The sequence below is a fragment of the Dicentrarchus labrax genome, unplaced genomic scaffold, assembly GCF_905237075.1.
Source record: "Dicentrarchus labrax unplaced genomic scaffold, dlabrax2021, whole genome shotgun sequence".
NCBI lineage: Eukaryota > Metazoa > Chordata > Actinopteri > Moronidae > Dicentrarchus > Dicentrarchus labrax.
Genome location: NW_026136716.1, coordinates 11406836 through 11532881, shown reverse-complemented (window position 1 = coordinate 11532881; position 126046 = coordinate 11406836). Strand labels below are relative to the sequence as shown.

At 41.0% G+C, this 126046-nt stretch overlaps 1 protein-coding gene and 1 long non-coding RNA gene across 4 annotated transcripts; both read left to right on the top strand.

Moving 5' to 3' along the window:
* The first annotated feature begins 14868 nt into the window (after positions 1 to 14868).
* LOC127378698 (uncharacterized) lies at positions 14869 to 35309 on the top strand. 2 transcript variants are annotated; one of them, XR_007888133.1, is made up of 7 exons: positions 14869 to 15046; positions 15523 to 15613; positions 16299 to 16428; positions 16957 to 17058; positions 17266 to 17384; positions 17669 to 17716; positions 33692 to 35309. It is a non-coding gene; the product is annotated as an uncharacterized LOC127378698 (long non-coding RNA). The 2 variants fall into 2 exon arrangements; XR_007888134.1 differs by lacking the exon at positions 33692 to 35309 and adding an exon at positions 17925 to 17984.
* Positions 35310 to 38131: 2822 nt separating this feature from the next.
* On the top strand, positions 38132 to 100421 carry LOC127378688 (E3 ubiquitin-protein ligase Midline-1). Of its 2 annotated transcripts, none has more exons than XM_051427831.1 (10): positions 38132 to 38346; positions 70975 to 71768; positions 82112 to 82207; positions 87762 to 87869; positions 89727 to 89875; positions 90543 to 90670; positions 91888 to 92031; positions 97295 to 97456; positions 97675 to 97882; positions 97972 to 100421. In XM_051427831.1, the coding sequence occupies exons 2-10, from the start codon at positions 71043 to 71045 to the stop codon at positions 98318 to 98320; spliced, it is 2070 nt and encodes a 689-aa protein (XP_051283791.1). In that variant the 5' UTR covers positions 38132 to 38346; positions 70975 to 71042; the 3' UTR covers positions 98321 to 100421. The 2 variants fall into 2 exon arrangements, with proteins under 2 accessions (XP_051283791.1, XP_051283790.1); XM_051427830.1 differs by lacking the exon at positions 38132 to 38346 and adding an exon at positions 55510 to 55811.
* Positions 100422 to 126046: the final 25625 nt, after the last annotated feature.

Here is a 126046-nt window from a genome sequence, read left to right as displayed (position 1 = left end):
CAAAGAGTTCAATCTGATTTCAGTTTGACGTGCATAATCGCCAGGCTATGCGATGTCTAGTCAGTTTGGGAGCGGGACAGTAGCAAATGTTAATAAGAGTAAAATATTTGTTAAATGCTGTTAAATACTGTTGTTAGCCTGCAAGCTCTGCAGTTTATGTTTACAACCCTGCCTGTGCTATCTCTTGTCCCATCCTGCCTTTGGCCACACCACGTGGGTAAATTTTTCCTCATGGATTTTGGTCTGACTTCAGCTTCAGGACTATGAGATCTTTTCTACCAACAGCGAACCAGCTTCGTGCCATTTCAAGCACCTAGTTTTATATTGTGGTGTATTTCAACCGACAATAAATTGGTTCGGAACCTGAAAAGTTGGTTCCCCACTGGAATCAAAATATAGCAGGTTTTCCTTGGGAACCAAAGTGGGGCCTCTGTTTATGATTACAATAGGTCCACTCAAAACTGGAGGAAACACAGACCCTTTAACAGAACTGTTAGAGCTAATTTGGTAGACAAACACTGTCATTGTCCTCTTTGTTTTGCTCTTGTTAGATCTGGACATCTTATACCATTATCATTCTTATTGGGCCATATAATTTGGTGATAGCATGTAACTCTCAGCGTAGTGCTACACAACTTTTCCCCTCAGCTAATCATTCAGGCCAATTGAAAACGCTGGTGGACACCCACTGTTAGAGCCTTTAAAGCAGAGTTTGTGCTCGCTTTTGGGGGTGCACTTTCATATGTGGCCCTGGGCATCCTCTGAGGTAGAGCTAGCACTTTCTGAACTCATCGTAGCAGGAAAAGCTCAGGTGGAACTAATAAAACTGACAATGTTATTAGTCCTGCTGTGTTTCCATGTTGGGTGTGTAAAAGCACACTATTATCAGATATTCTGACATCCCGGAGCCGACCTGTCCATCATCAATCACACAGTGCTCCAAGTGACTCAGATCACGTCTTTACTTTTGTCACACCCTTGAGCACGCTTGCTGCATTATTTATATGCTCCCTCACAGCCATACATGTTGATGTGGACATGTATTTAATAATAACCGCCTGAGCGTTCAGTGCTGCCCAACCATATTCAGAAAAAGATATCACAGCTGTTAGCTGGGTGTTAATGGTGCTTTTTATCTAATAAACCAAATGTCAGTGTTAGTCATCTTCAGTTGGCAGAGCATGTGCCAATCATTATTTCTACTGGAGAAGAATCTCTAGTTTGTAAATGAGCGGCGTGTTGAGTTCTTTGAGTCTTGTCCTAGCCACGTAGTTTCACATATTTTCTACAAAGCCACATGACACCATTTGCTTTTTAAGCCAAAAGATCTGTTAGGTACTTTTTGAAATCCCTAAAGAGCCCAGAGTTACCACAAGTCCTGGGTGTGTCTGGCTGCAGAACAGAGCTGGTTAGGGGATAGCTGGGACTTTTTTTGCTGGTGGGTGGCTTACCATTATTGTTTGTGTGGTGTGAGGTTACAGCAGTGTCATTTTTTCCCTTTGTGGTCCACTCAAGGATTCACAGAGCTCTCTTGCTGATGCCCTTACTCATACAGAGTGCACTGACTAATCAGGTTTTGCATCATAAAAGATAAATGGAACATTACTTTGCATGATGCTTTTCATTATGAATTGAAGAGGGATTTTTCTTTCTTTCTTAAATGTTGCATTCCAAACTGAAGGGGGAGCGCAAACTTGTACATTTTCAAACAACTAAAGTACTAACACTTGAAAAATGAGGATGTAAAGTACAGTGCTTCTGTGTGTGTGTGTGTCTCTAGTATTTTGGCAGCTTTCTGCTTCAAGAAGAGATCAAAGCCACATATAGAGACTGCTGATAGTTAGGAGGCAAGAGACAGAAAGGGGAGATTCAGCCATGAAGGCTCCTCAACCAGCCAGCAGAACAGTGACAAAAGCAACATAAGCCTGGAGGGCTGGGAGAAAGATGTCATTCTCACCCCATAACCCTGACGGCTGTGCCTCTGGGTTGAGTCGCAAGCACAAGCTGAGAAAAAAAAAAGCAACTCTGAGTCACTCAACTGTAAATGTCAAAGTGAGGCGTGAGCAGGCAGTTTCAAAGTCAAAAAACTTGAAGGCGCGGAGTGCAGAGGTTGAACTATAGTGCGTGAATCCCTTATTACACCTGAAAAATACACGACTGAGTGAAGTGGTGCAAAGAATAGAGGCGGTAGTCTAGTGAGCAATGGGAAAATGTCAGATAGTCACATGAGTCATGGCTCAAAAAGGCAGAAAAGTAAATGCAGGGCTCAGGCCAAAGTCTGGGAGCTCGTTTCATGTTACAGAGAAGATGATGTCTGACTGTTCTGTTTAGCATCTTAACAGGAAGGGGCGCGTGCTAATAAACACAAAAACTATTCTGGTACAGACGTGCATCATTTGATGTGCGGATCGCCCAGGATGGAGAAGGCGCCATTTGACCGGACCACTGAATGGTTTGATGAGCGTGATGCAAATATGACCATAAGTCAGCAGATATGAAGCCAGCTCAGCAGTCACGGGAAATTACGTAAATGTGCCTGAGGTGGCACTTTCCATGAATATCAAAACACCAAATAATAACTTCTTGTGGAAAAATGATGTCACAGTCCTGCAGGGGAACTCCAGAAATTGCAAGCCAAGGCCTCCTGTTTCTGTTTTGGTCTGTGTGGCTCATGGTGCACTATTAACTCTTATTAATGTGTTTTCTTGATTTTTTGGCATCTTAATGGAGTATCTTATTTATTCATTGTGCAACATCCTTGGTTAAATGTGTCTGTAATGCTGGGAAAACAAATCATCTGGAATACCTTTGTGCTTGATTTTCAAGGTTTTGGGTGTAATGTCACAATTGTACCACTAGAGGTCAGTCCAGAGCCTTGAATAGCTTTTTGAAGTAGGCACAAAGTTTGACATACTTTATCTCTCAAGCCCAAATGAACAAATTGTACTCTTTCTTCATTGCGTATCACCCAAACCACAGCTGATAATGAATGAATTAGACAAAACTAGTTATAGAGGGTGACAACCGGAGGTATGTCTAAATCTTAGAAGGGAGTAACGTGTGGTAATGTTGATGGTTTTGTGATGGAGAAAGGAAGGGGAAGGGGAATGGAGAAAAAAGAGAAAAGATTAAAAAGATTTCATGGCTTTTGGTTTCAATTCTCCTCGGCGCTGCCTGATAGCATATTAAATCACCTTACAGACCCCTAGAGAAGTGAAATTAACTGCTAGGAGACCATTAGACACGTTGGAAAAGGTAATGGATGAGCGTTTGGGCGTCTAACTCTGTGTGCGAGGGGACAGGAGGCCGAGAGCGTGTGTGACTGACAGAGGGGAGTGAGCTAATAATTGAAATAGAGATAATGTGCAGAATGAACACTTGCTTTCTCTCATTCCTCGCAGTGGACTTGGGGAATAATGAGAATAAAGTCGATTTAACCATTCTCTTACTCGCAGCTTATCAGAGCTCTGATCAACTCTGACTTAGTCTAACTCTGAAAAGTAATTAGAAGCTATTCTCGCGTCTTTTCGATCCACAAGAGCAACCCCGAGAACCTTTTTTATTAGTTGGGTTTCTTGTCTCTCTTTGTCAGCTACCTCTTCCCACTAAGCTCTACCACGGTTTATAAGAGGAAATGCAGTCTAGTGCAGCGTCCGTCCCTTCACAACACCAATTAAAGCTTTTTTGCCGTGTGCCAGTGTTGTTTGAAATGAGCATGTCATGTTCTGCTCAAGGAGGTTCTGATTAATTGTGATCAGTGAAGGCGCAGAGGCAGTTGGTTTCAGATACTGTACTCTTCTGTTTTTCTTTTGTCCCCTGTTTGACGGTTTCTGGACAGGAGCCTGATTTTAAATAGAATTTTGTGGACCATGACAACAAAACAAAGCTGCTTTATTTCAGTGGCTAATGACTTGGCCCGCAGTAACGTTATCCAGTTGGCCAAGCTAAAAGACAATTTGCCAGAAAAATACACATGCACAAATAGGTATGCATGAACTCATCCACACAGAGACACTTGTAATTGCCAGTACAAGAGTTCAGCCCCACTCCTTCAGGCGGTTACAAATTCATGCATGTCAGTAAACAAAATGTGGATTTCTGTTTGCTTTATCACATTTCGGAAGGGGGCGTGTGGGGTAGCGCACAGGCACAGCAATTTCAGCAGAGCATTCACAACGTTTTCCCATTTGCCCACACATGCCGAAACACACGGTCACACACACATCCTGAGAGGAATTTGTGCCCACAAGGTCCTCATTAGCAGGCACAGTCGGTTCATTCTCATCATGTGTTGCTTCATGCAGTCCAAAAAACTGGCCTGGAGGAGAGAAATGTTAGGGAACACGGAAAAGGTTCTCGACCTGAATTAACCCATCTGTAAATCATTGTTGAATAAATCACAGCACTGCCTGAGAATATTTTAAAAATATAAAGATAATCGTATGTTCACTCACAACTACAGTACTTCTCTCTGACGTAGCTACCAAGAGAAGGTTTTTAGGTGAATTTTCAATCACATATTTCACCTTAAAAGTGTTCTGAGATCGTAATGCCTCCACCAAGGCTGCACTATCCTGTTAATTCAACAAACGTGTTCTAAACAACTGGAGCTGCATTCAAACGCTCCTAGTGATGGGCGACTACTTGAATATGTGCCAATTTACTTTCATTCAAGTGATTGTAGCTCATGAGAAAGAATGCCCTGCCTCAATGTTAAAAGTTAAAGTCCCCCTCCACTCAAACATAGATTTTCCTTCTTGTTCTTACAGTGTGATGTTTGATCTTCACTGTGCAGAATGATGTATGTGCAGAGTTTGAGACTAGAAAGATGTTTTCAAATTCATCTGCTGAAAGTTTAAAGTTTCTCTGTGCTCACTGAAAAGTTGATTTTAAGGGGTGGGGCCTGCAAGCATGAGTTGTGACAACGGAATGTGTTCGTCTGTCTCACAATACTTTTACTTACCTATGCTATCTGTGGCATGATGTCTGTCAGCCCCAATCCTATTTGTTCCTAATACTTTAAAAATAGGTCACAAACATTTTTTGGCTCAGTAATTTCCAAAGACAGCTGTAGTTTCTCCTGAACATTACTCACACAGGAGTGAAGAGTGAGGACTACTTTGAACCACTGATTAAAACAAATTCTGTGTACTTGCAGCACAGGGAAGGACAACAATGAAGCCTTGTGGCACAGAGGCTTCGGCTATAGAGGCAATAGTTGTTAGCAGATTAAATTCATTGTTGGTTTTGGTCTTTTTGTGGGATTTGTTGGCATTAAGAAATGTAGAACGCTGCCAACCCTGAAGAATCCTACCATTTAAATGCCTTGATCTGCACAAATACTCATCACTGTGTTCTTGGCCTGTGGCCTATATTCAACCAAATTTCATGTAAATCTTTAATCTGTTGTAGCTTTTCGATATCCTGCTAACTGTAAAACCTCATAGGTGGAGGTAATGTGTGTCAACTTAAACTACAAATAAAGAAATATTGTCCCAAAATTGAATATTCCATGTTTGAACTCCAACAATAAGGTGCTACTTGCCATGAAAATATGATCTAATGATGATATCATTCAAATGTTATTCCAAAGTGCAGATGAGTCAAGATGAGTGGGATGACAAATGCTACACAATGTCACCACACAACTTGAAATAAAACCAAAAAAAATAGGCTGTTCAAAATGTACTATGACTAAACTTCACACAAGGCTCCTGTGTGTGTGTGTGTGTGTGTGTGTGTGTGTGTGTGTGTGTGTGTGTGTGTGTGTGTGTGTGTGTGTGTTGGGCCTCAGGTAGAAAAGCTACTGCAAGGAGCCGGGAGAGGCTTTATTCGAACCAGTGTGTGTTCATTCATGAGTGTGACTACTGTAGCTATGTGACAGGACGACGCTGTCCAACCAACCACAGCAAACACTGATCTGCCCTCAGGAGCGGAAATGCACATGCATGCTGTACACATGTTCACACACACACACACACACACACACACACACACACACACACACACACACACACACACACACACAAACACAGACACAGACTCCCACACACACACACACACACACACACACACACACACACACACACACACACACACACACAAACACACACACAGACGCCCACACATGCAGCCTTTGTCAGTAGCTCATACTTATAGAAAGTAATGGGCCAATCCATTGACCACATGGCCCAGTTCCATAGGAGAACGCTGACAGATAAATTGCCACAGCTAATTTGTCATTTCCATTCAACTGGACTTCTAACAGGGTCATGCTTCATTGTTTTCTGTGCTGGCAACCAATGATCTCGCTTGCAGAAAGAGTGTTTGCATTAATTACTCTCACACAAAATAAAATGTAAACTGCCTCAAAGACATTTTTCTTCTTCATTGATTCTGATTTCACTTTTAGGATGAAAGGGGAAAAAGAGAAAGAGAAAATATGTGTTTGCTTAAGAAATATCTATTATTAAAAAAATAAATATGTATAGTACCTACAATGAAAACCTTCAATGATATTACTAGAAATTCAGAGTCAGAGGAACCCTATTTTTTTACAGATTATCTGTCTCATGTATACTGTCAGGATACAGTGAACGTTTCAGCAAATGCACCAAAAAGCTGTTTTCATAAAAGTTACCAACTGCAGCTTTTAAAATAGATCAGATTAAATACTTAATGATATCTTGACTGTTTGACATCAGGTAAAGGCACTATGCCAGTGGACGCTCGCTCTGTCAGACTGTACGATAGTTTTGAGGCATGTCAGATTGTGTAAATATAAATCACAACCTTTTTAGTTTTTCAATATGCAATGCCATTAATTTTCTTTAAAAAGTGTAATACATAATCAGCAATAAAGTCCTTCACCAATAGACATTTTACCTAGCAGCCATTTTGACTAACACAGGTGATACAAATTGATGCTCTGTTCCAATCAGGTCAAACAGAGTCAGGGTGCTGCTTTTGTGCACGTTGGCGCTGATACACTAAACGTAACTGGAAAAAAAAGCTAAATAAAACACAATTGGAGGCCAAACCTGCAGAGTGCAGAGTGGCCCTTAGACATACTACCTCTACACAGAACAGAAGAAGATTTGCAGAGTCTACTTGAAGCCAGATGTAAAGGACATCACACTGAATCTGTCCTTGAAGACTATAATTTCACTCCATATCCTATAAATCCGCACGTTGGTGATTCATCCTGTGGGTATGTGTGTGGGAGAGAGAAAGTAAGGCATCTTTGTTAGTCATTCATAATTTTTAGCGTGAATAAATCATAGTAGCTGAATAAAACATTTGAATTATAAATTGCAGATGAAGAGTTCACTTATGGGGCTGTTAAATGAGTCAGCTAAGTCAGCACAGTTTAAAATGTGTAGGGCTGTAAATCATCATTTATGAGCGGTAAAATGTTACTTTTAAATGGATCCCGGCTTCAGATGCTGTACGCATGTTTGTGAGAGGTGCATTTGTGCTAACAGCTCGTCGAAATTCCTCTGAACACAATTTTAGTTGGTTTGAGCCTCTCATGGTGTTAAGGCTAGGCTAGTGAACCCATGTGCATGCATGTATACTGTTGCAATTTCCCCAACAGCACTTGAAGGCAACAAGATGCAACATTATGCTGCTGCAAGCTGATGTAAGCAAAAGTGACACTCCTTGCAGTCATGCTATTTATAGTGTGGCCAGATAAATGAACTGAAGTGTGTGCATGTGATCACATCTGCTCCTTACCTTTCTTTTAGCCATTTTTTTTTTTCGCCTGTTGCAAAAATGTTGCCAGGCAGACGCTTCCGAGTGCACAATCTCCAAGAGGACCTTTTAGAAAAAATCTCTGAGCATCCAAGTGTGCTTTTAACGGATGAGCTTCTGAGCCTGGTTGCCAGCTGGTTTTCTGTTGTATCCTCTGCTGTGCTGTGTGCAGAGCTGTGATAGTGAGGAGATCCTGTCTGTAGTTAGTCTCTGGCACATCATCATAGCTGACCATTTGGCTCCCATTTTGCACCGTGTCCTGCGATACTGTCGTCCAAACAGATCCCCGCTGAGGTCACTTCACCTCGCTTTCACCTGCTGGCTTTTAAAAGCAGGACACGGTCAAGAGGAAGCACTGCTGCCATGTTGATGTAACAGTATCAGTGCTTCCTCTCGGTTTCCCGTTGGTTGTTAGGCAAGCGAAGACTGATTTCTCACATCAGGCTCTCCATTAAAGACTTAACTTGAATATGATGATATCATTAGGCACAATCATTATTCTCATGACCCACTTGTCAGGTAAACATAAAAATATTGCTTTAGTTGTAACATTTGACTAATGCGGTGCTATTTTGAGCGAGGGCAGCCTCAGCACACTAACCAGAACTCATTTTTAAAAGATGCAAATATTCATTTTATTGTTCCAGTGCTTATAGCTAGCACTTTCACCTTACCGCTATAAGAATTTGCCTGACATATTTAGGGTGCTATTTTGCAAAAAGATGGTCAGCACTCTGTGTGTGTGTGTGTGTGTGTGTGTGTGTGTGGGGTCCTGCACTTTATTTTACTGAACCAATCTCAGAGGGAGACCTTCAGAGAGCTACTGTAATTCTGCCTGGGCCTCACTTTTTACGAGGCAAGATATAAACTTAGTCACAAACTTGGGGGGTAAAATAAACCCTGACACATCTTTACAAAATCCTCCTCTGGTGTCTTGCTTTATGCTCTTTAAAGTCACTTTGCGATTGACATCCCCTGCCCTCATTCACTTATAATCAATGTGCAATCAACTCCACATCTAATTCAGAGGCCATTAGGAAGCCAGATCCAGTAATGGTTTAGAGCAGAGATAATACACTGATTGAGGCTGAGTTATCCTCATCTCCTCTGAACCTTTGCACGCACGCATTATTTAAAGTCCGTGCCTAATTGCACGTTATGAAAAGACATTAGGGGAAACCTTCTAAAAGCCATGAAGCATTAAATGTCAAGTTCATTAAAAATCTGCTGCCAGTATTTGAGCCATTTTGTAATAACAGAGTTATTGGATCCCAAAGTTAGATCTAATGGTGATTGGAGTACTTCTAAATATAGTTTTGTATTACTGGTGTTAGATGGATGATTTTTACACATTTCGTTTGCGATGCAACCTGGGTTCACGTGGTGTTTGTTTTTCTCACCATAGATTGAACAAATGTTGTTTGCTTTACTCATTGACATTTGGTAGAACCGAGGGGCTTCTGGTATGGCCCAGGCTGTGAGATATGAATCAGCGATGCATTATTCAGCGCGGTTAACATTATTAGGGATGGTACGAGGAGAATCCAAGCACCACAGAGATTCGAGGATGGAGAGGCAGATGTTTTGAAAGGTTTTCTTATCTGAAGTTTAGTTTGGGAAAGTTGAATTCCCCTGTGTGCGCTGTGTCTGAGTCAGAGAGGAGTGAATGAGCGAGGGATGAATAATGCAGGTCAGGATCCTATTGTTCAGCAAGGGCCCTCTGCAGCCCAGGGCGCAGCACAGGAGACTTTGTGAAATATTGATTCACCACTTAAAAGCTGTTGTGCGGATGTTGCCTGGCTTGTAGGATGCCAATGGAGATTTTCCTTTTCTTTACTCAATAGACCGAGGATCCCCGGGACGCAAGAGGCACACTTCGGTTTAGGTAAGCAGACTTCAGGTCTGATTTTGGCTGAAGGATCCTCAGTATTAACACTTCAAAACAAGACATGAGCCACTTTAGACTGAAACATTAGAAATGTTACCTGTTACAAATTAAACAAAATGACTGCTTGAAGTTCGGTCTCTGGGCTGGATTTAAACTGGATCAGATTTAGTGGAACTGCTTTATTGCACAAATCCAATAAATAAAGGAAACAATCATTGCAACTGACAACTGGGCAAACTTCATTTGCTAGAAATCCTGGGGCAAACTCCATTGCTGATGAAGATCATGTGAATTGACAAAAAACCCCAGAACGGCTACTGAACAGGCCCTGTTGGTTCTGATGATTTTGGAAAGATGCCTTATATAATAAGAAACAGGACAGTTAATGTATAAAGGATGAAGAAAATACAACAGGGAAATGAAATGAAACAGATGTAGTTTCTGTTGGGACATTCTGCATGTGCTCTCATATATAGTGCAAGTGTCCAATACTTTAGAATTACAGGCACTGGATTCATCTCAAGTTTGGCTTTTGTCTCAAGTTGCACATACTTGAAGACTCCAAGGAGGTAGCCTAGACTGGTGCATCAGATTTGATTCACTGCAATATTATGGTATATGGCGATACTGTGGGTCATATTGAAATCACAAGGGGTCCTTTATTTCAAGGCTTGGCAGAATAGCTGCATATTAACAGGAATTTAAAGGGGGGCAAGATACAAGAGTATACTTCTACAGGAAATGGGGCAAGTTCTTGACGCAAGTGAGTGGAAGATAGAGGATTGTAGGAATTGGATGGACAAAATATTAGAAACTGTATAATATAATACAATTTACATTTTAAAAATGTAAAAGTGTGACAAACTCCAAAGTTAATTCCAAGTCAAAGTCCACTAACTAGATTTGAGAGCTCAGGGAGAAATCTAGAAACTTCAAAAAACCTTCTTGAAGGTAGAATTTATTGTATGAGACTGAACTAGTTTTAGCTACGTGTGGCAAATAAGTGTCTAATACACACAACAACGACTCATTCATGTCCAGTCAACTTTTCCAAGTCAAGTAAGCACACTTATGGCAACAAAACTAATTTTTTTTTAAGTTTAGGAAAAGATCACAAGTTATGTTAAGTAAGTTAACTCACATATATAACTTAAAATAAGTCACCACTGACTTTTGGTTTCACAGAGGACTCAGATAGTGGTCTCCTGGGTAAAACTCCTGTGTTTGTTTGACCCCTCCATTCACCCCTTCCTCTCCCCTATGTCGTGTTTGTCCCTTTTTATACTGCACCTTCATATGTGTGTAATTTCTAGGTGAGGCAAAATATGACACTGGATCTTCTTGGCATGAGATCATTTTTGGAAGGCTACTTTTTAATGTACTGGAGATACTGTATTCTTTTTTACTCACACTGTCCATGTTGATGTGTATTCTATATTGTATTTTCATGTATTTTTTGGATAATTATTATTAATAATAAGTGGGCAATCTAACATTATATACCTGCATCTGCAAAAGCACCTTGAAAACTCCAAAAGAAAATGTCCCAACAGAGAGGCTACAAGCCCTGAGTGAAGCACCTCTCTGAACTGAATTCAGTTCGATTTTTGCCTTGCTGGAGCGGTTGTGTGTGACAAAACAGCAGCCCTCTTGCAGTGTGGAGATTGGAGATGGACTTGGCCCTCTTGGTGAGCTAACAGCCGAGCCTTTTCCCATGGGTGAGCACAAAACGTCAAGTGGCCCAGATCTCTCCAGGGGGAGCAGAGGAAGGCAAAGGGAAGAGTGGTATGGAAATGACAGTTGACAGGGAAGGAGTGAAGAGGAGAGAAAATGTGTGAGGGGCAGGGAGAGATGGCGATTGTGGAGAGGAAGTAAGAGGTGTGGGGTTCAAAAAGGAGGAAGGACAGGACAGGCGGTGAAGAGAGGAGCAGTGATGGCAGGGGTATAATTATAGGATATGAGAACCTGGCTGTCACTTCTGCTCCTCTTTTAGCATGGTGCTACCTCGCTCTGCTACACCTCCTCCTCCTCCACAGCCTTTCTCTGCTTTTAGGATGTTTTTCAGTATCCTTTCAACAGAAACTGTCCAAGCATAATGTTGCACAACAGAATGCCTTTCCTCTCCCTTCTTTGGTCTCCAGTGAAGTTTAACATATTCTGCTTTTATCAGACTGTAAAATTCAGAGTCATTTCATAATGCTAATAAGCATAAAAAGACAGTGATAACAAAGCCAAGTTCACTGTAGCAGTCAGAAAAGCGTATGGCTCTTGCTTATTGTCTTTGTACGCCTCTATTTCTGCAACTCAGTACCTTCCTCCTCCATGTCATCCTCCCACACGTCTGCCAATTCCTCCCACTCTCTGTGCCCGGCATATCAGAAAAATCATTCGGCACAAAACATTCACGATTAACATTCCAGCACATGCTGCTGTATTCACTGCCGGTTTCCAGGGGAAGTGTCTGCTTTTGCTTTTCTTTCGGAGGGGGAAACTTACTGACATTTGCATTGTCCCACAGCCAGCTGCTGCCTTGTGTTTATGAAGCCTGAGGAAATTGTACAAAAATGTACAGGCCTGCAGTAAAAAATGAGAATGTATTTAAACGATTCATACATACGCTGTATTATAAGCGTAGTTCCATTTTTTACAACAGGAAATGAGTCTGACAGAAAAGTGCTGAGATGCCCACGCCATACACAGTGGGCATATTAATGTTTCATTGCCGGGCTGTGTGTCGTCTGCGCTCTCCTTTTTCCATCCTTTTTCCCCCCATCTTTTCCAAACCTCCACTATTCCTTTAATTTTCCTTTTTTCTCCAAGTGTCCCACACTGTAGAGAAGAAAAGGATTCCTCATGAATTAGTTAACTGTGAGGCTTAGAAGCCACAGAAGCTTGTAATCTACAATAGAGCTTTTTTGGTTATGGGCACGTCTAACTTTACATGGGGTTTTCCCTTCTGGAATGTGATCGCTTATATGATTCTTGCTATGTTATTTTTAGTCACAATAATGGTGGTGTGGCTATAGAGACGGCACAGTCGGTCAGCCCAACTGTAAGTCCAACACTTTGGTCCATGGTGAAATTATTCAACAGCTACAGGGTGTATTGTCTTGAATTTTGCTGTCGACATTCATTTTTCCCAGAGAAGGAACCCAGAACACTTTGTTTTTGCAACTAGCGCCACCAACAGGTCAAAGTTCTTTGATGAATCTGATGAAAAGCTAAGATTTGAGGCTGTGGGATTTGATTCTTGGGTGAGTTACTCAATTTTGAAGGCTGCTGTCCAAAGCACAGAGCGAAAAACACTAAGGAGAGAGGCTGGAATGACTCCAGCCCATTAGCTCAGGTTAATAAAGTGTTCCTTGGAAGTTCTGAGGTTGTGGGTTTGATCTTTATCAAAGCTCAATGAGACAGAAGACAGCTTCATTCATTGGATCCTTATCAAGGCTCAGTGTGTTTTGCAGTCCCACACCCAAACCGAAGAATTAAAAAGGCCTCAGAGAGAAGGTCCCAATGCGGAGGGAACAGATGGCTTCAAGCTTAGAGAAGAAACCTCCAGATTAGATGGTCACAGGTTCAATACCTACAGCTTGTACAGCTCAGGATGTTAGAGTGTTAAAAGGCTGACCAGACATCCAACTTCAAAATGTCACAGAATTGAACCTGGAGCTCAAAACTTCCAAAGGAAAAAGTGAAAAGCACTGACAGAAAGGCCTTCGGTGTCTCAAAACACATAACTCAAGGTGTTAGAATACTGACAGGCTATCTGTTTAACCCTTGCTGAAAGATGTGAGTTTTGAAGTTGGATATCCAAAGGACAAAGTCAAGAGCTCTGAGAAACACTGGTGAAGTATCTCAGAGCAAATAGTCCAGTGTGTAAGGAGAATGCTCAGAGATTCTGAAAGTCAAAAGATTAGAGAAAACAGCTCAAGAGTTACGAATAAAATGGCTCAACATGTTTGAAGAGTAATTGCTCCAACCTTCCAGTAGTCATCTTCTGTCTACACATACAGTCTTAAACATGAAGCAAATATCACTACATTTCAGATGCAAGATGATTTTGTTTCTCTAACTCATTCATGTATCCAGAACAGATATTTACCAGTGTGTGTAAAGTGTGAAATGTGTACCAAATTTCCCAACCAGGGACGATTAGGGCAGCCTCTAATGCTTGTGGGGCTGTTACACACTCCTGTGCAGTAGGTGGCGACATGCACCTTGAAGTTGTTTGTGATCTGCCAGTAAATCCAGAGACGAAGAAGAAGAGCCAGGTATTTCCTGCATGGGAGAAGTAAGTGTTGCTCAAACTTGTTCATTTCTTGCATAGTTAATGGTTTGGAGCTCCTGTATGTTGCCCTTGAAGCTCAGATTGGGTCCTATTGTTGCAGATAATGTGTGCATCAGGTTGTAGGCAGTGTTCATTCTGACTGCACTCATTAAGCTACCTGGACCACATGTTCAGCTAAGCCATGCAGCTTCTCCACAGGGTTGGAGGCCTTTGTTTGGTTTATGGCTTTAAAGGAGCCAGGGATTGATAAAATGTATTTGTAATATAGACCATACAATTAATTAACATAGTTGAAATATGCACATTGTAAATATTTAGGCTAATAATAGGCTGACAAAATGTATTTATTCCAAAGAATAAAAGCATTCAGCACTGCAACCTAATTATGGTCTGATTGTAACAGAACTCAAAGTGAGCAGCAAAAATACATTGTCTGCATCAGAGCTTATAAAGAATAATGTGGAAAAAGCTGAGAAGATTGCTGTTTTACTATGCAAGTAATAAACAACTTGATTTTAGTTGCACTTCTGTCTGCAGAGAGCTGACCTTGCTCTTACAATCTACTGCCAAAGCTGTTTTCATTATTATTCATTCTATAGTCCTGATTCTTGCATAGTATTGATTGCAAAATCTGCACCTCTTCTGTGTTTGATCTTGATATAATGATTCTTACTACCTGAAGTCACGCAGCACAAGTTAAGAGACAATGTGCAAACACTACTGGCCCATTTCAGCACCATTTGTATGACATTGTACAGTAAATGTATTCCACAGTATGTCCTGAGAGAAATTAAATAGTAATGAGTTTTAAAAGATTGTGGTGTTATATGCTGGATTTGAAGGCTGAAAACCAAAAACAACTTTAAACATTTGAGTAACATTTCAGATGCTCATGGTTGTTCATCCCATAATTCCTCTGCTTCTTATCCAGATGAACCAAGAACCACACAGAGATAGAACACATCACCAGACCGGCTGAGCTGACTGCTTGGTGGAAGGGACCACTGCAGCTGCTGTTCCAGCCACTGGAGGGCCGCTCTGGCATCGTCCACTTCTTGGCTGAAGGGACTTAAAGTGTGTTTGATGGTCTGCGGGAACTATGGAAGAGTGTTCAGGTGAGTCCACTGTCCACTACTACTGAATGCAGTATATTTATTTTTCATGTCATTGCTAGTAACCATTCATGAGGCATACAGATGTAACAAAGTGCAGTGTATGTACTGTACACCCATGAATAACACAAGAGACCCACGATGCAATTCACCTGCATGTGGAAATCTCTCAGAAAATATTAGATAAATAGAATAAGAGTTGAGTTACGTTAATGTTTATCAGTAATCAACAATTACTTCAAATAAATAAACAGAAATTCTCTGACCACTGGATGGCGCTCCTCAATGAATATATACATATATATACAAACGTTTGTTATTGTTGTCTGATTCTTACTTTTACTGTCAGCTGTGTTGCATGTTAAGTAAGTGAATATCTCACAGTGGTAGGTTGGTTAGTTCACACCCCAGTAGGTTTGTACTGAAGCTGAAAGTCTGAGAGGCAGATAAATGACATGATGCTACACACTCCTGTGCAGTAGGTGGCGATGTGTACCTTGATGTTGTTTGTGATCTGCCAGTAAATCCAGAGAAGAAGAAGAAGAGCCAGGTATTCCCTGCATGACAGATGTAAGTGTTGCTCAAACTGGTTCATTTCTTGCACAGTTAATGGTTTGGAGCTCCTGTATGTTGCACTTGAAGCTCAGATTGGGTCCTATTGTTGCAGATAATGTGTGCATCAGGTTGTAGGCAGTGTTCATTCTGACTGCACTCATTAAGCTACCTGGACCACATGTTCAGCTTAGCTTCTCCACAGGGTTGGAGGCCTTTGTTTGTCTGATGGCTTAAAGGACCCAGAGGTTGTTTACATTTTCTCTCTAATATTGACCGCACAATTCATTTACATTGAAACGTGCACATTGTTAATATTTATTAAAAATTCCAAAAACAATAGCATTTAGCACTGCCACATAATTATGGTCTGATTGAACTCAAAGTGAGCAGCAAACATACACTGTCGACATCAGAGCTTATAAAGAATAACAGTGTGTGTGTGTACTGTATACCCATTAGTAGCACAATAGATCCAAATAAATAATTAAAATCAAAATTAAACCTTTTATGATGGTATCCACTACATATGTTGATTTGGATATCCATTTTGCCTTATTTACACAAACTCCTTTGATGCAGGAACAGACTGTTGAACAGAGAATATCGTCTGTCTTCATGTCTTTGAATTTTACATCTTAAATAATAATTTAAAATTTAAAAATAAGTATTTAATTTGCTTTTTTTTTTTTTTTTTTTACAGAAATTCTGCAGCCAGCCACAGACTGTGGACCCTGAGGCTCCTCTAAACCAAACCCACCGCCCCAGCACAAGTCATGGCCCCCGGACCCTCCTCAGATGCTGCTGAACCCACCTTGCACTGTGCTGCTGTGGTACGTATCTTACATTACTCCTGTATTCAACTTGTTTTAAATGCAAACTTTACTGATGCAGGGCCAGGCTTTTTTATTAGAATATAGTCTGTCTTCACGTCTTTGAAGTTTATACATTTTTCAATCTCTTACCTCACCTTTAAAATGTAATGTTTTTGTTAAAAGACTATTTGTCTGATGTTGGAAATGCATTAGACTATACCGCCCTACAGAGCAAACATTTTGTCTCTTTTATCTTGTCACAAACTGTGAGAGTTCAGTCTTGCTCTGAGAGAAAAACAATGTAAAAACTGCAGTAAGAATGAAATGCAACCAAAAACAAAGCAAACCTCAGTAAGTGAACTTAATGTGGTTCCTCTGAGCTCCAGTTGCGGTTTGTGACAGACTCAACTTGTTTTAACAAACTCCTCTGATGCAGGACCAGGCTGTTTGGCAGAAAATACAGTCTGTCTTCACGTCTTTGAAATTTACATCTTAAATAATAATGTAAACTTTAAAAATAACTATTAAATTTGCTTGTTTTCACAGAAATTAAAGAAATTCTGCAGCCAGCCACAGACTGTGGACCCTGAGGCTCCTCTGACCCAAAACCCACCAGCCACGGCCCCCGGACCCTCAGATGCTGCTGTGGTATGTATGTTACATTACTCCTGTATTTACACTTTTACACAAAAGACAAGGTTTGTGACAGACTCAACTTGTTTAAACTGCAAACTTTTCTGATGCAGGGCCAGGCTGTTTGGCAGAGAATATAGTCTGTCTTCAAATTCTTTGAAATGTAAATGTGAGATAAACATTTAAACTTAAAATAACTCTTTAATTTGCTTGTTTTCACAGTAATTAAGAAAATTCTGCAGCCAGCCACAGACTCAGAGGCTCCTCTAACCCAAAACCCACCAGACACGGCCCCCGGACCCTCAGATGCTGCTGTAACCATCTTGCACTGTGCTGCTGTGGTATGTATCTTACATTACTCCTGTATAGTTTGCTAACACACATTTAAGTCATCCTAATTGGCTTTTTTGTAGATTCTTGGCTACAGTGGTTCCCAACCTAGAGGCTGGGATCCCCACTAGGGGTCGCAATTTAAACGGGTGCTAGACAACATTAAAAATATATACAGTATATACATATTCTTCCTACATTTTTAAAACTGTTGTTGAATTTTAGTACAACTGGATAATGTCCTATCTGGCTCCATGTCTGTACTAATCACTTGCTCTCTGTCTCCTGCCTCCAGGGTCGTTGGACGCGGACGCCGCCACAGAAGGCGCCACTTCCAGAGAGAGTGAGTGAAACTGTTTTTTTCAGTCTGTAGAACGATAGACTAGAAATGAAGTCACTTGTATAGCTGTGTGCGGTATTAGAATTAATGTCATTTTTTTTTCTACATTGTTGAACGACTTTATTGAGTTGTGCTGCATAATGTCCGATCTTGTCTGTACTAATCTCTAACTAATCCATAACCCCCTGCTTCCATCTGTCCGGAAACCCAGGAGGGGACACGGCCCCGTCCTCTCCCTCTACAGCAGGGTGGGACTCCAGGAACCCAGCACCGGGTGAGACTCGAACCAGACACTTCTGCCTTCTGGCTATAACCATCCACACTGCACCACCAAGCTCCCTTCACACTAGAACCACTTCTCCGGGCGCTTTTATCTCTTTACTTCGGCCGCTGGATCTCCAAAACTCACTCCACCCCATAAGGGAATCAAACACATAACTTCTGATTCTCTAACCACTCTTCTAACACACAGCACTATTTGATCTGAGACACTCTTACTGCATTTCTCAGAGCTTTTCACTTCTTCTTTGAAAATCTGACTTCAAAATGCAAGTGGGTATCGAACCCACGTCCTCGAAACTTCCAACCAGCCTTCTAATACTGTGAGCTATCCATTGACATTATTTTTGGTCCTGACGTTTTCACTTTCTTCCTTTTTGCATCCCATTTCAAAAGTCATACATTTGAGTGAAGATCAAACTGTTTCACTCAACCTTCTAACACCATGAGCTATTGGACTTGAGACACTTTAAAGCTTTACCTGTAGACATACAACTTCAAAATTAAGTTGTCAGCAAGGATCGAACCCACATCCTCAAAACTACCATCCACCCTCCTAACACCATGAGCTATCTGATTGGCCACTAAGTCTTTTTTTTGGTTATATTTGACCTTTTCTTCTAGCTTGTTCAACTTCAAAATTCAGTTCATTCAAAAATAAATGAGGATTGAACCCTCAACCTTTGACTTACCAGTCAGTTTCTTAACACCATGAGCTATTTGATCAGGCACACTTTAGCTTTTTTTGTCTGAGCTTTTCACTTTATCCTCTGGACATTCCACTTCAGCTTCAACTTCAAAACTGGACAGGATAATGGGTAGGCGGTGGGGATGGTCGTGGCCAAAAGGCAGAAGTGTCTGGTTCAAGTCCCGCTTGGTGCTGTGTTCCTGGAGTCTCGCCCCGCTGCAGAGGGAGAGGGGGCCGTGGCTGGTGGGTTTTGGGTTAGAGGAGCCTCGGAGTCTGTGGCTGGCTGCAGAATTTTCTTAATTACTGTGAAAACAAGACAATTAAATAGTTATTTTAAGTTTACATTTTTATCTCATATGTACATTTCAAAGAATTTGAAGACAGATTATATTCTTACATTGTTTTTCTCTCAGAGCAAGACTGAACTCTCACAGTTTGTGACAAGATAAAAGAGACAAAATGTTTGCTTTGTAGGGCGGTATAGTCTAATGCATTTCCAACATCAGACAAATAGTCTTTTAACAAAAACATTACATTTTAAAGGTGAGGTAAGAGATTGAAAAATGTATAAACTTCAAAGACGTGAAGACAGACTATATTCTAATAAAAAAGCCTGGCCCTGCATCAGTAAAGTTTGCATTTAAAACAAGTTGAATACAGGAGTAATGTAAGATACGTACCACAGCAGCACAGTGCAAGATGGGTTCAGCAGCATCTGAGGGTCCGAGGGCCATGGCTTGTGCTGGGGCGGTGGGTTTGGTTTAGAGGAGCCTAGAGGACCCTGAGGGTCCTCTAAACCAAGTCTGTGGCTGGCTGCAGAATTTCTGTAAAAAAAAAAAAAAAAAAGCAAATTAAATACTTATTTTTAAAGTTTAAATTATTATTTAAGATGTAAAATTCAAAGACATGAAGACAGACAATATTCTCTGTTCAACAGTCTGTTCCTGCATCAAAGATGTTTGTGTAAATAAGGCAAAATGGATATCCAAATCAACATATGTAGTGGATACCATCATAAAAGGTTTAATTTTGATTTTATTTATTTTATTTTACAGTACACACACACTGTTATTCTTTATAAGCTCTGATGCCGACAATGTATGTTTGCTGCTCACTTTGAGTTCAATCAGACAATAATTATGTGGCAGTGTTAAATGCTATTGTTTTTGGAATTTTTAATAAATATTAACAATGTGCACGTTTCAATGTAAATGAATTGTGTGGTCAATATTAGAGAGAAAATGTAAACAACCTCTGGGTCCTTTAACCCATCAGCCAAACAAAGGCCTCCAACCCTGTGGAGAAGCTTAGCTGAACATGTGGTCCAGGTAGCTTAATGAGTGCAGTCAGAATGAACACTGCCTACAACCTGATGCACACATTATCTGCAACAATAAGACCCAATCTGAGCTTCAAGTGCAACATACAGGAGCTCCAAACCATTAACTGTGCAAGAAATGAACCAGTTTGAGCAACACTTACTTCTGTCATGAAGGAAATACCTGGCTCTTTTTTTTTTTTTTTTTTTTCTTCCCCCACCCCCCCCCCCCTCCCCCCCCCCCCCCCCCCCCCGGGGGGGTTTTTCTTTTTTTTTTTTTTTTCCCCCTCCTCTTTTCTGCTTTTTTACAACCCTACTGGGGTGTGAACTAACCAACCTACCACTGTGAGATATTCACTTACTTAACATGCAACACAGCGACAGTAAAAGTAAGAATCAGACAACAAAACAACGTTTCGTAATATAAATATATATATTTTTTGAGGAGATCTCTCTAGTGTTTAGAGAATTTTTTTTTTTTTATTTGAAGTAATTGTTGGGTACTGATAACTTAATTTTTTTATTTATTAATATTTTCCTGTGTTATTCATGGCTGTACACTACATACACTGCACTTTGTTACATCTGTCTGCCTCATGAATGGTTACTAGCAATGACATGAAAAATAAATTTACTGCATTCAGTAGTAGTGGACAGTGGACTCACCTCAACACTCTTCCATAGTTCCCGCAGACCATCAAACACACTTTAAGTCCCTTGAGCCAAGAAGTGGACGATGCCAGAGCGGCCCTCCAGTGGCTGGAACAGCAGCTGCAGTGGTCCCTTCCACCAAGCAGGCAGCTCAGCCGGTCTGGTGATGTGTTCTACCTCTGCGTGGTTCATCTGGATTAGAAGCAGAGGATTATGGGATTAGATAGTGATGGGCAAATGAAGCTTTTGCGAAGCACAGAACCACTTGAGCCAATTGTTTCGAAAATGGGTTTATTACTCGAAGCTTCAGTTACAGTGACCTCTCCTGGCAAAGTGCAAGGCTGCAGTCAAATTAGGCAGGCTAGTTGATGGACATGAGGCTTTTAATTACATACTCTTGTGCTTGTGTAACTATGACAGGAGGGGATGGAGAACAGTCAAAGATTTTTATCAAGGTAGATTATTTTGCTCACTATTTCTCCACATTTGGAAAATACTCGCTCACATGGAACACTTGATGCTGGAGTGCATAAAAATTGTTTCGCCGACATAAACAAATGAGGGTACACATTTTGGTTGTTTACACCAGTAATCCAGTGGATTTTACGATCTTTCCAGCGGCGGGTCAACCATGTACCGATGCACCTCTACTGTGGCCTCTGCTGTGGCATTCCTTGCCCTCCTGGCTTCAGAGGCATCTCTGTCCAGAGCTGCCCAAAGGTTAATATCTGAAAGACAAACATGACGGCAATCATCAGTACAGAAAGGTTTCAATTTGTGTCATTTTTTACTACTTATTTACTTTATACTTATTTACTACTCTATTATAACATTACCTGTGGATGGTGGATTTCCAACATTTGGTGCTGGTTGAGCTGATGTGGAAGGCTGTTCTTCAGTAGGTGTGTCTCTCTCACATTGTGCAGTCAGGCGTTTTACGGATGCTTGTGCTTGTATTTGGTTGTAAAATCCTAGGGTTTTAAATCTAGGATCCAGTAGTGTTGACAGGTTCAGTGCAGTTTGGTTCTCTGTATGTTCAAGTGTGATGACAATCACTGACACCAAGTTCTGTCCCAGTTGTTTTGCAGTGTTGTGGCTTGTGTTTCCAACTGTGTCATATAAGTATAACATCAACATCTTTATCATTGGGATGACATTTGACCCTGGGACCCTCTTCTCCTCTGACAGTTCTACTGTTGCCTGGTAAAAGGGGGCCAGCAATTGCAGGCATGCAGCAGCTGTCTCAAAGTCCTCGGAGGACAGAGGTCTCACGTCTGTTTTCAGCGTTGCAAGAGCTGCCCCCACTGACTGTCTCTCTTTAAAAAGACGTTGCAGCATTATGAAGGTGCTGTTCCAGCGTGTGTCCACCTCCTGAATCAGCTTCATCACTGGACGGTTCATCTGCTCCTGCACTTCTCTCTTGCTGTTGCGCTGGTTTTAAATAATGTGACCACTTTGCGTGCCCTTGTGTGAAGGTCTTCTAGGCCAGGAGTCACATCAAGAGACTTCTTCATCACTAAATTTAGTGAATGAGCAAAGCAAAGTGCATGTCTTAAATTTAAGCTTCTGACAGAGGCAACCATATTAGCTCCTGCATCTGTAACAATTGAGGTCACTTTGCCTTCAATGCCCCATTCTTCCATGAGAGACCCTGTTGCAGCAGTAATGTTGGCAGCTGTATGGGCTTCAGGGAAAGGCAGCACTCCCAAAAGCACTGTGGCCAGCTTCACAGACTCATCCAGATAATGGCAGGTCACTGCTAGGTATGCGTCCATATTAATGGAGGTCCACATATCCACAGTCAGGCTCACAGCCTCTACCCTCTGAATGTCAGCCATGGTTTTTTCCACCTCATACCTCTGGACCACCATGTTCTTCAGAGCCCGTTGGGATGGAAGACTGTATGTGGGATCAAGCAATGCCACAAACTCCTTGAAGCCACAGTCATCCACGATGGAAAAAGGCTGCGAGTCTTTCACCACCATATTGACTAGAGCTTCATCTAGCTCTCGCTTTTGGTCCACTAAGAAAGGAAGGAAGGAAGGAAGGAAGGAAGAAAGAAAGGAAGGAAGAAAGAAAGAAAGAGAAAATGAATAAAAGAAAATAAGGATTTATGTGAAATTGCATTTCTATGAAGCAGGCCTATGAGTCATGGAATACAGTCATATATTGTGTTAGTGTGTGTAGTTAATAATGATATAATACATACCTTGATTTGTGTTGCCCTGGTTCACAGCAGCTCCATGCTTGGCAGTGAAGTTCCTAATCATGGAGGAAGTGTTCCCATGATATTTCAGTTCAGCTGAACACACCAAGCACTGGACCTGTAGAGAAAGCCATTTGTAAATAAAAATGTCTATACAGCTATAGCCTAATGGCTACACTAATCATATACATTATTTTAGTGTATTGCTACTTAATATAGACTTGAGATAGACCATAGCTATAGTACTGTACTGTATAAAACTGTCTCAACCTGTCACCTGTCGGAATCAGTGCAGTGAATCACCTGATTGGACCGCGAACCAGACAGCTGATTCATTCAGGCAATGAAACAGTTGCTGCTTCAGACGTCATTTGTCATGTGATTGTTTTCGCACCAAAGAGAGCTTTGAAGTAGTGGTTCTATGGAATTGTAGTTTAGGGTTCGAGGCACATATCGAAGCTTCAGTGTCGCACTGCCATCACTAGGATTAGATAATTAAATAATTAGATAATTCCAATCAATGTAGCAGAACCCAGAATATAAACCTTAAAGCTTGAACAGCATCAGCTGAGGATCAAACCCACAACCTAAATACTTACATACAGTCAGTAGGGTCTGAAGAAGTTGGTACACTCTCAATTTATGCCCCAAGTTTTATTAAAGCGACCCGCCCAGCAAAGGATAAACACCCTACTCTTGCAAACGTAGCTCAGCTGAAAATGGGCCAGTAGTGTTCGCACACCGTCACTCAACTTGTGCTGCGTGACTTCAGGGAGTAAGGATCATTATGAAATCGTGATCAGCCACAGAAGAGGTGCAGATTATGCAACCAATACTATGCAAGAACGAGGACTATAGTTGACAACAGCTTCGGCAGTGGATAGTAAGGACAAGGTCAGCTCTCTGCAGACTGAGTGTGCAACTAAAATCAAGTTGTTTATTACGTGCATGGTAAAACAAGCAATCTTCTTCTCAGCAATAAATGAACCCAGGCTGCTGATCTCCTAGGCCTGGCCATTATTTGTTTGCAGCAATTTTCCAAAATGTCTTGACATTAAAATTGTACACACAGCGCTATAAAAAAATATAATTGATGTGGACAGCGCTCTTTGAATCAATGACAAATGATTGGAAAAATTACTTTAAAGTAATCATCAAATCCAGCCTGTGCCTCGATCTAACCTTGTTCTAAGTTCAAGAGGCATCTTACCTCACACCTCCTCTTGTATTCTCTTTTACAGCTTTATAATAAAAAAGTAGACCGGTCTGGCCTTGGATAATATGCTCAAAAGAACCTGCCGGATATAAAGTGTTGACTGCAATCCTACTTGAATTATGAAGCTTATGAGGAATTAAAAAGGTGTGTTCAAGGCTGATGGAGGATGGCGCAGTGTTTATAGTCACGCAAGCTTTTAAAATCTTCCATGCTGTATTCCTGAGGACAGCATTTTCATCGTGGACGATGAATGACAGGAAAGCAGAGCCGGCTTAAGTATGTTATTTTGCTGTATCGAGGCCCAGTTTACAACAGATATGTTCAGTTCTGATATTTTCTCTTTGCACAAAGTTACTTTTAGAAAAAAAACCCAGCTTGTAATACCTTAAGAGCATTACAAGAACACTGCTGCATTATTTATCCCCCCTATGCATCAAAGCAAACAGTGTATAATCAATGTCAAATAAAATCCCTTAGTTTTTTCAGTTTTGCCTGAAGTAGTCCAGTTAAAATTCTCCCTGTCCTCAGTGAGTGGAAATATCCAGCGTGTGGTTTGAGCAGGGTGTGGCGGTCCACATCTGCGGTCTTTCACCGAGTCAGAAATGACTGCATCAGCATCCATTCCTCCCCATTTTCCTGACAGAGAGCAACTGTCTTATTGTTTCCACCATGACCGCGGTCATATGATGCTGTAGGTTCGAATATGTCAAACATTCAGTCTGTCAATTGCTGATGCAAATCCAAAGTGATCATTTGGTCGACGTTCCAGAAGGGTAAACCCGCTGATTTTAAAAGGCACATCTGTCAACAATTTGTGTCCAGAGAGCCTTTTTCCCAGGATCTCATTCGCTGTGTCATTCTGTATCTGTTTAAAAGTAGTTAACAATAAACGAGAGACTATCTTCGCAGACCCCCACAAAGTGTGCAATTTCATGCAAATTTGTATTTTTCTGTGATAGTTCAGGCTTTTACTTAACTAAATTATACATGCTGAGAAAAAAACATCTTGGCTAGAATTACAGTGAAAGTTTTCCTGTTTTCCACATTATTCTTTATAAGCTCTGATGCAGACAATGTATTTTTGCTGCTCACTTTGAGTTCTGTTACAATCAGACCATAATTAGGTGGCAGTGCTGAATGCTTTTATTCTTTGGAATAAATACATTTTGTCAGCCTATTATTAGCCTAAATATTTACAATGTGCATATTTCAACTATGTAAATTAATTGTATGGTCTATATTACAAAGAAAATGTAACCAATCTCTGGGTCCTTTAAGCCATAAACCAAACAAAGGCCTCCAACCCTGTGGAGAAGCTTAGCTGAACATGTGGTCCAGGTAGCTTAATGAGTGCAGTCAGAATGAACACTGCCTACAACCTGATGCACACATATCTGCAACAATAGGACCCAATCTGAGCTTCAAGTGCAACATGCAGGAGCTCCAAACCATTAACTGTGCAAGAAATGAACCAGTTTGAGCAACACTTACCTGGCTCTTCTTCTTCTTCTCTGGATTTACTGGCAGATCACAAACAACTTCAAGGTGCATGTCGCCACCTACTGCACAGGAGTGTGTAACAGCCCCACAACCATTAGACGCTGCCCTAGTCATGCCTGATGGCGAAATTTGGTACACATTTCACACTTAACACACGCTGGTAAATGTCTGTTCTGGATTCATGAATGAGTAAGAGAAACAGAGTGATGCCAAAATCTGAAATGTAGTAATTAAGACTACATAGACAGAAGTGTAGACAGAAGATGACTACTGGAAAGTTGGAGCACATGAGGACTGTTTGGCTTTAGACTTGCCAGAAAACTGCTTTAGATAGCCACAGGCTTCTAGAAATACAGTGGAAAAAATGACTAACATGGTGTGTGTGTGTGTGTTTTGAGTCTTGCCCAAAGAACCAAAGATCTCAATCCCATATTAGAATCAGTCCCAAGAAAAGATTATGTCCTCATGAGAGAAAAGTCTGGTCTGATCACTGATAGAAGGTTTCATGGAAAGATTTTACCTTTCAGTCCTTCTGTAATTTGTTTTTTTGCCCTTCATCTTTCTACTTCTACTTTTCTACCACAGTGTTTGAGAGCAAACGCTTTGCATGACATCCTCTGCGCTGTGGGTCCACATGCCTCAGAGCATTACAGGACCGTGGTATTTTTGCTGTAACAAGCAGATGTTTTGCCTCTTTACAAACAGATCTGAACATTAATTCCACATTTACTTCAGTTGTGCATTTACTTCAAACGGGCCGCATATGCCCTCCTCCGTCCTGTGGCATGTACACATGCCCTTGTATGTGTGTGTGTCACCTACATTAGTGGTGGAAGCTGCATATTGTACAGGACCTGCATGCCTGGGGAAAGTGCACCATCTGCCAGACATTTCCATATCAGGTGGGACGGCCCAAAATATAAGCTCATTAAATCAACACTTGCAAGAGGATTTTCAGCAAACGTTGTGCTGGAACTGATTTTAGGACAGGTTTGCATAAATTGCCCCTTGAATGACCCACCAGGAACTGTTTTAAAGATATTTTTAGGTATTCCAAAGGATTTAGAATTCAACTGCTTAAAGCTGATGGTGTAAATCTTGAGTTCAGGAAAAGTTTGGAGCAGTTTCACTATTTACCTCTACAGGTCAGTTAATAGAGAACATTAAGCTACTTTAAAGCTGCACCAATCAAATGCTTTTTATTGACAATGGATCAGATGACTGTGTGTAATATTACTCTACATCTACTATTACTCTAGAGCTTTTTAGCCTCTCTTAGCTGACTGTTATGGTTTTCCAGCCCTCTTCATCACAGCCATAAAACTGAATGCTACCTTCCCAGCACCAACCAGGAGACAAAGTTAAAAATTTAGACTACTAACTTTTTTACTCTTTGGTGGAGACCAAAACAAAGATAATAATGAGTCAGATATTGTATTTTCATCTTGTGACTCTGACAGAGTAATGAAGCTTTAAAGAAAAACACAACAGCACCAACAGCTGTATATTGAAAGTTACAGGGACTAGAGTCCGGATTCCTTTGTCTACTAACTGAGCTTTTTGGCTCATGTTACACTTTACAATTTCTGGTTCATTTAAAATTGGGCAGCACAGACTTTAACAGGCTGAATACCAAACTGAGAATGAGACTTTACAGTGAAGCAGGAGCAGGAAAACTTTAGGAGATGATCAAAATGTCCATATTTATAGATTCTGGAGCTTTTAATGAGACAGAAGGAGTAGACGTCTTTTTAAGGATTTTAATGTGGAAATATTTTGTGAAAAAGACACATCAGCCACACCTCGTTGTTCCAAGCAGACTATTTGGGATCTTTAAAGAGTAGGACTAAAGAAAATTACCCAACTCCCACTGTGTCCACTGAAAAATGAAATAAATTAACTGGAATGAATCAGGTAGGACACCATTCAACCCAAATTTATTTTTTCAGGAGTGAAGATAGGTGGAAGATTTAGGTAGAGAATAATGTGACAGTAAAGTGGGATTTTTATCTCTCCAAGTGCAAGGTTTACACATGGCTTGGTCCTAATATGCTTGAAGTGCTTTTTAAAGTAAAAAAAAAAAACAACCTTCAAATTCCATTTCTCTTGGGCATCAATGGGACTGAGTGCACTACGATCTCCAAATTATTCAGAAAATTGCACACATTCACTGTTTTCACGCTTTTTGAGTGACAAAACCTAAAAAAACCAACCTCTTTTCATTCGACACTCACTTTCTAAGCTGCGTTCACACCTTTCGGGTTTGCCCGGATGACAGTCAACATTTCTCACCCGCTCAGAAAACAAGTCAAACAAACAGAACACAAGTGTTGTACACCCACTGAGTGAAACCTTTAAGTTTGTTCAGCGCTGCCGCCGCTCGCCAAATGAAGGGAAAGAAAAAAAGAAAAGAGCGTTGAAAAAGTGTTTAAGATTTCATGTGGCTTTTGAGAGCTTTTCATTCCCTCTTGAAGCGTGACTTTTCCGATTCGTCTGACAGACCTTAATGCTTCCTAAGAGCCAAAGGCTGCATTGTTCAGAGGAGCTGCTTGGTAAAAGTAAAAATATAGACTTATACAGATGTAGAAATACAGTACAAGAATCAGAGAGCATGAAATATACATGAAGGGAAGTGGATGCTGCGGTTTGCTTTTTTATTTGAAAAGCTCTCAACATGATCTCAATTGGGAATTTGGAGGTGGATGATAAAGCAAATATAGATATGCTATAAGATAACAGAAAACGTTAATACAGAAACAGAGGGGTTGACTGTTTGGTGCAGTTGAAGTCAGAAGATGTATAATGGCTGTTTTTGCAATTAAGGGAGGTAAAAAGACAAATACAGTAAAAAATAATGATTAAATCTGTAAATATTCTCATTTTGTAACAGAAATCTAATCCTGTAGCCTATATTTAAAACAAACCCACCAAAGCTTAAAGGAAAATGACTGCCTTAATTTGAATAATTAACTGAAATTCAAATGAAGTCTACACCAGTGACCTTTATGCACTACAACATGAAAGAATCGCAGACACAGAAAGACACACATGCGCCATATGCACTGTATTTTTGTAAGACTGTATGCTAAAAGCAGGTGAGGAGATGCATAATTCAAGACATGCAATGGAAAACACATGTTGGTATACTGCGAGGTTGGGAGACCAACAATCCTCTCGACATGTCTCGCATGTGTCAATGGTGGCGCACATTCGCAGGCAGAAGGAAGCAAGACGAGGGAGTGTACAGATAACTAGAACTGCCAACAAATGCATGAATTTGTGTTAATAGCTGACCACACATACATGAACCACTCAGACACCCACACATATTCTCTGTCTGTGCTGTGTGTGCGGGCACTTTCTCTGTTTGACCTTAAAACCTTTCTCTTTCCCGCCGTGGGGAACAGTTCTCTAGACGCTGACCTTCTACTGGTGACTGCATGACCAATGTATCCTCTAACCACCCTTATGAAGTTGTGTGTGTGTGTGTGTGGGCAGGGATTTCTGGTTGGATTATGTTGAATAAATGAGCAACCCAGATTTTTTGCCCTTGTTGATTAATCCGTCGGTGTGATAATAATTCTTTAAAGCTTTTTGATTGTTATTACAGCAGATTTCCATGCAATTTGGTGGTTAGGCCGACAAAATGTCCACATTTTCATAATGTCTGTTATCTTATCGGACAAACTCAAAATTTAACTTTAAATGATATAAATGATGCGTCTTTGAACAGCAGCTCAGACAGTTGTTCAGCCTTGGCAAAAGAATCATATATAATAACTTTACTATTAATCTCATACATGTGTGCCCAGTGTGAAGTGTGGCTTTGTACATCAGTTACTCCTGGATTAATCCCAAATGTGCCTTAGCATTTTGTGCAATAATTCATGTCTGACATGATGGATAACATAGGGATTATATGCATATTTATCACATAAATGATCAAAACTACATATCTGTCAGTGAGAATGGCTGCAATATGTCATTTTATTGGGTCAACTTTGAAAAATATGACTTTGAACAAAGTAAATTGCTCAAATTTACTGGTGCTGGCCTTGAACCCATTTCAGTCAAACCCTACTTTAGATTGATAAAACTATATTGTTTGACTTATATAGTTCCTTGTCTGAAGTCTTAAATTAACAAGTTATAAATTGCCCACACATTTCCTCCTGTATATTATGAGTTTTCTTTAGTCTAGGTCGTGATTCCTGCTAATTAACCTCGTTACACTTTGAACTGTCCTATGGGACCCCTGAGCCATCTACTGTATGAGCCACAGCCAGCCTGCTAATAACCCTCGGTTTTAGAGAGAAATCCCAAAGAGAAGCGACCATTTTGGGAGCGACATCATCAGTTAAACACTGACATTTGAGAAGGATAAGTAGACTCCCCGAGGGCTGTGGATGCGTTGGAGCCACAATCTGACACGCCAGCGTTTACACCATCACTTGTCATTGAGCCAACATTTTTTTAGATTGTGCTATAGAGCCGTGCATTTACACAAATTAGCATATTATAATGATTTTTATTGCATATAAATTCCGAAATGTAACAGTGAAGCTTGTGCTGCCTGTTGCATACAAATTATTCTCTCACTTTTATAAATTCCGAAAAGAGAGGTTTTGTTAGAACTCCACTTGTTTGAATCCTTATTTACTTAAAGTTTATAATTACAGGAGAGAGGCCAGATTTGACTTTTCTGAATGCAAATAAGACGGGACCCCGCGAGGGGATTGTGCTGAGCCACTCAAATGAGGAAAGGGGAACAAAGAGCAACAAAGAGCAGAGGAGTCACCCATTTTATTAATTGTGTTGGTTCTAGCAGTTGCCCTTTAGAAAAGTCAGTGGACTTAATTAAATTACCACGCACGCTCGGAGGAGGAAGCAGTAGGAAATAGCCCTGTAAAACAGAACCTTGCCAGCATTCAGTCCCTTATCTAATGAGAATGAGAGCCACGGGGATGCTCAAAGGTCTTTAAGTGTCCTCTGAGTCCTTCACTTACTACTATAATACCTGGGTTTAGCATTCAGAAAAGCAAAGTCTTTGGCAAACCGCATAACGGCAGCAGAGCTATTGTCATATATGTGAAGGCTACCATGCGTGTTCCTGCACATGGGTTTCAAAACAGCAGTCATGGTGAGCAAACACAGCTGGGGCTGATGGCAGAGATATTGCCAAAGCTTACAGCCCTGTCAGCCGTTCTCCTATATAGTGCCCTTTAAACCCTCCGGGTCCTTTGGAGTTAAGGCGTTCTTTTTCCAGGTCAGCTCACTTGTTTGCTTCTCACAGCTGAGTCTCTACTGTTAGCATATAGATAGGATAATTAAAGGCGGGTCAAGGCAGTTGGGCACGGGAAGCTGGCATGGAGGCGTAAGCGGTCGTGACATGCTCGCCCTTCCCCCTACACATGTTCCGAAGCCCTGTGGCATCGCCAGAGGTTATGAAGGCTCAGGGAAGTGACACATGCATACCGAGTAATATGGAGAAGCCACAGAAGACTGGGCACGGAGAGGCAGAGTGTAAATGCCAGTTTCTGTTGCGGTGTTGTATGACAGCGGTAGGGAAGAAAAATGCACTGGAACACGAGGAGCTGGCGCCAAAACATTCAGGACACAGAGAGGTCAGGACATAACACAGCCTCTCTTTGGATAAGCAAAGCACACAACCTGCTCTCTGATGGCAGTAATGAAGCCTCAACATTTTTAACTCTGAATTAAACTAAACCTCACTGATCTGCCAGTGGGCCAGTCATTACAAACTCAAGCTGTGCAGCCAGATATTGTTAAAACCCACAGAAATGTATGTTAAATTCTAGTGGAGATCAAAGTGGAGTTTCCATAGGCCCCATATGACAGGTTGAATTTCAAGCTTAATAAGTCCAGTGTGTAACATTTAGGAGGCTCTACTGGCAGAAATGGAATAGAATAATCCTAACTATGTTTTCATTAATGTATAACCACCTGAAAATAAGAATCGTTCAGTTTTTGTTCCCTTAAAATTAGCCTTTTATGTCTACAGATGCCTTCCATGTACGCTACCATTGTTGAACTGTCATGTTGCCACAGTAGCTCAGAATGGACAAAGCAAACACTGCCTCTACATAGAGCCGCTTGCATTTTTCATAGTTTCTCCTTTCGTGCATGGGAGGGGAAAGTTAAGCGAGGGAGTAAATCGGCAACTACACCACTACATGCCACTAAATCCTACACACTGGTCCTTTGAGGCTTAAGGTTAAATTTGATCCTATATAAAAAAAAACATAAAAAACACTGGAAATTACACATCCCAATAAACCTGATCAGAAATGTGTGGTCTATTACTTGAGCAGCGACTGGTATCGTAATCCATGCTTGAGGCCTTCCTTTGGGGAAATGTTAAAGAAAATTTCCATTTGATGGAATGATGAACATTCAATCTGCACACAGCTTCAGTGGATAGTTGAAACAAGCTGATACAGAATATGATACTGTCATACAATGCAGAGAAAAATAAGTGGAAAACTGAATTAATAGAAGACCAGGAGCCAGGTCAATGGTTTAAAAAAGTATATTGTAACAACTAGTGTTGGATGGTGGTGGTGATGGTTGGGGCTGAGGGGGTGGATGGCTAGTAGAGTGGTTGTATGTTGAAATCCAATCCAAACAAGTGAAGACAAAGGCTGATCTGGATGTTTCAGTTCAGGGATAACTCGTTTTTTCTGCAGTCGATTCAGGACTCACCAAAGTTGATATCTGGGAACATGGAACATTTTTACATATTTGGAGGTTTCTCACCCGATTATTTGGATGTTGCACCAAAAGTGGTGGTCAGAGTGGATCTGGAAAGTTGGTCTGTAGACTGATCTATAGTTTTACCTTTGTTTTCCATTACAGTTCAGTTAACCTGGAGGTTTAATTAAAACCTTTATGATCTCTTTGACTGCTCTTGCATTTGGCCCCATTTCACTCAGTTTTAACAATGTCGCCCTTTTGTTTTGGTACTGAAGTGGGTATTTATAGGCCAAAAGTAGCTTTGAATTACAAAAGCTCAGGGCTTTTCCTATAATAACAAATATTGTGTCATTGTTTTAATAGGGTTTTCAATGTAATACAATAAACTCAAACATATTGCACTACTAAGAGCAAATAGGTCACCCATGTGCTGTTGCAAGGGCTACAGGCAACATAGTCACTTAAATGTCTGGGAATTCAGTCTCATGTGTCTTACTATGATTAGTCTCTGAGGACATTGCGACTTCTGTGCTTTGCGTCATCCCTCCGCTATCATACCCTTTGACTCCTTCCTGGAGTTACATAAGGAGACTCCTGGTGGTGGTGGGGGGGAGCGAGGATACAGGGGAGGGGGGGGAAGAGAGCTTGCTTGTTCATCACAGTCCATCTACCTTGTTTGAACATATTGTGTAAAACATCTCCTTCTTTGCTCCCACAGTTATTCAGAAAAAAATGTATTAACAAACATTTCATTTCCCCTTTGACTTCCTTTGTTGCACTGAGCAGCCCCTAGCCATGGCGCTCCGATGCCTCTGCAGTCAGCCTTATGCGCCGGCTCCTCGAATAGAAAAGAATGTGTTGTTATGGTTTCAGCCGATGCAGTATGTGAAATATTTATGAAATGACTCAGTGGCAGGGCATAATGTGACCCTGCCATATATTTTACTGTAAATGTATATGACAATAACAAATAGGCATCTATCTAAATTCCGTCATGCCCTGAAGACTGAAAAGGGAGCATATGTCTGTTGTGTAGCATGGATTGCTTTTGTTATGTTCACACTTATTTTTGCTGTAAGGAAGGATAAACATTATTATTTTAAATTCTTACCTTTAAAATCCAGGGTAATAAAAACGTATGTATTTTTGTTAAAAGACTCCAAACTAAAAACTTAGTTATTAAAAGGTTGTAAAAAGGTTGCCACCAGTCACTATAATGTTCTCTTCTTCCTGTCTCCCTCACCTTTGACCTCAAATTTAGATCTACCGTTTGTTTTTTTGACACAGTTGAAAGGGGCAGGTTCTTTAGGGACATTATGTTGCTAACTGTGACCTGTGAGGCACTTCTATATTGCCTCTAAATACCAGTAATATCCTTTTTTTTTTTGCCTTTTCCTGCTGTGCAGATGGGCTAAATGGGTCAACAGACGGTGGATGTGTGTCAGTGATTCCCCTCTGGTACGGAGCTGACCCCCTGCCTGTGGAGATTCAGCAGAGAAGAAAGCTGCTGATGCTCACTTAAAAGCAGCCTTGACCTGTTTGTTTCACTTTCAAACTGTATACAGTACACAGCTGGAATCTGTGCACAGTGTCCTGCCAACATCTCACTTTGGAACATATTGATCGCATTAATTAATCTCTTTGATGTACAGCACTTTGGAGGTTATAAAACAAACTCCTGCTGTGTGAGGGCAGGTTTGCACCTTGAGGCATTGAACTGTGACACTCGAGTACCCAGAAGTCACTCTACAAGATGTAATTAATCTGCATTTTCCTTGCTTTCCCCTTTTAAGTTTCTCATGATGGGCTGCAGTTAATGTGGCAGAGCTTCTGTTCCGACTTATGTTACCTGAAAATGTTTGTTTCGCTCTTATATCTTACACCAGTGGTTCTTAATTGATCTACAAAAGGATGCAGACCTGTACTTGATAAGATGTAGTCTCAGGGAACACGCCGTCTGATAAGATTGAGTTATTTTTTTAACTGTTCAAATATTAAACAGAACTCGCTTGGACTTGTAGTGGTAAAAAGAAGTCTCTACTTTAAGAAAAGTCCGGTGAATGACGAATGGCTGGGGTTGGAGGTCCAGGGCAGATTGGAGGGAATGTGAAGGAAGGAGATGGCGTAGGCTGGAGAATGGACAAACAGAGGGCAAGGAGACAAGCGGAGACATTGCGGCAGAGAAAAGAAAGGTTAGACACTGAAATGAACACTGAGGCAAAATATCATAAAAAAACTTGAGAATTGGCCAAAGTGTATCTCACACAAGAGTTAAAGAACAATCTGGCGGTGAGTGACTGCAGCAGTGCCAGGAGCCAGGGGAGCGAGGAAGAGGTGGCCACAGTCCAGAATATTCATTCTCTCAATGGGATAACTTCTAGCCAATGAAATAATAGTGAAATATTCCCCCTGGACCCAGTTCAAGGATCCTTGAGGGTCCCTTGAGCCCTGATGAGACCGCTGCCTTAGAGTCCACACTAAGTTTACATTTTACACACGTAGCAGGAAAGTTCCCTTCGAGATCACAAAGTTTGGATGTCAACATAGCGATCAATCGCACAAAACAGTTGGGTTTATTTTATCAGATGGGACAATAGTCAGCTTTCCATTCAAATGTAGCATATATTTAACCCAGCTATCAGAACATTTCCCCTAAACATGCAAATGAATGCGTATTTCCATCTCATCAGTGAAAGCTTGAGGGACATTTAGGTTACATGCTGCATGTGTGTCATGATTTATTTTGATTTTTGATTTTATTTAGTCTGTATGCATTACACTTTTTTGGTCACATTTTGGTGGGATGCTACATCCACCACTTGTTATTTAGCTATGATTGCGTGAAGTCCCCTGGGTCCCCCACGGACACAGATTTTTACTTAACTTTTGAATTTACCATTTGTATTTTTTCCCCCTCATTCTTTACCCAGAACTGAGCATGTGACAAAAATGTAAACAAGTTTCAACTACAACAGCCTGACACAGCTGTGCACTGGTAATAAAATGAAAGCAAATGCCCCACTCACCTCTGGGTTGTAGTAATGTAAGACACAACAGGCCTTTCATAATAAGTTCCATTGCAGAAAAGAAAGGATGAAAGCATTACAAAGTGCCAGAGGTTGGCATGGAACATACAGACTGATCCTTGAGCTCTGGGGAGATATTGAGACAGCTGCAACCCCCGCACAAAAGCAATACAGCTCTGAAACATCTTTGAACGTCTCACGGGAGCCACACTGTACATTGTCTATTCGTCCCTCAATGATCACTCATGCTCTTGAAGCATTGTTTATTGTTCACCAGAACATCCCCTCATCAAAGCAATGTTCGACAAGAGGACCATCGGTGAGTTACCCTTTCAGCAAAAATGGATGCATGAACACAATCAGGGTAAGATAATACACACGAAAGACCGAAGGCCTACTCCTGGGTGGCTTGTAAGATTATCCCACTTCTTCCCTGGCAAGCCAGCACATCTCAAGATTATCTCCCTACATGTCCATGGGCACAAGGGAGAGTAGATACAGACATGGAAAATCAGCTCTTCATCCTTGCTAATCTTTATGGAGTATGAAATAGTCATCACTCAAAAGCATGGCACATTCACTTTAATCATTTTTTTTTTCAGTAGCACTGAAGCAGATGATTAGGCATGCCTGCCCTCATCAGCAGGTCTTAGACTCCCTGGTGGAGCTTGACTTAGCTGCTGATCATGTTGTTAGGGGCTGTTGGAACAGCTTAGGTCATTCAAATCCTAACCCACTGTCAGCAGGGGGGTCCAAATTGCTTTCCTTAAGCAGACTGTGGGCAAATGGGTTAATCTGTATGATTTAGCTATATAAATTCCTCTCCACACAAACATTTGTGCTGGCTGTATAATGGCAGTAAAATGATGCCAAGTAGAAGAAAAGAACTCATTCATGCATTTGTGTCATTTCACGTCATTGGCCTGGTTTGCGTGGATAAATCTGTATACCGACCTGCAGCCTGGTTTTGTTTAGCCATAGGGCTCTCGTCGTCAGAGACATCAGTGGGAGGGCAGTGTGTGCCAAGAAAAGGTTTCTGCCACAGAATGTTTTGACATTTTTTGAGGTTTAAGTGTTTTGAAGCTTGGATTTGGGTCTATCTGTTCTCAACCATCCTTGCTGGAGCTACCAAGATAATGCTAATACTGGTTGAAGCTCCGTTGGGGTAAACACTACAGTTGAGTGTGATGGTCTGAGACACCTGTCAATCAAGCCAACATGCCCATACACTGCTTTTGAACCCTATTCTATCAACATAGGAAAAAAAAAATCACTGCTAAGACACCCATTTCACAAGACGTAACATCTGTTTGTAATCTGTTAATACCATAGATATCATAGTTTGAAGTGTTCCCGTTCAGATTCTTGGGTCCTAAACGGTTGGAGAAAGATAAAGGCAGTCATTCACATTGGACACTAAACATAATCCTTAAACAAAGGACTTACAGGGCTTTCAGTTTCCCCTCATATACAACCACCTGTTACTATGTGATAGAGGTTCCTCACGTAACGAAACCTAAACCAGCTCTGTTCCCAAAATAACACTGTGGTTGGACGCTCACAAAAAGCTGGTAGGTGGGATTTTTAGTTAAGATTATTTTGTCGCACATACAGTTCCCAAGGTCAAGAATGAACTTCCATGCTCATAATGACATGGGTGTATAATCTGCAAGGTACGTTTTTGGAGTTAAGACTAGAATCTTTTTGGAATAGATACTGATCTTCTTCCCGTCTTTGCAGCTCTCTTATTTATGCATTTTTGTGCTGATCCCTACATTTTAACACCAGGGACTTGCTCTATATAGGTACATTGATTGAGAGACATTATTAATTCATCCTCTTTAATATATAACGTTGAGGCATTCAGAACCAAACTGAAGTGGCGTGGTTATAGGGATGGCAGAGCCAGTCAGTCAGCCTACCACATTGGTTCTTTTTCTTCACACTGACGTTATTGAGGATTTACAATCGCTTTATTTTCTGCCATGAAATGGTCAAAATTAAACACCAGCAATTGGTAAATCAAATGCTTCGTATTAGTCTTTATTCAGCCCAGAGCACTCAAAGTTAAACTGTGGAGTTTGAGTTTGAATATGAAAACATCTGCTGATCCTGCTGCTCTTGTGCTTGTATTCCCTTTGGTGACTAAAAGTTAAAAGCAACTCAAAGCAGGGAAAATTTGCAAACATTACTAAAAATTGAGGCAGTTTGCATCAGCTCTTTAAGCCGGAGAAGAAGAACGAAATAGATATATGGAGTGTAATATCTTGTGTAAGCAAATGGTTGCACAGCAAGATGCCTTCATTTAACTGAATTGAGGTAATGTGTCTCTTCGCTCAAAATCAATTTTGGGACTTTCATTATCCTTGTTGGGAACTGTACTGAGATGTAAAGTTGTAGCCAAGTGTTTCTGGAAACTGGACACATGCCTCTGAAGGAGATTTATGTGAATTTTCCACAGGAGACATGGTTTTCTTTTATATTCAGCATTGGATCCCAGGAAGGTGTGATAGATGAGCCAAGATGCTGGATTTCGTCTCCTGCCTCGCCGTATCCATCTGCTGTGGATCAAACACGCAGAAAGGGGCCAAGAAGCTCAATGTTCCACGTAATGGAAGCATGAGTTTCCCCAACCGCTGGACAAAGCACTTGCAGCGCTGGTTTCCTCAGCCCGCTTCACGCTTGCCTGAGCCTGAACACATGACAAGTAAAAACCCGAAGGCACGGGTTGGGGGGAGGCAAAGCTGAACAGGAGGAGGAGGAGGAGGAGGAGGAGGAGGAGGAGGAGGAGGAGGGGAGATGCAAGAAAAGTGTTTTGATTTGCGTGTGCGCTGGGTGTGTGGATGCATGAATCTGCGTCTTCTCACCTCTCTTGTCCATCTATCTAACTCACTCCCTCTGTTTTCCACTCACTTTCCCTACCCCCTCCCTCTCTCTCTCTCTCTCTCTCCTCAAGGTTACTATTGTTTTCTCAGCCTGGAATCATTGCACGCTTCTCTTCTTTTCTGTCGGAGGACCATGTGAGGCTCTTGAATGTAAGTGCCTCCTTTGTTGCTTAATTCACTTTCATTGGGACCATTCCTTTAGAGGCAAAAGGTTTAGGGTCTTTTTTTTCTTTCCCTCGTAGCACATGCACAATGGGATGTCATACATCGGAGGGGTGGAGTGGGTCGGGATGGGATGGGGTGGGGGTGTTTAGGGGGCTTGATTGCTCCATGTGGTCCAAGCGTGGGAGCTGAATGCACGTGTATGCTGCTGTCATTGTCTCAGAGTAGCTCTTGCACAGCTTTATCTTTCCTTCTTAACTCGATTTTGCTGCATGTGTTGTTCATTGGCTTTTGGTTGTATTTGCATTATCTGTATTTGGTGAACATTTGCTCAGAATGCTTCATTATTGGTCTACAAGATGCTTAATTTAACTGCAAATAGATGGTACACTGAATTTCTCAAGCAGAACAAACACAGCTATTTTTAAATCATTTGTTATTCAATTAAAATAACAGTAAATTAGGGACTTGAGTGACTTATTGCTGTTGTTAAACAGTGGTTGTACACAATTTTAAGCTAATATTAAACAAATTTCCCATTCATCCATATAATGATATAGTTGCTATTAGTCCACATATAGCCCTTGAGCATTAACACTCTGGTTGCAATACATTGCACTTTGTATTGTTTGGTCATATGTAATTAACTATTATCAAGGTGTGTTTGAATATTTTACAACTGTTTGAAACATAGTTTAACCAACTGAAATTAATCTGTCTATCTAACCTAATCTGTTCTGTCTTGCATGTTACATTTAACAGAATGCCATGCTTATGTTTTACCACTAGCTTATTAGTTATACCCTGCAAGTACCCAGAGGGCACCTTTGTTTATTTATACTGAAATACTATCCAATGTATTCTTTGTTCTCCTTGTATATGATCCAAAGGACAAATTGCTTGTTTGGACTCATGTCCATATTATGAAAGCCAATGTTCCACATTTGAACTGGATATATTATGAAGCTTCCTTTAGTCAGTATAATAGGCCTTGTTTGTTGGCCTTGTTAGTGTCTGTGGTGACCTCAGAGTATTTGTATTATGAGGATGCATCTTGCGTTTGAGTCAAAAATGAAACAAGGTAGTACTTTAATTTGGAAGTCTTGATGTCTGGAAACATTTCAAACTTTAAAAGCTACTAGTTCTACTGGCTTGTTCCATGAGCTTTCTAAAGTTGCTTATGCTAAATAATGCAAGCAATGATTTGAAAGCACAAGCACACTTCCAACTTCAAGAAAAGGAACAACTTTGATTGACAGAGGGATATGTTTCTCATTATACTGCACTATAGTGAGGGTTTCTGTGGAATTATTCAGTTTCAACTTTTGTTTGTGTTCTCAGACGCCTCCAAACTGACGATCCTTCATTGAAGTTCTTCCGCTGCTTTGTACTGCTGCGTTTTAATGCATGCAAATGTGTACTCCTTCTCTCCAAAGATTAAAAAGTACACTTCAACTCCAACTTTATGTGATAACTTGTTTAAATTCCTTCAGGTCTGCATGAATTTCTCTAAGGTTTCAGCATTAAACACCCTCCCATGCTTCACTGCAACGCAATGTGTCTGAAGTGAATTGCAACTGACATGACCAATGAATAATACAAATAGTGTATATATGCTGTTATCAATTATGGACAACTTTGCAAAGCTGAATGCTGAGCATAGAGGTCTGTGGTGAACATATGTGTTTACGTACATTACTTTTTAGGAGGTTATATTGGTGATTGCCTGTTTTGAAATATGGACTTCTTTTTAAACTGTAATGACACTGTAGGGATGTTTTATGGAAAGAGTATAGTTCATTTAAAGGCCACGACACACACACAGCTCTAAATATTGAAAAATGATTTAAAATGCATTTAGCTGCTGGTGCAGTCAGTGGGATTTATCTGTGGGTGATTGAGCAGCATGCATCTACAACTTACTTAAATGCAAGATAAATGAAATGTATCTTTGCAGTGGACTAAAAACCATCTATCATAAAAATGTCATTTTTTACTCCAGAAACTCAGATAGATGGATGGCAATTCATGTTTCACTCATGCAAGTGGGCTTCAAAATGAATTTGTGAGCCAGAAACCTAGAAAAATGTCATAAAGTTTTTAAATAATCACCTTAATTCGACTTACTTAGGAGGATTTTCACACAGCTAGCTACCTAGTTTGTTGAGGAAATGTTTTACTTTATTCATAATGCCCGAGGCTTTTTAAGGGACGCTTATCTTTTGTAGATGAGGTTTTCAGGACTCCTGGTAGTGCGTTGACCTTTTGCTTCCAAATAGACAAAATCTTTCATTATTCACCTCTAGCCGAGCCAACAGAAACAGTTTGACGTATTGCCATTACTGCTGTGGTCATGGAGGTGTTCGCAGTTCATAACATTCCCAGTTCAACCCCCTCCCCATTAGGGATTCCATGCACTAGATTCCCTTATCAGTGCCGGCATGTGGAAAGGGAGGTGTTGGTGAATGCAGCAGGATGTGACAGTTGCGTACCTTAAAGCTACTGGCGCTGAGCTAAAATGAAGTGAAACTGTGTGCGGAGGAAGGTTTGGATATGTGACACTAACCTGGAGCACAGATGAGAGTTCCTGGCTCGTCACAGTGAGGAGTTGAGGTGTTGGAGAAAGCCAAAGATGGCTAGATAGTGAATTAAAAGAACAGGTATTTGTGCCATTTAAGGTCTGGTAGACTGGTTTCCAGAAACCACTTTGCAATCAAACTGTGTGCCCAGTGCCGTGACATTGATCTGAGTCGTACAGGTTTCTGGTGGCAACACAATATTCTTTGTTCAATAACTGCTGCTGCGAATGCTTTCAACCCACTTTTATTCCTCTTTATTTCTTTCCCAATGACTTTTTGTTATGGAGAGGGACCATAGTTGATTTAAATATTAGAATATTAGTTGAACACACATTAAAATGTTCCAGTATGCTCAAATTATTTTCAGTTATAACACCCTCTTTGCCATATTTGGAGCTCAGCAGGGTGTCAAGCTTGGAGGCCCTGGCATCAGCGACTGCCAATGTGTCCAATCTTTTTCATGCCCAGCCAAACCCCCCACATTCCAGATATAAAATCCCATCTCTCCGCTGAGGACTCGAGGGCTTGGCATTCAAGTTTCAGCTCCCCAACAGACAAACTCTGGCTGCTGGCCACCTCCTTGTCTTGTACCAAAGCTCAAGAAAATGAGTTTGAATAGAGAGAAAGGACAGAGGGGAGATTTTGGAGAGAAGCAGGGGGAGTTTAAATGCAAGTAGAGGCATTTTATTTGCAATCACCCCCTTTCATCCACCCTGGGGCTATTGGACTGTATGAATGGACTGGTTTGTTCTACGGGTGACCAAACATGGCACTTCAATGTTTATCTGCACAATGACAAAGCTTGAGAGAGCCAAAGACACTTGGTGATGAGATGGACCGTGAACTAGTCAAGTGTCCTGTTCTGTTCCATCTCCGCTAAACACAGAGCTCTGGCTCCACTGCAGCCTTGGCTGTGTTGGCAATCCAACTTCTCTCAATACATTGTGTACTTGTGCCAGCCACTACAGGACAATAGTGGAGTCTTACTATTGTTAAATGTGCTGGGAACCTTTAACAGATACACTACTGCTCTCACTCCCAGTGACAATAATGTTGAATTGAACAGAAATAGATGTGAAATATTCTAAGTTCATTCCTGAATATAAAGCTAACAAGTTGTAGCCTATTGTTGCTGGTGTTTGTTTAACAAACTAGAACTTTTTGCTAAAAAGTTGCATGAACCTTTAACTGTGTCTTACTTAAGCAACCAAGTTGATACTTTTACAATGTAAGCGGGCATTCAGACAGAAACCAGCCCTATGCAAAGGGCTGTGTTGGTTCTTGTTTTTTCTGTACTGGTCATTCATCAAATACAATCCAGGAAGGTTGATTTGAGTGCTAGGTCAATAAGTTATCCCAGTCGAAATCATTTAATGATCCTGCATTTTTTTTTTTGTCGAAACCCTCTGCACTGGCACCCCGACTGAGCAAACTCAGCGGTCCAGTTCAAAAGAATGAGTGTGTTTTCTCATGCAGCGCGCTTGTCTGTTTGAACACAGCTTAACAGTGAATTCACACCAGGCACAAGACGTCACCAGCTTGAAGGTGCTACTGAAGTGCTCGCCCGTTCTATCCACCCCATTCTCTGACCTTTACAGAGTCACTGTCCTTTAAACCAACTGTCAGCAGCTGAGAAGCTGAGAGGACTTTATTTAGCTATAAATACCAAAATTTACTTAGGCTCCATGAGGCGTGTACAGATTTATTTCCCCCATAGCTTTACATGCTCATACTGGAAACCGGAGAGCTCATAGTGAAACAGGGGCCTTGATCAGTCATTATAGATATCACTAATAAGTACACATCATATCGGCAGCAGGAGGTTTGTGTGATTTAAATGGCTGCCTGCGAGTACACCACATAAAACAATCGACTTCCAGTAAAATGAGAGGTCATGTTCATGACTTTGGAAGGTAGTAATCTGTGTGTTCTGTCAAAATGTGGTATCTGGCGAAACAATTTAAACACATGTATTGGTTGCCACTTGATTCATTTCTTGGTTGTGCAATAGGATGCTGCCCCATGTGACCCTGAATAAGATAAAGATAATAACTGAATTAATGAGTACTGTCATTAAAGGGCATTGATCTGACTGATAGATCATTCCGTAGCTGTTACATTAAACAACCTTATTTGTGGTCGTCAAACACCCGGGAAAAGACCTCCGAAATACCAGCAGAAGCTAATTCAAACAGGATCACTCTCAACAACATAATAGCTGACACTATTTGCTTCATCTAGTCCACAAAGTCTTTGTGCCTGTGCAGCTTAGTATGTCATTGATTAACGCCGCCGCTCGGCGTGCATGCTGCTGCCTGCATTAATTGGCTCTTTGATTAGCTGAAGCTCAGTCAATGTCTGGCCTACAAGCAGAAGTGGATCGATGTGTCCTCGTGGAGAATTCATAAACTGGGTGAGCCGTGTTGGGAGAGCTGCTCCCAGAGCTGGAAGAGTCTGGTTCAGCATTACAAATGTGGCTACAAAGGAGAACTTTTATCACTGTATCATGATATTACATCACGCTCCCCCATGGGATTTCCAGGAAAAGATGCTGCCTAAATATGCGGAACAGGTTCTCCAGGTGCAGCGTGATTTGTAACCAAAACCCCAAAGCATACCAGTGTGCAGTGTGTCTCATTCATTACAACTATATGCTTTGGGACAAGAAAAATTCAAGCAATGTCTCGACTTGTTCCACTCAACTAAAAATAAAATTCTGATCTAAAACCATGCACGACGGGACAACAAAAATGAAGACTAGTCGGCAAAGGAATTGAGACATGTTCCATGTCTGACAGCACTGCCACCCAAAAATCCAAACTATGGTGCACTCAGTGTTTCTAGTCAGAATACACAATCTTAGTCACCATATACAAATGTACCAAGACAACCACTATAGCAATGACAACAAAAGATTATGTTGTCCAAACACAAATCCAATGTGGAGGCTCGTAAAATACAAAGTGGACAAGTCAGCCTTCACGACTGGTTATAAAAAACAATTGGATATCCTGTCTGAACAAAGCAAAGCGGTCTGATAGATGTTTACTGGAGATTTGATCACTTTTGGTCCACATTAGCCATGAGGGGAAAACCACAGAGGGAATGTGTCCAGTCAGCAGGATCACAGTCACTTAGAAACCACACTGTCTTGGAAAATTGCACCCAATACAGTGCTAAAGGGGGAATTCAGCTCAATATTTTGGAGGATAATTCAGCTGTTTAACTGCTACATCAGAACTTTAAAGGCCAGAATCTGTGTGCAGCTTGCTGCAGTCGATCAAAATGTATTTCCTTCTGCATGTAGAAAGTCATTTTGACTTCTAAGTCACAGAGTAGACTGTCACAAACTGGGCTGCGTGACAAAAGAGGGAGAACTTAAACTAACAGTAGCATGTGACATGAGCAGGTACGTGGGTGCAACAGTACAAGCTAACCGTCAAATCAAAACCAAAGGGATGTCTCAGGGAGGAAAGAAAAACAGTACTGAGCTCCGAGAGGGGGTTTTCAAGGAGCACTGGCACGCAGGCCCCAGGTGCTGCCATTTTGCTGATGACCCTCTGCCATGCCCACCTCCAGTACCGGCACAGAAAGCAGCCACACAAACAGTAAAACAGGAAGACAGGGCAGAGAGGGTCGTCACAGGGTTTACTATCTGTATATCTTAAATGTCATTTACTTGGATTGTTATTTTTAATGCAATAGCTCATAGCAAAAGGCGGGGGGATCATTTGAAATGATTTTGGGCAGATCTGCTACAGTATGAAGGTCATCACGGTTTAAAAAGATCTTTGAGAGCAAGCCAAAACCAAAACCAAGTCAAACACTTTGTCCATCACTTTAGAAATCTCATTAGTATTTCATCTGAGGTGGTTCAGGGACAGGGGAATAAGATGTGTTCAAACAAATTTACTACAGTGGTTCCCAAACTTCAAATCCTTCATGCATTTTTCATGCCCTCATCCCTACTCATCCACACCTGACACACATACATATGCATGCTTTTCAGCTAAGAAAGACACCATTCATAGCTTTTGTTTCAAGAATTTGACCAGAACTGACTGTACGCACGCAGGTTATTTTAATGGGGCATCTTTTTCTGCTGACGAAGGGTGTCTCGAGATGCCATTTGATAGCTTTTCCCCGCAGGTTTGGCTTTCTGGTGTGGAAACAGTGTGGGACACCTTGTGTATCCTCTCCAATAAAAGCTGTAAACCAAGTAGCTTTTACTGTGCAGCCTGATTTTAGTTATTTTGGCCAGCTCATGTTGAGTCTCTGGGATGTATCAGCGCTTCTTTGAGCTGCACTGTTTTTACAGCGACCGGTTTTTCCATCGATTTGTGTGACAGACATTATATATGACTGCTGTGCATCTGCAAAACCTATGCCAGAAAGCATGTTGCATTACCATGACAACAACTGGCATTTTTAGCAAGAGATATCCTATGCTGCTTGTAGTGTTAACTGCGTATATCGTCCATTTTGGCGATATGAAAATGCAGATAATGTAAATGTCACCTTGTGTTTTTCATGTAATATTTTTCAATTTTTTTTAATACATTTTTTTCTGCGAGAGCTGTTAAGGCGACAATAAATGCACGGTATTGGCCATTTCTGCCCAATTACCGCTGTGAAACTATCAAGACCAGAGAATAGAAGTAGTCACAGTACAATGAAAATCCAAGAAAGTAGCATGCTGCCTGTGCATAAGTATTGTGCATCCATAATCAATGGCCTTCTCCACATCTACATCTACAAAAGTACCGTTCAACTTGTGGTTCAAGCAAAAATTTGTGCTCAGTTTGATTGATTAATTCAGTGCTGGACCCTTCATGAGCTACTGAATCTACAGCATTGTGTCAAATGGAAGGCAAGGAAAGGTTCAAACACTTGAGCAAACTCTTTTTAGCCACATTGTTAAGAAATGGATTCCTTTGCGCAAACAGATAATACGTGCTGGGAAGAATAAAGCTGTGCATCCCAAGGAAAGTAACGCAATATCACTAATGGTCTTATAGATTGCCTTGTTTGTTTTGGAGAGCAGTAACAAAACACACAGACAGTCCCACAATGTCTCTCTCTAAGCTTTGGAAAAGTGCTGTGGGTGGTTTATTGATTGAACCTCTGAGGTCAATGTGTGTGTGTGTGAGAGAGAGTGAGACTGGGCTTGTGTGTCTGCGGCTGGCAGTATTTATCTGTGCTGGTGTTAGAAGAATAGAGACGAGGTGTTGGCTCTGCCTGAGGGGACAGCTCGAGCTCGATAGAGAAACAAGACATGTAGAGGGGGCAGGCAACCATGTTGGAAGCAAATGTCATTCGCTTTAAGAAGCTTTGTCCCCTGGCATGAGACTTTGCGGGCTACCGGTCCCTGTGCCTGACTGTCTGACTGCATTAGAAGTGACTTGGATATCCCTAACTGACTCTTGAACCTCTTCTATTTTTTTTTTTTTTTAATTCTATCCGCCAGCAACTGATTTTCTCAAGTACCCAGATTTGCCTTAAACTATGAGCTGAGATGAATACTCAGATGAATTTTGAACAATTTCAAATGGTGACATGGCTCAGTGATTAGGGTTCCAGTTCCAGGGTTTGAATCCATGTTCTCCTTTTATCTGCATAGTTTCCTCTTGGAGCTCTGGTTTCCTCCCATCGTCCAAATATTCAAATTTACTCTTTGGATGCGAGTGTGAATGGTTGCCTATCCCTAGGTGCAACCTGACCCGGGTGTACAATACTTCAACCCCAGTGTGGTCTGGGAAAGGGTCCAGCCTCCGATGACCCCGTACAGGATTAAGTAGGTATAGATAATGGATGGATGAATGAAAATCAGGCGTCTGGATTCAAACTAGACTAGACAGGGTTGCATATGAACATGCTGATATGGTAAGGAAGATCCACTTTCATTCATTTCATTATTCATCAAAAAACGGTGCAATAATAGCTACATGCCCTACATCTATCATTCAAAAGTTCATATTAAAGGGTATGAGTTTGAATAAGCTCCTCTGTAAAGTGTCTGTACTTCTTAAAAGCCAATATTGAAGCATAGCCACAAACATATATTATTTAAGAGTTTGAGTCATTGAAGGAAAACTGTCACTTAGTGTGCTTCTTAGTCTTGTGTTGATTTTTAAAAGTCAATCTGGATCGCCAGTTGTGACTTTACGAAGCCTTAAACCTACTAAAACGGATGATTTTTGAAATCACACCTGAACCCAAATAACTCGATTAATAATTCAAACCGTTAATGATCCAACTGAGACCATCATTTATTCCATTTATAATTCATTGCTGTCTTATACTGTAGTCACACTGCCATCGCACTGTACGAAGCCCCCTCCCCACCTTCATACAAAATGCATGTCCTCTGATTAATGTTCCAGCTTTCGATTTCTCTCGTCTAGTTGGTACTGCATTTCATAGTCATCTGCATCCCCGGCTAGCATCTCTGATTCTTTTTATGGCCACAGAAGATACATAGCTTTTATATTCACTATGAGCAAAGTGAGACATTGCCACGTCCCACTTGATGCGAGTGTGTACGTGTGTGCACTCTGCCTGTCACAGGTGATGGCAGGCCCACAAATCAGAATATTTTCTCACTGCCAGGTGGACTATAGTACATTAACCATTGCATTACATTAACCACACACACATATACACACACAGAGCTGCGCTACACTGCAGGGATGAGAGCAGGGGAGGTCGGAGAGCCTGACTTTCACTTATAACTTATTCATGCTTCACGCCGTCATTCAGCACACCTGGGAAAAAAAGTCAATTTTTTTCACAGCGTGGAGGCTCATCTAAAGCAGCAGTATATGACTTTAAAATAACAACTTGCTCCTCAAACCTGTCCACATAGTATTTCCACTTACCTCCTACGGGGCTCCAAATTACAAAGTTGCACTTTATTTTGTACTCAAACTGTGGTATGGCATTATCCGTGTGTTTTTGTGCCCACAGTAGGAATCGGTGCCCCAGCTGGAGCGGTTTCAGGCTCAGCTGATTGAATCATTGGCACAGGATGGAGAGATTCCTCCTGAAAGGTCACAAGTGTGTGATGTAACTTCCAGTCTGCCTATTGAGTTATTTTGTGGTCTTATAAGTTCTGATATTGATTCTACTTGACTTTTGTAGTTTCATCATTAGTCAAGATTTTACGGACTAGAACTGTGATTATACTGAAAGGCAATGCTTTCATTGAAAGGCGATTCACCAGCCAATGATATATTCTGCCCTTCATGAACTGAGCTTGTCCTGACCTCCATTTACTGTAGACTGAGGAATTATTGGGTTATATAACTTCCAGGGACAAATGGTGAGGTGATTGGGTACAAAATACAAGCAGAGCATTGTGGAGGGGTATACTGATGCACTAATTGGAGAGTTACACATTGGAAATAATTAGGATTTTAGTTGGAAAAAGCTCAGAGTTATATGAGTGAACTCAAAGGAGATCAAGATCAACATAACAACCTTCCTTTCCGCCATGAACTCCAAATATATTTTAAAAATAGATTTGCTTCAACCCTGGGCTCATAGGAAGAGAGGTGAAGGGAATTTCCTACGCCTCATCACACCCTTATTTCACCCAATACAAGATGGCAGCTATACTGCACTTTACTCTGTGTGAGAATTTTAATAGATAATGTAGTGACGCCTGAAATAGCACATTAGCTTGAAGACAAACCCAGCTTTGTGTGACAGTGACCGCCTGAGAGCAAGAGGATGCTCTAGTGAAGTCGTGCATGATACCCCAGTGACTTATTATATGCAGTCGATGTGCATTTATCTCTTGTTAAACCTTCATCTAGATCTTGACTGATTGGGATTGGAAACTCCCTCTTACAGTTATCTCATCCCTTTTGCACATTTAAAAAAATTTGCTTTAAATAAAACATTTAATTTTGAGATGGTGATTAATTAAGATGGTCCGATATTGATGCTTCAATGCAGTAAGCGAACGCATTAGTGTATACACTGCTGTAATGTTTAGCACTGATTCAGACTTTTTTTCAGCTGTTAAACCAAAACAATTAGACAAGAAGACAATTAAATGCTAAAAACAAGGGAACCGCACAGTTGGGTATTCAATTGACAGAGACCATTACTGACTGGATTTCTGTTTATATGGATTTTTAGTTCTAGTATAACCTTAAAGGCAATTGCTTTGCATTGATGTTTAAAGGCTGTCCATTAAAACTAATACTATAAAAAGCACATTTATCTTAGAAGCAGTGAATTGACCTGAAATGAAATCATTCTACTATCTTTTTCCCTCCTTCAATTTAAAATAGAATTTTAATCTCCAGCTCTTGACACTTGGACTTGTTTTTTAGATGACTTTTATGCAAATTAAGGCATGTGTTATCTGATAGATTTTTTAGGATTTGTTGTCTCTTTTCTTCAGGATTACGTGGTGTTGTCATACTGTGCCAGCTGGTGTTGGTTTGGGTTGAGGGCGAGCAGCGAGGACGTGACTCCTTCTGTGACAGTTTGAGGACACATTGGGCCCACTGACAGCTAATGATGATGCTGCCTGACACCCGTATATATCCGTGTGTGTGTGTGTGTGTGTGTGAGTCCATCTGTGTGTGTGCATTATCAGTATCCATGTGCGTGTGTGTCCTTGCACGCATGCATTTGCGTGTGTGCTTTTAGGCATTTATGTGTTTGTGGTTGACTGTGTATGGGCATATTTGCATTAGCCCGGATGATGCCGCAGTGAATTTCTTTGGTGTGACAGAGAATGACCTTGAGCGGCTGAGCTTCTGGTGAATGTGTCAGATTCAGGCAATGGATCTAGATGTGTGTGTGTGTGTGTGTGTGTGTGTGCATGCATAATGTACAAAAGCGCTAACTGGATGCTCTCAACTTGATCTGAAATCTACTGAGCTTTCTTTCTTTCGTCGTCTGGGACGATGCTGTCTTCATCGCGCCCACTTTGATGTCATTGTTTGAAAGCCACCGGCAGGGTAAAGATGTTCTCAAGTACTGTTTATTCAGAGTTTATTATTACTCACTCTGACCTCGGTTGCCTTGCATTCCTTGTTGGATATTCAAGTAGCGGTGAATCAAAATATTTCCGTTGATCGGCCGACCTCTGTTGGATTGTGACTTACAGTGGCATTTGAAGGAATGTGCGCAGTGTTTTGTGTCCTTTATTAGAGAATCTTACAGTCTGCGCTCTCATGAAGCACCTGGAGGGATGTTTGTCGGGCTTTACTGTCAGTTCAGATAGACATGAATTTCACACGCACACACACACACACCTCAGGATTCCTTGTTTCGAGTCACTCACAATCACAGGTTTACAAGGTGATTCAACTGACAGTGAGTAGTCTCTTTGGTAGTTGCAGCTATTCTTAGTGGGCACGTTTAAAGGGTTGGTTCGCCCAAACTACAAGAAAGAAAGGTTACCCCTAGGGATGTCTGTAGCCATCCAGATTGTTCCAGTTTTCCCCCTTTCTTGATTTTCAACTACACTGCGTACCAAAAATATTTATTTCAGAGAAAATAGTGCGGCTACATTTAATGTTTATCACCTAGACTTCTTTATCTCCTGCCCTCCCCCTCCCCACTCCTCTCCTTCCCTATCTCTTAATCTGTCTGTCTTTCTTGCTCCCTCTCCCCCTCTGCTCCTCTCTTAGAATCTCTGTTTCAGGGGCTTTTCTTTGCATTAGTTTCTCTCCGATTAGATCAGTTTATTCACTGAGGTCACTTGACAGAGACAGATAGCTTGCAGACTCTACAACTGAATAACAAAACACACACAAAAAAAAAAAAACGCTCTGCAATGCTGAATGCAACAATTTTGCTCCTACTTTCCTACCCCACTAATCCCAAACTGTGCTTCAAAGCAGCTGTTGTGCGTCTGCTCGGCTGGTACCAGCTGTACATGTTCCCCTCCCTGATTGAAACCAGTGCTTTACTGCCCGCATGTGAACCCACTTAGAAGGCCAGAGGTCAGTTTGAGGGGAAATGTGTTCGGCATTTTCCAAAAGGCCCTTAGCTGTGCCTACCACGATGCTTTAGAAAGGTCACAAACACAATTTTTCTTCTTTTTTTTTTTGAGGGGGGGCGAAACAAGACACGGTCGCACTCAAGCAAATGTATGTAAGAACAGCTCTCCAGAATATCTCCCAGCCTCCCATGACTCATGCAATATGAATGCATATCTGATGTACTGTCCAAGATAGTGATCAGTGACTGGGGAGGTTTTAAGACGCTGTATATCTGAGTCATAAAGATGCCTCTGGAATATAATATGCTGATGAAACTCATGTGTGTATGGGTGTTTTAATGTATAAGGTAAAACATGTGGGTGTTCAGATCAAAGGATGCTGACTTGCATTGTTGGATAGCCTACAGTGTCTATTTGCATTTATAATACCTGGGAGGTTGACTAAGACCCATTTAAAAGAGTGTTTTGGTCACGTGTCCATCTGCACATATGCATGGCATAAATCCTACAAATCCCAGGCTACCCACAGAGTCGGTGCCCTTTGAAAGGTCTCGGTCATAACCCTGTCGTGCTTTATCCCTGTAATGGTCTCACCCTGAGAGAGACGAGACGGCCACATTCCGCTCATTCCTGGTCGTTAAAAGTAAGACCGGTTGAAGCTTGGTAGGGGCCAGCTTCCCTAAATTCAGAGAGTTGTCATGGGAAGGTTGGAAATGAAAGGCAAGAGTGGAGTCAAAAGGTCCCCCCCCCCCCACACACACATTTCACCAAAAATGTAGCAGCTAATGTAAAGCGAGCAATAAAAAAACAAGCTTTATTTTCCATAGCCAAGCTTTTATCACAGCCTCTTTTATCTTCTCTCTGCTTTATATCTTGAGTAAACCACAGTAAAATATGACAAAATATTCCAAATAACGCCCACACATTCACTTCTTGTGAGCACAAAACCATAAAGGCCTTTTAGAAGACCAAGAATTGATACAAAACATCTCAACAATTTATGAAGATTCCCGTGTTTGTATGCATTTGACAGAAGTACAAGGAAAACTAAAACTTTTCTTAATGTGCAAAAATATTCTTTCTGGACTTCTTTTGGCTTCGATTCATTATTGACTGTTATTTTAAAGTGTTTTGTACATTGGTATGATTGGCATTTGTTCACCCCCTGTGTAGCCTCCCCACACTGAATGTGAGTCATTACACAGAGATAGTTATCTTCCTTTCTCTGCAGAAATATTGCCAAAACAGATCTTACTTGTCCATTCTGCCGGGCAAATTAATTAATTATGATTTTGAACTCAATACCCGCTACCTCTATTTGCACAATGTCATTTGAAGCACAATCAAAATATCACCGGGGGGCAAGACGGGAACATAAAGTTCAAGGTGAAAAACAGGCACTTGACTTTGCGGGATTGAGGAAGAGGATGCTTGACAAATCTTCAGCTTCTGCATCTGCTGAGAAACCTGAATGAATGAAGAGGCCTTGTGCCTGAGTGCTTTAATTCTGAAGAGTGCCGTTGGATAATCTCCAAGGTGTGATATAACTGAAGGACTGCTAATGCAAAGGAGTCTTCATTGTGGCATCAATGAAATAATGGAATTTGAGCCTGAAAAGCTTTGATCAAAAGGAAACTAAAGTTACTTTTTTTTTTTCAAAACACAAGAAAATGAGGAGAACATCTAATGATCTTTTTCAATTCATACAACTAACTATTTGTGTTCCTGTATTTTTCTTCTTGCTGTGGTGAGAGAACGTTTCATGTCTTGGTGGACTCGTAGCGTATACGGAAAGTTACAGTACTGGTCTTGCTCTTGCCGAGAACTGACCCGAGATGGAAACTCTTTCCTTGCCCTTTTCCAGAAGTGCATTCTTTAGCAGCAGCCCTCACCTCGACTGATCCCACTCCAACTGCCAGAAACACACAGCCACAGTCCTCACTACAGCACAGCGCACACATCCAAATACCACACATGGACCTATTGTAGTCACACACAAGCATTGGGTGCTAACCATCCACTTCAAAAAGTCATGAAAAAGCTTTGTTGTTAATTAAATTAACCATCAATACCTTAGCCAGTGACCATGTAGCATGTTATATCTTTTTGTTTAATGGAACTTTTATCCATGATTATTGGAATTTGTGAATTTTTTTTAACCAAAAGTTTTCAGTGTCTGACAAACTCTTCACTGAATTCACTGAAACAACATCCATTTGAGATCTTAAAGCTAAAGTGGTAAAAGCACATTTTAAATCGACCTTACAGGAATTCCAAAACGCTTTATCTAATTGAAATCTCGGCCGGTATTTCAGTGGCGCATTCACTATTGGACACACTTTCTGGAACTTATTAGACCCAAACAAACAGTTTCATTCGATGCATAAAACTTAATTTGGGGCCAAAATGCCATCTCTGGCTCTACGATCTAGCCGTCCAGCGTACAAGATGGAATTAAACCCATACTCCTTTCCGAAAGTAAGAACCGTGTTCTACATTTCCAACAACAAGACTCACTCCCCGAGGGCAAAATGTTAGGGATTATTTGGGATCTTGCTACCAATGAGCGGCTAGCGTTCAAAGCTTTCACATCGGATGAACTGTAAAGTAGTGAATTATGGTTAGGGCTGATGATTTCCCTTTTTTTGGGCTTTATGCTGCTTTCCGTTATGCACAATTGCAAAGGACTAAGACCACCATCCACAGTGAATCAGACATGATGGAGAGGCATAGTTTCCAATGAGACAGCTGATGAATGCCTAAGATTTCCGATCAAAGATTGCACTTATGGCAGGGCAGCATGCCTTGTGTGGGAGGGTAAATCACCGACTTGCATCTCAGAGATTAATTTAAGCTGCTTTCCTTGAGGGCCGCATAAAGAAACCAAAAAAAAAAACGGGGGTTGTTTTTATGGGTAGCAGCCAAAACAGCTGAAGTTTCAAGGTAGAGGGGAGAGACAGCAGGGAGACATTAAAAAATTACAGAAGGTGAACTGGTGCCGAGGATGCAAAAGAGGAGACAGATGAAAGTTTAGGCATGGGAAATTCATAAATAGTGGCTGTCGGTTTACCTCAACTGCAGAGAGGCCTTATAATAGAGACATTTTATCACATTTCCTGATTAGTTTCCATTTTATATCGCTGATGATGGTGTTTGCGGTCAATATAAACCCAGCCGTTCCTCCATGTTTACCTCTTGTCTGATTAATTCAGGATCATTTCCACCTCACTAACTCTCGGTATTACATAGTCATGTTGTACTCAAACCTTTACTTTGAGTTTCATTGACAGAAATGTTTCCACTTTGCTGTGTTTTTTTTTTTCCCAACTGATGTAAGCTATTGGCTATAACACTTCCAGCATAGGTAGTAAGTCTTTGAGCATGGGTGCCCTGGTAGTTCAACTAGTAGTTGAGTGCATGCCCCGCGTACAAAGTCCTTACCACAGAAGCCTGGGTTTGATTCCAACCTACAGCCCGTTGCTGCATGTCATCCCCTCTCTCTTCCTCTCTTCTGCTGCTTTTATCCAATAAAAGCCCAAAAATTAATCTCAAAATGCTACAAGGACACAAATCCCCCACTTTCTTTGTAGGCTTTTAATGTCTGCAGTAAGAACAGAAAAAAAGAACAAAGTCGAAAAGATTGGAATTAGAGAATGAAAGTATTTCTCTTAAAAAGATAAATTAAGAGTAATGGGTATGACATGACTTTTATGTTATGTTATTGCTTTACTTTCCGCACCCCCCCCTCTCCCGATAGTGATGTTTTAGTCTTTCACAAGCCTTACATTCGTTAACGAAATTGTCAACCGCCTAAAATGGATGTCACAGTTCCAATGTGGGTCATAAATACTGAGTCACAAACTGTAAACAGTGTGCAACCTGGCAGGGAAAAGTTAAACAAAAAGGAGCTCGCACCAGAACAGGAAGTGCATGCTTTAATTTCTCCTAAAGGCTTCAGTTGAAGGAGATGAGTGTAATTTCACTGTATCTTTAGATGTCTTTAGATTTTCTGGACGTGGTTTTTATAGGAGACATGGCCATTTTTTAACAGCAGATTTTGTTTTATGAGTATATTTCATCATATTTTAGTAAGACTACCAATAAAAATTGTGAAAATGTGTCAAAAAAACTGGAAAAAACATAGTCCAATTTGTCAGTGATGCAGTCTGGAATTTAAGTGAATGGGAGACGGACAGAGCCTAGCTATTGACTGAATATCCGTAAGTTCTTATTCAGTTAAAGGAATGGAGATTTTGCAGTGAGTAACTCGCTTTGGACTGCTTCCATGTGTACATACATATGTCCACATATTAGTTTGCATGCAATGGAGCATATGAGCACGGACAAGAAAACATGCACACACTAACAGAATGTCTGCATGACACATCTGACTGCAAACTCATACTTGCACACAGCCGGCCCAGACTCCACCCCCTACGGGTTCAGTGATTGGCCTACTTAGAGGCAGGGCAGCCCACTAGCAGATTTGAATACAGGGGAAACAGAAGAGGGAGAGATGGACAGAGAGGAGGAGAAGGAGGAGGAGGGGAGGGGATATAGAGAAGGGGGGCGGTGCACTAGTTTGTTCTCTCTCTCTCTCTCTCTCTCTCTCTCTCTCTCTCTCTCTCTCTCTCTCTCTCTCTCTCTGCTGGGTCAGGATGGAAAGGCTTACACAGGCAGGGGAGGAAACATGTCATGAGAGGTGATGACACAGCCACGGAGACATATCCACATCCTCGCTGACTCCCAAGTTCTCCGACCGCTGCTGCCGCTGCTGCTGCTGTTACTGCGTCCCACAGAGGCGAGAGAGAGCCAAAGATAGCCACCATTCTCTCTCCCCACCTCTCTCCCTTCCTCCTCTCTTTTTCACTTTGTTTGTGGATGATGGGATTTTAATCATGTGGAAGGTAAGAGAGAGAGGGGGGAGAGGAGGAGGGGGAGTGAGGAGATTGTTTTGTTTTCTTATGCTTACTGTATCAAAAGGGGGGCCTGTCTCAGTGGGGAGTTTGTGTTCCTCTTAAGTTTACTTAAGTCTATGAGTCCTTTGGGGGATTCCCGCATGCTTTCACCCTCTGTCTCAGCTCAGGCTGTATTCTCAGTGGAAATGAGGAGTGGAAGCGTTGAGTGCCAGCATTACTGGAATGATAATGATAGAGCAGTGGCTTCGGGACTCAGCCAATGAGTGCCGTGGAGCCATCTGTATCATGGTCTAGGAGAAACTTCTGCAGAAACAGTTGCTGAATTTACATTTAGAACAAGGAGTCTGTTTTTTTTTGTTTTTACCATATGGTCCATAAGATTATAAATGAGCCTTTTATCCCAGATTGCTTCAAATGTGTCACTTCTTTGTCAACTTGTATAAAGAGTAGAGCTGGGTGAGATCACTTTGGTGAACCTCAGATCCAAATTTCACAGGTACTGGCTGTCACACTTCTGAATACTGAGCAAAAAGAAAAAAAACACACATAAAATTGTATGCATGTTTGTGTGTGGGTGGGTGGGTGGGGTTACTTACATGTGAGAGTCTGTTTTGTGTGACCCAATTTCCAGAGAGCCACTGTGTGTTTTGGTGGTTGCTTAAAGCCCAGGACGCATAAAGACAGGAGACAGTGCCTTGAGGGATGCATAAAATGTGTGCGTACTTGAGTGCTGTGTGTATGTGTGTGTGTGCGCGCTTCAATGAGGTCCAGAGTGTTTGGTCTTTTTTGCACTTAAGAGGGGGCAAGTTTGACAGTGTTAATTGAACAGCTAGAGGAGAGAGGACACATTTAGCTGGATGGCACTTATTTTTTATTAATTGTGTGTGTGTGAGAGACACCTTTTATAATTATACATCCACAATGCATGCTACACACTCTGCATGTTGCTTTTCATCCATTCACATTTGTGATTTTATGAGCCACCCAGAGGTCAGGTTATTCAATTTCACAGCATCTCTTGTGAGGCGTGTTTAGTACGTATCTGTGCATGCGTGTGAAGAAGTGTGCACGTGTGTCTGCCGAAGCGTGTGTATGTGTGTGTACGTGTGCGTGTGTGTGTGGCAGCTGGCCGCCACGGGCTCGGAGCTACTTACTGATCCTTCTCACCTGCCACGGGGTCACGGGGGATCAAGGAAATCCAGGTTCAGTGTTTGATCCGCGAGACAATGGGGAAGTCAAGGAAGGGAGGCTACTGTACTGTGACTGCAGTTTACTCAGCTCGACAGTAGTTTAAGGGATGATGAGTGTAGTTTGACCAAAGCAAATGCGTTAAATAGAAGCATGTGCAACCTTTGTGGCAGCTTCTTTTTGATTCTGGACTAAACGTTTTTGAAAATGCTTAAAATCTTTGTGGAAAATGATCAGATTTGACCTGTGGAAACCTTATATACATTGGAAGTATATAAATCCAACTTTCTTTGAGGACAGAGCACAATATAAGTTTGCCATTTGCTACATCTGCTCTGACAAATAGTGACAAGGAAGCAGAGAGACTCTGTCTGAAGTTTGGTTTGTGGCTGTCACGGTGCCGACCAATATAGCAACAATAGCACGGTTGCTGTTTCTTTTCCTGTTTCCCTTGACATGTTTCAGTGGCATTGTCAGCCTGGGCGGGCTTGAGAAAAAAAAAAAGCATCTTAGCTCTCAGATCCTCTCTTTTTTTCCCCCCTTCCCCAACCTGAAGACTGACTGTGGGAACCATGTCGACAAATATAGCGATGTGTCAGTTCTTTTCCTCCGTGGGGCACATCTGTCAGTTTGTTTAAACGTGGCAGGAGGGGGGGGGAAGGTGCACTCTTTGCTCTTATTAAAAAACACAAGGTGTTGCTTGAGTGTCGGGGAAAAATGTTCTCAGGAGAACTTCGGCTAACGCTGTCGGCAACCGGCGACACCTACGTTGGGCCCTCAAAATATCCCGTTATCTCGCCAGCGTGTAGCTTACATGATAAAACGGGGAGGTATAACTCATGAGACTCTTATCTCTGCCTAATTGGTTAATTTGATCTTCAAAGCGTCAGCAGTCTCCCACTTCAGACGCTCGAGGGGCAAACTGCTAATTGCTATCTAAACATCCTTCAAAAAAAGGACAAAGACAGGCTGGAATATTTTTTTCCTCCTCTCATCTTCCGCCTATTTCCACTCCAGTTCAGTTCATTTTATTCACTCCAGTGCGTTCTTTAATCACCAACCGGCTAAGATGAGAGTGCAACGTTGCCATGGGAACTTGTGACAATGAGCACAATCGGTTCAGTGAGACTTAGCAGCTTGTGCAGTCCTGTGGAGAGGATAAGTGGTTCCTCAAACTTTTTTTTTTTTTTTTTTTTTTTTTTCTCTTCAGTTGTCAGACCTTGCAGTAGGCTGCTTACACATTTCAAGTGTGGTATTACCCAAAACTTAACATTTGAACTATGGCTACATTATCATTGCAGACTTTGCACTGCATGCTTGCTCCTCAGTCATTTTAGAGGCGAAGGCCCGATTAAACTCCAGATCTGTTTTTTCTAAATGCATGCTGGGAGGCTCTAACACTGGTTTCCTGTACGATATGCAGATATACAGGTAAATGATGTTTCTTTTTTTGAGTGCAGACGTGCTAACAAGCTGTGCAATCTCATAACTTTCTAGCAGAACTCACTTGTTGTTCTGCAAGGCATCGCAAATACATTTATCAGAAAAGCAATGATAAAACATGACCTTTCACAGTTTCTCCTTCAGAAGCAAAGTAATCACTTATTCTTTGAGAGTGCTGCCTGATAAACAGCCTTTCACAGGTGTCAGACATAGCTCGGTTTTAGTTATTTTTTTCTCTTCCCACTGCGAGTTTGAAGATACGTCGCAGCCATTTGACACGCTTTGAGGGTTTCTGTTAATCTGCTGCAGACGGGCAGATGTTAAAAAGTCAGATCAGATCATTTCGGAATATCCGCCGCTCGAGAGGCCTCCCGAGTTCAATATCATCATGTTTTTTTGACATTCCTTCCCTTCGGATCATGTCAAGTCTCACTTCGCTCTCATCGTTCATTCCCACAAAATGCACTGGTTCAAAAGCGTGTGTAATTGTAAGCATATTTCAGAGCTGCCCATGTGTTAGGTGTTATGACAAACAAGGTGTTCTATGAAGCGGGGGTCATTTTAGGTATTCCCAGGTTAAACCGAGGTCACATGTGAAAAGAAACAGGTTTCTTGAGGAAACAGAACTCCAAACTAACTCCTTGACCACATTGTAAAAACAATCTCTGTGTTACCAAGTCAAATCTGTCTGTAACTGAAACCTAAACACATGAAAAAAATATATACATATATTTCAACTTTTTTTCTACAAATATTATCTTGTGTCAAACATTTTCTAGAAGTGAGAATCTGGCAACAAGTAAAAGAAGCAGGTTGCTGCACTAGAGACTCTTGATGTTGGAAATATTTTAAATCATTTTGAAATATTCTTGCTGCATGGGCAGATGTGACTTTGTTTTAATATGGCAAGACTTAAGGATTTAAATACGACAAAAAAAATATATGGCAAGGGCGGCAACAAACGCTTATTTTCATTACTGATTCATCTGGTGAACATTTTCTCAATTAACTGATTAGCTGTTTGGTCAAAGAAATGTGGTAAAGAAAATGGTAAAGAATGTTGATTATAATTTCCCACAACTGAAAGCTCTTCGGTTTACTGTCATAGAAGACTAAAAAAAACTTTTAATAATCACATGTGAGAAGCTGAAATTTGATAATTTGTCAATTTCTCTTGTAGAAAAACACTCAAAATGAATATTAAAAATTGCAAATTAATTTAATAGTTGAAACTGAATTGATTAACCGTTGCATCTTTTTCTGCAGCGTACACACCTCAAATGAGCAAATCTGACACATGACTCCCTTGCCGCTGTGTAAGGCATGCAGATGCCACTTGCTTTAGATCTACCCTGCTAGCGCTCTGTTCATACATGCATAAACTAACTTACCTCATCTTTGCTGCCTCTCTGGGGCCGCTTTCATGTTGAAAACATTTCATTATCCAATCAGAGCTGCAATGATAATGTAGTACTCTTGGGAATAACCACTATTTAATCACTTTCATGTCCGCTAGGGGATCCTAAGCACATATTTTGAGGCAACACTGATGCATTATAGAATAATTGTGATCACGGAAGGAGGCATTAACCAAATTTGTTGTGCTTTAAAAGTAAATGTAGCACGTGTGCTCATCAGTTAATACTGCATCATCCCTCATGGTGTTCCCCAGGTAGCAATCTGCATCTATTTTTATTTCCTGTTAGATTAAAGGAGAACACGTGAGTAAGTAATACAGCAAATATTTGAGTTGGATTTTGCTATTAAGAGGAAGAGCGTATGTTCAGCTTTCTGGATCTCACAGTAACTGACATTGCGTGTATGTATGTATGTATGTATGTATGTATGTATGTGTGTGTGTGTGTGTGTGTGTGTGTGTGTGTGTGTGTGTGTGTGTACACTGGGTGCGAAGACCCTTCACCCTGAGGAAATATGTCCTTGACAACACCAGACTTGTTTTTGTCCCCTGTAATCTCTGGCTTCCAAACATCCCATCTAATTTCACTGTACCCAATCTGGGTCACACAAGCAGACAGACCCTGCCACACACACACACACACACAAAAAACCCATAATCACAAATGTCACCCTTTTTCACTAATAGCCTCGGCATCCTGGACTACAACCAGCCAATCCTGTTAGGTGTGACTGACCGCTTCGGAACATGAAAGGCCATGATTGGTCACAGCTAGTGTGGTAGGAAGCGGATTAGGGATCAACATGGCAGGGTGTCTGGAATCAGACAAAGACTTTCTGTGTGTGTGTGTGTGTGTGTGTGTGTGTGTGTGTGGCAACAGTTATTGATGTTAACTTGTTAACAAGCCAGAGAATGCAGCCTTGCACTGTACAGGGGAGAGGAGGCGAAGTCGAGAAGGAGGTCGAGGAGGGGAGACAGGGCGAGAAGGAGGGCTGCGGAGAGATGAGAGAGACTTTAAGATCTAATTCTCCTTTGAGTTTGACATCTAAAGCTTTTCATCACTAGTCTAAAAGTGGAGTTTGGACTTCTTTAGCTTTTGCTCTGGGCATGTTCATCACCCAAGTATACTTTTTTCATTCCTCTGTCCTAATTGGACTCTCAGCACCTACACCTGCAAGCCAGTATGCTGTGAGCTACATTAAATGTATTTCTTCCAGCACTGGCGCTGCAAGATTTATCACATGCTGTACTTCCTACAAGCAGTGCTCAAGACAAATATTTTGCAAGCTGTAGAAAAATATTTCGACTTTGCCCCACATGACGAGGTAGCGTAACGCTGCTGTTTCCTAATGGCAGCGTCTGCGCGGTGTATGGAAGATGATAAGATCCATCTTCGTTTAAAAAAAAAGAAAATCAATTTGCTGAAGAAATTTGCTTCGACCTTGGCACAGATTGCACGACCCTGAAAAGACAACTTGTTCTCAGCGACTCTGTGAGGTCGAGGGTTAATCTCCCGTTGTGTGCTATCCGCTGCTGCAATGAAAGCAGATTATGGTTCTTCTGATTTGCAAATCCCATGAGCGGTTGAGAGATTTTTTTTACATTTCTTCGAAGGATCGAGGTAAACAAGGTGTCAGGAAAGTTTAGATGTTGTTAAATATGGAGAGGAGGGTTTTTTAAGGAGGGAAAATGACAAAAAGGTAGAGGTTGTGTTTAATAATTCATAAAAGTGTCAATAATTGATTTAGTTTTTCACAAAAATGTGAATAATTGAGCACCAGTCCTGTGTGTGTGTCCCTAATGTGAAAATAGGTGATGTTTATGCAAGTTTAAACCTGATACTCAAGAAGCTGCATAAAAAGAAATTGTATTTTTACTGTTACTTTTAGGTCCACTGAGAACACATTTCAGGCAAAGTTGTCAAACGTTGACCAGATGGGTATTTGTGGTCGGAACAATTGTGCCATTATGAAAGGTTAGCCGGCAGATATCATCATGTTTACACTCTCCTCGGATGGTTTGCCCTCTTTCGCTTGGTTCCAACATTTCGCTGTGTGTTTGCTATTTTCTGCCTCCTGTGAGTTAAGAGAGAATTGGAACAGCACAATCATAAAGTGACACACACACACACACACACACACACACACACACACACACACACACACACACAGTGTATGCTGATTGTGTGAGCCAGGTCAATGGGGATGACCTACTTCTGGGTTCTGCTCCGTGGAATGCCACAGCCGCTCACGTCAACTCACCAAATGGACCCCTCCACCCACCCAAATGTGTTTTTGGGGGGTTGAGGGGGGAGTTTAATATCTTTTGGCTGGTTAATATAATTTCTTTTTTGAGTCATTTCGTGTCACATCATTTACTGGGAGTGATCTGGCACTGGAATCACTCCCCAGTGCTACGGAGGAGTATAACTTTTTCAGGTCAATTTATCAAGCGATGGTGTAGTTGAAATATTAATTTTGCTGAAAAGCTAAAACGGCAGTGAAATAAAACTCCCCTGAAGCGAAGTTTAAGGAGGACAAACCATCGTAAAGTCAGACGCTTTCATTGTTTAAAGATTGGAAGAGGAAATTGTGGGTAGAGCACAATTATTAACAATTATTAACAGTACATTGGCATTATGAGTGGCTCCATGCATTATGGAGGAGCGCGGAAAACCACTCAAATTTTTTCCCCATTTCAAAAACACAGACTCTCTCTCTATCGTGCTCATGTCGAATCAGTTTTTAGAAAATGGATAGAAAGAGCTCCCATGAAAATTTTAGCAGCTCAAACTATGAGTGGAAGGGGAAGCCGCAACGTCCCCGGACCCGCCGTTAATGAAAGATTTAGAAGTAGGGCGCAGACTAATGGGGAGGGGAGTCTGCTTTAATATAAACAGGGTGAGAGATCAAAAGTTGAAGGTTTAATTTCTGAAGTGCTTCATTAGCTGTTCTCTAGCTTATTTGTTCTTTGGACGTCCTTCAAAACTGCAGTTTCATTTTATGCTGACTGAAAACTAAAGGTTATTCACTGACATTTATGGATCAGAGACCATATAGAAGGTTTTGTCACAAGATATAAAACCGCCACACATTTGAAAATAGCATCAGGGCAATGACATTTGCTCCTCAAGATAGAAATGTAGCATTTCGGATTTCTGTTACACAATCCTGTAACAGGAGAGTGGTAGAGCAATGAAAAACTGCCAGGAATAGAAAGAGAGGAAGGAGGATGACACAGGAATGGCAATCTGGTTCTTTTGAAAGTGGGAGCAGCTCTACCACAGATCCTTTTAAATGCAGCTTTTTGTATGGGAAAGGTTACGGGAATGACGGCCATGTTAAAGTACTTTTTTTTTTTATACAAGAAGAAGTGCTGTTAATGATTGCTTTTCATAATCAGTGTGAAAGTGGTAAAAAGTGATTTGGAAACCAACTTAAAGTGGGTGACAGTGTCAACGTTCTTTGTGGTTTCTTTAGATTTCCTGTCAGGCATTGGATTTAGTTACAGTGCGAATGTCAGGACCGCAGCAAAGCGGGTCCAGCCCTATAAATGCGGAAGTTTGTCCCTGACTTATTGACTAAGTGATGAAGTGAAAGCATTGGTTGGCTGAGTGTTAAAGTTTCCCAGTTGGCTTTTGCTCTTTCAAAATGAATAGGTGCGAACGGTCCTCAACTATTGACCATACACGACCATGCTAGGTTTCGACCTTGCTCTTGTTCTTTACGTTTCCAACTGATCTTTTTTTCAAGCAACACCGCTGTAAAAGGCGTCTTCTATATGCACTTGATGGCTACATCTATGATATTGTGCTAAAAGACTGAAGCTAAAGCTGCATGTCCCAGGGAAGAGGTGCTACCCTTGCCAGTTGAACCAAGACATATTCAGACTGTTGCTGTTCCTATTTACAGCCAGTACGTTTCCGCTTTTGACGTTAGAAAAGACAAGGCTTTTAGGATGAGGGCTAACCAACGTGTTGGCAAAGTTAACAGTTAACACTATCTTGGCCAACACTGGCTCGGGCTGCTGGAGTGTAAACATCCCCAAATACTGTATATTAAACAGTAAATGCACCCAGAACTGGCGTCCACACATCTGGGAAATACTACCCAGCAGACAGACATTTTAGTTGTGAATGGCACTTATAGGTAATGATATGCTTGGTTACCAGTCGGATCTACTGAGGACTAACTGCTTAATGAAAAGGGAGAGACAGGGCCTGACAGGACAGTTGTTAGAAACTGACATGGAAAATGACAGGTTGGAGAGTTTATTATTATTACCTATTAAGTTTCGAGTACTTGAAGAATAAAGTGCCAATCATTAGAAGGAAGGAGGCACTTTCAACAATGTCATTTATAAAACATATATGGGTATTATAGTATTATAGTAGTATATACATAAATAGTATATATAGACCAGGAAATCTGTTTTTCATGTTGGGTAAGAATCATTTATTGCTCACAGGAGCTGCAGAGAAAAGAAGGAGGAATGAGACAGTGAAGGATTCTTTCACTACTCATTCAGCTTTGTATTGCCCCCCACTGAAGGGGATTGGTACTGACGTTTCAGTGGTGCCAGCACAGAAGACGAGCCTTTCACACACAGTGGCAGCTCCGACAGTCATGAAGCACAAAGTGATGGTGGGAAAAATAAACAACTTCGCCTGGATTTCACCAATTCCCTCCTGCAGTCGGAATGCCCTTTTCCCCCCTCTTCTCACATTTCTCTTTTTCTCTCTTCCTCGACTGTAGTTTTCCCCCCCATTGCTATGCTCCTCTCCTCTCCCTCACTCTTCCACCTATTCCTTCTGTTTTGCGCTGTCACTTCGGTGCACGGTTCAACAGTGTCACCTATGGTGTGCTGAGAGGCATTTCACCCTGTCTCACCTGCCAGTTTGGATTTGTGAGACTATGGATGTTTATGTTTAAGCACGTATTTAAAAAGGTTGTGTGCAGCCTTTGTCAAATTTAGGTGAAATGTATTCTCGTTATCGCCTCCAGGTTCCCCTCCTGTCACCAGTCAGAGCTCCATCAATGTCAAACTTTCCTGGCTTTGTCAGGAACTTTCTCCGCTTCTGTAAAGTGCTGTCTGCTGTTTATGTTACTTGGCTGACAACTGTGCACGGGGTTGGACTGCATAAAATGTCCTTGGACAAATCTGCTACATTAATACGCCAGCATTCAGCCTGTACAGTGTGCAGTACACATCCCATACATTACTGCATGAGTTAGTTAAACATGTATATAGATATGGGTTTAAAACAGGAGATTTTAACTGGGAACACTGGGTTAGGAGAAGTCTTTTCAGGCTGTGTGCTCATATAAATGAGAATACTGTAGAGAGGACTTTGAGTTAAAATAAGATGTTACATGCTATAGAAAGGAAATTAGCAATGTAAGATTATGGCCACATTACCAGTTGTAATTTTTCCATTGAGCCACATTGGCATTAGCTTATTGTTCAATTTTGACAGACTTAATGAACCCAGCGCTGGTGCGTTTTATTGAGCTGGCTTCCCACATGTTAATATCAACTTCATCAATCTGCATCAATAGATTTTTTTTGGCCACATGGGGGCAGTAAGGCAAGCTGAAAAAACAACAACACTGCCACTACTAAAACGTGTTAGCAAACAGTTGCCTGTTTAAACATCCAGCAGACACAAAGTAACATTAGTATTCATTTACAGTCGCGTTTCTGTCCATCCAACAAATGGAAGTCTAATATTCGCTCTCCTTTAGCTGTGTTGTCGTCTGGACCATTTCGTGAATGAATTATCAAGCTCTTTAGCTGATTAACCTGAGGGGAACTGCAAAGCTGGGTGATAATTCTCTGTGTGTTTGTCTCTACTAGCAACCCCTTTAACATTATGCATAGCCATTTGATTCCTTGTTTATACAAAAATATTGATCGGTGCAGCTTTCAAGGACATTTAATTCCATTTGTCATCTTTTCAGTGTGTGTGTGTGTGTGTGTGTGTGTGTGTGTGTGTGTGTGTGTGTGTGTGTGTGTGTGTGTGTGTGTGTGTGTGTGTGTGTGTGTGTGTGCATACCTAAGAGCCTGGGTGCAAAATTAATAAGATATCTAAAAGATCTGTTCATGATGATTAATCTCACACACACACACACACACACACACACACACACACACACACACACACACGCAGATGAAACAGTAGTACACAGTCCTGCCTCTACAGGTGGCGATAACACACCAAGATATGCTGACAGCAGCAGGAAAGAAGCCGCCAAGCTAGTATACATGGATGTAAACAATGCTTTATTTTGCAAATATTTTATGCAGAAGGAAATGCACTTGACACACAGAATTCACAGAATGCATTTGGTGAGAAAAACTGAATGCAAACATAACTTCTGGTTGTTTACAAGAAAACTCCACAGGGGGTCTTTAACGCAGGAGTGTTAGAGGCTTATTTGAGGCAAACCTGTTTGAACTGGAAGACACTCAGAGGGCGGGGTTCACCTATGGTAGATAAAGCATGATAAAGTGCCCGCCAGGGTGCCTTTCCAGTGGAGAGAACATGATAAAGTGCCCTCTAAGGTGCTAAACCTAACTGTGCGGTTTCACCACAAATGCCATAAAATATATTTTTTAAAGGCGGGACCCATGTCCCCCTCAAACAGCCTGAGAACGCCACTGTGTGCGCCTCATTAGGTGGCTGTAAGTAATAATGCTTAAAAACAAAGAACTTGTGGATTAAATTAGAATAAACATCAAATTCCAGCTCCTGGTTGAGTATTTGCTTTGGTGTATGATGCTAACACACACACACACACACACACACACACACACAAAAATCTCCCTTTTCTAGCACACACTGCAATGATCAGCCTTCTACATGAAATTTGGTTTCACCGTATTCAACTAAGCTAATAATTCTGTACACGTTTTTTACATGTTTAGGGATGATTTGACCAAGAGGCCATGAACATCATGATATACTGAGTTCACCTCTCCAAGTTGTACTAGACTGTCAAACAGCTTCAGTGTTCACTGACAAAATATCTTTGGAAATAAAAAGCACCTGAGGGAGGCTCTGCGGTGCTTTAAAGAAACTGCTGTGTGTGCGCGCGGAGATATGATGTGTATGGACATGTAGGAACACACACAAGTGTAAATGTGACTGTATCTCTGAGGGGTTGTTGTGTTTACAGTCCCTTCAAACACAAACCATTTTCATTTGAAGTGTGTGATTTCTGTCTTCTTCACCCTCCTGTAGTTGAGAATTCTAAATCTGGCTTTTCCTTTCTTATTCAGAAATAAGAGATCAAAGTGGCCCGACACGCATCGGTTTATATTTTTGCAGAGTAATGAAATAATACAAAAGGTTGAGTGCAATATTTTCCCTGCCGTCCATTTTCTGATCCTGCAGCTCATCTGCAAATGAATGTTATCTGGCCTCACATAGTTTATCTGCAGCTCTTGGTTTTTTTTTTTTTTTTTTTCTTTTTCCTGCAGAGGATGAAAGGAAGCCATGCATAAAGATGGACAGAGAACCAATAGGAGGGCTATTCTGAGTGTGGTAGCCAAGTCAGATGCAGAAGCCTTAAGCTCAGTAAACAGTGACATCTGCTGAAAATATCACACTGTAGGGTTTAGAGTGGATGCTTTTCCTGCCTCAGAAATCCACACATTTTATTCATGCCATCCTTTGTCATTATTACAATTTGTATGGGTTTTAACTTGAATTAGAGCATCGTTTAGAGCATTAATTTGCATCGGCAATATGATCAGGGTGATAATCTGTAGAGATTGTTTGAGATTTTCCTTCAATACACACACACACAAACCTATTTTCAATCCATTGTTTTATTCTAATTATGTGTTTTATCTTCAGTAGATTCCATTTGTGCCCGCTTTATCTATATTGTTTTCTTTTCTGTCTGCAGCGATCCATTTTCTTCAGCTTACCCCATTTCCCTGAAGGGTTTCTATAGGTTTCATCTAATCTTGAAAAGTTTTAAAGCTTTCTTTTTTTCCCCCAGCAGCTGTGAAATGTGCCGCCACAAACTAACTGACTTGTTTTATTAACAGCCCTCTGGCTAAGTTCATAAATGAAGAAGGAACAAAAGAAAAAACAGAGAAAAGGAGAGTCAGAGGCTCAAAGTTAACTTTTGGAGGGACTGATAAAACTGATTGGAAATGAAACAATCGAGATCCCAGCCACACTTATTTATCAGCCAACCTCACCATGGCTGCGATAAGCAGGAAAATTAGCAAGATACTGACTGCAGGGTGTTATTTTAGGTTTATTGAAGTCACCTGTGTGAATAAGTTTCCCTCTAATTTGCTGTGCTGTGGCCAAACATTAAGCTTCAAAGTTGGTGTGATTTAGGTTTGGAACTCCAAAAGTCACTACTGACAATATGTTAGAGTTTAGAATAACCACTACAATATCTATCCAGCTGTTTCTTGTCTTAAGTTACACACCAACATCCACCATCACCACTAGTACTGCTGCTTCTTCTTAGTTTAAATGGCAGTTGGCAAACCAGCTTATAGGTACACTACCGCCACCTATTGGACTGGAGTGTGAAGCAGTAGTTTGGCAGGAAAACAATGTTTTCCATCATTTAGTACTGATATTCAGCTTTTTTTTTTTAGTAGTGCATGTTTGACAGTTTACAGTTCATCACAGTGTGTGCATAGCCCAGTAGGGTGCTTGCCTATTATACGGAGATTTAATCCTGTATGTCCTATTGGGCTCCTGCTCTCTATTCCACTACCTACATGTTTTTGAATACTGTAAATGTCTTCCTGCCTCCCTTAAATCCTTGTATCCCTGCCAGGTTTTGGGTATATAATCCTTTATGATAGTTTTAACTTCTGCTTTATTTAATAATGCTTGGATTTGTGCTTGGATTGTTTAGCCAATACATCTGTCTACCTTCTCATTTCCCTCCACCTCTACACGATCAGGAAACCAAAAAGGAAGAATCCCCCGTAATGTAGCCGGAGAGTAGTGCATGCAAAACACAATATATCCTGCCTCGACGGCATCTTTCCAGACTTAATGCTTGAAAGTGCTAACAAGCTATCAGAAGTGATTACAACAATGGGTTGCTGATTTTCTTCCACCCATTTTAATGCAAACAATATTCAGCATTTCAGCTGCATACACAGAAAGATGGTCTGATTTCTTTTTCCCCTGCTACCTCACATAACTTTAAATATGAATGTCTTGTGCTGGCCAACACTTCTACATAGGAGAGGCTGGACCAGGAGACACACTGAGAGCATGCGGGGACAGACTGAAATTAAGACTTTACTCCTCTGCAGGAGAATAAATGGACATGTGAACTAATTACCAATTGAGTACAGCCGTGCCTGCAGCTACCACTGCTGCACCAAATATGAGAACCACACCCCACTGCTGCACCAGTACTGAGTGCTAGAAACTACATATTAAAATTATTTTGAAGATTATACTCTTGAGCTTGATATAAGTTATATTTCCATTTAATGCTCTTCTGTTCTTCTTTTAACCAGGAGTTTAACTGGTGGTTCTACTGCAGGGAGTAAATGAACAAGCACTAACTGCCAATAGACACACATAGCAGCCATTTTTACATGAAATAGTAGGGTAAACACAGGTGCTACCAATGATATCAATCAAGGTTCCATTCCATTTAGTGTAGCAGAGCCTTTCTAGCGAGCCAACCCACACCCTGACTGTGTTTGAATGAATTGAATGCAACCTTAAGTAGTGGGGGTAAACAGGTACTATTTCATGTCAAAATGGCTGCTGTGAAAAAGGCTGCAGCAGCCACTACTGCACACTGGTTGCAAAATGGTTCCCTCCCAGCAGCCATTGGTCAACATTTATTTCACTACTCATATATTTCCTCACTCAGTCGATGGTGCATTCAACAAAATGACAATGTTTGAGAGTGTCTGCTACGGAACAGCAATCTTGTTAATCCAAGCTAACCTAAAGTGTCGTTTCTTGCAACCGCGGAGTCAGCAACAATAAGAATGATGAGAGGGCAAAAGTAGGTCAGCGGCATGTCTGTAACTGAAACACAAGCCATGTGATAATTGTAGGGGAACTGTATGTTTGGCCATAGTCTGAGTCAGTGCAGCTTATCTTCCATTTTCTCTTGGTTGTCAAAATCTTTCTTCTTCCTCATATTTTCTTTTTGTCCTAATCTTTTTTTTTCTGCACCACATCTTATTTGGCGCTAGTGTGTTTAATACTGAAACCCCAACTGCCACCCCAGTTTGATGTCAAATAGATTTATTTGAATCCTAATGTATTGATGTTATATTCAATGAATAAAGTATTTGGAGAACTTTCTGAAGATTTGGAAACCTATTGGAAACTATTTATTGATTTCTAATACCCCCTTTTAGATATTTCTATGCGTTACTCATGTGCTACAATAATGTAATGTTGTTTGCGATATGATTTGTGATTGTTTGCGATTAAGTCAGCATATAGTTCTGCCACCCCTTAAGTCTGGATGCCACCCTCTTTCCACCCCATGAATTTTTATCTCGATCTGCTCCTGCTCTGATGATGTTGTTATTGCTAAACCAATATACAAAGACAATGACGATGGTGTGCATGTTTTCAGTTTGTAACTGGGTCTGTGTTTGAGAAAATGAGGCCCTATACACTGGATGAGATCTTGAATCGTAGATGTGTTGCAATCGATGATTGGTACTCTGCATTGTGCGAGTCCTAGTTGGTTGTTTTTTTTGGTGTGTCTCAGTCTGTCTTTCTTTTCAAGTGTTTGGAATCTATACATAATTATTCCATCATTTTTAGTCGGTTTTAACGATCTAAATGTCTGATGATAAAACATACTGAACTTTTTAAAGGATCTGTCTAGTGTTTGAAGACATCAATTTCCCCTAATTTTAGTTTTCACAGACTTCCAAAAACCAGCACTTAACACTCTGCCATTCTTTAAGTCCACTCAGTGGTCTGCTCCATTGAGATATAAGCCCTCCCAAGAAAGCAGTAAGAAGTAAGCTGTTTCACACCATTTAATCACAAATCCCTGTGCTCTCTTTTTCCTTTTTTTTCTCTGTCTTTGTGCTTTCCTCTATCTATCTCTCGGTCTCTGCGCACAGACAGCTGAGCGGCTCTTCTGGATTTCGCTGACGTTGCGCCTGGTCCCGCCTGGCCTCCTCTGAGCAGGATGGACACTCTGGAGTCAGAGCTGACCTGCCCAATCTGCCTGGAGCTCTTTGAAGACCCACTACTGCTCCCCTGCGCCCATAGCCTGTGTTTCGGCTGCGCCCACCGCATCCTCATCTCCCACTGTGCCACCAACGAATCTGTTCAAAGCATCGGCGCCTTCCAGTGCCCCACCTGTAGATATGTCATTTCCCTGAGTCCGGAGCGTGGATTAGAAGGACTTAAGAGAAACGTCACCTTGCAGAACATTATTGATAGAGTTCAGAGAGCCTCATCTTCAGCCGGGCTCCCGCTACCACTGCCACTGCCTGCGCCCCACAGCGGGCCAAACTCTCCCAGCGAGGAAGGGAGCAACCGATTGGCGCTGGTCCCTGTCAACGCCGCCATGTCCAGCCCAGGAACACCTCCTGAACCGGTCCAATGCCAGTTCTGCGAGCAGGACCCGCCACAGGATGCCGTCAAAACGTGTGTGACGTGCGAGGTGTCGTATTGCGAGGAGTGCCTCCGAGCGACTCACCCAAACAAGAAGCCGTTCACGGGCCACAGGCTCATCGAGCCCATGCCAGACTCCCATCTGAGAGGGCTCCAGTGCCTGGAGCACGATGAGGAGAAGGTGAACATGTACTGTGTCACTGATGATCAGCTGATCTGCTCGCTGTGCAAACTGGTCGGAAGGCACAGAGACCACCAGGTGGCAGCACTGAGCGACCGCTATGAAAAACTGAAGGTAAGCACAGGAATAAGTAATCTTTATATTTGCCAATGTAAATATGTCAGATTTTTTTTCGAAACTGAGCTCTAATTGACTTGTGGCCTCTAACAACAGACGTATGAAGGTTATAGATTCCCTCTAGGATTTATATCACACATATAACACATTTTAAACTTGATTTTTATGCTGCTCTGCAGTATGAAATCTCCTATTATCCTTACCCAGGTATCTAACTCAATTATCAAGTGAGATTTTATCATCTCATGCTGACTTATTATCTCTCCTGAATAATTAAGCAATTAGCATAATCACTACACCATGCCAGTGTGCCAGGAGGGTGTTTCAGAAGCATGCACACAGAGTGAATATGTGGAGTGTCATTAGTGACGAGGCATGGTGTCTTCAGTGAGGTTGCAGGTTAACAAGCGCCAATTGCCTGCTGGGTGTAGGTGTGCTTAATTGAGCATGGCTATTAGAGTACGTTGGTAATGGCCACAGAGGCAGCCTGAGTGTATGTGTGTGTGTATTACACCAGAAGGGACTGTTACTGTTCTTCTAATACTCTAATAATCTGCTCTCAAAAAGTAGAGCGCCTTTCTTAAAGGGCTACTTCAATGCACTTCCATTAAGTTTGGGTAGTACTCTCCAGTAAAAACTGACCTTCGTGTGTGACAGCTACAAAGTGCTTTGGAACCATTAGTCAATTAGTCATATGACAGAAAACCAATTGGCAACTATTTTGATAATTAAATGTTTCAGTCATTGTTTCAGCTTCTCAAACCAAAGATGTGCTGCTTTTCTCTGTTTTATATAATTGGGAATTGAATTTCTTTGGGTTTTTTGGGTCTTCGGTCAGACAAAACAAGCTGCCTGTGGACAGCACCATGGGCTCTAAGAAACTGCAATGAGCATTTGATCACTATTTTGACATTTCAAGCGATCCCTCCATTGAATTAAAGTTTTGGACACAGCTGAGATGTATGAATAGCTAACACAGGCCCATCTGCAGACCTAAGCGGTCACATGCTATTAGTTGACACAGGGTCCACTGATCGATGATATTTTTGTAGCAAATCTATTCAGTGCCTTTAAAAGTAACCTGAAGAATGTAAAAATCAATGCAAAATCTACCAGGGAGTCATTGGGAGCCGGCTTGCACAAGTTTTATCTAGGTCAAACTTCGGCATTTGGGTGAAAACCTTCAGGTTCAGACACAGCGTCGATTAACTCATCCAACAAAAACATTTCTCGACAACACTGATTATACCACACATTAGTTGAACGTGTTACAGATTTTCTCGCTGAACAATGGGCGAGAAAATACATCCAACTTTTCCAAAGCGTCATTTACCCAGGGAACATTTTCAGCAATACCCTCCTGCACGCTCACTCGGAAAGTGTTTGTTCAGCCTTGCTAAGAGTCTTTAAATGAAATTCCGTGGCGTGATTCCTTTGAGAAACAGGTTTTTCCTTTTACCAGAAGTCTGAAACACATGTTCAAGTGTGAAGTAGTTTGTAATACGTCCTCAGAGAGGAGGCATGCCTTTAGTGATATAATGGAAGAAACTGAATCACAACAACCGTTTCCAAGTTGCGGTACCCAAGGAAGAAAAGGTATTTTGATTACTGAAACATTATCGCTTAATAAGAAAATAGCAGCAGTCATAAAATTCCCCTCTAACATTTAGTCGTTTAAAGAGCGTAATATGTCTTTGAGCAGTACAATGCTCATTTTTTAACATCCAAAACCAACTAAAGAATAGAAAAGCACCAAACAATAACCAAAATCAATGATTAGAACCCTCTATTTTCAATGTCTACACTGTTTTTCTTTTTTCCTTGAGAAAAAAAAAAACATCCCTCGCATTCATCCTTATTTCCCTGAGATCATCTTAAATCTGCATGAAGCCACTAATGCACTGTCCCCTCTATTATTATGGGCCCTCTGCTGCTTGGCACCGTTTATTTTTCAAGTCATTCTGCCTCCAATGATAGGCTCGATGCCTTTAGTCATCGCAGCCGATGTGTGTTTCTGCACTTTCTTGCGTGTTTCAGCAAATTTGAGCCGAGAAGAATAATTAGTAGGCAAGCTACAGGTCAGCGCATCATCTAATTATCATGCTTCTCTTTCTCCCTCCATTCATCCGGGGAGAGAATGTAGCATATCACAGGTCAGCACACCCAGCACTTATCATACAGGCTAATTATCAGACAAAGAATAAAGTAATAGCAGACTTCTCCTTGCTCTGACATGCTCACAAGTTGCAAAATATTACCCATGTAAGTGATAATTCCTCTTAAACCAAGCATCATGTAACAAACTGGGAATCTGTGATGTACTACAAGTGCAGTCGGCCGTGCATGTGTATTACTGTACCACCCCTGAAGAAATACTTCACAATTCATCTCAGCATCAAAGGTTGCATGAGAGGGTTCATGTGTTCAGGTGGAAGTAGCGTGTGATCCCCCGCAATGTTAAATTTAAATGCCTCAAGACTTCATGTACACACTCGTCCCAGGTGGCTCCTTTACAGGCTGAGCTGCCGAATATAGAATGTGTCTTAAGGGTTAACAGCTTTGGAAATAAATAACTGTAGAGAAAACAATACACGTTCATTACACAACAAAATGTAAAACGATTGGATATTAAAGAATATGTTGCACTTACTGTGCTCAGAGACTACCAATTCAACTGCTAAAGAAAGAAAGCAAGAAAGCTGAAGCTAGCTGTGTGATAGCCTGATGATTAATGGATTGATGAACTGATTCAATTTTATAATCCCCATAATTGAATGAGGAGGAAAGCTAAAGTACTGCTAAAGCTAACTAACTGACATAGCAGAGTAGAAGTAACATTTGGCCCTCAATTATATATTTAAATATAAAATATTGTATATTAAAAGGGTCAGTGTAGGATAGTGGCATCTAACAGTGTAGTTGCAAATTGCAATTATATTCCTTTTCTGCAAATAGAACCTCCAAAAATGTACAGACTGGACCTTTTCATTTATTACACTGCTATAGAAACAACAAGAACCTAAAGAACATGTTTTGTTTGATGATACTGCATCTGCCCCTTACATTCTGTGAAGATCCAAAAGAAAAGTGCAGTATCTGCATATTCTAGGTGTTATGTAGGTTCTGCAGAAGTTATTTTTTTGGATGCATTACAGCCCTTCTGTGTCACAGTTTGCTGACCAGCACTAAAACTTTACTGCCTCTCTAGCTCTCTGCCTTTGTAGGGCAGCGCCGTTTATATATCACGTCCTCCCCCAATAAAGTCAACTTTGGTGCCTTTAAACCTTGACTATGATCTTTCTCTACCATAACCAAGTAGGTTTTGTGCAACCACAGTGTTAGCAGATCAGAAAATATATATTATTTTGTAGTGGCCATACATAAATCACACTCTGTAAGCCCCAGACAAGCAATATATTTTGACATTAGTTTTTAGGACTTGTTTTATAAGTAAACATATTGGTACAGTAGCCCATTGTGCTTTATATATATATATATATATCTTCAAAATGTATTAAACATGAGCTGCCATCTGACACATGTCACCGTACCTTGAGGGGACAATGAGAGCAGATGGGAAAGCAAAGCACATATGACTGCTTTATAACATTTGAGCATGCTCTGTCTGTCTCTTTCACACACTAACCAACAAACACATGCACACCCAGGCCTGCGAGTCTGCTCACACATACACTAAAGACCTCCTATCTGCCCTCTACCGTTACCCTAAAGATGGACACAGGCAGGCACCTCCTTTCTCACACAGAAAATAAATTTGCCTTTTCAAGTTAATGGGGATTTGACCAACCGGTTAAACCCTTACGCAGGCCAGCTGGCGTGAGTTTGATACTAACAAAGGGTTAAGCCCCTGTTAGCCGTGAGCTGACCTCCATAGAGTCCATCCCCATTATTAAATGGAAGGATTTTTGCAGGGTAAAGTCATTATCAACAAACTTGTGATATTTGTCTGTCTTAGATGGAGGCATTAGAGAGGTCATCGGCTGACACTTTAACCTTACTAACACCATCAGATTTATTTCCCTTATATTTGCAGATGGATTTAATATCACTGCTCTGCTGCTCAGACTTAACAAAGTCACAGATTACCATTGATTTTAAAGACAGTTCAATTTATATTCCAAACAGGAAAACAATATATAAGAGTTGGCAAAATAGTCATAAACAAAATGGATATCTCTACTTTTTTCTTATCTGACTTGTTTTGCTGCGTCTTCAGAAGCGGCGAGGCTTTAAATATAGCGCAGCCTCAGGCGAAATTCAAAAGTATAAGAAAGCTGAGTTCTGTACATGTCAGTTCACTTAACCTTTATTCATTTCAGTAAACTGTTTTTGCTTCTTTAATCTGCGCGTGGCGGCGGTTCATGCACAGATACGGCAATGGCGTGCAGTAAAACCCACACACTCCATAAGCAAACACATCTTGACAGCAACAGTAATCTCGTCTTCAATTATGATTATGTAACATACGGTAGGCAAACCTCAGCAGTTAATGCTATCTTTTAAAAACATCAGACCAAAACAAAATGTCAGTTTTAATTAAAAGAATTCATTTCTCTCCTAGCGAGTTGAAGGTTTTAAGTTTTGTTAAGAGTTTTAAACTAGCGACAAAAACATGGTAGTAAATGAATGGAGGTCTAGAGCTAAGCTAATTGCCACAGTAAACAACTTCAACTGGCTTGCAATATTTATGCAGAACAACACATTTGATTTTTAATTCATAAAGACAGCAAGGTTTGGGAGAACTTGTTGAAGGGGGAGGCACGAAAGCCTCAGTTTGTCAAGTAACGCAAATGGTTAAAACTTTAAATACTTAAGATGTTACATTGCCCCCCTTTTAACTCAGATATGATGTTTTCTTTCATTTTAGAGTTTGACAAGTTGAAACTATTTTGGTCATATTTTCGGGACCATTTCATGCATATCAGTCTTTGCCCTGATCTGCTGGAATTTGAGATACCACCACTCTGCACTGGGGGAAAAAAAACCAATATCAGATGATTGGAATAGTTTCCTTTTTACAGTGGCAGTGGTGGTGCGTCTGATAAGAGCCGTGGAGGTTATTGTGGGAACACCCATCCTTTTTCAGAGATAAAATTACCCCCGTCACAGGAAATTGACTGAGAAGGCAGCTGGAAATAGCTTTTAAAGTCCTTGGCTCTGGGTCTGAGGAGAAAGAACCTTGAGCATAAAAGATAGGTACCGCTGTGTGTGTGTGTGTGTGTGTGTTTGTGCAGCTTTAGTTTCAAATCATAGGTTTGTTGTGTTTATGTAATCCATTTGGTTTAATCAGCTGCCCTTTAGCGCTGTATAACACACTAAAACACGAACAGACACAAAACAGAACATTTGATCCACAGCCTTGCTGATAAGCACAATATTCGCCTTTATGTCCTCCAGCTGTCTCATTCATCTCTTCTATTGTGGATACACTCTGTCCCTTACTCACGTCCTTAATATAGTCCATGCTGTTATGTTGACAATTTTCACCTTTAAATTTCAACTTTGACTTTGACAAACTTCCCTTAAAGTGAATCATTGAAGAGCAATGCCGGCTAAAAATCTGGTTTGTCTCACCGCCGGTGGCTTTATACCGCGCTACAGTGATGTAGAAGTGTACTTTAGGGTGTGTCAGTACACTATGAGATCACACTAATCAGTTTAATAATCCCCTTAGAATTAAATTGAAATGAATTTTCGCGCTGATTTGTATTTTTTAAAAACACACACACACACACACACACACACACACACACACACACACACACGGCCCGAGTGGTTAGGGCTTTGGTGCCTTGCTCAAGGGTACCTCTCCTCCTATTGCCTGGCCCATGTTGGACTTGAACTGGCCACCCTCCTGTCCCCAAGCTGTTTCCTTATGGGCTGAGCTACCGCCACCCTGGACTTAAATCTGAATGCCTGAATCATCTTTTAATCCAATGACTGACCCCTTACTGTAACTAAAGTCCTTGATTTGTCTGTTAACTCCCCATCATGCATTGTAGTAGAGCACCACTACTCATACTGTAAAGTCAGGTATTATGAAATTTGTCCCAGTTTTCTTTAGGAATCCACCCCCCCCCCCATCTGTCTGTAATAGAAGCCTGTCTCAGAGAAAGACCCGGTGATCTCTTCAATTGAAGTAAATAAAAGCCATTATTTGAGAATTTACCGCGCATTGTGCTGCACTCACTGTCTCCTTTCTCTCCTTCTGTACTGAATGTTCTTTTTGCTTGGGGCCTCCTTGTCTCTCAATCAAACACACACACACACACACACACACACACTCCATCCTTTTACCAATTTCCCCCCAAGTACAATGTTCATTCCTTGCTGTGTTTTCTTTTTTTTTTTTCTCTGTCAAGCTTTTTGCTTTTGATTCAGGGTTACTTTTTTTTCCTGCAGGAGTCATCTCTGTTTCTCTCAGACTGATACACGGGCATATTGTTTCCAATTTAGGAATGGGCTAGCTGGTAGCGCCAAGCAAGCACGTCGGCGTCCTCCATCAAGCACAGAACACCCAAAGATGACTTAGCAATGTCTGATAAAGATGAGTCGATGCTGTAAAGATGAGTCCTAGGATTAGAGATCCCAGCTCCTGTCTCACTATTGCTCCTCTGACCACTTCCTCTTCAATTTCTGTCTTGCTGTTCAACTGTCCACCTTTATTTTCTCCGTACTGTGTGACTAAGGCTTCTCTGATCTCTCTCACACACACATATTCACACAAGTGAAATTCTGGCAGTTCAGTGAGGATCCCTGAGAACACAATCCTGCTCAGTGTCACAGTAAATCTCAAAAAGAAGTAGCTCCTCTGAAGTTTTCAGCTCGGTTCCCTACCTGTCTCCGTCTACATTTTAGTGTGTGTGTTATCCCCCCCCTCCTTGCATACTTTCTTAGATTATCAGCACCGCTTCAGGGTGATTTAGCTCGCTTGTAGCCTATAGCCGCCTCTTGTGTGCACAGAACATACACAATAATGACACTGGGGTTTGCACATCTAGATAGAGCTGGTGGAAAACAAACAAAAAAAAAAATAACTAAAGCGACACATCTTGGAATGTAGAGCCTCGCAACTACAAGCCGGCAGGGTGACGTTAGGTGATGAAACACTAAATGTGAGACTGGATTGATTCTTGTTGGGTGATATAAGAAGAGGCTGTGAGAGGATCTGAGTGTGCTGCAGCAGAAAAAGCTTCTCGCTGATTAAGAGCAGATGCTGGGGAAGGAACCAGCTTTACTTTGAAAAAAAAAAACAACCCAAAAAACAACTCTGTCAGCTGACCACACTTGAGCAAACTACATCTTATTTTTAGAAGTATATTTACATTTCAAGCGATTTCACTGCTCGTCTCGTCTTCCACAGTTGAGTCACGGGATAATTCTGTCTGCTGCTGAGTGGTCATGAATGTCTCTGTGGGGATTAGAGACTGACCCACCTTGTCATTATTTTATCTTTTTTTAAAGGCATGACAGGCCCACCTATGGGAGCTATATTTTTATGTATATGTTTCATTAAAAGTGTGTAAGAAGTATTCAGATTCAGATCTATCATTCATAAAACAAATACTTTAAGTACATTTCAATAATACTTTTTTTGTACTTTTATTTTTGTCACTGGTGTGGAAACTGAATAGTGGAACACTTTGACTTTGAACCCAAATATAGACATATAGTCCAAAACATTCAAATCAAAGTCAAGAGGCAAAATCCAACATCCAACAAAACAAGAAGAAAATCCCAAAAATGAGAAATTAGTCCACACAAACAGGTAGGAACACAGGCGAGAAGGAATAAACATAACACACATGAACAAGGACGAACTAGCAAATGGAAAAAAATAAAACTCAATACTAAATACACAGGTGAGGTGCAGGATAACAAGACACAGGTGAAAATAATCAAGGCGGGACAAACAATCAGAACTGGAGGGATGACAGACAAAGACAGGAAGTGAAGTAAAACAAGACCCGAGAGGAAGACAATTACAAAATAAAAGAGGAAATAACCATGAAAGAAAACCATGACGCTTTTATTTCTAGTCCTAATGGAGTACTTATACATTGTGGCATTTCACTTAAGTAAAAGGTCTGAGAACTTCTTACATCACTGATACTTCAAATTGCAAGTAAAATATATAAGAAAAAAAAGGAGAGATTGTATTTCTTACTGTTTGGTTTTCTTTACAATGAGCCTCACAGACTCACAGAGCCACCAGCTTGGCTATGGACTCTTGGCTGTGTCTCAGTTTACCTCTTCAGTTCTTTCTTCTCTCTGTTGAAGGTGGTGTTCATCCTTTCTTCATAGAGTTAGGCGAGAGTGGCGCAAACAGTTATACCTCTTGGAAACGCTAGGGGTGGGGGTGGGGGGCTGAAAAGTTGCCTGTTTCCGCTTTAATCTGAACCCATTGGCTTTCTGCATATCGGAAAACTCATCATATCAAAGTGGCTTAGCCTAGTTGGTTCAGAGCGAAGATTAACTTTGCACAGACACTGTTTTTTTTCCCTCTTTTGGAGAGGGGGGAGGGGGGGTTGAAAATCCGGCTCGGACTGACAGCGGAAAAAGGATGATAGGCGGACAGAGAGAGAGAGATATTGAGGATAAACAAGCAGGATGACTGACAGGTGATCAACCTGGTGGGCAGGCGGGCTGCCCAGCTCCGAGAGATTAATACTAGTTGGATACATGGACACTGTGGATGTGGGTTAACCCCTTTATGTCCAGTTGTGGCATACACACAGAAAGAGGCCTGGAGACTGACAGGTTTCATCTTCCTGAATCCCTCAGATGCTTGTTCCCTTGTGTACATGTCGCAGTCCATGTGCTGAAGATTGTGTGTGTGCATGCGGAGATGTGAAGTTTGCATTCATACAATATTCTGGAATGTTCACATAAATACAAATATGTTTTCCTCTTTGCATTAAAGTATGCATTATTGCTGCATAAGCCGACCCGCACGTGACACAGCCGCTCGGAGAGGTTTAGTTTATTTTTATCTCCACGGATAATGATATAGAGACAGCAGCGTCATATTCCTCTCAGAGGAAACCTTTATGCTGCTTTTTGCTTTTGTGTGTCATCTGCGTATTAAGGCCATCCATTAAACCCCTACAGCGCACACACACAAAAACACACAAATCCCACCATCTCTATCTGTGTTTACTGTTGTTTATTCAATATTCCCTCTGGGGTAGCTGCTTTTTAATCCTCAACATAACATCAGAACCCCCGGCTTTGTTTACACCGCTGCTGAAAAAGTGGTTAGTGAATTGTGATGTAGCACATATAGCTAGTCGGCTTTCTGAATTCGAAGTCGAGCAAATTGGAGCTTTAACAGAAGCGAATGATTTTACACAACACCTGTGCTTTTCACAGCAAACTTGCTGTCCCGGCCTTGCAGCCCCAATGTACCCATGTGTCAGCATTTGCTGTGTCTGAGCTTAAATTCATCTGAAGAACAGTTTTGAACGGGACAGTGGAGACGTGGCATCAGAGCGGCTTAAGCACGCTCGGTTTGGCAATAATACGCCGGTCTTGGAAGTAAAGGAGACAGCTTGTGCCCGGGTGGATGAAAAGCAGCAAACGAGAAAAAAAAAAAAAGGGAAAAAAAAAAGGGGAGGGAAGAAAAAAAGCAGGGGAGGAGCGTTAAGGGACAGAGCTGACGTGCTGTCACCTGTTTGCCGGTTCGTTAGCCGAGAGCGCTGCTGCGTGCCTCTCATAGGGAAAGCTTTTGATGCCTAATTTGCCGCTTGGCCGGGTTTGCGCATGGCTTGGTGCTCAGTGGAGTGGCTGTCCCAGTCACATCCTCTCTTAGAGTAGGATCCACTGTCGGAGGCTCGGCAGGATGAGGAGGCAGTACAGGGACGAGGGGTATCACCCGCGCTCGGAGGTATGTGGACTAAACTAAAATGCAGTTTTTCCAAAAAGAAGAAGAAAAGTGGGCAAACTCCTGGGGATGCTTGTGAGGGAGGGTTGAGGGGAAAACATTGCTTCTCTTTGCTGTTCTTTGGTGAATCACAGCTGAGGAATCAAACATTTGAGCTAATTTTGTCTTGTGTTTTCTAGAATGTAGTTGTTTTCCACTTGCTTTACAACTTTTTTTTTTTTTGGTTTTGTGTTTTGTAGCACCAAAGGGTTGTCTTACAACTTCCTCGGCTCGTGTGTGAGCAGAGAAACCTAAAGGGGGGGTGGGGGCAGATCTGTTATCCTCCTTTGATTTACGGCTCTGTCCTTCACATCTATGTTTCTTTGCATTTATGTTCCCGGACATTTCATTTCACACTCACTCTCTGGCTGTTGTCTTTTATCTCTGTTTGCTACAGCAAGCCCTGGACTCCAACCTGAGCAATTTGATCAAGAGGAACAACGAGCTGGAGTCGCTTATGGGGAAACTGATCCAGACTTGTCAACATGTAGAGGTCAGTCTCTGTGGTCTTCTGAGGTCACCACTGACCTATATATTGTTTAGAATCTATCCTGTTGACAAATAATGCCAGTGGATATGTGTTTAAAGTTTGATTATGTTTCATTATTAGCCCATTATTGCAATGAATTTATGCCTCATTGTATATTTTAATTTATTTAAAAATTGTATTTATTATACCGGTAGTTGGTAGTATTTTATTCCCTATAGAATCTAATTTATTGCCAAAATAGAAACTAAAATGAAATAATGTCAGATTTCTTATGTGACTGATATCATGACTTAAGATTAAGACCGATATACTTAAGCTTAGCATGTTAGCAATGTAAGGTTGGCAGCTACACTATAGAGGCTGCATGAAATTATAAATTTGAAAAAAGTTGAAAAATTGAAAGGATTTGTCGATTAATCAATTAGTTTTTTGATCTATTAGTTTGTCATGCAAAAACTGCCAAAACATTCTGTGGTCCCAGCTTCTCTAATGTGATGATTTGCTACTTTTTTTGTTTGTTTTCAATCGGAAATGGAATAACTTTAAGTTTTGCAGTTTGTTGGGCAAAAACTTTATTTTTAATATGTCATCATGGGCTCTGGGAACTTGTGCCTCCATTTTCTGACATTTTATATTAAATCGATAATTAAATTAATTGTTTGTTGCTGCCCTATGATGTCTGCAGTGCTTTCACTTAAGAGGTATGAAAAGATGGCCTTTAGCAACAGCTGCTACTTCTTTAGCATCACATATTCCACCTTAAAAACAGTGCACTAGCTTAAAGTTTGACTCTTTTTTTTCCCCACAAACATTAATTTGCGTAGAACCTGGCATGGCTTTGTTTCTGCAATTACTCAACATCTGGTTTTGTCTAATATGTTTATTATTAGGGTGACAGCAATGTGTGTGAATGCCTGTGTGTATTTAGCTCTACTGAAGGCAATTCTGTGCTAAGCCTGCCTGTTCATGTTACGCTGGCCCACTAAGAAGATTTAAATAAAGCAATGCCACGGGGTTAAAAGGCAGTGACATCTTAGTTTAGGAATAATGGAGAGCAGCCTCACTGCCTGGCAAGGCCTTTGCAAACTGCAAGGAAAGAGGATTGCGATTTATTAAGGAGATTAATTTTTTTTTTTTTTTGCTGGGTGCATATTTTGTGAGCATGTTTTTGTGTCGCCATCACGCAAAGATGTTTTCTTGAGGAAATATTTTGATGATGCAGGAATTTTAAATACGAAAAAAAAAAACTCTTTTATAAAAGAGGAAATACTTTAAAAATCAGAAATGAATAAATGATGTATATACAAAGGGGGCAAAAAAAGCTTGACCTGTTTTTTTTTTTTCTCAAGTGCATTATGGTCACAACTACACATACAGTGCAATTTTGCAACACACTCTAAAGCCCTAAAATAGCTTGTGGCGTGTATAGTGATAGCATGTTGTCTTAGGGTGAGAAAAATCATATTGCACAAGATGGAATAGCGCTGAGCTGGTGCTCACGAGCCAAAAATAAGTGCACAAAGTCATAGAAACTTAGTAAACGAAGCCTGTTTGACATGCACATGCGGCTGCCCATGAGAGGGGGTGAACGTGACAGCACAAAAAAAAAAGGGTCACAAAGGAAAAACACTGCACGGGCAGCTGTCTGAATATTTCACATCATGCGGATTCGTCTATTCTGGTGGTGGCTGCTGAGATTTGAGACATCTCTGAGGCTCCAGATGTTCAAATGTATCAAAACTGTACACGCAAGTTTTGTCATAGATGGCAACCTCCCTTAACATCCCTGCTATGAATTCTGTCCACCCCTACTGCCAGTTCTAGGAGTGGGGGTAATGGGGGTGTAAAAGGAGGCGAGTGGTCTTCTAGGAAATACTGCACGCTCACATCATGTTTCCTCTGAGTCACCGTCTGTGCCGCGGTTCAACCGTGCCCGCAATTTAACGCTCCTGTGCCACATTCTGTCAAATCCGGGGCACTGTTTTTCAGCTGGCATGGCGTCAGCTAATAGGATCAAGATGTTGTAATTGTTAGAATCCGATGCCTCACGATATTTGTGTTCTCGGTTGCCTTTTGCATGCTGCAAAATGGGGTTTGAATCCGAGTATAATTCAATAATCACAAATAGTCAAAGAGGGGTAATGTGAGGCAGTTGATTGGTTTGTTTATAGAATGCAATAGAGAAAATGAATCCAAGCCACATAATGAAGAAAGTACCAGGCTTTCTGCTTTTGATAAGCAAATGAAAAATGTAGCAAAAGCCACAGAAGGAGAAATACCTCTGATGTCTGGTGTCACTGAATACATTAGGCATGAAAAGTTTAACGTCACCCCCCTTGCAGAAAGTTTGGTTCATGTGCTTTTCTAAAAGTTTGGATACCCTCGAGCATTGAGTCATTTTCGCGTGTGTGTGTGTGTGTGTGTGTGTGTGTGTGTGTGTGTGTGTGTGGTTAAATGAATCACTTAATGTCGCTGCCAGGGTACAATCTGTCATACTGATCATATGCTCCAGAGGGCTCTGCCCACAGTCGTTAGATGCTCCACATCTTTACATGACACATGATGTACTCCGGTCTAAACTCTGTGTGTGTGTGTGCATGTGTGTGTGTGTTTGTGTCTAGTCTATCACAATTCAACTATTTAGTGAAGTAATTATAATGTTTTAGGCTACAAAATGTCCCACGTCTAAAATACATTTAACCTAACAGAATGCTTAAATCTGGAAGATGTGTGACCGCTGTGTGTGTCCACGCAGCCTTGTGGGCGGTTTGTTCCGGTCAGACGAGCAACATCGGAGGACGTCACATCTATTCACATCGAGTTCTTGAGATTAACAGTCTTGAAATGTCAGGGAGAGCGAATCAGAGCCTCGGTGGAAACAAAGCAACAATCTCAGCCAAGAAAGAAAAAAAAGCACCCCCCAAACTCTCATTACAGTTCCATTTTAGTTTAATTGTTATATATAAGTTGTTGGAAACTATTCCTGACCCAGCGGCGCATACACAAAAACACAGCAAAATAAGCAAAAAAATCTGCTGGAGACCAAAAGAGCTGACTGCCAGAGAACCAGATGAACTTCAATGTGTGTGTGTTTGGAGTCTATATTCAGAGAAGCTTCTACCCCAGAACCCCTTGTTTTAGATCTGTATAAGTATGTGGAATTTTGTACACCAATTAGCAAAGAGATCACACGAGCTTTTCACAGGGTAAGCACTTTCAAATCTCAAGCCTCCCCAGAGCTGTCACACTGATGTCCAAGAAACCAATTAGCAGTGTTGAAAAGACAGACGCACCGGGCCACATCTCCTCTGTACGACAGAGCTGAGGTGTTCGGCTTAGCATGTCTCGCATACTGTAAGAAGTGAGATGTAATCCAGGTGGCAAATTGTTTCTGTTGGCAACACAATCCCAGAAAAAAAAATCACATAAATGCTGTCTTGGAGCATGTTGGGGGATATTAAGAAAGTCCTTTCCAGCTCTGTGGAGAAATGGCAAATGACTCCCAATGATGTCATTATTAAAACACCTGTCAACATGTGTGTGCGTAAGAGAGAGTGGATGTGTGAATAGCTATGCAATCTTTCGTTGGCTTGGCAACACTCACAGCAGACTTCCTTTTCATTGCTCCCCGTGCTATCGCTGTGCCGCAGCAAGAAAACACTTTACAAGGTACTGAAAGGGCCGCTAGGAAATGTCCGCAATGAGAAATTACACATTATGTTAGGAACTGCAGGCTTATAATTGGACTTGGACAACTTTTATCGCTTGCTCAGACTGTAAAGGTTCCAACTGCAAAGTGAATCAAATACCTCGGAGAATGGAGTTGGATGCCATTTTTCTTCTAAAGACCCTCACGGCAGAATGACCCTGAATGTAATCAACAGCATCAACCGCACTTTCCCAAACACCCTCCGGCTAAATTAAATCATTTTTCTCAAGTTGAATTGCCATCAGTGGGTTCTGAGCCAAGCAGATGTTTGAACCCCACAGCCAACTAAATATTCTTTTACATAAAGTTACAGTGCAGGCCTTTATGCTCTCCACAATGTGACAATTACTGTAGGCAGGTAACAACTCTATATAGTCGCTGATGTCCCATGCACATAAAATATCCATAGTCCATCTTAACCCCTGTGTGACATTGGATTTACCTCCTCATTGTTTGGAATCCAATGCCGGACAATACTGTATAACTAGGGATATTTTTCGAAAAGTATTAAAGTAACTCTTGCCTTCCCACAAATTGGGTTTGCACATTTAAAGAAGGTGACAAATATAGAAATGACCACAAAAGCATTCTAATTACACCAAATAATTTTTTTAAATTCATGTCCTATATTATATGAAATATGAACATTAATTAAAATGCTATTTTGTTAAAGAAATGTATGTAAGTATGTTATGCTCAAAGAGGTCAAAGGTCCCAGTTAAACCTCTTATGAAGATATGTGGGCTCTAAAGGTCTGATCACATCTATCTATCTTAGTAGGTCAAATAATGTCTGGACGTTGAGATTAAGACTGGAATGCATTTTTTTCAGATGTCTAGGTTATATATAATATGTATCAATGTAGTAAACACATTTTAGTGTCACCATGTAGTCAGGACCCACTCCACATTGAAATATAGTCTTTGAAATGCAAAAAAACAAATTAACCTAGATGTATAAAAACACAACATGGACATCCAGACCATTTTTTACCAGTAAAATTAGGGTTCAAACTGCATGAAGTTATATTAGGTAAATTAAGTCAGCGATGACTTTTGGTTCCACATAGCACACAAACACTAGCCTGTTTTTGTTTGATTTACACATTTTATTATGATACTGGACCGAAAGTGTCATATATAACCTTAAAATGTGAACCTATATCAAATCAGATTTCTTGGGGAATGTGTAAAATGTCGGCTTGCCATCGAGTTAAACAGGATTTTCTACTTAAAAATGGCTACCAGGGAAATGGGGGATTCTCCTTGGCTGCATCCAAAATCACTTGTTCACTGATACAATAGACACTCTACCCTATAGTGAGCAGTAAATTGAGACTTCAGACGCTTAGCAATCATCATTTGCAGCAACAAGGACAACTGTAGAGTCTCACTATGAAGTGCAACACATTTAATTCTATTGTGGGAACTATGTAGTGAATCAATTTCACTTTAATCAGAAGTGAGACACACACAAAACTAGCAGAGGGTAAATATAGTCCACTGTATAGTAAATAGAGTGTGATTTTGGACATCGCCCTTGTGTCTGGTTCATCAGCATATTGCTGAGTGTCATGTCTGCTCTCTAACAGCCACAGGGCTTCCTGCTTATTTTACTTGTCACTCAGCACTCAAGTCAGCAGGAGGCAAAATGGCTGAATATGCCTCATCTTCCTCAAGTGTTTGCTTCCAGACAGTGGGGGCCTGGCGGATGGATGAAAATGACATCCTGCCCCTCCGTCGACATGATGTGGAACCTCGAAACATATATACCTCTATATCCCCCCCCCACCCCCAGCATCCATCAATCTCTTTGTTTATCTAATACTCTCTGTGAATTGGTTCTCAGGTGAATGCGTCGCGTCAGGAGGGCAAGCTCCTGGAGGAGTGCGATCTCCTGATTGACATTATTCAGCAGAGGAGGCAGATCATTGGAAGCAAGATCAAGGAAGGGAAGGTGAGGTGAAGAGTATGATAGCAGATACCATTGATTTTCCGTTGCTGGTTTTTATAGCCATCTTTCACTTGATACCCTCTCGCTTTTACCCCCTCTGATTCTGATTTATGCAATTTTCTAGCCTGGCAAACAGTGAATAAACAAAAATGTGTCGTGGCAATTTTAAAACTACCCATGGACCCACTTGTCATTTTGTACTTCCACTACAAACAGCATAATGTGCTTTCTTTATTGATGCTAGTTGAGTCATGGTTTTGTAGCTACTAATTTACATAATCCTTTAATCATTAACAAATATATTTGCTCCCATCAGTAACCCATTGCAACAGTATTAATGATCATAAAGGGGCAAATACTGTCTGCAGATCTAATTATCTACAGTCATATCCATAAAAATAAAAATAAATGAAGTCCCTTATCTCTGCAATGTGCAAATGTGGTACAAATTAGCATGTGGGCGACAAAGCATTCACGATCCAAAGGTTTGGATTGCTGCAGTTGATTGACTGCCAGTATCATCACCTTTATTCATCACTATTTAAACACATGAATTCCACTGAAAACACTCCAAGCTACAGTCACACCACATTTGTACTTTGTAACAGCCACTTGACCTGATCCTTGCATGGCGGAAAACTGCATAAAATGCGAACCCTTCATCACATTCTGAACAGACGGTGAAAACAGTTCGACCGGCCAAAAGTGGATTCCAGAGCATATGGAAGGTCGCTTTTACTTGTAAACCAACATGATTTTTTCCCCCTGCTATATCCAATGAGACTTGGAACCCACCAGGGAGGTTTATTTTGTCCACCATGTAATGTAGGCTTTTAGCTTTTAGGATTGCATTAGAGAACAAAGAAATATATTTTTTTTCAAGACAGCAGTTTTCTACAAATTGCTTTTTGGGGGAGTGCTAAATCATGATCAATAATAACTCAAAATTCTCTTTTCTGAGACCAGGTTTCCGTTGTTAGTCTGCCTTATGTTCTTATTTTTTTTAACATGATGATGCACATTTGAATGGATTTGGACTGAGATTAGTGTTTTGGGTTCTTTGCAAGCCAAAATGCTGATGAAATGTCCTTTGACCTCAATTCTGCCACTGACCTCAATCTGTCTCTTAAAATCTCTGCTCATACAGTAGGGAGAGGGAATGAAACAGAGGGGCAAGTGAAGGGAAATGAAATCCCAGAGTTGCGTGCAATAGAATCATTGATACGCCTAGAAACTGTTGAATTAGCAGGGAGATGGGATAAGCTTAACTCATGTAGTGCGAACATTTTTGCAATCCATTTCTCTTTTTCTTTGCTGCTCTTTCTTTTCCAATCGAAATCAGCTTTCAAAAGAAGCTTAGTTACACAGTCCCACTCATTTTTTTTTTCTACAACACAGAGAAAATGTTAACCTTGAAGTGTCTTATACATTTATTTTCATAGTTACAGGAGAACTTTTTAAACCCTATAGAACGAGAAACAAGTAAGGAGTTCAAAACAAATCAAATTCCAGTCCTTGTAAATTAAACTTAGCAGGATGTTCATGCCTTTGCTATTATTTAGTGTCTTTGATGTTCATACCAATTAAGACAACATAAAGAAGAAAACTTGAAGAAATAGATGACTATGTGCATCAGTCAACTCTTGCTTTGACCTTTTCGAGGACGTGTGACTTTGAAATGCTAACATCCATCTCCTTGTACCAATAAAACGCCACCTCCTGTCGTCAGCTCTGATTATGGTCTCATCCCTAATGATGCGCAGCATCTTGGATGAGGACATTTTCACGCATCCTTTGGTTTGATTATTTGATCCGGCCTAACAGCGCCATTGTCCGACTTCTCTTTGCCATTCTTTCCAGGCGCAAAGGCTCCGGAAGCTCGCCCAACAGATCTCCAACTGCAAGCAGTGCATTGAGAGGTCCTCGGCCCTCATCACACAGGCCGATCAGACGCTCAAAGAAACCGACCACGCTCGCTTTCTGCAGACCGCCAAGAGCATCAACGAGAGGTCAGACTGCCCACACGCTGACCACGCATGTTGGAATTATACGCCCAAGTAAACTGAAGTGTAGCTTTAGAGGGAGGGCACAGAGTGCACACATAGATGTTGAGAATCTGTATGAGAACTTGGTGTACTTGACTTCCCCAACAGCAAAGATAAGTAGAGAGGGAATTCATCTTTTATTTAGCCTGATCTTATTCCACTCATTGCTTAAGCTTTCTGACTAATTGATTTGGCAATTGAGAACAAAACCCAGTGTCCAATATGTCCATCCTCAGGAGAAACAAAGCTGATATAAAAAGAAATCATTATCCTTTAGTCCTTCAAACAAAAGCAGTGTTTTAATCAGAATCTAATCTGGACAGCCTCGCTAATTAGAGGGCTGATTTAATTCTGATTCAGTCTTTTTAATTTGAGCAGTGCGTTAATACTATATATCTGTGTTATTCCATCAGCTAAAACAATGCTAAAATTCTGTTTTTCTACATCTTGGAGTAGCTCAGTTTTTCTTCTTGTTCCTACAGTTGGATGTTTGAGCTTCACTGTGCAGAATGATGTATGTGCATATTAGTGTCTATTTCTTAGTACATGTTCTTTAAAGATAATTGTAAACACTTGTAAAGTATGATAAAGTATGAAAACCTGTTTTCCATTTTGATTGCTACTGACCTAGGGTTTCCATGGCAACCGCATCAACCCAAGTGCTGATCCCTGAGATACACCTAACGGACACCTTTGACACTTTTGCCCTGGACTTCGCCAGAGAGAAGAAGATGCTAGAGAGCCTCGATTACCTTACTGGTACGCCTTTGTGTTTTCAGTTTCACCTCAGTTTATCTACTGAACTGTTTCAACACCCTGTTTTAAATTCGGAGGACTAATTTGTAGTCAGAATCAGTGGGCTTGTCAATCCATGTGCACCGTAATTGCTTGGTATTTATTTACTTCAAGATTAAAATCATAAACCAAATGTCCCCTTTTGTTGGATCTACAGTCTACACCCCACCCTGTAATTCAGTTCCTCACTGACCATGAAACCAAACATTGCTTCTAATTATGATTCACTTCCAGCTTTAAATTCTGATTTTGTTATTTGTTAAAATCCTTTTGAAGTCTCAGCTGTCTCCAAGCACTGTCTTTGAAGGAATGGGCCCCAGCCTATTAACTCCAAAATTAATTTTCAACATTAATTTCCGATGTCCCATTTGCAAGGACCCATCAAAATGTCACCGCGTGAATTACGAGCACGCTGAGGGACAAAAACAAGGCGTTGTGTGCAGTGGATTTGAAGGTCTATGAAAATGTCTGGCTCGTATTTATTCTCTGCGATGCATGAGGGCTTCACTGGAGGGCCTTTTCACTAAGTGAATCAGTCTGAATCACTCCACTATGTGCAGCCACTCATGACAGAAGGCTCGGGAGAGGGAGAGAGTGACAGACACAGAAAGAGATAGGAAGTGGCTTTACAATCAATTTAAGCTGCGCCTTTATATCTTTGTTTCTTTCCTCTGTTCATTCTCTTTCTACGGAAGGCTTCATGCCTTGAATACAAAAGTGGGCTGTATTATTTATGCAGCTTTAGAGCAAAAACAACTATAACGTAATAAAGTGCACATGAATCAATAGTGTAAGAAAGCCAATTTAGCATCTCTGGTTATGTAACGACCCAACATTTGTTGCTGCTAAAAGGATTGGGATATTTACTCTTCCTGCTGTGTTCTGAATCTGAATATTTCATCATTTCGCTTCTGCACTGCTTTTAATGCTCAACCTACCACTCTACTGGAAAGAACATCTTCAATCCTGTGTGTAATGAAGCCTCTACACTCATAAGTTGAACCAAATGAACACGTACGAGGTTAATTGGGGCAACTGTTTGTTATAACAACTGACAACCTTTGAGTGTGTTCCCATTTTGGAATATCACCAATGTAGTTTGCAACTATATTCAGCTGGAACATAGCATTAGAGCTAGAGATGTTGTTGTATGACATTCCTTTTTTTTTCATCCTCTGCAGCTCCCAATGCTCCAAGCATAAGGGAAGAGCTGTGTACGGCTTCCTACGACACCATCGCGGTCCACTGGACATCTGATGATGAATTCACAGTGGTGTCCTATGAGCTCCAGTATGCCATCTTCACTGGGCAGTCTAACATTGCCAGTAAGTATGTGTGGCTGAAGAGGAAACTTTGAATCGGATGGGGTTAGGTACTATGCATCCTGAAACACGAACGCAATCTGCTCTAAATCCTTCCTAGTATCCATTGTCAGGGTTGTAGGTGCAATTGAGGACTCTCAGTGTTACAAATAGATCTGGTGTTGTGCTCATTTAGAGCTGATTTCTTTGTTGAGTTTTGTAGATGCAGTGAAGAGTGGTGACCGTGACTTCCTGTGCCACAGCCAGACAAAGTACTCACAAAAAAAGTGCCTAGAAAATGGCTTCCAGCATGGATGAGATTGACACCGCTGGACAGGTTGATAAAAAGGTCCAGTGTGTAATGTTTAGGAGACTATGCCTACACGCAAAGCGGGTCACCTTCCGTGGAGGCTGCCATGTTGAAGCCAGACGTAGCCAAGAAGGGACAAAACAAACACTGGCTCTAGATAGGGGTGTAAGGTTTTTTTTCCACGTGTTTCGCTGCCACCGTAGTTTCTCCTTACTGCTTGGAAGGGGAGGTTGAAGTAACTGAGTTGCTGTCTGCAACTACACCGCTAGATGCCACTAAATCCTACACATTAGTCCCTTTTAAATTGGCTTTCCTTGATCGACACTAAACTTGTTTACTGCTCCCAGAAAGCACTACTGCAGCTTTCCAGCAGACTGATAATGGTGTAGACTGGATGGATATGTCAGACACTACTGACAGAATAATAAACCCCTCCCAAATGGAAAATGGCGAACATGAACATGACGTCCAATTTAATGATGAAGTGAAAATGAAATGGCAATTCAGGAGAGTCGAGAGGGCTTTTTAAAACAGCATTTGGACCATGGGAAAGTATAAAATATGAAAATAGACCCAAATCCTGCATGTAGGCATTTGCAATGGATTTGTTATGCCGAATTTTTATTTTTACCATACTGCTTTCAAACCTGTGATCTCAGTACAATCGTGGTCCTCTACTGGTGGCCACTAGCTCTCCTAAGGCAACAGAGAGTTGAAGTGCTTTTCTGAAGGCTGAGACAACGGCAGAAGTGGAAGCTCCTGAAGTGAAGCCTCTTGCCTTTATGCTACTATCACTCTCACATGAAATGACTGGCTTGTGAAGGATGGACGCCGAATAAGATGTGACGATAGCGGAGCAGAGAATTGACGGCAGGTGTAGAGCGCTCAGAAAAAGACGAAACCTCAGTGGAAACGCTGAGTTATATGTCTATACATGCAAGACGTTTAGGTTTGAGTAGCACTGATGGAGTGAGACATCGTATTAGGAGAGATGACAGCTGTAAAATGAATCAGCATCCCAGACCCACACTTGGTGACACAATGTCTTGTAGAACAACAACAGACATACAGTAGTGCCGACATACACACACAAAACACACACACACACACACACACACACACACACACACACACACAAGACCCAGAAAACCATGAGCACACTCGAGTGAGCAACAACTACAAGGAGGAAAATGGGGTCAGGGCATCTGAAGACGAGCTCCCCTGCTCCCTTTCAATCAAACTCCCTTTTCTCTGTCTTTGTTCTTTTTTTTTTTTAGATTCAAATAGATTTACCTCACAGCAAAAATCCTCTTGCTTCCTTCCTTTCTTTATTTCTTTTCCTCCTTCCTTCTCTGCTTCCTTCACTTGCTTTCTCCTATGTTAAAGTATACCTTCCTTTTTATTTTTTTAATTTTTTCCATCTTCCTGAGGTTACACCTTTGTCACTGCTTCTCATTATTTTAGAGTTTAAACCATGTTTAGAAACAACAGCAGTCAAACTATGAAATGTATTTATTTCCCTCTTTCTTCCCCCTCTTTCTTTCACCTCCCTGTCTCCTCCTGTTCCCTGAAAGGCTGTGAGCTTTCTCACCTCCTGTTTTCACATTCAATAATGTCAGGGGTGTTGCTGTTGGCATCTGAGTCACGTGCCAGACAAATTCCCCCCGGAGCAATTCAGATGAATCACTATTCAAGAGGTGGAAGACTTTTAATGTTAGTGTAATAAAAACACAATAAACAACTCCCATGCATAATTGTTCAGCACAGTCTTTTGAACTTGGATTTCCTGTGGGAAATGTGCATTAATATGACAGTGACCATCTAACTCGCTTTCTATTTCCTATCTGCTATTTGTGTTTGATATGCATGGCACTACAGGAAAATACATCTGCAGCGTGTTTGATTTTAATGAATGTGGGCAATTTATTTTCAGTTTGAAAGTGTATAAGAACAGTGGCAGTAGTCGCAATTAGTAGCACTTAAGTGGTTAAGCTTTAACAATTACCTATACAGGGTGATGCTGTGATCATAATGTCCTCAGTTTTCTTCATCCCACTTAGTTTAGTTAGTGTTGTCATTGGTTGAACAGAAATAAATGCATATTTACATTTATTTCTACAGATCTAATTATTGAAGGTGCAGTGTGTAGCATTTAGGAGGAAGTATTGGCGTATTGTTTTCATTAGTGTATAGTTTCCTTAGAATGAGCCGCTTTTATCTACAGAGAGATGGGGTCATCTTCTACTGCCACTAAATCCTTTACACTACACCAGTTAATGTATTTGCATTTTAAAGTTTTCAGATTGAATAAATAAAATTTAATTTTGTGTTTTACTCCCAAAAAACATTTTAATTTACAATTTATTTTACAATTAATTGGAATTAAACATACTCTGTTTTGCTAGGTGTCTCTACTTTTAGCCTACTGTTGAAATTTAGGTAATGAATTAATTCATGTTTTAATACATTTAAGTATTTTAAGAAAATAAAACTGCCAGTCAAATCCACCTCATTGTTATTTAAAAAATGGAACACAATGAATTCTAGCAGCCCCTCCAGGTTTGTTTGCTGCCCCCAGTGGTCAATACACACTTCCTGTTAGCACCAGCAACAACAGGTGTTGCCAGGACTGAAATCTTCTTTTTATATATACAGTGGGTACGGAAAGTATTCAGACCCCTTTAAAAATTTCACTCTTTGTTTCATTGCAGCCATTTGCTAAAATCAAAAAAGTTCATTTTATTTCTCATTAATGTACACTCAGCACCCCATCTTGACAGAAAAAAACAGAAATGTAGAAATTTTTGCAAATTTATTAAAAAAGAAAAACTGAAATATCACGTGGTCATAAGTATTCAGACCCTTTGCTGTGACACTCATATTTAACTCACATGCTGTCCATTTCTTCTGATCCTCCTTGAGATGGTCCTGCTCCTTCATTGGAGTCTAGCTGTGTTTAATTAAACTGATTGGACTTCATTAGGAAAGGCACACACCTGTCTATATAAGACCTTACAGCTCACAGTGCATGTCAGAGCAAATGAGAATCATGAGGTCGAAGGAACTGCCCAAGGAGCTCAGAGACAGAATTGTGGCAAGGCACAGATCTGGCCAAGGTTGCAAAAGAATTTCTGCAGCACTCAAGGTTCCTAAGAGCACAGTGGCCTCCATAATCCTTAAATGGAAGAAGTTTGGGACGACCAGAACTCTTCCTAGACCTGGCCGTCCAGCCAAACTGAGCAATCATGGGAGAAGAGCCTTGGTGAGAGAGGTAAAGAAGAACCCAAAGATCACTGTGACTAAGCTCCAGAGATGCAGTAGGGAGATGGGAGAAAGTACCACAAAGTCAACTATCACTGCAGCCCTGCACCAGTCGGGGCTTTATGGCAGAGTGACCCGACGGAAGCCTCTCCTCAGTGCTAGACATATGAAAGCCCGCATAGAGTTTCCCAAAAAACACATGAAGGACTCCCAGACTATGAGAAATAAGATTCTATGGTCTGATGAGACCAAGATTGAACTTTTTGGTGTTAATTCTAAGCGGTATGTGTGGAGAAAACCAGGCACTGCTCATCACCTGCCCAATACAATCCCAACAGTGAAACATGGTGGTGGCAGCATCAGGCTATGGGGATGTTTTTCAGCTGCAGGGACAGGACGACTGGTTGCAATTGAAGGAAAGATGAATGCGGCCAAGTACAGAGATATCCTGGAAGAAAACCTCTTCCAGAGTGCTCAGGACCTCAGACTGGGCTGAAGGTTCACCTTCCAACAAGACAATAACCCTAAGCACACAGCTAAAATAACAAAGGAGTGGCTTCGGAACAACTCTGTGACCATTCTTGACTGGCCCAGCCAGAGCCCTGACCTAAACCCAATTGAGCATCTCCGGAGAGATCTGAAAATGGCTGTCCACCAACGTTCACCATCCAACCTGACAGAACTGGAGAGGTTCTGCAAGGAAGAATGGCAGAGGATCCCCAAATCCAGGTGTGAAAAACTTGTTGCATCATTCCCAAGAAGACTCATGGCTGTAGTAGCTCAAAAGGGTGCTTCTACTCAATACTGAGCAAAGGGTCTAAATACTTATGACCATGTGATATTTCAGTTTTTCTTTTTTAATAAATTTGCAAAAATTTCTACATTTCTGTTTTTTTTCTGTCAAGATGGGGTGCTGAGTGTACATTAATGAGAAATAAAATGAACTTTTTTGATTTTAGCAAATGGCTGCAATGAAACAAAGAGTGAAAATTTTAAAGGGGTCTGAATACTTTCCGTACCCACTGTATATATTATATATCTTTAAGATAATGAATTCCTATGTATGTGTTCATTTATTTTCTTTTGGTTGGTTTGTTAGGCAGCAGGTCTTCAGGTGAAGTTTGTGAACATGGTGATGATAACACATCTTTATGAGACATTTTAACATTAAAAGGGGAAGTTTTCACTCTTTGGTGGCCAACAAAGAGCAGTGGTATAGCGTTAACTTCCTGAACGAATTCCTCAGACGAACAAAGTCATGACATGGAAGCAGAGTACACACACACACACACCAACTCTTGCCCTAGGAGATGGTGCTGCAGTACTGAAGCGCCATTGAACGGAAACACACGCCTAAGACCCACACACACACCAAGCAGGGAGAGCATAGTGCGGCTAAGAAGTCAACGAGGTGTGAATGGTTTCCTCGCGCCTTTTCACACCCTCTCACCTGCTCCCACTGCCACAGGCTCACACACAACCAATCATTTAGTACACTATCCTCTCACACAGCTGTACATCACTCCTCTCCAGGAAGTAAATAGTTTTTCTCCTGTTTGCGTGTTATTTTCTCTTGTGCTGAGAGTTAATATTGAATATGTTTTCCACAGAATTTTCTCTTCTCAGACTTTGTCCTTTAAATAAAACGCATAATATTTATTATAACATAATATTTGTTATAACTATAACTAATATGCATTTTTTCTCTCCTCCCAGGTCTGTGTAACTCACTGGAGAGCTGGATGATTGTTCCCAACATCAAGCAGAACCACTACACGGTGCACGGTCTGCAGAGCGGCACCAAGTATATCTTTGTTGTCAAGGCCATTAACCAAGCGGGAAGCAGGAGCAGTGAACCGGGGACTCTAAAGACCAACAGTAAGCACGACTGAAAACGAACAACCTGTACGGGATCGACCTTTACTGAAAATTCATGGGGAAACGCCCACATAGAAGTAGCATATTCGATATTTTTTTGTCCCCGTCGGCAAATATGAAATTGAATTACCTGAAAATAAATGAGCTGTTCTTAAAAGAATGGTGCCTGTTCTCAGTATTCCAAAATAAATGTTCATTTCCTCCTTCTCTTCTGCCAGGCCAGCCATTTAAGCTGGACCCGAAATCGGCCCACAAGAAGCTGAAGGTGTCCCACGATAACCTGACAGTGGAGCGGGACGAAACCACGTCCAAGAAAGGCCACAGCCAGGACCGCTTCACCAGCCAGAGCAGCTACGGCGTGGTGGGCAACGTCTACATCGACAGTGGTCGTCACTACTGGGAGGCTTTAATCGGAGGGAGCACATGGTGAGGTTTGACGGCACAAATTTCGTGAAGTAAAAGTCCGGGATTGGTTGTTTTCCCGTTATATAACAGAATCTCCCGCTCCCCCTCAGGTACGCTGTGGGCATAGCCTACAAATCAGCCCCCAAGCACGAGTGGATCGGCAAGAACTCGGCCTCCTGGGTGCTCTGCCGCTGCAACAACTCCTGGGTGGTCCGCCACAACAGCAAGGAGCTGGCCATCGAGCCCTCGCCCCACCTGCGACGCGTCGGGGTCCTGCTGGACTACGACGCCGGCTACTTGACCTTCTACGACGCGGTGGGCTCCCAGCACCTGCACACATTTCACGTCTCCTTCGTCCAGCCCGTGTGTCCCGTGTTCAATGTGTGGAATAAGTGTCTGACGATTCTCACTGGTCTACCCATCCCCGACCATCTAGAGGGACTGGATCCCCAAGACTGAGAACTACGAGAATAAATCAGCAAAAAATGGTCTTAATCATCTTGAAGCTGCACTGGGCAAGATTTGTGACCATGATCATCTTTGGATAGAGAACAGAAGAGTGTCCCATCCCCTTTTTTTTTTTTTTTTTTTTTTTTAAATCATACAGATCTGCTCTATTTACCTAAATTAAATTCTGGTCTTGTCTCACTTTTTTTTGCACCCAGAGGCAGTGACAAAACAATGAGTCAAATACGAACTGCCTCCTAAACAGCAAGCTAGCTAGCAAAGCCGGACTCACCAGTGTTGATATATTCTCCTTTTCCCATTCGGTTTCTTTGGCACATGCCGACACAGGCAGGAGCATGTGAGTCGCCCAATGATATTACTTTCTCAATCCAGGTAATTGAAACACTTGGTGCAAATTGACCTATTGCAGCTTTAATATGCAAAGAAAAAAGAAGAGATGCCCGGGTCTTATTTTATAAAGCTTCTCAAAGTGATTTTCAGTTGTTTGCTATGAATCTTAAAAGCAAATATGATGCTGGTTCATGTCATCTTTGACTCCTAGAAAAACTATTCTAGATGGATGACAGTAAGCTGGAGTCAATCCAGAAGAAACCAGGACAAATGGACAGAGCTGAGCCAGAAATTCCTACTCGAAGGCACTTTGGGCCACGATGGGCGTATTTGTGCCACTGCGTCTAGGAAACAAGCCACAAATCAATTTCTAATTTTCACCTTATCAGATATAGCACTTTGAAAATCTCTGAAAGTACACAGACATACACTTACACAGCATATACACACACACACACACAGAAAACAAGTGCGAATACACACACACCTCCCCATTTAATCAATTGCGGTTGCTGGTAAGAGCAGAATAATAGATGTATATTTTGTAAATGCACCCCCCCCTTATCTTTCCCTCGTTCATTAAAAAGGAACCAAAGTAGCCATTACTTGTCTGTTCAGATGTCTTTACATAAATTTTACATACGTTAATAAATGCTGAATTATTTTTAAAAAACGTGACAGAGAGGAAAATAGCGTTATGCTAATATTAAATGCAGGATTCCCTTAAAGGTAGACCTTGTTTTTGCACATTGTTCATACTTTATTCATAGTTTTCTAGCCTAAAAATCTAATTCATTTTGGTGCAATTAACATGCATTCATATTGGGAAAGTGTTGTGTTCTGTTTGACTTATTCTGTTCATTTCCTTTTTTGGCAACCAGACAAGTCTTGCCGTTATGATTTTATGTGATACATAATATGTGAAGTTGTGTTACAGTTGTAGCCCCAGGTTATTATTGGAGCTAAGAGGTAAAATGCTCATTTGGGTGTAATTGTTTTTTTTCCTCTCTCTTCTATAAAACAAGTGAGACCTATTTGTGCCAGTGTGCCAACACTCCAGACTCATTCATTTGCTTTTAACAAAGAGTGTCTTTGCAAAATCTTAAATTTTACATGTCATTTTCACACTGAGGTCTTATTTCATCAACGCAGCGTATTGTTTAAAAAGGTTGAATTACTCTCTATAGAAAACACACTTTCACATTATTGAAACAACGCAGCCATGCACAGGGAGCTGTCCTCAGTCTTGTCGCACATTGATGATGTCACTCTTCACTCATTGGCTGAATCTTGATTTGAGTTTCTTGCTATGTCAACGGGAGAGAATGGCCTCAATGAGATTCAGAAAAGGCCCTTACAACAAAATCTCTCCAAGCGATGTTGTCAATTCTATATCATCTTATCCTAATGTGACAAACAGTGACAAAAATGGCGCTCCTTAGTGTAAATACGAAGATTTGTTTGTGATTTTCAATGTTGCTTTGTTTCAATGGTACACTTAAAAGTATGACAACAAATAACGATCTATTCTTTAATTCTGTGTTTCCTTGGCAATTAATTAAACTGTACGTTTTCATTGTACCTGATACGAGTATGTAGTGCTTAATTTAATGTTTCCATTTGAACTTTATGACCATGGTGTTACATGTTGCGTCTCTGTGGACATTTTTATGGAAAACAGAATATGAGTGCTTGCATCACTGTCGTCTGAGATGTGTCTATGAGAAGGTCAAAAATAAACGTTGTTCCTTTTCACATTAAAGTGTGCTTTTTTTTTTTTTTTTATCCAGCGAGGAAGCAGTGTGAGAATGTCAAGAGTCAATCTCATAAAGCAGGATGGGGTGAAATGCCAGGAGTCGTTTCTGTCTTTCTGTCTGGGGGGACGTACAAACAAAGATCACATTTTGAAGAAATTGAAGCAGTCCCATTCAATAAATTCAGACTATGGCATTTTGGTATGTGTAAAGTTACCGGTGCCCTTCAGGAAGGCACTGCACAGCATTGCTGTAAGCATGGATTCTTAGTTTTTTTGTCCAATTAAAAACCCCAAATCTGGTCGGACATGATATATCTTTCTTATCAGCTTGGTCACTTTCCCCATGTGTTTAACATTGAATCTGCTGTTGCAAGATTTATTTAGATCTATTGCGCTCAGTGGGATCGAACCATCTTGATAACACAATAAGGGAATAAGGTAATTATCTTCTCTATAACAGCATTATTGAAACTTCATCTACTGTGGGAACAGATGCTGCACAAGGCATCAAACATCTGTACTTTTTCTTCCACGTGATGAATCATCCAGGCAGACACTAATGTCAAACTCCATAAGTTTAGACCTCAACTTGCTGAGTTCACTCGAGTTTATGAATTTCCTGTGGAAGTAGAAGCTGTTGAGCTTATCATGTGAACTTCCCGCGGACATCAGGGGCTCTTCCTGATTCTCCAGGAGCAATTGTTCTTAGACGCCAGGCATCAGTGGGGGTATTTGTCTGAACGGCTAGCGTTAGCCGCAGCTTTGTGTGTGTGTGTGTGTCGTTCACATGGTTCAGTGGCCCGAGTGGGGCAAAATGAGTTTACCCAGCGCTCCACTGAGCAAACAATAAAAGGACACAAAGGCAATTTGCAGGTCGCCATCCACAAATAATGGAGGTCTGTACTTTGTTTGTCTGTAATTCAACCTGTGATACGGAGAATATGTTAAAGATAGCATGGCTAGACTCTCTGTTGCTGTCAAAAGCATTGATGCCAGTCATCCTTGCTACTTTCTATAAGATACAAGACGCAAAACATGCATTTACTATCGGCATAGAAATAGTAATGCCTAAATAGTGTTAAAATGTCTGTAGAAATCCACATTAACACAACATGAGAAAGCACAGCTAAGAATCTGGATTCCTGACTGAATGTAATTAGTAGAATGTGTCAACACAACCAGTTTCACAGTGACAGAATTATACTCATTGCATATTAAATGTATGAAATCATGAGTCACAATATTAGGGCCATCTGTGCTTCTCTAAAAGGAGCAAGCCAAGCATAAATCGTCTAATTTCTTGATAGGTGGATGTCCACAGAGAGCAATTATCTCCTGAAGACTTGCCTCTGAGACTACTTTACGTAGTGTATCATACTCTGCTGTCATACACTTTGTTCTTAACCCATTAATGACTATACGACTATATTAAGTATGTTAAGGAAAAACCACACAGAACGGTTTCTGTTAGAAGTAGAAAGACTTATTTTAAAATCCCAATAAATTAAATATCAGATTTACACTGCATCATATTTTTTAAATTGTTCTGAATCCAATGGTACCAAACGTGGTATAACTCTGTATAATTTTAAAGGTACATCCATTAGAGGTTACTCATTTTATTCCATAAGAATACATTATACAGTGTCTCTTAGGTCTGCAAAATGGAAATACCGGACCAATAATAAGCAACAGATTATCATTTTTCTTTTTGAATCTATCTTGTAACCGTGTATATGTAGGCTCATACATTTTGAAATTTTCTGTGGATTTGTGCTTAGCTCGGCTAGTATTTCAAGTACTGTAAAGTAAATTATAAAATTCAACTGTGGACATGTCAGTCCTTGATACGTGGACCTCCGTAGGGAGCAATTATCTGCTGAAGACTTGCCACTGAGACTAACTTTCCACACACAGTCTATCATACTCTCTGTCATATGTTCTGTTCCTAAGTGTCCCTTACGTGACATGAAAGAATTCATTGTTGGCCTACTTCAATGGAGGTATGCCTGGACATTTTCTAAAGTCACTGTCAAACTATTGCATATACGTAATCAATAATAAAGATAAAACTTCTTGGCACTAAATTCTGACCTTTTCCTCCAAGCTAATACAATTTAAGCCGAGTTAAATGTTCTTTCTGACCCTCTTGTGTTCTCATTCAAGACTTTGTGTGACATTTCAAACAATCGATACAGTAACTTAATGTGTCTTGGGATTTTGCTGTTTGGCTGAAATGCACCGCAAAGGTTGAGGACCAACTATTTTATTAACCTATATCAAGGGAAGGATTTGCTAAGCTTGTGTGCTGTTTTTTTTTTCTTTCCACACAGCCTTGGTTCACATACAGTGACGTACCACTATAGTCACACTCTAAAACTGGTGTGAAGGTCCAACAGCTTAAAGAGCTCAGGCCTGATTTTGCCTTAAGGGCACCTTGAATATATTCTAGCAAGAAGCAGGAACTGTTATTCATTTTTTTCCCCCAATGGGCCTTGGAATTTGAACCACTGACCTTCCTTCACAAGACCACTTTACTTCCCTTTAGGCAAACACTGTCCCACTTTTGTACATAACATCAGGCCAAAGATGGTTGTTGTGTGTTGCTGCTTGTGCTGCTACCACTGCAACCACACTTGTTATGGGCAGTCTTGAGGCTCAAAATTCCCAAGAGGATTTTTACAGCCAAGCCACAGCGCAGAGAGAGAGACAAGACTCAGACACAGCCTCTCTTCTCCTGGGGGAACTGTGCATATATAGGCCCTTGCCCTCCTGATGAATATGTGTGTGTGTGTGTGTGTGTGTTAAGCAAACTCAGGCATGTGTCAGTAGCTACTTGCTGACAATTCGGCATTTCAAGCAAATGGGCAATGGCAGCATTTTGAGAGATGAGCAGTAGGGCAATAATAGTAACTCCCTCAGGAGTGAATCTGGAAAATGATACAGATGTTGGTACAGAAGCACTGAAACAACAAAGACAAAATAAAGCTAGGTTTAACTGTTGAGTTACAGGTCTGTTTTGTATAAAAACGCTGCACATGTGCTTTCAAACCATCACATGGTGAAGAACTAATGGGAAACATAATCTTGTGGTCTTAAAATATGATTTGCAAGGCTTTTCTCTCTGTGCCCTCTTGTAGCATAGGGAAAATCAATCCTTGAAATGTCCAGCAGATGTCACTGTTAAGATTCAGGAAAATAAGCATACAATCACCCCATAGAAATGTCATTGGATTATGGACGGTAATTGGCAACAGGATGACTATTGAACTCCCCTCTACATAGACCCTGTGTGTGTGTGTGTGTGTGTGTGTGTGTGTGTGTGTGTGTGTGTGTGTGTGTGTGTGTGTGTGTGTGTGTGTCAACGATTATGTCAAAGAAAGTCGTATTTCCAAGGAGCCAAATCAATTCATTGTTATCCATGGTAATCAATAAACAGTCCATGCAGTCCATGTGAAGATGCAATCAGGAGGTTGGTACATTTTTTTGTATTCCTAAAAGATTCTAGACTAGACTGAGTGTTTTCGTATAATATCTCAAACTCACTTCCTATACTGAACATCAGGTACAAACTGTACGCATGTGGTTAAGTAACAGCTATCATAATAACTAAGTATACAACAGCATCACAAAAGGTAAAAGCAGAGAAAATCATTATTGTGTTGTGTCAGATATATGAAAGCTGGTTCCTGAAGCAAGAACATTTTCTCAAGGATCCGAGATGTCTGAGAGACTGTCCTTCAAACCACCAACAAACAGCTCAGTGCCCAATGTCAACAAGCATACCGCCTGACTGAGGTGAGCAAAGATACTGAAGCCAAACAACCTCCAGAGATGCCGTTTTTGTGGTTTGTGCCTTCATCCTAAGGGGATTATTTCACTGTCATAGTATTATTAAACATTACATGCTAAATAGCCACTATTTGAGAAATCTCACACCCCCTCTGACAAAATAATTGCTAGTGTGATGGTAAAATTACCATTATTATGGGAAAGTTATTAGCTATTGTGGCTAACAGGTTTCAGGTCACTCATTAGCAGAGAGGTGGAGAGAGCAGCTGCAGGCCTCTCTGTGGGCTCTGATAGTCTCTCTGACAGTGAATGGAAGGTGATATTGTCTTGTGTTTGCTGTGCGGCAGAAATTTTCCACTGAAGGCAGTCAACCATCTGCTTTGATATGCTGTTGGCAAACTGTTCCACCTTCTGGTCAAGCTACTCGGTGACCACCACAGCTGTGGAGTTCCCTGCCAGCAAGAATCCAGGAACTTGGCTGACAACCGTGATGGCCAGGTTGCTGGCGGGTGCTTCAGGGCTTGGTCTGGATCTAGAATGGTCCTTTTCACTAGTACCTCTCAGAGGATGCTCCGAGGTTTGGCTGCTAGCTGGGCACCAATGAGGAGGTGAAGCAGCCACGAGGGCCCAAAAGCTGTCTGGCCAGTCGTACCTACATCTGACCTCAGGAAAATCCTCCAAGAGGGCTCCGAGCTTGTTGCCTGACTCTATTCTCAAGATGTCGAGGTTAGAAAGTTAAAAAGAGGGTAGTCCACTCCTTTAGCCTGCAATTAGACCTCACACAGTCTGTGCTAATTGCATGCTAGCTGTAGGGGGATTTGGAGACAGCAGCAGGTATTCCATTGTTGCCTCTTCATCCTGGCTTTCAGCACCACTAAAGCCCTGTTTCTGCTCAATGCAATTCTTCGGACAACAAATTTATCTTTCCCTTTCAGGAGTGAAACTCGTGACCTAATAGCAACACTAGCCTCTTGAAAAACAATTAGGGCTTACTCCTTACACCCACACTAGCTTTGGTCTCATTCCCAAGCCCACTCTCCCCTGAAAGGAGAGCAGACAGATATAGGCTCGTAAATGAGAATCAGGTATGGCGCACCTTCTTATCAGGACTCCCCTAACCTCTCGATACCTCCTAAACAACGCTCAGCCATACACCTACCTTGCCCAAATCTATTTTGAATCTTTCGATATTTTTGGAATGAGACCCCTCATTTCTGCTTTACCACATTTGATCTTAATCAGAGACTTGTTACGTATGCAGCCTTGCATTCTAATCGGTTGCACCAAGGCACCAAAGGCTTTCGTGATGAACAATTTAGTCTATTGATCAGACAAGCCTTGGGCCTGGGGCACAATTAAGGCCAAAGGAAGGAATGATCATTTTACTAATGATAGGGCTTTTGGAAAGTTCAGCTAAGAGGTAGAAAGTTGAAACTCTCTCCAAAATGTCATTTATCATGAATCGTTTAAGACTGTTATTAGTATCCTCTACTATGCTTTATCTATAATGTATGTTGGCATGTGTCTTTGTCTTTCTTGTTTTCATTTCCCTTCATCCCTTTCCAACTCCCTCTTTCTTTTCTGACAATCTGTATTTCTCAGCACTTCTCCCTTTCTAAGGTTCCTCTTCTTAAAACTCACTCAGACACTGAATTTCTCTCCTACCTTCTCAATCACTCAGTCAATCCCTCTTTGATAGTGTTGCAATTTTATCCAGACAGCCAGTCAAGAATCCAATTAGTTTGCACCTCTCAATCATAAAATCTTCAGTCAGGTTGAAACAAACTTGGACAGACATGCTTTTACCGCCTCACTGCCTAATTAAGAGACGATAATTTATTGCACTCCAAATGGGCAAGAGCTTTTGTGCACTCAAGTAATTGGGAAAAAAAAATAATATAAGGGAGACAAGAGAGGGGAGCAACCAAGCGACGAGAAACGATAAAGGCATGAATTAAAAGGTAGCAGTCACGGCCAGGGTGTTAGCTAGGTGTTTGAGCCATTTCTGCTCATTTCTCCCTTGACTAAGTCCAAACTAAGAGTCAGACATTTCTCTAAAGGAGTCCTAGCGGGGCAGCGTGCAACGCAGGTCGTCCAAGGACTCGCGTGTCTTTCATATCTGCTTTTAAAATTCAGGGGAGCGTCCTCTGTATCAGCTACACATCGCCTTTCATTTTTATAAGGAAAGTACTAGAGAGGGTCTCTGACCCGGCAAGGTGGAAGAACAAACAAGTCTGTGCTGCTCTGTGTGTATGTGTTAGTGTGTGCTTGTACTTTTGTACTTGTGAGAAACAAATTGAGTTTGAGACCTTTGGAGTGACAACATTTCTGAGTCGTGAGTAGATTTTGTTTGGTCCTCAGTGTAGGATAAATATTTTAGACTACAATTAACTAGCATTAGACTTGGGTTGTTTATCTCAAGGATTTAGGATTAGAGGAAAACTTCACCCTTTGACAGTTTTTTGTTGTTCGTCACCCAGAATTAGTGCAAATTCTTCCTTTAAAATTATAATTAAGGGTCTATAATATAAGACATATCAACTCCATTTACAGATGTTATTAGCATGTGAGCTGTTCCGTATATCTTATCTGGATAAGTAAAGATGTATGTGAACACAAAGGTGTAATTGCCTGCAAAACGGACCACATATTTCCTCACAACTAAAATTAATGAGGATAAGCAGAAAACACCACTGGTAATGGAAAAAATATAGCAGACCTAGGGATACATTTTGACTTCAGTATGAAGAGCTAAGCTGAACAAGGTTCACTGATCAGTGACCTGTGTTGTGGGTGGATGTCAGCCAGGTGTGAATGCAATCCATACAGTCATTTTTACAAAAACTGCCCCCAAAAGTTAAAAGGTCACCTAAAACTGCTATTATGCTTCTTGTCGGATGGTCAAATAGCTTCAGGAGCCCCCTTTCTCCACAACCTTCCAAGGTCAGATTTGGTTGGCGGCTGTGTCCGACCATTTGTGTAAGTTTCCGCAAACCGACAATTGGACAGTCACACGCACTTCTGCGATTGGCCAGCTTGTGTGGAGGCGAGAAAGGTAGCAGAGTTTGAACTTATCTCATTCTCTACACAAGTATTTCTTTAACTTTTCATATCTGCAACCAAGGGCAAGACTGTGAAGGACTTTCAGGAGAGACTGTCTGCAAATGTGTGCCATTATCCCAACATTCAAACGCTATTTATCCAACAGCTCGTCTTACCATGTAGTTTTGTTTGAGCATGACCTGACTAACTCTTACACCTTTACAGACAACCTTCTTCAGCAAAGGAAAAGTAAATAGCATCACATCCCTTGACCTTCTGTCTACATGCTATTATGTGTATATCGAGATCCATGCTTAACACTAGGTAGCAATGCAACAGCCCACTTTCAGACAATATTATTCCCTTCTGTAAAACTTTGTAACACATGCTTCCTTTAAAACAAACTGAAGTCTCAAGACCAATCAGACATAACGCAGGTGACGTGGGTTATTTCCTTTGACTTAAGAGAGTTCCCTTCAGAGCCACAGAGGACATTATACAGCCTTTTTCACAGTTTGAGTTGTATTCCTCATGACAAGTAAACTGAAGCTAGTGTAAAATCAGTCGAATGCCTCTTTAAGTTTATCAAGAAGTATTGAATGTGCTCACTGGAAAGACCTCATTAGGACCCAAATGTAACTCCTACAGGAGTGTATGTGTGTGTGTGTGTGTGTGTGTGTGTGTGTGTGTGTGTGTGTGTGTGTGTGTTGTGTGAAAGAGAGAAGGTGAATGTGGTGAGTTTTGTGTCAGCAAGAAGAAGAGCAAAGAGAGTATATGTGTGAGATTAGGTGTATTTGTGTGTGAAGGAGAGAGGAGGGAGAAAAGGTGAGAGGAAGATGTGCATTTGTATATGGATGTGCAAATGTGTGTATGTGTGCGCACGCTTGTGGCGGCGTTTGTTCTTGCCTGAGTGCATTTGCACAGAGGAGAACGGATATGACAGGCCTGTCTGTTGTCTCCCCAGAATAATTGCTTATGGATTACCTGAGGCGAGTCCCACTGGAGATACTTAGAAATGACACTCCCAGGTGACTCCTTGAATCATGTTCATATCCGGTCTGAGCGAGAGTTTGATTTTGCTTTGCCTGATGTGTGCGTATCCTCGTATGCGTCGCTGTATGTGTGTGTGTGTGTGTGTGTGTGTGTGTCAGTGTTTGTGTGTGAGCGTTTGCAGATCCAAGGGGGATACGTTGTCTCCTTCATCTTACAGACTTGCACGCAAGTGAATCCAAAAGACGTCACAGCTGTTTATTACACGCACGCACGTGCATGCAGGCGCCGACAGTGTGTACACAGACACCAAACACACACCACCTCCAAATCCATCATCTATGACTCAGCTCAATTCCATGTGGTAACAGTTGACAGACTTATTACAGGAGCATTTCGGTACTAATTGTGTTGACATACAGTAGATTCAGGCGGTTTGTGTACTCCATTAAAACAAGTACAACTACTTTAGTGCCACTCCATTGACAGAGACATTTTCTTGCTCAGAAAGCCTTTCAGACAGAGTCTACATGTACCAGGATGTGCAGTGGGCTCTCAACTCTGAACCCTCAAGGTCTGGAGCATCATGAGGGGCAACCCTGAATGATTTAGGAGGTCAACAGGCGAACAGGTGCCCTGGAAGTTGGCTGCGATTTCAGCTATTTGTTGTTTCATAACTATTGTGCTGTTGTCGAGGGGCCGAGAATAGACTTTCAAGCCATACAAGCTTGAGGATGAGTGTTTACCTGGCTGGTAAGAGTAAACTCTTGTCACGTATGCGTACTGAAAGCAAGTGTTCCTGCTTGCCTGACAAATATACACAATGGAGCAATTACATGTAGCATTAAAATACACAAAGGCCAAACAATGGGGATTGTTTGTGTTAGGACAGTTGGCTAAAAGACTGAATAGTCCCCCCAAATTAATTTACTAGCTGTTAGTACTAGCAGGTGCGCTAACCTTGTTAGGAATCATGAAGGTAGCAGATAAGACACAGCAATGCACAATTTTATCCTGTTGTTACGCGAAGATGCTTGACGTGAACAGGTATTACAACACAAAATGAATGCAATAGTATCTATTTCTCCAGGTCTTACCGTCTTTTTTGTTTTAGGTAGTAGCGCTAATGCTAGTGCTAGTGTCCTGCAGCAGATTTTGAGGAGGAAAAAAATGCAATATAATTCATAATATGTGTACATACTGATATTTTCCTAACTGAAAATACTATTCTTAGCTCAAAGGCTTCCTGAGCTCTGAAAGAAAATGGGCCAAACTTTTTCTTTCGGCTACTTTTCCCTGCACCCATTGATGTTAGCTTTGGAGCTAACACACAGAATAGGCTACAGTTAGTTCTTTGTGATGCAATCCCATTAAGCCAGTAGCAATCCGTAACTCAGTCTTCAGAGACAGGGATAAAATTCCTCTCAAGGTATGAATATTAGCAAATCACACCAAAAGCTCAAATCCAGCTCATACTTTACTGTGCAAGCTGTTACTCTTCTTTGCAGTCAGAGCTGTCATTTATGGTGGAAGGAAGGAAAAAAATGTCCAAAACATAAAAAATAAAGGTTTCTGCAATTTTCTCAGTCGGCGATAAGCCTGTTTTCTGAAATAGCAAATTAGGATTTCAAACAGTGACATTACCACTATCAATTCCTCCCCGGGAAGGTTTTAAATATGCCTGTACTAAGTAGAAAGTGTAGAGGTCATTCTACTGATTTAAATGAAACATTTTTGCAATAATGACAAAGAAAAAATATAATCCAACTTGGTATGAAAGTGGAGAATGGAGGTCTTTTTGCTGGAACATTTATTGATTTGATAGTGAAATATGTCCTCTTGTACGCCCCCGTCCTTGTAATTGACTGGACTTAAATAAATGCCCCTCAACTGCAAGGTGAGATAGGGAAGTGAATGACAATGTGTAATTCTTGGTGAGGTTGTCCCCGAGTGCACACATTGTATTAAACACCATCCCTCATTTACTTGAATATACTTTGCAGAAAGAGTCAGGACTTCCTTGGCTCGTGGTAACCATTAAAATCTGAAAGAGGATATTCTGGAGGGTGATAAATGTTCTGCAACAAATGTTTTTATTGTCACATAAAAGCCAAGGCAGTTTGGAAGAAATCCCTTCACCAGGGCTACATGACAGAAAGAAAATTGTCCTAAAATACCTTCCCAACAGAGACACATCACCCCAAAACTAGTGAACTTAAAGCGACCAGGCAAAGGTTACATGTCTAAAACTCTTATTTCACATCTATCAATCAGTTTTATTAATTGCATAGTAGCTTTGTTGGTCTAATTTAAAGCCAAATTATTAAAATCACTCCTGAAGCACCTAACATCTGGAGGAAGATTTATGATTCCAGATTACAGTCTACTTGCTTGTCACAATAAAAGAGGAAATAACTAAATAGCTATCATCTCCAATGCAAGCTGTATTATCTGCTCATATTTCATGATGCCTGTTATCACAGATAAAACCAGGAAATCACAGCTGATATGAACGGAACGGGCAATGCTCATACTGACGGATGCCTTTTAGACCCAAGGAGTCTGTTTGTGAGTAGGGTACTTGATAGAGTTTCAGTCTCACTGGGATCCTGTGAGCAGCGGAAGGTATAGGTACCATTCAATTACATACCTCTGTACACACAGTATGTATTGAACCGTGGTGGGCCTGAGGTAGATGAGGGGTGACAGGGATAAGCTCAAAACTCAGTGGTCCTTGTATTTTTACTAGGACAGAGCCACAGTGTGGTTGTGTGATTGATGCACTGGTCTATGCCGGCAGTATGGGGTTTGGTAACTCATGTAATATGAAAGGGGTCTAAAACTTCTAAATTGTCTGCCTTTCTGGTGTTCTGAGAATTTAAATATGAGATTTAGGTGTGGAAATGCCAACGTATTTCTCTTAAGAGAATAAAAAAATACTGAAATCCCACAACTCCCTATATTTTGTATCAATTCCTTAAATTCCTTATTTTGCTGATGAACCCTGGATCTCCTTGATTAACCCATAGAGAATCACTGCACCACTACACGATGAGATGACTTTACTGACTTACAAGACTCATGTCTTCAATGTCGGTAGCAGGAACTTCATGTCATCAAACTTTAAATTATAAATTATTTTTGAATTTCCTGCTAACTCAAAGTCTTATATGGGCTATACATAAACCAATATACTTTTGTTTGTCAAAAAGTCATTCACAAACAAATAAATATACTGTATATCCTAGATAGGGAATTTGACCTTTCTGGGATCTAACTGACCCCAAACAACATCACTGTGTGAACAAACTGTTATAAACCTAATATAAGAAACTCAAATAAAAGTTAATAAATTGACTTTTTTTGTGATTTGGGTATTGCTGTGTGACTGCAAACAAAAGGAATGAAACATGTTAATTAGCAACATCATGTAGCAATTGATGTGAAATTTAGGAAAGGTAATGAAGTATCAAGGTGAGGGGGTTAACATAAGGTTCAAATAGAACTGTTAATCATTTTAACTGACGATTATGAAAGGAAAAGGGCAAAAATGACAAAATATGGGTCAGTTAGTGGAGCTGAATGGGTGCAGTTTATACAGTCGGCCAGCAGAGGGCGATACACACACTATAATGGGGCTCCTCCAGACTGCGGCTTTGGGGGAAAGCTGTAAGCTACTCTCCAACCATCTGCAACAGAGAGTAGCTGAAACAGTGTGTGTGCGCACCCGTACATGTGTGCATCTGTCATAGCACTAAGCTTCAACCCTCTCCAGCACACTGAGAGCTGGAAGCTGCTGCCTGACATTCACAAACAATGGCCACGCAAGACAATGCAAACAAGATGCCTGGGATCATTTCCCTGTCCCCGTGTGCAACAGCTTGCAGAGCTTTCTGCTTCCTCCACCCACCCCTTTCTAGCTCCAACATAAGACATCGCCCAAGGTGTGGATTTATGTTACCACGCAAGATCCCTTCCCAACCAACTCTCCTTTAACCAAATCATCCCACATTCAAAGCACCTTTACATCTCAGCTCCAGATCAGACATGTTAACGGCAGAGCTTGTCACAGCAATCGTGGCTTTTTTTTTGGAAAGCCATGTAAATTACTCCAGGGCGATTTGAAGCGGACTGCATTTTGCAGTGCAGCATAAACAACCTAAGGGTGTTGTTTGAGTCAAACATCCATTTGGCTTAGTAATTTTATGGGTCAACTGCACACCAGAGGAAAGGCATAAATACTCTGGCAACACCTTGAATACTACTGCTCCCCGGACAACCTCTAACAGTTTGTGCCCATGTATGTAAGCATGTGGGCGAGTGTGTGTCGGCAAACAATCTGTCCAATAAACTTTTGAAATACAGCCACGCAGGATTAAAGCTGTACCGGAGAACGTGTGCTGGGTTTTCAATCGGGTCAAAGTGTATTTGGAGGTAAAAGAGCGCTGCGGATGGTTATTCGAGTGATAGTATACTTTTGAGGAGGGATTGCAGCTGAAAGCAAGGTAGACAGTGGTACACTCAAGGTAGAAGTCTTCCAGTTCATTTCCAGAAAGCTGTGAGCAAATCTGTGCTGACAGTACAACAGTTGACCGGTGAGTTTGAATAATTGCTTCCATCTATAATTAGATTTGCTGTGTCACTGAGCATGACAGAAGAATTCTGGCAGTTTTCAACCAGGGCCTTATTTCGCTATTTTTTTTTTACCAGCATGATCCCTGATAGTATTCAAACTTTAACATTTAAACCGTTTAGCTTCGCTGCTGCCCAAAACACCCACAGTGAGTGAATGTAATCTCCAAGCATTTAAGCAAACCAGTGATAAAAATGTTCTTTCAACAAAATAACACCTACACTGCACTTACACATCTTTAAATAGCTATGTTTAACAGTTATACCAGCATCCCTGCTATAATGGTCCTTTTAACATTGCACTCTCTACCATGTTTACTTCCATGCCTTCTGGATTCCTGCCACATTCACAGCAATAAATTTAAAAAGTGATTTTTCCCCCCCTCATAGGAATGGTTTGTGGCCAAGAACTTACAATCAAACAAGCAATTTCTTTCTATGTGTTTTTGGTTGATAGTGTTAATGAAACTAATGCTGTAGTATTTTTTAATGCCTTAAACTGCCACAATCAGTGGATTCACTGCTTTGTTTACTGATTGGATGTTTCTGCAAGCGGGGAAATCTAGTAGATAAAGGACTACATAGAAATAAATCCCACCCAGTGCCTGAATTGAACCAAAAAAAAGGTACAAGTACCCTAATTCAGCACGATATAACCTTACTCCTAACCACAACTTATCTTATAACCCATTCTTTTGGTGTTTTTTATCCATTTCAACAAGGACATTTTCAAGCGCTGTTTTCAAAGCATTACGCAGGCATTCATTATTTTCACAAAGAGCCTAACCATCTCACTCCTTATGTCTAAACCTAACCAATCAAACTAACAAAGGTAACGAACACTAGCCATTCAGAGGCAGAGAAGAGCGCATCTGTTATACAGATGTTAAGTTGTGGAGCTTATTTGTATCTATACTGACTAGAATGTGAGAGTAAGCAATAAGAAGTAAGGGTACTCGTGGAAATAAATCAGAAGCGCCATTCCATTTCAAGTATTCATCTACAGCACAGGTACTTGTGATTGCCAGTCCGAGGTCAAGGCCAATGGCTTTTTAAGAGTTTGTGAGAACTTATTTTTTTGCCGTGTCTTATGGTAAATCAAGGAATCAGATCTCTGGATCAAACATGAATTGGCAGTTGAGATGTAGCTGCGTTTTCAAACACTGCTGACAACTGGAATGCCTGTTAACAGCACTGAAGTACGCAGCTAACGTTAAGTGATCCTATATCTAAAATTTGACAGCTAACAGCAGCGTGCACCTGCCTCAATTAGCAGTGTTCTGGCTGATAAACGTGTAAAGGAACAACACATCTTATCGTGAATAATTGCAGTTCCAACCAGAAAGTACCAATTCACAAACAGGGGAAGAAGGCTTCTACATAAATAAGTCCCATGTTGAAGTTCAGCTCCTCTTATTTTTGCCCTGAAAAACTGAAACGCTAAGCTCAGATAGCAGCAAGTTTCTTCTAGGTGTGTATGTCTGCCCATCCCTTGAGATGTTACTATGGGGATGAATGCTGTGGAAGTAATGCAGACTGAAGGCACATTTCAATCCGGTGAGTCAGTGTGTTTTGAGGCAGAAGCGATGCCCTTATATGCTATGCTCTGTATAGTAATGGAATTATTGCCTGGATGGATTGTAGCTCGGGGCGTATGGCTCACAGCACTGTGGAAGTGCATTTCAAGGTAGAGATTTGGGGATTTTAGGAGCATTTGAGGCTGAGAAGTGGAAGGAATAGTCATCTGTGTAATGATGGTAATATTATTACTAGGGGGACCGAGGCTAAATTGCAGCGGGGCCGACTGGAAGTGAAACTCGAGCCAGAGAATCAGTGTAGATTTTCAAGTGCAGCAGGATATTGGAGTCAATTAAAAGTCATTTCAGGCAATTCAGGAAGTTTTCATATTCTAAATAAGTTGAAATTAAATATGCAAAAGTGAATTATTGTTGTGATTATTATCATAATGAACTGTAAGTTCCACCCACACTTCTAATTGAGAGCGAATTCAATGCAGGTCGTGTTGCCTGCAGTTGTAAGCACAGATATTTATTAAGGTTTCAGGTTCAGGGAAGTACTTATATGTGAAAATGTGTAAAAGTGTTTTCCTATGTATTAATATAGAAACGTACAGTGAGGAATGTTTGCAGTTGCACACAGCTGCATATGTGTGAGCGAGTGCCGAACACGTATCCCAGTTCTCCGGCTCCTCCTCTTTAAGCATGTCTGGAGATATGTCTCCTGCAGATTGCCAGAGCACTGGGTGAGGTACTTCAAAGTGCTATGAGAACTAGTCAGACAGAGTGAAACAGGAGGAATCAGCTCCTCTACTCCAATCAACCCAGTGGATGGGAAGACACAGCTTGTGAGCCCTGCTATATTCCACTCTACAGAGCCAAAAGAAAATAGAAGGATTTCAGCCCCTCATGGATACATCACAGCTTGTAAACCCTGCCAGAGTTAGCTACCTTTTAGAATATCCACGAAGCATGATAAGCAGATTATATTACAATTTAAAGAAAATAAAAATAAAATAAAAAATCATGCCAAAAACAAACTAACTTTGGGTTGATTCACCATCTCCCTCTCCTGCTTCTACTTTGCCTTTGAAGGCAGGCAGCTAGCCGCTGGTGTTGGTTATTCTGCAAACATTGACTGCTGTGAGTTTGGAAGCCTTAGAACTTAAGTTTTGGAATCCACTTCTTGTTGGGATAGATCATCTATCCTGCTTTTCGTATATATCTCCCCTGATATGTTTGCTTTTCCCCCTCTAAAACCTGACTTAGAAGAATGTTGAAAAATGAAAAAAAATGAGGGTTTTTTTTTTTTACCCCCAAAAGAATATTGGAATGGGGTAAGAAAATACAAAAATATACAGGCTTGTAAAGAAAAAAGAAAAAAAAAAAATTGCGGCGCATAATTTCAAAGGCTTCTCTTTTGTAACATCACAAAGCTTTCTGACATATGAATAATGATGGTGAATCATTGCTCCGTATGGTAGCAATATAAAAAAAATACAGATAAAACATAAAAGCACCTAATTTGATGTCCAAGATGGGCGGTGTATTGAAAAAACCTGTTTGTATAAATTGCTCATCAGCTGCCATCAATATGCTTTGTGTAGTTATATGATTGGCTTTCTTGTGTCTCATCACAAGAGAACAAGCACCACTCCACACCCTTTGATGACATCGCGGACCTTAAAATGAATACAAGCCATGCAGATACAAATTGGAGGTCCAATTTTTCTTCTGCTCAAAATGGAGCAGGTGGATAATCACCAGCGCCCTACAAAAGCTAGCTTTCATTCTCTCTAATGATCAAATCTATGTGGAAGCCATTAGCCTGCTATTCTACTGAAACTCCATCAAAAAGCCTGTCAGAGGCACCCGAATATTATGATTTCAATTACTGTGGTTAGATGTGTTGAACACTGTAATACCACTGAAACTGTATGTGTGGGTGGGTGGGTGGGTGGGTGGATGATGGGTGGGATGTGCATGCCTACATCCAACTACTGTACGATCACAAATTATACAGGACTTAACCAATGGACACAACTAATAGGGATACGATACAAGAAGGTAGTCGCCATACCCCTTACAGTATGATGAAAAAGTAGATTCCTATTGCAGATGCTCATCTTAATGGTACCCAAGTTGATAGTAGTAATGAATTCCCAATCTCACGCGAGAATTCAGAGTCTGTATGCTTTGAGAATGTCAGAACATGTGTGTTTAATGCTGTGTATTTACTTAAATTAAATGTGTGAATAACTAATTCACACATTTTGTTAGTTTTGTTTCTACGCAACCTTGCTAGTGTGGTTTTGCGAGTTAACATGCTATTATTTGCGAATCAGTGCTAAATACAGCTGAGGCTGGAGTTAAAGTCTTTACAGTTCCAGTGTCTCTGGTTGTCGAGACATTTCAGTGAAAACTATAAATGCCAACTTCATGGACTCGCCAACATCATGAGCAAACATCGAATGTTAGTATTAATAGTTACAAAATTGTACGCCCATCCATCTTGTAGATGCTGAGATAATTCGCTGGATAAATTATAACTGACCTCATTCTGGCGCTTGGAAACGTCAGGAGATCACCAAAGTCAGAGGGCCTAATCCTCTGGGGTTACGTGAATGTCTGTAGAAAATTTCATGGCTATATATTTAATAATTGTTTAGATATTTAAGTCAGAAATATCTATATCAGTGGTGGGCTGACCCCAGAGCCCTGCTGTAAGTGTGGTTAAAAATACCTTTAAATTACTGATGTTGTCAATGCTGTGCAGTCCACCTTGCATTTTTTCTCTCTCTGGGAACACGCATGGACGCTGGACTTGTAATTGTAAGGGTCTGAGCAAGAATAGGGGAGACCCCAGCTGACCTCAGCTGCTGTTCTGCAAAATCAAGAGTCCTTCAAATGATTGTGAAACCCTGGGTCATCAAGAAATTACTCAAACAGATGAAGAAGAAATTTCAGCTATAAACGCCAAGACCTCTCAAGTTAGAATTTGCGTAATTTCTTGCTGACAGTCTTGGGAAAGCCCGTTGTTAAGTGTCAAAGGGGGATCATGTAACATATCCACGCTAGAGGAACGGCTAATTCCATGGCAACACTATACAGGACCCAGCAGGTTATTCCACACACCGGCACATGAAAGATTTAACAACTTCTATAACAAGCATGTGTTCGTCTCTAGGACTTCTGCATGTCTGTTGCCAGTCTTTATATTAACTAGAACTACATTCAAATCCAATAGTCTTATAATGTAGCTCCAGCCTTGGAGACCGCTATCACCCCCAAGGGGTTTCCTGGTTGGTCAAGAGGATCATCAACCATGATTGATTGCCTACCAAACTGACGTGAATTACAGTCCACGAACCAATCATTGTGGAAGATTCAATTTCTGGTCTGCAATGCAATAAATAAAAAACAAACAAACAAACAAACAAACAGAGCTGTCTCTATTGTTACAGTCTGCCATTTTGCTCACTTCACAGCATTGGGAGATAGGTAAGGGGGGAGTAAATTTGAACAGGATCCATTCCAATTGAGACTTTGCCGTGTTATTTTCAATCAGACTCCCCTGATGCAGTCGCCAGCCCTTCACATTAACCCTCCCTCCCTGTTCACCTGACCCTTCCATACCTCCATCCCTCCAACCCCCACCCCTCATCCCACTCTCAACCCCAGCTTGCCTCCAAGGGATCAATTGTACAACAAATTCAATGAATTCTTTGGCAGGGCCTGTATTTCCTCTGAGAGCACCGGTTGCTCTTGAGTTTTGAGTGAAAAGGCGATGGGAAAAGAAGAGATGGGGAGAAAGGAGTGAGCGAGAACGAGAGAGACAGAGTGAGAGGTAGTGATAGAGAGATTGGGAGGGAGGTAAAGAGCACCTTTGAGGCCGCTGCATATTTAGCACGGGCTTTGACGAGGCTTGGCAAAGAGAGGTGCTGCGTCGTGGCGTCTAAATGAAAGGCGCCAGACGGAAATGAAAGGGGGCAAAGGATAAGATCAGGAAATACAATAAGGAGCTGTCTTGTAAACACGCCTCGATGCCAAAAACAGATAATAAAAAGAACAGGCTGATGAAGCAGTACTTTTATTTTGCTTGACAGAGAGGTGTGTCCAGGTCATTATCTTTTTGGGGTGGGTTTGGGGAAGTGTTTCTAGCATTACGCTGACACAAACATTATTTGTTTGTGGAGCTAAATAGCCCTTTGTAGTTTTGCAATATTTCCTCCCTTCCTCTACCTCCACCTCCTCCTCCTCCTCCTCCTCCAACATCTCCTTTCACAATCTTTTACGCTAACACCGGAGAGAAAGGACCTTACAACACAATCAGAGAGAGCCGGAGAGTACTTGTTATTCAGTTCTGTGCTGCGAATTAAAAGATCCCTCTGAGCCACACACAAAAAAATACCAGCTAATAACATTCATAATGCGTATGAGTAGAATATGTAAGTAAAGATTTAGCATTATTATTGATTTTATTCATACAGTCTGTAAAAGGCCATGATAACAGTTAATTAGCTTTGGTTGGCCTTATACATTATGTATCCGTTCTAATATAGAACATAAGAATAGATGGTGTTTCAAAAATAAGCCTCCAAATGCTTAACAGTGGTATGAAGGGTAATTATATGCACTTGTGTGTATGTGTGCGTGAACTTTTGAAGTTATGATACGTGTGAACTTTCTTTCCCCAGAGGGACTACCAAAATGGCAGGGCACAGTAACTGGACGAAGCACATCATGTATACCAAAGGATGTTCCAGCACTCTAATGAGTAGAGGGATCGCTGTAACCCTCTCACACAAAGGAAGGAGTGCATAGATCAAATGCACGACTTTAGAAGATTGTTCTAATTGCATCTAGTTAATATGCATGGGTTTCTATCTAAACATATTATACGCAGGCTGCAGCATCTATTAAATCCATGAGTTAGCCTTGTATTAAAAAATAATAGTTGGAGGTATTAAGACTTTATTCAGACAGCTGGAAAAATCTAACATTTTTTTCTGAGATCTGAACTGTAGGACAGACTGCGCAAAGTGATCAGCATGTGTTACTGTGGTACATGTGGTAACCCAAACAGCAAATAAGTCTGGAGTCTATCTTATCTCTCTTCATGCCATGTAGTCATGGTGCACGGGTCCTCCATCACAACAGACAAGATCAGTGGTGGCTGACACGTAGAAATGTGTTTGCAGTCATGGATGGCCAACTCCAAATTTGATGTAAACATCATATCGTTGCAAGTAATACGTTGAAAACCAATTTCAGCGGCCACACACTGACAAACCGCTGGTAAGCAGCTTTAGCATGTTAGCTCCTACCTGTAGCATGTCGATTTTTAGTCTCATCTCTTTTGACTTCATATCTGATAAATGGAATGTGACTGCGATATAGATTTTGCCAGTCAGAACATTTTGGAGCCAAATTGTTCCCTCGGATGATTAATTTGTGAAATCAATATATGCCATAAGCTTAAACTATTTCATTTATATCCTAAAATCCTAAAAGTCTGAAGTCCCTTGTTTAAAGTCGATTTTCCTTACACTTACCGTCATCTTTCTGACCCCGTTTAGTGCTCCATGCACAACCCTGCAACTGCATCTTTATGAGGTGGAGGACATCCACTGTGTCAATCAGGCAAATGTTCAAGTTGATGTCAACACAATACAATATTAGTGTGTATAATGCACATTCATGTTTTGTATTTAATTGCAAGATCAGACCAAGACTATCAGTTCTAAGCAGCTCATAGCATATCGAAGAGGCAAGGAAATTACTTCCCAAGCACTCAGCAAAGGGAGGGAACAATAATTTGAATATTGAGGGAAGAGATAAATAATTTGGTGCACACATTTGTAATTTTGTAGGATTCATCCATCCCTCCTGGTCTTTATGGAACCTGACTTCTGAGACAAACCCAGCAACAGTTCTCTGTCAACCTTACTCTGCTCTGTTCATCTGCTTCACTTCACTGAATTGTCTAGCAGCATGAAAGACATGCCTCGCCTATCAACAGCCTGAGCGTCGCATTGTGACAGATGGCTCTGTCTGTGTATAGATGGAAACTTTATAGTGATGTGGAGATTATAGGACGGTCAGCATAAACTAGTGGAGTCGACCACCCACGCAGGTCTGAGTGACGCCTCACTAAAGGACATTTACAGATATAGAATTGTTTTTCCTCTGCTTTGTGTCTTGCAATAATTATAGATGTGTCAGCGCTTCAAGAGGGGAAAAAATATTTAAAGAGGAACAACACACTCAAGTGTACATATAATCACACTGATTTTTGTTGGTATAGGTGATATAATTTGTGTGCCGGGGGCAGATTTAGAGGGCCTTGCCATCATATATGTATACAGACAAACAATTTACTGATTTCTAATGCAACTTTTAGATATTTCTATTCAGTGCTTTACTCATGTGGCAAAATAATGAATGTTTTTAATTTAACATATCAACATTTTTGGGCTTTCCCAAGCAAATATTGATGTGTTTACAATTAAGTTCAGCCTTAAAGTCTCCATGCCACCCCATGAATATTTCTCTAGATACGCATACAAATTTGTGTGAGAAAAAACAGCTTTTCCTGTCCAAAAGCATGTGTGTGCTTGGATTTGAAATTTTAGTTCAGCTGAATTCTCTGAACCCTCGCTTACCGTGACACAAAGAGTCACAGGTCTGCAATCGTAGAAATTTGGTGATATTACATTTCAAAAACTTCCAACTCCAGGCTTCAGTGCTTCTTTATAGATTGAGATATAGATCTCAGACAAGCTAAATAAACAATATAACTGAAACATGCATTGTTGCAAAAATGAAAACAGACTCTTTTTCTTTAGATTCTGTCAAGTTTAAATTTTGAGTCACAGACCAACAAGGCAGCAATGTTGTTTTCCAGAATAACAAAACAGAACACACACACACAACAAAAATCTCTGTTGCCCTGAATAATTCAAAGACCTTGCTTGTTTGGAACCATTTCAACCAAAGGTAAATAAGTAAATAAATTAAGTAAAATGTTGAAAGGCAAAATTATATGAAAAGCTTGAATTTGCCCTTAAAACAGGAAGGTTGAAACAAAAGATGAAAAGCCTTTGCTGGGGCAATAAACAAGCAGGTTTTTATTCACGATAGCAATCCACGTCAGTCAAAATAATAAAACTTTAAACGCCTGATGTCTAGTTGTTTGTGGATTACCGGTTTTCATGCTCAAGTTTGCTTACATTAAATCATACATTCGGTATTGCAGGATCAAAAGGATTTTGCCGGATGAGTACATAATTTGAAAGGAAATGTCTTTTGGAGCACGGAGGGAGAGATGTACAATAGCTCGCACTGTATCTCATTCATTTTTAAAAAGGGCAGCATGCTGTGTGCTGTACATTATAAACATAGTTACTGAAGCACCCTGCGTAGAGCTACACAGGAAATGTAGAAACCGGTTGAAATTCCACTCTGGTATTGCTCTGAATAGAGGGGCTCTTCTGCCCATACAAAATGTTTAGTTAGTTTTGCATTTCATGTAAACTGATTGTACCTCTCTTACTTGATTCTATCCGGTAAGGATCGAATTCCATTTTTATAAAGTGGCTGATCAAAGGAATCCGCCTGGGAAATACAATATGAACATACATTAGCACACGCAGAGATGTTACAGAATTGGTTAAAGTGATTTGCAGCTTCTATGTGTTTTCGTGATGCACCGGGAAAACCAGGTATCGGAGTTCTGCACGTGCACAGAAAGTGGATTAACACAGAAACTATTTCTGTGAATGCTGAAGCCACACGTCGGTGACAAATGAAGCAGCCCGCGCTCAGCCGGACAGCTGTGTGTGATACATGAACCTCATTGCGCACTACAGGCAACCGCATTCATTGCCGATTTAATGGTGTGTTTAATTAGCTTTTAATCATATTTTGATTCAGCCTCTTTCACTTCTGCGGAGTAAACCTGGATTTCTCACCGAGTTCATTAGCCTAAAGATGAATGCCCCGTCATTTCCGATGACATACTAAGGACCTCAGGTAAATCTGACCTTTCATTCCAACCACTGATGTGAATAACGCAAAGATTCCCGAAAAAGCAATGACAAACCGGATTGTGAACCGCATTCATCAGCTGATAGATCAAGACATCGTGCTGAAAACCAGACCGCCTCTGCAGGCTGTATTTCTCCACTTCCTGCTAGCTGTGTGCTCAGTGCAACAGCACCTTCCTGAACTCTAGGTAGGTGCCAGACCACCATGCATTTTTAATTTGCTTTGTCTACAGGATGTATAATACAGTCAAGGTGTCCAAATGAGATAAACGTCATGCTCCAGAGGTAATTACATATTCTCTACAAGGTCTAGGTCAGTCCTCCAAACTCTTAGAAGAGAAAAAAACAAATATATATAAATAAAACGTCCTTTTTTAACTTCGGCTCAGCCTGTCCTTTGTGAGAGTGGTTGTTAACTCCCCAAAGTCACTTTCCCTGTCTGTCTTAAGAATGGAGTTAGCGGAATCGTTTCTGCCTCATTTCCGAGGCAACCTCTGAAACCGACTCCTGTGTCAGGCCAACCTGCGCTGACAACCCCCCGCTGGAACGCACACGCGTACACACATAATAATCGTGCACACACGGTGCCCACATGCAGTCTGAAATCCAGCATGATGTCTTGGATCTTCTCCCTCTCTTCTCAAATCTTGATTGACTAGCTTCTGCTCACAGCCTGCCAACCCTCCAGGGTCATTTACGCTGCGGAAAGAAGAAAAGAGATGGCGGGAAGAGACAGATCAGAAAGAAAAGCCCAATAAGGGGAATGAATAGCAGAGGTGAATGAAAAGAGGAGGCCAGTCTCATCTCTAGCTGTCAAAAGCCCCTGCTTTGAGAAGCTGAAAACCATGTCTCTTTTTTTTCCACTGATTTTCATTTTATTCTTGGAAGCTCCCTCTGGGAATTTGTCATTAATTTATTTCTGTGGAGCAAAGTTGGACTACAGCTAGAAAAAACGGAATGGAAAAAGAGTATGTCAACCTTGGAGCCAGGGCCACACAGGAGACGCTTCATATGGAGATTATTGTGGAGGATTTCAAGGACAGATATATTTGTTTGTTTGATGTTTAAAATGGTTAAATTATCATTGAATATCTTTTCTGTATAATCAGTTTGGAGCTCTCTGTGCACTTGAAAACAAAATCCAAAGGCATGCTTTAATCAACGTTTGCCACTTCAAACTCTGACTGAACATCAGGGCCCTGTTATCTACAAGTCTTGGCAAATATTTTCTATGGTGTTCAAGTCCAGGCCGTAGATGGGCCACTCAAGGACATTCAGAGAGTTCTTGTCCTGAAGCCACTTCAGCCTCGTCTTGGCTGTGTGCTTGAAGTAATTGTTGCACTAAAAGGTGAATCTTCATCCCAGGCTCAAGCTGTGGGCACTCTGAAGCAAACTTTCTTTAAGGACCCCTCTAGACTGGGCTCAGTTTATTGGCTCTGCAGAGGGTACAGAGTGGACAGAGCATTGAATGGTTCTAAAAAGCATGAAATAAATCATGGGTCCAGGTTATCGTTATCAAACTTAACACAGTTAACAAAGGTTGCATCCGAGTCCTTCTACAGAAGCAAAATTACCTGGTGGTGTAGATAAAATATTAGAAATTATTAAAATAAATACAGCTATCAAAAATATATATAAAAAAACAGAGATATAAATATTGCTGTTTCCTTCTTCTTCTGCCTTGTCAAAACCTGGTGCCTACATGACCCACCATGCAACTCGACCTGATTCGCTCAACTCTACAGATTAAGGTATGTTACCTGAGTGTTGGCTAATGTAGGCTTGAGCCACTAGCCTCAAGCAGAGTTGAGAAGTGGGCTACAGAGGTCTCGTAAGCTGACCTTCTTCACTGCACACCCTTGATTTTTTTCATTTTACATTTCAATAGTAGTTGTCAGCTCCATCCAACATCACAAGTGACATAACCTAAGGCAATTCATCAAACTTTGTGCAGCTCCCTCTGGAACCACAAGACTTATACAACTTGTTTTACATATTCAATAGTACTCCCCAAGACCTGTAAACAGAGTTTGATATGTAAATTCAGAGTTCTCCTGATCTGTATCTGGATGTTAATTCCTGCTCTGAATGCAGAAGAAATAGTGAATGCAATGCGATGCAATCATGCAGACAACATCTGGTGGTCAACACAGCTCAGCCAGATGCGAGTCACAATCTATACAGTGAGACGACATCGTTAAGAAAAAACTACCACCTCTTCTTGCTAGCTCTGAAAAGCCTGCAAGAAAATGGGGCCTGAAAACACAAAATGTTTCGCCAATTTGTCTCAGAGGCTGCTTTACGAGCTTTAGGTGAGCGCTCTATGCCTTCACTCAGGAGTTGCTTCCATTTGATCACTGTGCCATTAAGTCCTGATTGATGGAGAGCTACACGAAAGGGTTTCCCTCTGGCAGATTCTTCCATTTCTGCAGACGGTAGGATTCTAAAGCTTGATTAAGGCTGCCAGTATGTTCTTCATCACCTCCCCAGTTTGAGTCATGGTGCTTCCTGGCCTCTACCTTTGCACAACGGAGCCTGCTGAGCGAGGAAGATTGCTTTAGCAAATCTTTATACTCTTCCTGGAACGATACTCTGACATGAATCTGTCTGGGAGGTTTCAAGGCTTTGTGTTTTGTTCTTATGTGCACTGAATAAGCGTGGGCTGTGTTTAGACAAGTGTATGCCTTTCTAAATCATGTCCAATAAATCGCATTTGTCCCAAGTGAACTGTAGTCAAATTCTAGAGACATTAATAATGATCAAAAGGAAACAGGAGGCATCTGAGATCAGCTGAAAGAGTCATAGTGAAAGGTAAGTCTGGGAAACCGAGGCCAGACAGCCATTGAAGAGATGTATGTAATCTACTTTTAAATACATTTATAATGAAATGTTAAACATTTTAAAAGGATTATGGGATTTTCTTTAGTTTCACAATAGTTTTGCAGCCTTCACTGTAGTATAGTAAAACAACCTTTATCAAATAGTCAAAAATTCTAAATTCAAAGTTGTGTTTTAAATATTTTTAGTTATTAGTACTACAGGAATACAACATATTATTGACATTGTGACCATAGATACTTAAATAAGTAAGATTTTGTTTAATTTGTAGATGCTGAAATTTTTAACAATAAAATACAATTGCCCATATTAATTTTAAGAACTAACCCAGGACCAATCTTTTTGTTTCTTCTTATATAAGAAGTGGATCCAAATGCAGACAATGCCAAAGAAGATGGAATGAAAGGGACTTTACTTAAACTATCATCAATGAACATGCCAACATTTTGCAAGTTAAAGGCAAACATTATCCAAAAGGGCAAGGTCTAAGCACAGGTACATATTACAAGCAGGGTAACAGGAACAATAGGTGGACAATGGCATCAAGGAAACAATTTAGCAAACAGAACTGAGAAAGCAGCTGGTTTGTACATGCTAGAACTAAATCAGGGAACAAGGCACAGGTGTGGCTCAATGAGAGAATGAGGAACAGGTGTGCAGGGAGACTGGAAAAGTGTGGGAAATGCTTGAGAGCATGTAGTGGATGGGTTATGGCAAGACCTAATAAGTTCCCAGATGAAAATGGGACCTAGCTGAAGAAAGAAAATCTGAA

Bases quoted from the DNA above. Each gene is read 5' to 3' on its own strand.
- LOC127378688 (XM_051427831.1), top strand. From the start codon at position 71,043: ATGGACACTCTGGAGTCAGAGCTGACCTGCCCAATCTGCCTGGAGCTC. The intron at 87,870-89,726 runs GTGAGGTGAAGA...CATTCTTTCCAG, and splicing joins GCAAGATCAAGGAAGGGAAG to GCGCAAAGGCTCCGGAAGCT. The intron at 89,876-90,542 runs GTCAGACTGCCC...CTACTGACCTAG, and splicing joins GCCAAGAGCATCAACGAGAG to GGTTTCCATGGCAACCGCAT.